Below are 144,179 nucleotides of genomic sequence, written 5' to 3'. Positions count from 1 at the left end.
TTAACAAAACAACTGAAAACAAGGTCTGACTAATCCTCATCAAGCAGTTGTGTCCCTTTATTGAGTAGGAAAACTTGCATTGAGCTAAACAGGGCTTTTCATCCCCTACCTTAGTGACCTCTTAGGAAGTTTTAAGTACAAATGAGTTAGGTGAAACCCACCAATGGTGTGCAAGTCTTGTGTGCAAATGCAGTACTGCTTTCCCTCATTTCAGGAGAGGAACATGATTTGCCATTGCACTATTATAATTTTGGAGGCTATAACCAGTAAGATACAGCATAAAGTATAACTGTCTTACCTTCTCAGTCCTCCAACCATCTGGTTGTCTTTTCCCACTTACGATACTTAATATTCATCACTCAAAGTTGCTTTTCTATACATCCAGAGTCAAGTTTTATCAGTTTACTGTGTGCATATATAAATAGTGCTAGTGAATATATATAATCTTAAAGCTGTTAAGAATAACATTACATTTATCAGTGTTATATAAACAAACTATTTTCTGTAGTCCTAGTAGTGAATTTTGCAAAGCACCAACTTACCAGACGTATTTCTGAAATTTAAAATGAACTAATGAGAGTACGTATGTTCATATCTTCAGTGCTGAATGACCCAGCTGGCAAGTAAAAACAGAAGTGCATTCATCCTTGTGTTAAAGGCACTGGACTAAGCACCTATGCCAACAGGGGCTCTGAACTATTGTATACATATGAAATATTTTTACAAAATATACCACAGATGAAACTGGAGTTTCTGTTCTACCAAGAACAGACCCTTTGCTGCTGCAACTGCTTCTATGAAGTGTACTTCCCAGGGGCTTTCAGCCAGTAGGTAACAAATCTGTAGCAGCAGGAAGAGATGTCAAAAATAGCATCCTGTTATAAACACGATGTACTTAAAATGTGCATACCAACAGATTTTGCTCTATGTTGACTTTTTGTAAGTGTTGCATATCTTTGTGACCACAGAATGTGCAATTTTTTGCTAATGCCGTTGCTGCTTTAGAATTTTTTTTCATCTGCATCTTATTTTAATCCGGCAATACCTGTCTGTTGATGAACGTGCCTGCGTACCGGTTTCTGTGGCCCAGCTAGCGTTGATCTTGGTACAGCCCTACAGCCCAGCGGGGCACCATCCGCTCTCATCTGCTTGTGCTGAGGCGTCTCGGTGTTGTTTCGGCCCTGCAAACAGGGCATACGCTGCCTCTTCGGCTGCTCCTCAAGATCCTTGGTTAAGGCAGGGGGAAAAAAGAGGGTTACGGCCTGGCCGCGCCGCCGGCGGGGCCCTTCCTGCGCGCACACGCCGCTCTGTGCCGGGGCGGCCGGGCCCGGCACCACCGCCGGCCCTGTCCCGCCCCCCCGCCCCGACCCAGCCGCCCGCCTCAGCCCCCGCTTCGGAGCCCGGGAAGCCGCGCGGCCCCGGCGCCGGCCTGGCCCGCCGCGGGCGGCCTTTACCTCCCGGCCGCGCCCGCCGCCATCTTGTCTCGTCTCGTCCCGCCCAGCCGGGGGCCGCGGGGCGGCGCTCTCTCCGCGGCGGCACCGCGCGGGGGCGGCCGAGGGAGGAGCGCGGCCTGCCCGGCCCGGCCCGGCCCGGCCCGGCCCCGCCGCGGACCGGGAGCCGCTTCCCCTCTTCTTCCCCCTCCGCTTTTCCCGCCGGCGCTGCGCGTCGGCTGCCCCGCCTTGCCGTGGGCTGCCCCGCCTTGCTTTGCCGTGGGCTGCCCCGCCTTGCCGTGGGCTGAGGAGCTCGGGGAAAGGAAGAGAACTGGGATGTTCCCCCGAGCTGGCAGCTGATGTGGTACCCTGCAGCTCCGGAGGAGCAGGACTAGGGGATCCGTCACAGGAGGACACCGTGACCAGAGGCCAAACAGCCACAAAAGGAAACGAGATCCATAGATACGAGTTTAAAAAGATATCTACATTACTTTTTTGAATATTTAGGATCAGAAATTATCCTAAGAAAGAATGAGTGGAGTCTCAGGAGTGATCCTGAGAAAGAAATGCCAGGAGCAGCCAGGACAACCCGCCAAGGGAGCCGGCATAGCAGTAGCCTCAGCCAGTCTGTGGGCCAGCAGAGCGCCTCACCCCGGGAAGGGCTGACTGTTAATCAGCCGATCCCTGCCCTTCTGTTGTAAATGCCTTACCTCCCCTACTCCTCCGCCTCCCTCTGCTCTCCCTCTGTGTTCCCCCCCTTTTCTAACCAAGGACGGTGGTGGAGTGGCCTTGTCTCAGTAGTCTTAGGTCAAGCCTGGTTGTAACTGCAGACAGCATGCTTTGCCCAAAGCTCAACCGTTGGGCTTTGTGAAACTAAAAAGTCTGCACAGGTAGTCAGGCTAGTTTTGTAGCACCTTGAGCCTTGCACTAACATCTGTTCATCTTCAACCTTTTCCCCCCGCAGTCCTTCACTTTTCTTCTTCGTGTTTCTCTGGCTAAATTTTTTCTTTTAGATCGTCAGTTTTTTCATTTAGCTTCTTTCTACCCACAAAAAAAAAAATCAAAGTGCTGATTAAATAAAACTGTGATACTTATGTTAACCACCGTCACGCTGCTCGTGAGACTTGTTTTTTCAGCCTTTTACCCTCTTTATTCAGCCTGTACCACCACCGGCCAGGAATAGTCTCTAAAGTGCCCAGCGGTGTTGAGTAAGGCTTAGTGTGAATCAAAATTATAGTTGCAGTTCCTTAACTTCTTTGGCAAACCCCTAATTTTTCTGTTTGATTATTTTATCTGCACAATGGGAATAATAATGCTTGTTTTCACTCCCTCTTTAGAGATACTCAGAAACTGTCTAGACATGGTCCTGGGCAACCAGCTCTAGGTGGCCCTGCTTGAGCAGGGGGTTGGACAAGATGACCTACTGAGGTCCCTTCCAACTTCAACCGCTTTGCAATTCTGTGATTACCACAGAAGGTGCGGTGACGAACTGACTGGCAGTTGGATACTACAGGGATAGAGGCCATAGAGATACCTAGGCAGGCAGAAAGAAGTCTTGAACTGATGATAACAAGAAAACCAACAAAAAGCCCAAAGAAAGCGGGCAGTTTAAGACTTAATGGAAAGAAACAATCTGCTGTCCAGCCTACCCTTCACCAGCTCTGCTTGAAGTCGGGATTCATGACCCAGAAGAGGTTAAGCTGCAAGAAGAACAGCAAGCACATGATGAGTCTGAATGGTAAATATTAAACAGAAGTTTTGGAAAGTACATAAGTGGCTGTTCTGTAGTGTAAATGCCAGCCTATGGAGTGGAAAGGCTAGAACAAAACTCCATCAAACCTTGCCTGAAGCAGTTGGTGCTTCCACGCACAGGCCAACACCCTCTTCCAGCCTGGCAAGTCCAGCATTCCTCTGTACAGCATAGCAAAGAAACAATAGGTTAAAAACAAAAGTGACACAATGCACAAGTAAGTGGCACAGTGCTGGGCAATTTGGGGTTTTTGAAACATTGTCACATGCTTTATAAAGAGCAAATCTCCGTTGCATGACATTGTGCAAAGTCCTGGTGTTCCCAAACTTTTGCTCAGAGGCAGGTCTGAATAGGACTATCTATTCATAGGCAATTGTTCAGTGTGATGTAGGTGCACTGATCCTCCACAAAAGCAGTGGCAGGGAAAACACTACTGAGTGTTTCTGAGGTATGTTTTCTGTTTGGAGGGTTTTTTGAGAGCTTTTCTGATCCGTGTCAACCAAGAGGTTACGGTTTTTTGGTTGTGATTGCTGTGGGAGAGGAGAGCTCTTGGCTGGATGGGTTATTTGACCATAAGCAGTTGTTAAGCTTCCTAGCAAGGAGGCCCATGTGACGTGGAAATGATAACAAGGAAGCACTATAGGTGGGCTTCTTGTGTTTGTTCTGGTTGAGTGCAAGATAAATGGGTGGAGAAGGCCTCCATCTGTCTTTTTAGAGCTTGTTTAAAGCAATTCACAAGAAGGAGAGTATAGTTGGGATGTTCTTTAAAAGTATGATTTTTTGGAGATGGTAGTTCCATTTTTCATTTTACCATATAAATACTTTGTTTTAGGCATCTGTCTTTATACATCAAAGACTCAACCTGGAAATTGCTCACAGTACATACCAGGAAGAAAATCATAAGTTCTTTAAAATAGCTTTATCCACTACATGTTTCTACTGTCAAATTTTGGAGGTATTTAAAGAAGGATAGCTCTTCTGGTGAATTTGCAATATCTGGGGTTTATTATAGATTGAGATATTCTGTGTATGTTTTGACTTGATGAAGAAATACATGTGAAAGATGACTGTGAGTTTCAGCTGTATCTGCTTTCCCACATCTGTACATGTGACACCCTGCAGAGGCCCTGCCACTGGGCTGACGGTTGACATCTGCACCTTGCTTGCTCAAATGCCCATTTACGTTGAATTTTGCCACAACCAGAGTTGAGTGGAAACTGAATGTAGTTTTAAGCTTGTAATTCTCACTTTGGGTAGCCACTGCTTGTTCTTCCTCAGGCTTTCTGCAAAAAACAAGGTTAGCTGTTTCTTCCAAGGCCGTATATTTGGAGTTATTCAAGGGATGGTAGAACATTGTGAAAATGTTTAAACAACTGTCTGCAAAATGTGATGTGAGCCTCACCTGTTTCCTTGCTGTCCTATGACCTGCATTCGGGAAAGTATTTCCTTTGCCCTAGGCACTGCTGACACCTGGCTGTGGTAATATTCCAATTCCCAGTATTCACCATTAAAACTAATGAACTGTTGAAGCCTAGATAAATCACTTTAGTCATTACAAATAAAAATTAAGAAGGCTTAACTGAGTGTAAGGCTCATTTTTAAAACGCTGCAGTGGATGCATTGTCAGGAGACCTTTAAGTTGAGATCTCGGTACACTCCAAGAGGCCTCCTGTAACAGCTGGCAGGATTATTAATAGCTGCCACAACTGATTTAGGTAAAGAATGTGTTTTCTTGGAGGATTTTAACTAATGAGTCATGTCATTTTGTTCACCTTAGTTTTTATTTGTTTTGCTTTGAAAGGAAGAAGTTTTTGTTTTGCAGACATGGATACAGACAGTGTGCCTGGGTTTGAAAGCTTGAAAGAGCAGCCTACAAATTCTGGAATATGAATTCAGGAGTCTCAACTGGGATGTCACTGTGTCTTCAGTGAGTGCATGCTAACCTCCATCAGCTAATGATCTGGCCCCAGATGCTCACAGGCCAGTGTTAGTAAACAGATAATAACGTGGGTGTTGGTACAGAAGTCTATACACATATACACATGCACACTCTGCAAGCTGGAGGAGAAATTAAAATGTTTATGTCAGACATTGGAGGAACAACACAACCCCAAACTGAGAAATGTGTTCCTCTTTCACAGCACCATCCTCCTGCCAAACTGTGTGTGTGGCACCACAGCAATTAGCCAAGGAAGATCTTTCTATTGTCATTCATTTAGAAGCCCTAGTATGTTTGCTCACCTAAATGAAGCATTTACCCCGTGCTTGTATTCAGCATTCGGGTGACAGCTGCACTAATAGTTGGTGTAATCATAGTGCCAGCCAAATTGCAGCAATGTTACAGGTGTCAGGATGCTTGCTTATTTTCAAAACACTGCATATTTCAGATTGTGCATTTCTCATTTGAATAATTACACGGTTTATATTCTTTTACATGCCATTAAAAATAGTCCAGAGCCTTAAAATCCATAACTCTTGACAGCTGCAGTGGCACCGCTTTTTACTGGCTTCAGTTGGAGTGACTCAGCCATCTGACAATTAGCAATGATTTTACAAAGCATATTTTTGAATCTACAAGGCTCATTTAGAGTAAAAAATCATTTTCTTCAAAGTGAAGATAGCAGTCTTCACTTTAGGCTTTCACAGTGGTATCTTTCGCCAGCTACTCTCCACTTTAAGTTTCTGTTGGTTATGTAAGAATAGGATATTATTTCATTGATGCTTGCATCTGTTTTTTTTATGATGGCACCTCTTTCAATTCAGTGTAGTTACTTGGAATTTACGCTAGTATTACTAAAGAAGAGAAATAGGTCCCCAGCCCTAGATTCTCAGAATGGGAGGTAGTAACCAAAACGTGGCTGAGCACACTGTTACTTATATCACACACAAAATCAACATGAAGAGTATGTTGTTAACATTGCTGTCAGGCCCTCAAGTGTTGCAGAAATGCCAGAACTACAGTTGCCTGAACGTTTATCAGAATTTCCAGCTGTTGCATGCTTAACTGCATGATGCTAACAGTGTTGTTTCAATGCCGTTTTCTTGCTTCACGATTTAATGCATAATTATATTCTCATGACCTCTTTACTTCCAAAGTCGCTCTACAGCTTTTATTGCACAGGAGGGAATGTGCTTAGCTAGCAAGCAACTGGATCAGATTTTTTCACTTCATTTCCCTTTCCCCACTCACGACTCCTCTTCACATCCTCTGGCCTGCACCAAAAATCCCATGCTCTTCCTTGGACAATCCCTTCTTTTCATCATAAGGATTCCCATGGTGCCTGCACTGCACCATCTGTGCTAAAGCAGTGCAGTTACGACGAGTGTGTGAATATGAGGCTGAAGAAACTGGTGGTGCCAACAGTTGAATAAATTACTCTTTTATGATTTCAAATGTAAGCACATCAGTCACCTACTGTTTTCAAGTCATAGAATCATAGAGTCATAGAATGGTTTGGGTCGGAAGGGACCTTGAAGGTCATTTAGTTGCAACCTCCCCTGCCATGGACAGGGACACCTTCCACTGAATCAAGTTGCTCAAAGCCCCATCCAACCTGGCCTTGAACACTTCCAGGGAGGGGGCATCCACAGCTTCTCTGGGCAACCTGTGCCGGTGCCTCACCACCCTCACAGTAAGGAATTTCTTCCTAATATCTAATCTAAATCCACCCTCTTTCAGTTTACAGCCATTACCCCTTGTCCTGTCACTGTGGGCGCTTGTAAAAAGCCTCTCTCCAGCTTTCTTCTAGGCCCCCTTCAGGTACTGGAAGGCTGCTATAAGGTGTCCCCAGAGCCTTCTCTTCTCCAGGCTGAACAACCCCAACTCTCTCAGCCTGTCCTCATAGGAGAGGTGTTCCAGCCCGCTGATCATCTTCATGTCCCTCCTCTGGACTTGCTCCAACAGGTCCATGTCTTTCCTGTGCTGAGGACTCCAGAGGTGGACACAGTGCGCCAGGTGGGGTCTCACCAGAGCAGAGCGGAGGGGGAGAATCGCCTCCCTCGACCTGCTGGCCATGCTTCTTTTGATGCAGCCCAGGATACGGTTGGCTTTGTGGGTCGCAAGCACACATTACTGGCTCATGTGGAGTTTCTCACCAACCAACACACCCAAGTGCTTCTCCTCAGGGCTGCTCTCAATCCACTCATCACCTATCCTGTATCCACGTTTGGGATTGCTCCAACTCATGTGCAGGACCTTGCATTTGGCCTTGTTGAACTTCATGAAGTTTGCATGGGCCCACCTCTTCAGGCTGTCAAGGTCCCTCTGGATGGCATCCCTTCCCTCCAGCGTGTTGACCACACCACACAGCTTGGTGTCATCTGCAAACTTGCTGAGGGTGCCCTCAATCCCACTGTCCATGTCTCCAGCAAAGATGTTAAACAGTGCCAGTCCCAATACGGACCCCTGAGGGACACCACTCATCACTGGTCTCCACTTGAACATCAAGCTGTTGACTGCAACTCTTTCAGTGCGGCCATCCAGCCAATTCCTTATCCACTGAGTGGTCCACCCATCAAATCCATGTCTCTCCAATTTAGAGACAAGGATGTCATGCAGGAGAGCATCAAATGCTTTGCACAAGTCCGGGTAGATGACGTCAGTTCCTCTTCCCTTATCCACCAATGCTGTAACCCCATTGCGGAAGGCCACCAAATTTGTCAGGCACGATTTGCCCTTAGTGAAGCCATGTTGGCTGTCCTGTTCTTTATTTATGTATTTAAAGTCAATCAACACACTTCAGTGCTTTGAAGTCCAAAACCTATTTTTGAAGGCTCTGATCAGTACATGGCCAGTGTCTTACTGTGCTGCAGTCTTCCAGAAGAGGTGAAAATCCAAGATCTTAACTTCTTTGGGCTGTTAAAGTTTCCATAAGGTTTTCAGCACACATGGAAGCATTTTGACTGAATTCCAACCTTGAGAATTGCAACTCGATATGGATACATTTTCCCTGCGCTAAATTTTCTCTGCACTTTTCATTGTTGCTTCTTCTCAGAAGTGGTCATACAGTAGCTATGCACTGGCATACCATTGCCTCATTCCTGTAGGGCCACAACACTATTACCAGGAGTACAAAAGGTGAAGACCACTGTATCTCCAGTATGGCCACATTGATGGGGATTACGGTCAGAGCAATGGCACAGAGGAGCACACCTGCATAACATTTCCCAGATGCAGAAGAGATTTTTGCACTGGCCTGACATGGGCTGTTATGGGGAGCTGAGCCAGAGTCAGACTGAAGGGGTGCAGAGAGTCTGTTCTCACCAGTCTGGTGGCTTCAACATGCTTTATAATTGCAGTGGCAGCTGAAAATGCAGACAAGAGACCTGGGTTTTCTCAGGCTGGAAGAGTGACTTACACATCTCTGCCTTCATGCTTCTGCAGAACCAAAGCCCTTGGTCTGCATGTAGGAAGTGCGCTAGAAATTCTGCGAAGGCTGATTTCACCAAGTGAATGGTAGTGGTTTTCCCAATTATTTACAGCTTCATCTAAACAGCCTGAGCATTCATTTGGGCTTCAGAAGCCTCTTTTTCTGTGCATCTCCACCACCCACCTGGTACCATGCCAGGAGTTGGAAGTAGACTGGAGGACCATAGCAGGAATGACTAGAGGACTGGAAAACATGGTTGGGAGGTCATGCTGAAGAATTTGGTTTGTTTGTCCTAGAAAAAAAAAAAGAATGAGTAGACATGGAGAAGGACTCTGTGGGCATGGTGTTGAAGTGGATGGTAACCAGTTATCTGCCATATCTGTGAGGGAAGGAACAAGTATAAATGAGCCTAATATGCAGCAAAAGAAGACTGAGTTTGGAAAACTTTCCCCTTCCATGGGCCAATGTCATGAAATCTCCAGGCAGAGTGTAAGTTTATAACAGCAAGTTGGACAGCTGTCCCCAACGGGTCTTCGTCTTGTACCAGGTACTGCCTCCAAGAAGACAGCCAGGGTAGATCTCCTGGAGCTTCTTCCAGCCCTATTCTCCCTGCTGTTTAGTGCTGCAGGAAAACATGTTCAGGAGCAACCTAGCAATGTTGTTGGATTACTCAGGTAGGGATCAGCTTGTGGGTCAGGTAGGTGTCAGATCAGTTCACATCTTGAAATGCTCTCTACCCTCGATTTTTAAACACTTGTGTTTGGGGTTTTTTTAACTCTGCACTTCATCCTGTTGTTGGTACATCTCTCAGGCTCAGCCATTACAGCCATTTGCAAAAGCAACAGAAGCTTTTACTTTTCTGAAGACTTTTTCAGAGATAAATGAATTCATATGATTTGACTGGCTTCCATGCTGTGCAACTTTTGCATCTTGATGGAGTTGGACTCCCTGTTTTGCATTTCATTTCAGTGCATTCTGTGAGACTAACTAGAACTTACTAGGAAATTGAGTTTTTCTAAATGATTTTTCTAATTTATCTCCCTTGATCATGTTTTCCATTTCTTCTCTGATTTCACATCTCTCCGTGCTCTTGGTCTCAGTTTTTCCTGCTGAGAAGTGCTGACTGCTGTGCAGCATAAGTTTTTCCTGTAGAAACAGAGCTGGAATGGTAAATGTTTCTCTTGAGTCTCCTCTTTGCATTAAGGGGGGGAAAAAAAAGCTCTATCTTCATATTAATCAGGAGAGAACGTGTCCCCAGCAGCCTCTCTTCAATCTGAGCCTGACATAGAGGTTGATATAACAACTTGCAGTACTGATTTAAGTGCCACATCTGTTACCGAGAAATAAAAACCTAGTAAGTGAGCATCCTTCCATGAAATGTTAACCCTTTTGTAAAGACCTATTTACACATCAAAAACCCCAAAGGCATTTTCACCAGATGTAAATCAGCATAGGCCCAGCTATGTGGTTTTACACCACCTATTCTCTTTTACACCAAACTCTCTCCTTCATATTGGCAATCCTACCTCTGGCTATGTAGAACTATAATCTGTAAATCTGTGCATTGGCACCTGTGGACGTGGCCAAACAATCCTCAACAGGTCAAAAGCTCTGGCGCAAGATTTTCTTTTTAAGCAGGCCTCTTTCTCCAGACCTACCCTTTAACATTGCCCAGTTTTGATGATTAGTCTCTTAAGATTGCTCAGGGTGAACAAATTGAACAAATTTATTTCCTAATAAAGCTGCCAGGACTCATGTTGCTGCGGTCCTCCAAGAACCTAATGCCCCTTCAGACTGTTTACAGAAAATTGGGAGGAAATTAATTGCAAGCAGGGGTTTTGCACCTATGGTAGCCTGAAGTCCATCACCTCTACAAGACCTGGGAGCTGGTGCTGTCTGCCCATAATTGAAGTGGGTTAGTTAGAGCACTGTAAGCCTATATGCAGACCTTACTTTGGGCTGAATGACATATTTCAGCATAAGCCTGTACTTGTTTGACCTAAACCTAATGAAAATAAGCTGGGTTTAAAAAAAAGGAAGACTGATTTTCACTGGCTTTTGCACTAAATCAGCTACATCAGGTTTTAAATCACACTTTGAAAGGAGACCCTACAACTCTGCATGCAGGCAAGCCTTTAAGCTTCAATTTGTTTGTGTGATGTACAGACCAGAGAGTACAAAGGGCATCGTTGTTCTCCCCCCAGCTCTGATCCACACATCTCTTTCTTTCTTTCTTCACTTGTTATTTTCTGCTGGACCCATGAGGTCATCTCTGTTTGACTGTTCATTTGTGACTGCAATAATAATTTTTTAGAAGATGTCACATGTGGTGAAAATACCTGTCCTAATACTGTTAACAGCATGGTGAAAGACAGGCTGATCTTCCCCTGGCCAGGGCTGGAAGCAGACTCCAGAAGTGCTGTTTTCCTTATCGGGGACTGATTTCAGTCTCAAGCCTATTTGCCAACATGACATGCCATCACATTTCCAAAATACTCAGAGGAAGGATTTGCACTTACAGCTGCACACTGATGAGTGTACCCTCTGATTCCCCTCCCCCAGCTCATTAACATGCATGTCTTCACTTATTAGTGTTCGTCATTATGTGAACAGCTGGTAACTGTTCTGTTTTCCTTCTCGTCAAAAAGAGGGCTTCACAGCCATGAGGAAAATTAGTATTAGGTACAAGTAATTTTTAATACTGACTCCAGGTCCATTAATTTTTTCATTATCGTTATCATCATCATCATGGCAAGGGTGGGCAGGTAGGCTGTGGGCCTGACTCTTATCTCACTCAGAGGAGTATAAAGGGAGAAAAGCTCTTCTAAAGGCAACAGGGTTACACCAATGCAAACCAGGGTAAGTGCGAATCAGGGTCTGACTCTCATTACATTTTTTTCATGGCTGCCTTTAAAATATGAGCAGTTTCTCTTCCAAACCCATTTAAACTGTAATTAACTGTAATGAAGATTTTTTTTTTCTGCTTGTATTTCTCAAATACATGCTCCACCAAAGATTTTAAATGACCCCTCTGGCTGCATATCTTATGATCAAGGTAAAAATCATTTCTCTCACGTAGGTAAGGAGAAGATGAAAAAGTAAGAGATAATTGGAAACTAGACATATTTGCTGGGGTCCTCACTTTGATTTTTCCCTCAGTAGATGACTGGTTAAGATGGAATATGCATTTTTAGTGGATCATGGCTGTATTCAGGACTCTGAGCAACAGTCAGGTCGCCAGACTTTGTGAACTGTCTGAAATATTCCAGAATTTAGATCTCTACCTTCCAAGTTGAAGACAGTTTTGCAGTGATATTTTACCCTGGATTTTTTAATCAGTTAGGAGAGTAATTGTCCTCGATGCCTTTCATCCAGGACATAAGATCTTTTCCATTTTCTCCTCTCAGGCCATAACCCTGAGAACACATTTATTTTACATGGGAATCAACAGCAATAAACTCACCAACAATTTTTTCCCTGGTGTAGGAAGCTCAGTTAGGTAAGGTGTGGTAGGAGGTGGAGTGTGTTTTCCATGCTCCCCATGGAGAAGAAAAAAGAGGGGGTGGAGGCAAGCGTCCCGCAACTGAGGACAAAGCCTGTTGAGGGTAAGGGATATCTTCAGCTGTGTGATTTAATAGAGATGTTCCTCCACTCACATGTCCTCACACAGGCCAGCAGCCCTTGGGGATGCAGTCTGACTGAGCTGCCTTTCCCCTTTTGAAGCCACCATTTTTTGTTATTGCTGGCCAAATCCAGTCACTTGGCAAGACAGGTACTGAAGACAGATATCTCAGCTTCAGGGAGCCTTATCTATGAATCTGTCTTTCTTCAAGGAGCCTAGGCCCTGCTGTAGAATTGATTTGATGCTCCAATGTGTTAAGCCTCCCCATAGTTACAGATATCCATTCTCCTTGAAGCTGTTCCTGAGGTAGGAGAACATGAGAGCTGAAGTTTTGTCTGGCACCAACAGTTTGACTCTTCCTGATGACAAGTGCCTTCGCTATGGCAAAGCCTCCAGGAGTGATGTCTGGTGGATCTAGAAATGGTCTAAGTATAGGAAATTTCCATAGGAAATAAGAGAACTCATGCTATCTAGGATGAATGATTTTTTTTTCTACAGTAAAAATAATTCATAATTGTAGCACCATGGTCTTAGTAGAGTACACTTCTTGTACGTTGAACCCAACTGATAACAGTCCGTAAGTCAAAAAAAACTGTGGAAAAGAACAAACATGAAGCATATTCTGTGCATATATAAAGTGAAGTTTAAAATTTTCCTGATAAATATTGACCTATAAAGCCGTGATGTGTGATCACTGCATGATGAGACTAGTCTCCACTCCTTTTCCAGGTTAAATACAAGTGCAAAATAGTGAACAGCCTTGTCTTCAAACCAAACAAGCTCAGTATGTATCTGCAGTTAAGTTAAAACATACCTTGGCGCCACAGAGATTGGAAGTCAGCTGGATTGACTTCTGTTCCCTCCATATCTTCCCTCTGTATTGTTATACTGGCTTATTATTTTTCATTTGACTCTAATCTCCCATTCCAAAGAAAATGAGTTTAAAACAAATCGATAGAATACTTTTAAATGAACAGAAGCCTTTAACCAGTCAGATGACATGAAAATTAAGGAAATGCTGGGAACATAATGTCAGGAGATAAATAAAATTGTTTTTGAATGTTGAGTTACTTCCCTGTCTTCCAAATGGAAACACATATACAGTGATTAATTGTCCAGACAAAGTCAACAAGACGCTAAGTCTTCAGCTTATTTTTTCCCCTGGGGGATCACATTTTCATCTCTGGAGCTGTTTATTCTCAACCGTGTACCACTAGAGGGTGCTCAGACAGCAGTATTACTGGGAATTTATAAATCATCATTTGTGGGATTTTTGGCTTTTATGCAGCTAGTTGTGGCTTTAATTCTCATCTTCCTACTTGCTCTGGCTGGTTTGTTTGCTTGCTTGTTTGTTTTCCCTCTGTCTCTTTATTTAGAGTTTCTGCAAGCTGAGAGACTCTTGCTGAATGACTTCATCATCTTGATGCTATTTTAATGGCATTCATCAGCACAGCACAAATAGTCTCACTGCATTGCTCCTCACATCATAGCCAAACATGACTTACCACACCGCAAATGTGAAACCAGCATTAAACAGCAGCTTCCAAGTGATTAAAATACATATGGCAGAATCCGGGAATCCAGAACCATTTCAGGGTAAGCAAACCTGTAGTACTCGGCTCGCTCCCTCCTCTGTCCCCTCCCAAAACTAAGTATATTTGTATTCTTCAACTTACCAACTTCCATTACCCACGCAAGGAGACATTCCACATCCTAAAATTACTCACTTTGTCACCCATACTAAGAAGCCTAAGCAAATACACAGGACTTGCATAAGCCTCATGCATGATGAGTGTTGCAACTCTTCCAGTAAGTACATTTCACTGTGCTATGTAATATCACTATCCCGTGTTAAAAAACCTCCATCAGGTGGGAGCCTTTGTGGTGACTCTAAAAACTTTGCATGTAGTCTGTTTATACACTCTTCAGGGGCAATGAGAGGAAATCTTCTATAATCAGGAGACCTGAACAGCTAGCAACCAGCCTCGTAACTGAACAGGGTTTTAGCAGTAATTAAGTAATCTGTGGAACAACACATACCTACACAGTGCCAACAAAACCCAGTGTTACATTTTTCCATTTCTCCTCCAGTCTACAACATAGGTCGAGACATGGTAAAGAACAATTATTTAATTAAAGGTAGGTTTGAGAAATTGTAACTGGAAAAAAACAAGACCACCTTTTAGGGGATTTCTGGAATGAATGGACTGGAAGAAAGAGAGCACCAGATGGACAAAAAGAAATGCATGTGTGACTGTAGGCCATTCTCAACATTCAGAGATGGGTGGGAAAAAGGAGATAAAGTCTGTGTAAAGAAAAATGTCAGAAAAAGTGCCTGACCACTGTGGATACAGAACTGAGTGCCTTTGCTGTATACAGCTTTGCAGGCATGTTGTGGATGAAATTGCTCCAGAGTAAACCAGAGTTTTTACTTACTTGAGCTGAGAATGTAATCTTTCAGGGACAAAGACAAGGAGTTTTTCTTAGAGTTTCAGTGACGTCACTCCCTTTGATGCCGGACTGTACCTCCGATCCTTTTATCCATCGCCTCTCTGTAGAACAGGGTATCACATTTCTTCAGGGAGGTTTTGCTGACCTTCTGCTGAAGCAAGTGTATCTGTATAATGGTGGTCTTATTAACTACTAGCTGATGCTAAACTATTTCTTGTAGAAAGGAAGATGAGAAGGCCATCCATCTGCCTTCAGTACTTCCTATCAGTCTCATTTCAGAGCCATTGAGTAAAAGAGCAGCAGTAGATGTAGATGATGACCTTCTCACAATGGACACGAGTATCCTATGAATGCTGTTACATTAATTTCAGGCTGATCATCCTGCTACTCTTGGCCATGAGATAGGATGAGCATGTGATGATGGTCACAGATAGGAAGAAGCAGAACTGCTTTGGGATAGTTTTGCTCCCTTGGTTGTATTTGATCATTCCTTGTTTCCAATTGATCTTTCCTGTATGTAGCATTGTACTTCGGGTTGTGCTCAGGCAACCCAGCAATCCCGATTGCCCTGTGAGTGAATGGTCACTGTCACTATTTACTCTTCCAGCAGTATGGGGGACTCAGATAGATGGAAAACACAGAATCATAGAATATCCTGAGTTGGAAGGGACCCACAAGGATCATCAAGTCCAACTCCTGTCCCTGCACAGGACAACCCCAAAAATCACACCGTATGTCTGAGGGCATTGTCCAAATGCTTCTTGAATGGTGTCAGGCTTGGCACTGTGACTACCTGCTGGGGGAGCTTGTTCCAGTGCTCCACCACCCTCTGGCTGAAGAACCTTTTCCTAATAACCAACCTAAACCTCCCCTGGCATATCTTCCTGCCATTCCCTCAGGTTCTATCGTTGATCGCCAGGGAGAAGAGATCAGCGCCTGCCCCTCCTCCTTCCCCTTGTGAGGAAGCTGTAGACCGTGATGAGGTCTCCCCCCAGTCTCCTCTTCTCCAGGCTGAACAGACCAAGTGACTTAAGCCACTACTCATGTGGCTTCCCCTCTAAACCCTTCACCATCTTCATGGCTCTCTTCTGGACACTCTCTAGTAGCTTTGTATCCTTTTTGTACCGTGGCGCCCAAAACCGCACACAGCACTCAAGGTGAGGCCGCCCCAGTGCAGAGTAGAGCGGGACAATCACCTCCCTCGACCGGCTGGTAATACAGTGCTTGATGCACCCCAGGACACGGTTGGCCCTCCTGGCTGCCCGGGCACACTGTTGGCTCACGTTCAACTTGCTGTTGACCAGAACACCCAGATCCCTCTCCGTGGGGCTGCTCTCCAGCCTCTGGTTGCCCAGTCCGTATGTACACCCAGGGTTGCCCTGTCCCAGGTGCAAAATCCGGCACTTGCCCTTGTTAAACTTCATCCGGTTGATGATTGCCCAGCTCTCTCATTTGTCCAGATCTCTCTGCAGGGCCTCTCTGCCCTCGAGAGTGTCAACGGCTCCTCCCAATTTTGTGTCATTGGCAAACTTTGGTAACAAACCTTCAAGTCCTGCATCCAAGTCATTTATAAAGACAGTGAAGAGCACTGGCCCCAAGATGGATCCCTGCGGCACCCCGCTAGTGACTGGTTGCCAGCCTGATATAACCCCATTTACTATAACCATTTGAGCCCGACCCATCAGCCAATTGCTCACCCATTGCATTCTGTGTTTATCCAGCTGTATCCTGTACATTTTGTCCAGGAGGATACCGTGAGAGACAGTATCAAAGTCTTTACTGAAATCCAAAAAGATTACATCGACTGGCTTCCCTTGGTGAACGTAGGTGGGTAATCTTGTCATAGAAGGAAATGAAGTTTGTGAAGCAGGACTTAACATGATCAGTGTTCAGGAGAACAATTTGAAGGAAGAGAGAGAAAGCATAAGCCAGAGACTTGATTTAAGGGGTCACCATTTAATTATAGGAAAATTAAGTAGAGAAAGCGAACAGCATAGTCCACAATCTTGGAGGTGAAAGAAGGATGATGAGAGAAGGCAGTGATTTGAAAACCAGTTATTGTCGAGAAAAAGGCTTTTTCGGAATGGAAGACCAAGGTGTATCCTGGTAGGCAGGTGGGGGAAAAGGGCAAAAACTGTAAGACAAAAGCTGCTTAAGGAGAGAAGAGGAAAAAGATACAAGGGAAGGGAGAAGTAATGAGATTAATTTGGAAGTTGGAAGGGAAACTGAGGCAGGATAGTCTCTGCGAAAGCACATCTCTTTTTTAATGAAAATTAACTGGTACTGTCATAAGTCTAACGCAGCATGATTTTTTCCTGGAGTTTGTTTCCTTCTTTAGCTGAAGTTGTGGTATTCATTATTATCTGAAATTACCCACTACGGAAAAATAATTACTCTCATACAATGCACTGAGAAACCCATTATGTCATTTTAAAGGTCAGATTTTAAAATGGATTTGAACTTGGTTTATTGATATGAACCTGGAAACATTGCACACAGTGATTTCTGACTGCAAATAAAGAATATTTTACCCACCTGACTTGTGGGTGACAATGGTCTGGGTCAGCAAACAAGTTGCAAATAGCTGTATATTGTTGCAAATGGTCTTGCACTCTAGATTACAATGGAGAATTGAAAAGCCTGTTTTTTCACATTTGGAGTTCGTTACATTTTCTAGAATGTGTTTTCCAGAAGTTGGTAGGACTGCCCTCTGACCTGCAATTTCACGTGCTCATTCTGTTGCGAGAAAAGAGTTGGGGAGGAGTCATAGCTTTTGTACCCTTTGTCCTTATGTTGGAAGCCTTCACTCAACTGAGTAGTGGCTTTGCCTTTGTGTGGGACTTTGTCTGTCAGACATGCCTTGCTTTGGAGATCTCACAGTCTGTGCAGTATGACTAGCATATAACCTTTCCAACCTAAGAAGCCTGTGAGCAAATTGGTCAGTCTGCCTCTCCTAAAGGAGGACATGCAACTGCTGTAACCAGAGCAGCCGATAGAGTCCAGGGTGCTCTGCTGTCTTCCCAAGAACGAAGCAGATACATAAAACCATGTAGAGCACATGCAGCAACCCAGAACAATGGCAAAGAAGGAAGCAAGGTAGGTAGGAGCTGTTTGCCACCACTCCAGCAATTCGTCCACAGCCCTGTGGAGTCTGCAGGCTGGATGAGCTGCAGGCTGCAACCAGCCTGGGAGCCCTTGGCTGGGCGCGACAGATATCACATTGCCACTTTGTGAGTAAAACTGTTGGTATGCAGCCATTCATTGAGCTGCGCCCCCAGGTTTATGAATTTCAAGCTGCCTTCAGGACAGTGGGACTGAGGTGCTGTGCATGGGGTGACTGTGCCTCTTCGTTGCTGCACTTCCAGCTTTGTGCCTTGAACCCACCACAGCCTTTTATACTCTCATTTGCCCTGTGCAAAAGACTTCTCTGCCCTTTGTACAGATATAATTTTAACAAACACCCCTACTACCACAGCTGCAAAGAGAGACCAAGCTGTAGTGAAGACTCTTGGATGCTTCTTGGAGGGCAACACAAGTCACCTTCATTGCTTGTGGAAATGAGCAGATTGCAGCTGTTGTGCCTCAGACAGGGCTATGCAGCTCAGAGAAAAATGTGTTGTTCTGCCACCATGTCCCTTCAGGAACTGGTATGTTTTATTATGACTTTTTTTTTTTTAAGTGTTGCTGCTTTTCTGTTCCTGCTCTGGAAATTGTTTTTCTCCAAGCCTTCCGTAACTGCAGCTAACTTTGTATTAATCATGAGACAAGCATAGGTATTATAATAAAGGATATACAATTTTATTGTGACACAAAGTAGAATCGTTCAGTGATTTTCTTTCTGTCAACTGCTGGATCTAGTGGATCTTCACTACGAGGTTTTCTAAAATTAAATCACTCTAGTCATTCCTAGAGTAATGTAATGTTACTCTTTCTTGTATATGCTTACACTAATTCATCCATGTGTCTAATAGAAAGCAAAAGGGCCAAGAAAAGGGTCAAACTTTCTAAACTGAGACTGCTTGTAGATTGCCATGGTTTGCAGATCTGAATACCAATATTTTGGTGCAATGGCTCTGGGTTAGACACTGTGCCATGCAAAGAAAAGGATTCTTCTGCTGCGTCTGTCTCCTTAGTTGTTCAGGAGTGATTGTGTTTGTGCAGGTTCATTGCATTATTGCAAAGAGATCAAAAAATCACATTATTTCTATATGATGAGCTGGGTAGTGGTTTCTCAGAGCTATAACACTGGAGAGGTTTCAAATGCACCTGTTAAAATATTTGTATTCCAGCAGGTGCAGAAGCATCCATTTGTAAACATCATATTAACATGTGTTTGCACAGACATATTGTCTTTTATTCCATAACCCCAATGAGTTTTACAAATGTTAATGACTCATGTGAAGTTTGTATTCATCATAGCTGCCTTGGCATGAGCCTGGTGCCTGTCCATCCATGCAGTCTGTGATGTAATCATCATCTTTCTTTGACAAAGGATTGCTTACAACATAGTCCTGCTGTGGAATGCTCTAAAATAGTGGAATTCATGTTTGTGTGTTTGAAGCGTTACCCTGAGAGTTTACAGGCGCAAAATTATTCATGTTGCTTCCTTCTTTTGTGCTCTGGCCAAGTAACAGGGTTCTACCAAGTATTGTAGCTCTTGAAAACCATGCTCCTGTCTTTCCAGGAGGGAAGATATTTTCAGTAAGTACACAAACTGCCAAAGTGAGTAGAAGACAAATTTCCCTGTGATGGCTAACATGAATACTCCTGATAGTATTTTATAGCAAAATTTATGTCAATGGATGCTGAACAGCAAATCCCCAATGCTACTAGTTAGTGTTTGTTTGTGGGAGACAGTAAAAAGGGTAGAGAACTTTGCTTGAGCTAAAGAAGATTTTTATTTCACACTGCTTTTAATACTAGTTTGCTCTGCAATGCCTTATTTTTTGAAGACACAGCAGTACAAGTCAGGAGTTACTGGCTTCCTTAAAACTGTTTTCCAATTAGAGAATGCCTTCTTCATCTGGTTTTATTAGTGGCAGAGTTTATTGCAGAGTCAGGAGAGGACCACATGACCCACCAAAGCCTTGTGTTGCCTAATGACGAGAGAGCAAGCCAATGTCTTCCTTGTATGTGAACTTCACTGACAAAAGGACCTGCCCTTAGGTGTTCTAAACGTACTCGAGGGAGAGAAAATCTCATCTGAAATATGTGGTGAGGTGTATGTTCCATGTTCTAGATACAAACGGCTTAGTGCTGCTTAATGTTGCTAGACTGGCTTCTTGAGTTGAGTGTTTCAGTATCTTCAGTTCTTCACAGTGTGGCACAGTGTTCTCTTCTGATTTGTGGTAAGTCTAGAGAGAAGTGATATCCCTCATGAGTGTTTGCTTTGTGTGATGCTTGTGGCTTTCCGGCTTGTAGTTTACAAATTATCCTGTGCTATTTTTATGCTATTTTTATACTATTTTTATAGTTCATTACTTTTTATTTACTTCATAAGAACTTAAAGAGTCCAATCAGACTATCAGTTGAGGACACATTTAACAATAAATTGATTGTCTGCCAGCCAAATGAACCACTCCAAGGCAAGACAAGAAGCTACTGTACATATCAACTGATGCAATTTATAGCATCATCTGATACATACTTAAAATATTATGGCATTGACTGCATGCAAAGATTACACTGTAAAAGATTAACTGGGAAAAATGAAATAATTGATACACTCCAAAGTCTATAGATAACAACAGGGTTAATGAAGGATCCTGCAGTCTTTTACTCATGCTAGCAGTCCCAGCAAAGTCAAAGGCTATCATCAGGACTATCTGAAGCTTGCTGGAAACTCTTTGAACTGAGACCTCTCACACTCAAGTGACCAGTGAGCATTTTGTGCCATCCCCTTGTTTCTGCAGGCCAGGGTCAAGAAGTGGGACTGTGAGTGACTCAACTGTTTTGCGCTTTTTTCTTTTGGTCAAAAAGTCCATGGAGATATGTGGCAGGGTAGGACAGAATTAGCTCTTTATTTCCCCTGAAGGCTTTTGAGACAGCAGCAAGCAGGGGAAGAGCTTGGAAATACAATGTGTGTCCAAGAACCAGGCACTTAAGATACAGCATGAAGCCCACAGCATTATGGGCTTTATCTTTTATATAAAATGGCAGTGAGCTGTTCAGGAATGCAAATCTATTACTATTGTTATTATTATTTATTATCCTTATTATTATTACTATTATTGAATGACACTTCCTTCTCTGAAGAATGACACTTCCTTCTATGAAGAATGGTTCTTTCTAAGCCAGTGACAAAATCAATGCTTTTTTGAGTACACATCACATGACAAATCTCCGTCAGGCAGTGTCCTATTCACCCAGCTGTGCTCTGCCAGAGAGTATTGTTAGATATCTGTTTGCCTCAGCTTCTAACGTCAACCTTTAATGATTTTTTTTCTGTTTGTCCTTGTGATGACCTGAAAACTTGACGAGAGATTAAACCTAAGCTAGTGTATAAGGACTGGATAAAAAAAAATAATGAAACTGTGTTCTGTGCTCCAATTTGGCTTGCAGTCTGTCAAATCATGGCCTTTTCAGGATTAATATTCTAACCTACACAAAGGTTATGTATGTTCAGAGACAAAAATTGTTCATTTTAAGCACAGCTAATTTTAGATTTCTTAGCTATTGAGATCTAGCAGCATTTTCAATGCTGGCCAAATACAAATGAAAAAGAAAAAAAACTTCTTGTCTAAGTGGCAAAGATATCCTACTCCTGCGTACTGTGAGATCAGAGGAGGAAATTCTGATGGCAGAGAAATGAGTGAGGATGCCATTCGTGGGACTGGATCTGTCTGCAAGACCAGGAATGTTTTATCATGTGCTTTGCTAATGCCAAACAGTCAAGTGCAAACTTCATCTGATCTCTGGAGTCTGCCCGAGCCTAGGAGGACCAAGCTCTGGTCCTTGCAGTTGGGGCAGGAAGGAGTGTCTGGGCAAGCACACCTCAGCCTGACCGCCAGCAGGTACCTAGAGCTTGTCTCTTCATAAACTACATGTGGATGCTATGAGCTGAAGCTACAGCCAGGCTGCAGACAGCTAAGGAGGCAGAAATGGATTACGGACTTTGCTGTACCTAGACCTACTGGTCTGCTGCTGGAGTTGGCCGTTTGCTTCCATAGACTGGGGAATTCACCCAACAAAAGCAGTATCCTGGGTCTTATCTGTGACATGTCTTGGATACCTCTTTCAAAATTCCCAGAATCCATGGAGTGGGCATTTCACTTGCATAAGAAACATGAACTCTGATGCTGTCATGGTACAATTCAGGCACAGATGATGTCCTCAGGGAAGTCCACTCAGGGGGATACCCACTTCCTTACCATTTGTGTGATTGCAGTAACGTCTCAGGAACGGGCTCCTCACAAACAGATTTGTGGATGAGAGGAAATTTAATGGCAGATTTGTGCAGAGCAAAGAAAATTGCAAAGGCCAAATGTTCAGAACCTAACTGGCCGTGTGCAAGAAAGAGCAAAGTGAACAACATAGGAAAGAAACGAGGGACTTCCAGAGTAATAAAAATGTGGAAAATTACCTCCTTGATACTAACAGAAGAAAGTTCCAAGAAATTAGCATGAAAATGCAACCTGAAGGAGAGTTGAAGTCAGTATACGTTACCCACTAGGAGGCACAATGTTTGCATACTAGAATTTAAATATGTTATTCGGCACGCTGGAGTGTACTTACAATGTTCTCAGAACACAGCAGAAGCAAATTAAGAATGATGAAATAGATTAATAAAAAAAGGAATAAAAAAGCTATAAAGTTCAAATGAAGGGGCCTAATTCTATCCCTGTTAAAATATAAACAGCCACATTCCCATTAAGTTCAGTGGGAGTAGTATACCAAGTCTGAAGTGGGGGTCCTTAGTGCATGCTAAAATCTACATGCATGCAAAATGTACTAAAAAAAGCAGACAATTTACTTTTTGTTTTACTTGTATATCTAAAAGAAAAGCAGCCAGAATAATACCCTGCATTTGGGCTGTTTCCCCAGAAACAAAGACAGAGTTACTTTTTATCTTCTAAAGTGCTGCAGTTAGTGCCAGCACCCCGGGACCAAGTCACAGATGAATAAAAAGTGAGTGGGTATATGCTTGTCCTCTTTGCTCAGGAAAAGACTTGCTGACAGCACGGTCGCTGCAGGATGGCATCCTCCTTTTGGAGTGCACGCAAAATGGCGTTTGTCTGCCACATAGAGAGTGTGGTTGTTAGCGATGGGGCTGAGCCTCCTGCATTTCCCATGTCAGCTTCTCAGTGCTTGCAAAGAACTGACGCTCTGGCTGGTCTCAGCATTCCTCTAGTGAGTCTTCAAAAGTCATGTCAGCTCGAAGGGGATGGTGCAAGGAGAAATGCAGGGAACAGCCTGCGTGGGAACTGCAAAAAGTCTGTGTGGCTGTATCTAAAACTTAGTGCTGTGGGCAATTCTGAGCGGTTGTGTCCATTTGAACACCTTGCCCTGATCATGATGCTGTTTCTGGGCGAGATTCTTCCTCCTTCTCCTGGGTCTCTGTTGGGAAGGCAGCCTGGCTGCCCAGAGTGGCAGGAATAAGAGCCATGCTTTGATTAGTCCATAATTTTTCCGCCCGGGGAAAGCAGGGTCCCAGGGCAGGCTGTGGCGCTTGCTTGTCTGACAATCCTTTGAAATAACTGGGCAAAGCTGATTCTGAGGTTTGCAGTTAAAGGCTGGTTGACAGCTGGCACTTGTTCAGAGGTGCAGAAGAGGAAAGGTTATACCTCCTCTGAGACTGTACCAGGGCTGCCGTCCCAAGTATCCAAGAACGAGGCTGTGTGCAGCTGAGGCTGTAGGAAACCTCCCATCCACCTCATCCATGCAGGACCAGGACCTTTGAGAGAGTGCCAAGGACATGAGCCCCCAGACAATAGCTCTTGCAGATGTATGGCCACAAAAGGGGGGATGTTCTGACCTGCTGCTGAGGACATTTCAATATGTGCGCTGTCTAGGGTTTCTGGGGAGCTCAAGGAGGATTGTGTTTGCTGACTGTGTGTCTTCTCCCCTAGAAGTAGGGCAGCTCTTCACAGTCCCTAGCCTCAATCTGACATAACTTGCTGACCCACGCTGGTTCTGCTTCTCTCTAGAGCTGATTTTCTGCACAGGTTCAGTGCTTTGAGTTTATTTTGTGTTGTGGTCTGTGGTTTTGTGGGTTTTTGCCTTGGCAGCTGCTGTGACTTGACCACTACTTGTCCGACAGCTCCCAGTCATCTTTAATGTTGCTCTGCTTTTGTGACATTCACATGCTCTCTACTGTCTGGTGTGCAAGCCTTTGACTTTTTTGGGTAGGGTTTGCTTTTTGTTGTGTTTGCTGAGTATCTTGTGCAGCTCCCTTGTTGAGGCCTTGGGTACCACCGCAGAGCAATGGCAGTATTGACAATATTAATGAACTCCCAAGAAATAGCAATACTCCAAAAGGAAAAACAGCAATAAGCTGTGCTTAAAGCATGAAGGAGAGAGCAACAAAGTGAGGGAGTCAAGTCCAGTCAAGCCCAAAGGTGTCATTTCCAAGATGACGCATTCCACTTACCTGGTACTTGCTGCAAACTAGAATATCTCGAAGATGAAAATAGGCTGTTTGAAGTATGTCTCTGGTCCCGCCTCTGGCAGTTGAGGTTTCCTCCAGATCAGGGTCATGCTGCCCTCTCAACCCCAGGCAGTTTGTCTCCCCTCTCGTCCACTGTGAGGCTGGATTTTATCCGAGGATCCTGAAAAGCACCAGCAACAAGCTATCTGCTGCATGGGTGGATTTACCACTCTCTCCAGGGGATTTTGGTAAGGGTTTGCCTTTTTCCAAAGGCAGTGTAACTATTACCATACCGAACCAAGCCAGGCTCAGGGCACTTGGTTCACCTCACTTTTTTCCCCATTACTAAATGTTCCCGATCAGGGCAGAAAATGATCTGTACGGGGCACAGGCAGGGGGAGAGGCCGGGGGGCCGGGATAACTCGAGGAAGCCGGTTCGCCCTCCTTGCCCACTGGAGCCCCGGAGGCGAAACACATTTTCCTGGAGCGCTTCCAGCCCGGCGGGGGAGCTCTGGGGGGGCCGGGCCGGCCCCGGGGGAGGCGCCGGCGGCGCGGCGGGGCGCGCCCCGCTCACCTGGGCGGCCGCTCCGAGCGCCGGCCCCGCTCCTTCCGCGCCTCGGAGGATGAACGGGCCGGGGAGGAAGGTAGGGTAAGGGGAGGCCGGGCGGGTGGGGGGCAGCGGGGCCGTCCCGGGGGGATCCCCCTGCTCCGGGGCTCCCAGAGCCGGGGCTCAGCGGCGTCGGGCGCTGACGCTGCGGGCGATCCCCCCCGCTCCGGGCGGCAGCCGGGCGGCTGGCGGGGGTCTGTCCGACGGCCGGCGCTGCCAGAGCGGCTGCCTGACCCCTGCTCAGCACGGTTCAGCTCGCCGGGAGCCGTGCTCGGCAGTGCCCGGTGCGCAGAGCCAAAGGCTGGCTGTGAATGCAGTGACCACCCGGGAGGGGTTTGCTGTGCAGATATTCAAATATTCCCACAGAAGAATAAATCGAGGAAGAACAGTTGTGTTATTAAAGTAACAACGAGCAAAGAACAAGCTTCTTGTGAGGAAATGACCACTGAAGTCTTGCTGGGGGACTTTTCAGCGCCAGTAGGAGAACCACAGTTGCTTTTCTTAACTTTGAGTGCTTGATTCAGTCTTACTCAAAGGCAAACCAAAGGGTTTGGTGAAGAGCAGAAGCCTAAGCCTTTTAAATGTGATGTGATCACTGTCGTCCTAGAAAATTTGCTTGTAACTAGAAGTATCTGGCCAATGTCCTGCCAAAGTTGAGCACCTCAAGGGGAATAATGCTAACACATAGTGCTACTGCTGGTGGCTGAAGCCTGTAGGTACTGTGTATTTCTATACGTTACTCTTCCTCTTCAAAGCAGTGTAGTAAAGGGTTGTGTCTCTCAAGAATATGCTGATATGAAGGACAGTGCCAGGCTGGCCCATTTAGGGAAAAGGATTACAGGTGTCTGTCCCCAGAAGGAAATCTGCATCCCTGGGGCAGCTCATCACCTGTCAGCAGTGAGGAGCAAAAGCCCAGGACTGCATCTTCTCCTGTCCCTGGGGAGGGAGAAGCAGCTGCAGGCGGAGGAGGTCAGGGACCGCAGCTCTTCCTTGCTTGCACACAAAGGGGTGGAGAAAGTGGAGAGTGGAGGAAGGCCCCTGCCCCTCCATGCACTCTCAGCACAATTTCTGCCTCACAGCATTTACAGCTGCACGGACTGCTAGCAGAAAGGGAACCAGGCTGAGTTCCCTCTTCAGCTCTGCCCCCTTGAGTGAGCTTGGAAACAGGCTTCTCTGTGCCTCAGTTTCCTCACTTGCAAAATATCCATAGTGCAAAGTATTTTATGAACTTCTGGAGAAAACTGAGGTAGCTGGCATTGTCCAAGCCAGTCAAAATCTGACTGTGAAAGAAGGCCAAAGTCAAGTCTAACAGTGTGATTAGCAAGCAATCCCAGCAAACCCATTCTGTCTGAGCAATACCTACCTTAGGGTATCTTATTGTAGCGTGTTGCTATTGGGAGATTGTTATTCACAGCACTCGCAGAATTTAGTATGCAAACACAGTGTAACAAACCCACGGTAAATTAAAACACAGTTTCGCTGCAACAAATGATTTTTCAAAGTTATGAAATGAAAGGAGCAGGAATTGATTTTGCTTTTTGGTTGAGTTGGAGAAAGGTCATTACTTTCAGTGAAGTTACTCTTGATTCCATTGGGGAGAGTCATTGGATTTGTGGACTGAAAAATACATTCCATTCTGCTCTTCCCAAGGCAAAAGAAATAACCTTCACCTCTTGTATTTAATATCTTCCTGTTTTCCAAGCACCATCATTTCTTGTTTTGTTGATGAGTAAAACCACAAGGTTAGCATTTGATAATCTATTATAGATTATCCAGTTACTATAGAGGTGTTTTTTTTTAACAAAATAGAGGTATACAGAGAAGAGTTCTATTCTAGCTGCCATGATTATTGTTTTCCTCATATCTATTTTAAGTTAAAAACACAGCACATAGTCTGGATAATTTAAATAATTTTTAGGTATTTACTTTGCTCTAATCTCGGAATGCAGCATGTTAGTTTTTACTGTAGTTTAGAAATCTGTTGGACCGATATGAAAGGACTGAGAAACTGTTGAGCCTCCTAAAAGCCTACTAATTTTTTTTTTTTTTGTACAGGCTTATTTATACATTCTTAAAGTGGTTTTACAGTAAATGAACCATGAATAGAGGTAACTGTCTTCAGTAGCTGGTTGTCAAGTACCAGATTTCTAAGTCTCTGTAAAATGCGACCTCTGAAGTAGTATATTCTTACTGCAATGAACTGGGATTTACAGATGTTACTTCCAATAATGCCAACATAAATTTACCAATCCACTCATAGCATGGAGTCTTAATATTGAGGTCAGAGTGAAGCCTATGACTGGCTTTGGAAGGGATATAAAGTTTGGAGGAGTGTATTTTCCTCATTGTGGAGGGATTTGCAGGTGTAAACACCATAGGGAATGTACATCCACTGCTTTTTACTGGAAAAAAAAAGATGAGGTGCTTCAGGATTCCACTGGCAGCATCCAGAATCACTCATATGCTTAAATTCATCATGCTGAAATTAGTCATGTGTAAGAAACTGGTTTCCTGTGAGTATAAAATTTGTTAGGATTTATACAGTTGCAACTAAAGCCAGTGAAGGCTCTTCAGTAGTGGAAAAACTGGTGCATGTGAGTATCTTCCAGTGGTCAGATACCCTGGCTTAATTTTGGGCCCATACTAAATATGCGTTTCTGAGGGCAGAGTCTGCTTCAGTACATTAACTACCCCTCCTGTAAGTCCCTGGTTGCATTAGTACATGCTGTTCACAGTAAAGCCTTCCGCTTTAGTGGGCATCAGTCAAGGCAGACTGCAGGAAGATAACTGCAGGAGCATGACTTGAGCATGCCGTAAGAGGTGGTTGCAAGTGTGCATGCACGTGTTTTATATACTCCCTCTTCCCCCCTGTCCAGTAAATCCATGGTTGTCTTCTCACAGGCAAGATGCAGGATGAGTACCGATGTTAGGCAAAGGCATCTTTAACTTTGCGTTTCTTCACTTCCTATTTCAGCAGCAGTCATCCTTCTCCTCCGCATCCACTCACTCTGCCCCACTCCAGCCTCTGCTCGTGCTAATCATCACTTGCTCGTTCTGTCTAAGTTCCTTCTGAGCACCACGCATATGAGGAGAGGCTGAGAGAGCTGGGACTGTTCAGCCTGGAGAAGAGAAGGCTCGGGAGGAATCTTATCAATGTATATAAATACGTGAAGGGAGGGTGCAAAGAGGACAGAGCCAGGCTCTTTCCAGTGGTGCCCTATGACAGGACCAGAGGCAATGGGCACAAACTGAAACATGGGAGTTGCCCTCTAAACATCAGGAGGGAACTGTGAGGGTGACTGAGCACTGGAATAGGTTGTCCAGACGCGTAGTGGAGTCTCCATCCTTGGAGATATTAAAAAACCATCTAGATATGTCCATCCTGAGCAACCATCTCTAGGTGGCCCTTCTTGAGCAGGGGGCTTGGACCAGATGATCCTTCCAACTTCAACCATCCCATGATTCTGTGATTCTTCTGTCAGACAAAGCATTACATTACTCTCCCCACTTTTCTGTTGCCTTTCAGCAGTCCACGTAGTTCCCCATCCTGCAGCCTTCACTCCTCTCAACCACGCTGGCACTTTGCACAGGCAGGCTCATCCTCTTCAGTGATGATCCTTCCCCTTTACCCCAAAATCAAAAGCACAGGGAGAGCTAATTGAGAGCTGCATTTAGCAAAGGTTCGCCAGAGCTGTGACTCCTTATTCCTACAACTTACTCTCTGACATCAACCCAAATGTTATACCTAAGCAAGGGAAATCCATGTGAGAATGGGCAGGTGCCTGCCATGCTGTCTGAAATCAATAGCAAAATTGTGACAGAATTCAGTAGGAACAGGGTGGAAACCCGAGTACTGGGATATTAAGGAAACCTAGGTATTGCCTGACTGATGTAATAACTTACCTCTGATATCAGTTCAGAAGAATGGACTGTGAATAGCTGGCAGCACAGTTTAGGGTGTAACATGACATTTTCACCAAGGTCAGTCTGCAAAGTCAAAATACGGTTTATGTTCACATCCTTTATTAAAATTCTACATGCTGTTGGTACCTAGGGTGGGTAAATTCCTATGAAAAAAGTCTCAAACTAGACAGTCAACAACTCTTAGAGGTCTTCTGGGGCTATGTCATTTACACCAATGTATGGGTTCTGAGTGGCATTCCTGAACTCCTGGCCCTGCTGCAAATCTCAGATGTGGTCTAGGACAGGCAACTCAAATGCCCAACTTTAGTTTCCCAACCACTAAAAGAAATGAAGAGGGACTTGAAAATATTGCAAGGAATACATACAACTGGTTGCTCTTTTGTTATTAAATGCAGTTTTAGGACATGTTCATCTGCAACGAAGTGCATTATGCTCCGGGAGACTGGAAGGTCTCATCCAGAACTGCAGCCTAAGCGGCAAGAAAGGCTGCATGGTTGGGTGATGAAGTGTAGTCTGCTTCATCTCGCTTGTACTGAGCCTGTCTTCAAGGTGGTCCTCAAAGACAGCCACCAGCAGAGCAGCGTGGCAGCATGCAAACATGCAGCATATGCAGGCTATGAGCCACGACTTAGTTTGTGAACATTGACTATTGGGAAAAAAATTACCTAGGCAAATTTAATTACTAGGGCCAACGCAGGCTCTCTCCGGTAACTGGAAAACCATAGTGTGTCAAATAGGTTGGTGATCTCAGTCCAGTTCTTGATGGATGAGTGAATGTCCATGTTGCCATAGTTGCAATGACCCATGGTCTGGATCAGCAGAGACAGAGGCTAAAGGCTCAAACAGTCTTTCTGAACTGAAGCGTTCTAGCTGCAAAGCCATCACTTCTGAATAAACTGGTCTCTAATCCGTAAAAGCACTTCAGGAGTATTAGGAGCCAAAATAACGTGTTCAGAGCACTTTGCCATTCAGCATCACAATCCTTGCAATATTTTTACATCACTCACTAAAAACTAGGTGGAGAAATAGTGATCAAACATCAGGTAACACTCCAAGGAGAAGAAAAGGTGTATACACAAGTGTTTGTTGGTAACTGGGTGTCAGATAAATGCTTTATTAGGCAGGCAGCATACTGCTTGGATGACATTACCAATTCTTGAAGGATTTATAATGTGCCATTGAAAACAGAGAGATTTAAACTAAAATCTTGCAAAGACTTAAAACCCACATGTTTAGCTTTACACCTCGTAGGTAGTTTCACTGAGGTCAATGAAACTATTCACTGTGAAAAGCTAAGAAGGTGTGTAAATCTCTGCAGTATTAATCATTTTGCTTTATAATCTCCCCAGGGACTGGAAATGGGGATTGGCAGCTATCAGACATATAGGTTAAAATAGCAATATTTGTCTTTGAATATTGGCCTAATTGAAAAACAGCATTAAAAATTGTGGAACAATCCTGGCCTTTTTTCCTAGCTTGCAGTGGGTGTCGTGTGGCTCCGAACTCCTCCTTGCAGTCCCCCTGAACAACTGAGATTTGCTCACCCATGACTAAGAAAGTAGGCGCGTTTTGACTGTCAAAATAAGTATTTTTAACTGCTTTAAAAAAGAAAAAAAAAAAAGTATTCGGCACACTTTGCGGGAGGTGTCATGTTGTACGTACGGAAGGCTTGAAAGCAGACCTTCTGCCAGGGTCAGGAGGCGGCTGCACCACCGATGATGCTTCTCCTCCTCCTCCCCCTCCTCCTCCTCCCCCCCGGCTGAAGGACCCGGTGGCCGCGGGCCGTTCGTAAGCCGCTGCCGAGGAGGGGAAGGGGCTTAACGGGTCTGGGGTCCCCGGAGGCGGCGCGGGGCGGACGGGCGGGGGTGCCGGGGAGGCGCCGCCGGCGGGGGGTGGTGCCGGTGCCGGTGCCGGTGCCGGTGCCGGTGCCGCCGGGGGGTGCGCGGCGCAGGGGCGGCGGCCGGCGGGAGCGGAGCGGGCCGGCCGGCCGGCGGCGCGGTGGAGCGGGGTGGGGAAGGGAAGGGATGGGCTGCGCCCCCAGCATCCACGTCTCGCAGAGCGGCGTGATTTACTGCCGGGACTCGGACGAGTCCAATTCCCCCCACCAGACCACCACCATCTCGCAGGGCACCGCCACCCTGCACGGCCTCTTCATCAAGACAGACGCGGCCGACTCCATCCCCTCCGTCCTCGCCTACCAGAGCCGGCAGCAGCCGCCGCCCTCCGCCGGCCCCCGCCGCAAGGAGCGCAGGGAGCCCGGCGCCTCCGCCCGGGCCAGGGCACCCCGCTGCTGCGGCATCGAGGCGGAGACCCAGACCAGCAGCGCCAGCGCCAAGGTAAACCGCGGCCGCGGCGGAGGTGGGTCCCCGGCGGGGCCGGTACGGGTCCCCGCCGGCCGCGGCGGAGGGAAGAGGGAGCCAGAGCGTCCCCCGCCTCCGCCGGGGAGGGAGGCGATGCTCGGGCAGGCGGGATGCAGCTGCGGGGAGCGGTTGCCCTGGTGCCCACTGAGTCACCGCAGCTGCGGCGGCCGGGCCGGGCTGGCACCGCTGCGGGGGGGCCGGGCCGGGGGACGCCTCGCCTGGAGCCCCCCGGGGGCCACCGCCGGGCCCCTCGGGCTCCCTCCGCCCCGCGCCCGCAGCCCCCGGGCGGGGCCGGGGTGCCCCTGGGCTCAGACCGCTCCTGGGGCTACAGCTGGCGGGGAGAGGGTCAGTTTTGGGCTTTGTGGCTGGTGGCAGGGAGTGGGCGTCTGGGAGAGGTGTTAACATGCCGGAATAAAATCCCCCCCGGCTTAATGCTCAACAGCAAAAATCCCGTACTTGCTGTTGGGTTTTCTTCATCCCTTTTTCTTCCCCCCGTATCTGGTTAAAATGAACTGTTGCTGCTAGGCGTGGATGTTGAGCTGAGAACCGAACAGCTATGATTTGCACACACGGGCAAATACGCCTCGCTGGTGCAGGGCTAGGGGATGCTGCCGGGGGGGGCGGGCAGGGGCCGTGGCTCACTCCAGATCTGACAGGCTTGGGTCCCCCTCTCAGTGGCTAAGGTAGGCACTGCTGCAACCTGCTCGTCAACATCTTCACTTAAGTTTAGTAGTTAAAAGAGATGATTGCTCGGGATTTTTTTTTTTTTTAATATCAGGGTAGATTTTTCATTAATTTCCCTGAAACTTTTCTCAGAATTAAATTTTGTTGCCCTATTCCAAAGCTTATTATCAAAATAAACGGTGTCATGATCCCAGCTGCACCTTTGGTTGCTTTTCTGTTGTACTAATAAAGCAGGATATCATGTCACAGAGTAATTATATGGGCTTAAATAGATCCTGGTATTTTGTTAGAATATAATTAAGAAATTAAAAGATTCTATAATCTTCTTCTGTAACTTAAAAAATCCGGAAATCATCTGAGGGAAAGATAAGTAAGAGAGATCACAGAAAAAAACCACCACCACAACCCATAGACAGTGTTTGTTCAAATGCTGAGAAACTTGCAGAATCGTCTGCAGTTTCATTGACTGTTTTACTTATTCAGCAGCAGAACCTGCATAATCAGTGATAGGGACAAAGTCTGAACAGGACTGGAGTAAAAAAATTGTTGTATTTCTTGGATTTTTGGATATTTTTTTACATTTCAGAGTGGAACACTTAAGAATTTTTTTTTTTTTAATGTAGAGGAGAGCAAAATAGAAATTTTTGCACAATATTTCAAGTTGAGATTTGAAAAAAAGTTTTGTTTTTTTTTAAAGTGGTAATGGCCTTTTCTGTTCTTATGAATTGTTTATTATTTGTTACTACATCATGCGCTCTTATAAACAAATATATTTGTCAACTTTCTGGTTATTAAAAGTGAACATATTTCAGATGTTTTTTAATTTTATAATTGGCACTGTAATATTATTTTGGATAGTTTCAGTTCTTTTAACGATTTTAGAGTCCCAAGCACCTAAGGGAAATTATGTTTTTTTTTATTTAACAACTGCTTCAATGATATAGTAGATATGTTTCCATTCTTGTAAGAATTAAGATCTGTAAAATATTTTATGTCATTTTTAAACTGAGTTAGAGCCTCCATTCTTGCTGCTACTCCTGGCACGATTTCCTACAGGTTAATATCATAACTGAGTATTTGACCAAAACAAGGTTGGAACATTACAGGACTATCATAAAGGCAAAATAGTACTTGATACCTGATGGGCTATAAGAAGTGGAAAAGTATAGAAATATGGTTCTCCAATAGTACATGATAACAACATTTATTACCATAGAAGTTCAAAAATGAGGAAACATATTAGCTATTTTGGTACAGAAAAAGTGTCTAGTAATACCACATGGTTTTAACTGCTGTAGTGCTTGGTTGCACATATTAGCTGTGTTGAAATCTCATCTAACTGTATTTAGGGGACAAAAAAAATACATGGGTCAAATGGCTGTTAGCACTATTATATACTAACATCATATTGCAGTTGTGTAGCTATTCAACCCACTTAAACAATGCTGCTTCGTTTGTCTTAATTTTCTGTTCTAAACTCTTCTTTAGTTGTTTACGCGATCAAGTATTGCATTATTTACATTTGACCCTATCATTATACAACGTTTTAAAACTCATCCGTACCATATTATTAAGCTGGCATTCAGCCTACACTGATTTCAACTCGATGCAATTCAAATAAAAAACAAAAACGATCCCATGTCACTTAAAATGTATGGCTTACCTAAACCTTACTTTTTAAGTCCATCTAATGTGTATTCATTGGGGTGAGGTCAGTGTTAGAAAGATAATTCTTTTTGTTTTCTTTTCTTCTCCTTTCCTTAATAAAAAGTTCTGAATTGTTCAGAGCATTCACATGTGTTGGTCGCATCCTGGTCACACTGGTGAGTAACCATTCAGCAGTTCTAGCATGTGTGCATTTCTTTGTGGATCTCAAAAGCATACAACAAATGTAGGTAACAAATACCTACAGGTTACCTGACAAAGATCTTAAGTGGACTTGTTAAGTACTATAAGATGCATCTGCACCCTAATTTGGAATATGACCACAGTTTCTGGTGCCCAGCCATACACTATGTTACTTAAGGTACTTGGGCAGAAACACTCAAGTAAAAACCAGGCATTCCTTGCCCACATTCCCTCCTTATTAAAACCAAACAGTATCATGACAGCAAACAGTATTAATATCTCAAACCCTACATCAGCTTTGTGTAAAGATACAAGGCATTTAGCTTACATCACTGAAGCATAACATTGAGCATGACATGATGCGGAGTGTAAAATGGCTGCTTGACCCATTGCTCAACTATTGCCAGTTCTGAAGTGCAACAGTACCAGCTGTTTAGCAAGAAGTAAACAGCTTCTTGAACACTTCCTTGGGGATCTGAAAAGATAATAAAAGTTTACCTTATTTATGTTTACAAATACATCTTTTAATTAAGACCAAATACAAATCTTAAGCAAAAGTGCATGCATAGATATGCTTTTCTTGAACATCTTGATACTTAAACACTAGCCAAACTTAAAGACTACAAGAACAACAAGTTTTAAGGCCCTTGTTGCTAACTTATAGCCTAGTGGGGAAAAAAAAAACCTGTTCAGTCTTCTATTGATTACGTTGTCTTATTTTTCTTCTGGAAATGACAAGAACAGAACGTGTAATGGTTTGGTTCTTCATATGTTGTGTTCTTTATGGAAGAGAAAAACCTGTTTATGTACCTCTTTCGAAAGTCAATCATACCAGGAAAAGGTTTTGACAGTTTTCAGGCTTTTCTATAGCAAAATAATTATTAGAAGTAAAGCTCAGATATAGAAGAAATACAATGGGACAGTATCGCTCACCAATGTTGGTCTGTGTTAAGTTCCTAGGTGGAAGTATTAAGGAGAAGATGCACCTTGATATGTCAAGCATCTAGCTTTACAATTTTTTTTTTAAATCTGAGGGAACAGGGAAAACGATGCAGCTGCCAAATACAAAGTGCTATGGAAAGCATTGAGAAATCCGGGTACTGAGGGTTGCATCAGGTCCACGGGTCCTGGAGAAATGCAACCCTAAGCATTGCCCTGATTTCAAAGACAGTTCTTCTCTTTAAAGCAGTATCATGTGTAAGAAGAGTCACTGTACTTCTTGCACTTCTTGTTTTCTTTGAAGTGTACTGCTGTTTAACTGGCTGCTAGTATGTTCTGTAGAATGTGGAACATACCAGATGTGGGGTAAACTTGGAAAATAAACCTCCCAGCTCTGTAACTTAGTGGGATGAAGGTCCATTTCACAACTCAATAGGACACCTGAGACATCAGAGTCCTCTTGAACATACTCTGGGGCTGCAAAGCTGGCAGAAAAAAATTTGGGCAGGCCAAAAGGTGTTGAACTATGTTACAGTGTAGAGACTTTTTAATTTAGGCTAACTGTTCTCTGAGAGGTGCTGGCCTGAATAACTCTTACCATAAAGAAAATTGCTAGTAGAGAAGTGCTTTTCTTGGACTAAGGCCAGACTTCTTAAATGAGTACACTAAAAGGACTTTTGCAAAGATTTGCTGCTCTGTATCTGACCTTTCCATTCCTCCTTCAAGTGGTGCAGGTAAACTTCAACAAGCACTGTAGTTGTGCTCTTAAGCAATGCTAGACAGGAGAAGTGTTACAGAATGGAGAAAACCATTTCTTCAGAAAATAATAAACCACTTGGCAAAGGAACAGAGCAGCCTGGTAGAATAAACTTATTTGGTACTGAGTCACACAACATTCTGGACTTCCAAAACTGTTCTGGGTGATAGGCATTTATATCATTAAATATAAAATGCATCTTTTTTTTTTTTTTCCTCCTTAGTTTTTATAGGAAAAGAGAAGTGTTGGAAGCTTGTAAGAGAACAATGAGTCTCAACCATTTCAGCATTGAGAGTCAACAGGCATCTCAGGCCTGTACCCCTCTAAGTCCTCCAGTAAAAAGTTATTTTGGAACAGTTGCTTTCAGTGCCCAAAATACCAAACAGTTTTGGGTAAACTGAGCGTTACGTTAGTAGCATCTGTTTTCTACTTTGTACCATTTGCTATGCGCAAAATGAGACTCTGAGGTTTTACCTTCTGAGGAGTTTGCTGTGGATCTTTTGACAATTTCTAATACTCTGTGGTCATGCTGAATGCAGAGCAGGGGGATTTAAAATAAAACTGACCACATGGCTGAAAGACATAATGCAAGCTGAGAAGTTGTGCCATATGCCCTGGGGAATGGTGCATGCTCTTGGGATGCAGGAGATAGGTTTGAATTCCTGCAGCTGAGAACACTTAATAATCACTAGGATGTGATACAGAAAATGGGTACATAGTTTCCCATTCCTCTCCTCCAGGTGAGGAATAATTTAGTCACCTATCATACTTTAAGTAGTGGTTTAGACAGGAGAGTAATTGAGCAGGTTTAGGTTGTGAAACTAAACATCACACCTGCTCTTTGGGTAGTCTAAGAAAGCGGCGAGGCTACCAAACATCTTTTGTAGACATTTCCTTTCAGCTGGCTTGGGTGCCCCCTCCTCAGCTTGGACATCTATCACAGTGAGATGATGAGCTTGCCCTATTTGCTGTAATGAGCATTTAAGCATCTGACTCGCAAAAATGTTTCCTGTTCCTGGTGGGGGTCCTTCACCTTCTCTGGGAGTCTGTTATTTCAGACAAGTTGCTGTACCTCTTCTACATCCATCGGTTCCTAGATCAGGTAGTTGTACCAGGCTGGATCATACAGCGTAGGCATTCCTGAAGTCATGAGTAGTGCGAGTGCATATTTTCAGTAACTTGGTAATGTTCTAGGAAGTAGTCCTGAATTTTGTCTAATGATACCTAAAGCCTGTAGAAGCTAAAAGGAGTTTCTAGATCCTAGTGATTTCTGAAGTGCCGTGTGCTCATGGGTAAGCTTGTCAGATTAACGCAGTCAGAGCTGGGGACATTCATGAGCCTTAGTCCCGTATGCAAAAAAGAAGCAGAGCTGGGGGTTTCGGTTGTTGTTTGGTTTTGGTTGGTTTGGTTTTTTTTTTTTCAAATTAAAATCTTCGTCATACAAGGCAGACATGCTATTTCTGTGACTACTGTATTCTCATTTTGGATTATCTGTATACTCCCTCAAAAGTGTTGTTCCTTGAAAATTCAGGTCCAGGAGAGTAAGATTTGGTGAAAGTGTAAGTAGTGGTGTGAAGGGGAACCAGAGATGGAAAAGAAACCATGCTTGGGGTTAAATTTTCCCCTTGTACCTTGCTGCCAGATCTCAGGGTACTTTACTTTCCATGTAGATCATTCTCTGCCTGTACTTCCTGTCTGCCTGTTGGTCATTCCCCTTATTTTTTTGAAAGATTCAAGTCTGTCTCAGTTACAGGGTTTTTCAGGGTAGCCCAAAGTGAAAGATGCATGGTGTATGTGAGATTTGTAGAATTATCTTTAATGTATGTGTAACTTTCCTAAAATTGCCTTCAGCGAAGTCTATATGTACCTGTGTCGTTGCTAGGAAATAGCATGTGAAGTGTTTCATGGTGTAGCAGAGTTTGACTCTTTTGGGGGAGTGTTGTCATGGTAACCAAACCCAGTATTTTCTGGACTTCAAAATAAGTTAATGGTAGCAGGATTATGGCTTCAGAAAATCAACAGTCACCTTTACTGATGTAAAGATAAATGTACGGAATGTTGTGGAACGCAGCATGTGTCTTTGAAGTGCATCATTTTGTAGTTGAGGGCATGAGCGTACAATCAGGACTGCCACCTGATGATCTCCTGCGTAGTACTGTCTCCCTCTGGCCCAGTTTTGTAGGTGCATTTCTAGCCCAGTAAGTCACCGGTCTTGCAGGGCAGCAACAGCTGACTGTCCCCTTGCTTCACTGAGGGCATCTTCTTTGGGGCAATTCTCACAGGCCATAAAGTACGACGGAGCTCATTCTATAGGAGCTCCCACGACTCCCCCAAAACACTGGTGCTTCTGGCTTGTGAAGCTTGAGTCACCTTTCCTTTTGTGTGAGGAAGAAGTGCTGTCCGGAGATACGTTATTGTAAGATGGCACGCTGCACAGCCTTTTGGAGGTAGAGTCTAGTGCAGGTAACTTTCTTCACTTCGGAGGACCATTAGTCCATTTGCTCATGAACTTTATTTTTCCCTTGCAGGTCAACCATTTGTGTCAACCACTGTCCCAGCATTCAGCATCCAATTATTTGTAAATATCTTTCTCACCTGTATTGTCAGCTATAAAGAACAAAATGTATTACAGACATTCTGTTCCTTTGGATTACCTCTGACTCTGTGAATAGAGAGTTACTCTGGAGAACTGGTAAAAAAATCCCTGTATATCTCTACCCACTGATATGGCCATCCAGTGCCAAGTATTTCATACCTTGAATATAGAAAGGGTAGAGCTTAGTTTTATGCTGAGAAGCCCCTCAGCTAAATGGTGCTACTTTAGAATCAGTCTCAATATTAAGCTCTTAATAAGGTGAGCTACTCACTTTGAAAATACAGAAATAATTTTTATGTAGATTTACAATTGATCTCTTGCCCTGGATTCATACTGCATCTGAAGAGGCAGCTTTCTTTCTAAAAGAATGGGAAAACTGGACCAATGTCAGTTGGTTTCATAGCATGGAAAAGCAGAGCAGGAATTACAAAGATCTGGGCTGCCTGGACTCCAGCACACAGAATTCACAGAGAATGCAGCATGTGTATAGATATTATAAAATTGTGTTTAAATAAGAAGAAATCCAATGAAACAACAGTTAGCTGAGAGAGTCTGCATTAGTAGGGTCAGTAATGTCCACTGCGAGGTAAGGCAATGAGCTGAAATGGGCATAATGGAGTTTTGAAGCAAAGTAGCTATTGGAAAACAAGCTATTCAACAGCTATTTATAAGCCTAGGGCAAACTGTGCTCAAAGCCAGTTTGCATGTAGAGCTGTAACCTGTTAGATTTAATTACAATTTATTTGTTTATATTTGAAGGGGTGGGGTCTGACTTCTTCCTCGTTTTATGCATTTTTTAATCAAAATAGTGATATACTTACCAGTGGCATGCGTTTTAGTGCTATAAACAAGTCAGCTTAATCAAATGTGGAATTGGGCATGAGGTCTCTGAAGTTAGCTTTGGAGCTGCTTCCAGCGCTCCATTTTCCCTTTGCTGCTGGATCAGCCATTTTGACACAGGGACAGCAAAAGAGGCTTTTTTCTTCCCCCATCACAGATTTGGAAGGCTGTCCGAAGGCTCTGTGAACTTGAATGTTGTCAATGATCATTGTTCTCCTGCAGTTATGTTTAATAATCATTGTGTCCATTTGCAAGATCATGGAGCAGGTCCTCCTGGAAACTATGCTAAGGCACATGGAAAATAAGGAGGTGATTGGTGACAGCCAACATGGCTTCACTAAGGGCAAATCGTGCCTGACAAATTTGGTGGCCTTCTGCAACAGGGTTACAGCATTGGTGGATAAGGGAAGAGCGCCTGATGTCATCTACCTGGACTTGTGCGAAGCATTTGACACTGTCCCGCACGACATCCTTGTCTCTAAATTGGAGAGACACGGATTCAATGAATGGACCACTCGGTGAATAAGGAACTGGCTGGATGGTCACACTCAAAGAATTGCGGTCAACGGCTCAATGTCCAAGTGGAGACCAGTGATGAGTGGTGTCCCTCAGGGGTCCGTATTGGGACTGGCACTGTTCAACATCTTTGCTGGGGACATGGACAGTGGGATTGAGGGCACCCTCAGTAAGTTTGCAGATGACACCAAGCTGTGTGGTGTGGTCAACACGCTGGAGGGAAGGGATGTCATCCAGAGGGACCTTGACAGGCTGGAGAGGTGGACTGTTGTGGTTTAACCCCAGCCAGCAACTAAGCACCACGCAGCCGCTCGCTCACTCCCCACTGGTGGGATGGGGGAGAGAATCAGAAGGGTAAAAGGGAAAAAACTCGTGGGTTGAGATAAGAACAGTTTAATATTTGAAGTAAAATGAATTAGAACAGTTAAATAGGCAAAGCAAAAACCATGCACGCAAACAAAGCAAAACAAGGAATTCATTCACTACTTCCCATTGGCAGGCAGGTGTTCAGCCATCCCTAGGAAAGCAGGGCTCCATCACGCGTAACCATTACTTGGGAAGACAAATGCCATCATGCCAAATGTCTCCCCCTTCCTTCTTCTTCCCCCAGCTTATATACTGAGCATGACGTCATATGGTATGGCATAGCCCTTTGGCCAGTCTGGGTCAGCTGTCCTGGTTGTGTCCCCTCCCAGCTTCTTGTGCACCCGGCAGAGCAGGGGAAGCTGAAAAGTCCTTGACCAGTGTGAGCGCCACTTAGCACCTATTTAGCAACAGCTTAGCACTACTTAGCAAGAACCAAAGCATCAGTGTATCATCAACATTGTTCTCAGCCTAAACCCAAAACACAGCCCCATACCGGCTACCAAGATGAAAATTAACTCTATCCCAGCTGAAACCAGGACATGGGCCCATGCAAACCTCATGAAGTTCAACAAGGCCAAATGCAAGGTCCTGCACATGAGTTGGAGCAATCCCAAACATGGATACAGGATAGGTGATGAGTGGATTGAGAGCAGCCCTGAGGAGAAGCACTTGGGTGTGTTGGTTGGTGAGAAACTCCACATGAGCCAGTAATGTGTGCTTGTGACCCACAAAGCCAACCGTATCCTGGGCTGCATCAAAAGAAGCATGGCCAGCAGGTCGAGGGAGGCGATTCTCCCCCTCCGCTCTGCTCTGGTGAGACCCCACCTGGAGTACTGTGTCCACCTCTGGAGTCCTCAGCACAGGAAAGACATGGACCTGTTGGAGCGAGTCCAGAGGAGGGACACAAAGATGATCAGTGGGCTGGAACACCTCTCCTATGAGGACAGGCTGAGAGAGTTGGGGTTGTTCAGCCTGGAGAAGAGAAGGCTCTGGGGACACCTTATAGCAGCCTTCCAGTACCTGAAGGGGGCCTAGAAGAAAGCTGGAGAGAGGCTTTTTACAAGCTCCCACAGTGACAGGACAAGGGGTAATGGCTGTAAACTGAAAGAGGGTGGATTTAGATTAGATATTAGGAAGAAATTCTTTACTGTGAGGATGGTGAGGCACTGACACAGGTTGCCCAGAGAAGCTGTGGATGCCCCCTCCCTGGAAGTGTTCAAGGCCAGGTTGGATGGGGCTTTGAGCAACCTGGTCTAGTGGAAGGTGTCTCTGCCTGTAGTGGGGGGGTTGGAACCAGATAATCTTTAAGGTCCCTTCCAACCCAAACCATTCTATGATTCTATGAAATGCAGCTTACCAAGCCATTGTGCTAGCCAGAAAACCAAGAAATCTCTCTTAGAAAAGGAGGGGGAAAATGAGGCTTTAACTTTTGTGTGTGTTCATTTCCAAAGTGAATCGAATTTCTTTGGAAACTCAGAGACCCCAGGGTAGGTGGTCACATGGTAGCTAGGGTGTTTTCTGGAGATGAGACACCCAAGTTCAGTTCTCTGTTTTGAAAGAGTCTGAAGAGGTTCTCCCATGTGAGTCCCCTCCATCCTGAACTGTTGGCTATCGTGGGTTTCTATTCCTCTTGGCTCTGAGACCGCTTCCCTGAAATCCATCCATTCCAAAGAGTCCCATCCTGATGAATTACTACTTCCTCCTGTTGCAAAGAAAGCCATTTCCTAAACAGCTGCTTAATTATATTGGGAAATTACACAAGCTTTCAGGAGAAGGTGGTGTATTCCATTTCAGAATAAAATCATCACGTGTTAAATGGTTAGGGCTGTGTTTATGTGCCAGGCAGTGTTGTGACTTGTGGAAGAGGTGAGTAACTGCCATGTTGAACACCTTGCCATGGCCTCATTTCAGGCTGCTTCCCTTTGCCTCAGATTGCAAAGTGAGGGAGGCCAGGATAGCAAGACATCTCGAAAGTTTTTATTTCTTATGTTCTTGTGGACATGGTGCGCAGGGCTGTGGACATGGTGCAATGGCGTGCAGCTGCTGGACAGCGCTCCCGTCTCCATGGAGCTCTGGATGGAAGCCACAGTGTGCTCATGGAAACCCGGGAAATCTTTGGCTATCTTTGTTCTGGAGGTTTTTGCAGGCATAAAAAAGTCAACTAGAGTACTTATGAGGGTGCAGTGGATAGTTAGAGAAGAGATGGATGAAGTGAAGATCTGAGATGAGCTAATCAGAGTGAGATATCATTGTTCAAGTGAAAAGAAAGTAATCAATCTAGCCTAAGTCAGGGTGATTGTGGAAGGAGCATCTGTTATGGGCTGGAGGAGGCCAGGACAGAGACTTAAGCCAAAGTGAGCGGGCCTGAAAAGGCATGTGGGTAGAGAGGTGTTTTGGGGAAAAAAAAGATTTGTCTTGGTGGCACAGGATACCGATGACACTTGGAAGTCTTGAGGAAATGTGATGTTTGAATCTAGTGATTTCTGTCCAGATCTTACAGCTGCACAACAAAAATGTAGCTTGCCATTCAGTGCTAAGAAATTTTGTGGATTGTAGCCATCATCTTGAACGTGCTATTTCTGGAGTTTATTTGTTGTAGTCTTAATGAGCTTCTAAAATAATTAAATCATACATTGGTTTCACTGCAACAGAAAATGCATAGATGGTGTTCTGTGTTACAAAATTGTGGTAATGTATCCTCTGCTGCCTAAAGTCATCTATTAGTCTGTGCTTTTCTGTGGTTTTATTTCCCACCTCATCACAATGGCAGAGGACTCCTTGTAATTTAATATTTGAGAGCAAGAGAGACCTGATATTTGTCTAGACAAATTGAAGACTACTAACCAGTCTGTTTGCCAGTGCAAGCTCTATACTCTTGAAAGGAAAAAAAATCTTAGGTTCATGTGTTTTTTTTCTCCTTGTCTGGAGTACTGCTCCAGACAAACCATGCTGGTTTGTTGTGCTGTCATAATAGTTGGGGGAAGAATGTTGGTAGCTAAATCAGTGCTTTTACTATAGGACAGGAATGGGAGCTTGCTGGGAGAGTCTTGCTATCCTGAAGAGACCTTTGACAAAAGGAAGAAAAGAAGCACCTCCCAAACCAAAAACCCAAAACCAAACAAAAAAGCACCAAAACAAAACAACAACAAAAAAACCCCAAAACCACCAAGCAGGGCATAACAATCAAAATTGTTGTAATATGGAGGTACTTCTGGTACAAATTTGTAAAATGACAGCATGCACTCCTATATTCCAGGCCCAAATAAGATATTGCCAGGAGAGGACTCACATAGTGTATTAGCTCTCTGGGTCTTGTGCATGGGAATGAATTTAATCTTAATGGCAGTTTTTACCTTCAAAAGTGACTGTGTATAAATGTTGTCACTTTATGTGGTGCAACAGTTGCTTTGGTGCATTCTGGCATTTTTGCTCATTTCAGTGTGACAGAGCTACCTTTTACTATGCTGGTGCTTCAGGTGGGCTTGGAGTTGGCAACAGAACTTGTTTATTTCTCACACCATCAATAGATCAAAAATCATGTGTTTGATACATGTTACTAAAGCCTCAAGCTCAGGACAAGAGTTGTGCCAGTCTTAAAAATAACCTATTTAAAATGTCACCATTTTAAGTTAGGTTCTGTGCGTTCTGGTGTTAGAGATATCAGAATTTTTCTTTCAGGTATGAAGCCAGATATTTAAGGAAGTGAAATATCATAAAATTATCAATAACACAAAAACTAGTGGAACTCATCAGTGTTACACTGAACCAGAAAGCATGAGGATATTGTATGACCACTGGTAAGATCCTGCAGTGAATTAGATCTGTATGCTATTCTTGGGAGTTTGGGCCCTCATGAATGTATGTGGAACAAAGTCTTGCATTTCAGTTCTTGGGTTTTGTCTTACTACCTACCATTTTGTCCCAACACATGCTTATAGAGTTCAGGAAGGAAAACTAGCAGTTGGTGAGAAACTCTCTTGAAAATAGTTCAAACCAACAGTTTTAGACTTTGGGTTTACATTTGTTTGTTTCTTTCCTACCCTATCAACTTGGAAGGTTTCTTTGTTGTCTGTTTGCAGATACACATTTAACTAGAACAGCCGTCACACATACAGATCTTTTTTTGGCCCTCTGGCATTTTAGTGGCTTAGGGACCATCCATACAGTTCAAAGAGTTCAGTAATGAGTCATCTTCAAAGGAGGCAATCGTTTTCATGGGTTCCACCAGATTTACACAAGAGGCTATTTTTAGATCAAGGATTTTTTTTACCCCTTAGAGCTATAAGACATCTGTGGCCTCGCCTTAGATTTGAAAAACCTGCTGTGCTCAAAGTAACTCCTTTAAGGCCATCCTTTCATGTACATTTTATTTTTCATTTGATTGCAAATAGTCTGCAGATAGCTTAAAATTGAAAATGGTTCTATACCTCTGTAACTCACATGTAAAGTCTTATCAGAGAACACTGGTTTCCTGCATGGTTAATGCAGATTGTTGCCTGTGAAAGGATAACCCTTAATTACCATGCTCATGCTTATTCTCTGGTGTCAATACATAATGCAGTTTACCTATCCAAGTCTGAGATATGTATATGTTTACAAACTGGTGTTTTATGATACGCATATGGTTTTTGGCATATAGCATGTTAAACAGCAATTGAGTAAAGAATATCTTCAACATACCCTTGTTTTATTTGAGCACTCATGTAGTATAGCTGCACAGGATCCACTGGAACAAAATGAAGGAAAATGGAGGCAACTTGTTCACAGTTGCAAGGTGTTTCAGTTTGTGTTGCTGATGTCATAAAATGGATACAAGACATATGTGATCATCTTTGAGTTTGGGATGGAGAGCTACTCCTACAAGATACCGTCATCAGAAAATTTATGAATATCTGGGTGGTAAAGAGCAGAAATAAACTTTTGCGCACTTTAGAAACTTCTAGGAGAGAGATCAGGTTAACTCTGATTGTGGACACACATTGTAAGAACATTTAACAGAGCTAGCTTTCTAACTGAGCACCAGAACTCATGTGATTATTTTTTAAGGTTCTTACCAAGAGGTACTCTGAATTTTTTGTGTATCACTTCCTATCATTGAAGGAAGAACAGCATTTTATTTCAAAATCTAATGAAAGAGCTTAAAATACAAAACAGTGTTTGATGATACAACAGTAAAAGCTTTGTACCTTTTTGCACTTCCAGCCCCAGTGCAGAAATATGCAATTCATATATGTAGTCTGGTAAAAACGGCCAAATTCAGAACTCACCACTCCATATGTTAGGATGCAAATCTTGCTCCTGGACAGACTCCACTGACATCAGCGAGATGAAGATCTGGCCTTTTTCAGAAAGGAAGATAGCACTAAGCAAAAGGCTATTCAAATTTTCTGAAAATTTACCCATGTTTTATTTTTAATTCAATAGAACTAAATGATTGGGCCCTGATATCTCCAATTCTGGTTAATGGGCTGTCAGGGACCAAAACAGCTGGCAGGATATCTCCCACACAGCCCTTAGCTATTTTAGCTGTAGCTATTAGTTGGGCTGGGCAGTGCTGCTTCTCTGAATGCTTCGTTCCTAACCCTCCCTGATAACTGCTCAACATTTCTTGATGAGTGAAGCGGGTAAGTGGCATGGCATAAGTACAGCATACCAGATTTGCATTACTTGGAGATGTCAACAGTGCTTCTTGCCACCACTCCCTTTTGTTGATCTGCCACTCTTTCTCTTACAGGATTTTTTCATTTGTTCTTTCAGCATAGGATTACTGAAGAGGATAGTCTGCCTTCTTCGGATGATTGGTGATCCTTTTGTATGTTTGTATGAATACTTGGTGTATGCTTGTCTGCAGGTTGCGTGAGCCGTCTTCTGGTATCTCCTCTCCAGTTTTGGTTGGCTTCCCCCCCCCCCCCCCCCCCCCCCCATTTGACCAGTTGCAGAGGTGTTGCCATTGCTGAGAATGGGATCAAAACAGGATACATTTAAGTGTGTGGACTTCTTTGTTCTTTTTGGTCACAGTTCACATCCTGTGTCTACCAGCTGCCAAATCTCTTCATTCATTCTTTGATGATCGGTTACGTTCTTTCTCGCTCTGGAGAGCAGTTCTATGTGTCTGTATTATCAAAACTAATGAGTACCTGACAAGAGTAGGCATATCTTCTTTTCTGCTACCAGCATGTATGACATGGACAGGAAAAAAATCATGGCACAGGTGTGTGACTTAAAACAGTACTTTAATTGCTGCCTAGCACAGGATTAAGCGTAAAACAGGAAAGATAGTCTTCTGTGCACCCTCTCTAAACTCCTTCCCAACTTTTGCTGCTTGTCTGCTCAAATTTCCTTGGCAACTGACTTGTATGCTGATGGGAAGTTAATGGGAATTGAATTTCCTGCTTATTTGGAAATGTCACTTCAACAAGAGAAATATTTCAAAGCTTAAATTCTGGAAAAATGTTTCAAGTCAATCAGAACTTACTATAGTCAATCTCAGATTCTATTTATATTTTGATAAAAATGTCCACCTGATCTATTGCTTCTTCAAAAGGCATTATTTCTAATAAATGAAAATTTTCTGGTAGCTGGGAGGATCCAGCTAGAAAATTTCTAACTGTCTGTCAATGCTAACTTCAATAACTTTGCTTTAAGCTGCAGTAGGGATGCCCAAAGACATGTTACCATAGAGATGCCCACAGTAGTTTTAAACCAACTTTAAATTACTAAAGCTTGAGGGCTAATGATTACAGCAACACCAGATGTAAAATACACACTGGGAGGCTGGATATATGCTTCAGCAGCTGGCTGCACTGACTACACCAAACTACAGCGCAATGATGTATGTTTTTCAAGTTGGAAGCATAGGACTGAGATCTCATAGCTCTTGCTGAGACACAACCAGCCTTGTACTAAGAGGCCTGACCAGGTACCTAAGCACCTCAGTTGTGCCACTATTGTAAAGAACAAGTAGGTGGCCTTGGACAACTGGATCGATCTACAAAGGCCCAGTGGCTTCACAAGTGGGATTGCAGTGCTTGCTGCGGCTCTTCCTCCTCATTTGGTAACTGACTTGATTTTTGCATCTTTGGTAGACGTTGCACTGTTAGATCGAAATTCAGGGTGAAAAATAAAATGAGTGAGAATTTACTCTTCTTACCATCAGCCATGACGTCATTTGTGTTGTTACAGATCTGGCTTTGCTGTCTGTGTTTAATGCTTGCAGATGCATTCAGTGAGTGCATACAGAAATGGAAAATTGTTCCCTTTGAAGCAAAAAATGAAGTGGAGCACTAAGGTGAAGAATTTAGCAAGCTATCTTTAAATAAATATGGTTTCTGACTTCATTTGCATCTGAGTCCAAATCAGTCAAAAGAAGCCAAGCAAGGTTTTAAATTGGACTAGTAGGCTGTTACTTGATCCGTTGTTGTTATGTTTCTTTTCATGGAGAACCTAGTCATATGAGGAAGCATATGAATGAAATGCTTACCTGTACTCCTGTCAGCAACAGAAAGGTAAAGTGAATGACAGTCAATCGTGTGTGTTCTGCTGTACATAAAAATTCATGGATGCTTCTGTACTACTTCATGCTGTACACATTTCAGTGATAAGTAATAATCTCAGGTGGAAATGTCTGCAGTTTACCTTTCAACAGCAGCACAGACAATCATTAAACCAAGCCATCTTAAATAAGATAGACGCTCTTGCAGCATTTCATTTTCTCAGAATTCGCCTTTTCACTAAAGCTCGCTTATAAATCGTGGCCAAGTAGAGTGTATTTATTCTATTTCTGTACACAGTCGCATCATTTTCACTAGTCTTCCAAGGATAATACAATAATTTGTGGTGGGTACCAGTGAAATTACTGTGTTCATAGTACAATCTAGTTACTTGAACCTGCGTAAAATTTCATTGCAACTTATAGCAAGTGTCTTATACAACAAAGAAAAACTCAAAGTAACTGGCATGCATGAGAAATGGAAGAATAGTTCTTATTTGCTGTGAACATAGGTAAGGTTGCTATTCTAACATCATATTTTCACTTTCTTAATATGATAACATGATTGATAACTACAAAATCGTAAGTTTTATTACATGTAGAAATAGGGTAAACTTTCTTCTGATCTGATATAGGCAAAGTCAGTTTGAGACTTCTGTGTCCCAAGTTCTGAGATGGCCTGGTGTCTTTAATGCTGTGGCTTTTGCCTTCCCTGAGCTGGCTGGCTGCAGAGAGAGTTCCTGCTTTGCGATGAGGATTCCTGTGCCACCACAGAGGTTCTCTCAGTGTCGTCAAGTGGGAGCAAGCTCCTAGCTGATTCCTCCTTGTTTGGAAGAATATTTCCCAGTACAGAGATGAAGATCTCACTCTGGAGAAAAATGAGAACTGTGCATAGAGTTATTTTTAGTTATCCTTTGAAAACTTGTATATCACTTGGCTGGCTCACGGTAAGTGTTTTGAGGCGATCATATTTTAAATGTGGTAAGAGTGACTGAATCATTTAAAAATATTTCTGCGTACATCATGATTGAAATTAAAATACCAGATTAAGGAATGACTTCTTTAATTTTTATTTTTAATGGCAAAGGATATTTGTTTGGGCCGTTTTCATAAAGTGAAATATAAAAATGCCAGTTAATGCAAATGTATTTCATTAGAACTTTTACGGGAAGAACTGTATCTGCAAATATGCATACCTCTCCACTGGAAGCTCCAAGAGGAACTAAAACACAAGAAAGTTCTAAAACATGAAATATTAAACATAACTCAGAACTCAGACTTTTATGGTGGATTGGCACTTTTTCAGCATTTTGTATGTATTCATTGCCCATTTTCTTAAAAATTGATGCTGAAATGGGTCAACAATGCACGCTTTTATAAACTCCCTACAGTTGTCATCACTAACAAAATGACTTCTCACCTTCTTTCTCATCTTACTGCTAACTTTTTGGGGGACTCCTTTCCTAAGGTCGCCCTAAAATCAAATTATCCTAATTTGAAACTGAGAAGCAGCATTCTCAGTTTCTGTAGTGAAAAAAAATCACTGGACAAGATGCACGTAAGTGGTGTATCAAGGCCACTTTTCTTTTAGATTACACAAGGCAAACTCCCATTTTAGAACAGATCTATCTGCAAGATAAGTTCACCATGGTGACTGTTAAAAGCCATGCATGCAAGCAAAACAGAACAACGAATTAATTCACTACTTCCCATGGGCAGGCAGGTGTTCAGCCATCTCCAGGAAAGCAGGGCTCCTTCACACCTTAACAGTTACTTGGGAAGACAAAATGGCATGACTCTGAACGTCCCTCCCTTCCTTCTTCTTCCCCCAGCTTGATATGCTGAGCATGGCATCATATGGTATGGAATAGCCCTTTGGTCAGCTGGGGTCAGCTGTTTCGGCTGTGCCCTCTCCCAGCTTCTAGTGCACCCCCAGCCTACTCGCTGGTGGGGTGGTGTGAGAAGCAGAAAAGGCCTTGACTCTGTGTAAGCACTGCTCAGCAATAATGAAAACATCTCTGTTATCATCAACACTGTTTTCATCACAAATCCAAAACATAGCCCCATACTAGCTACTATGAAGAAAATTAACTCTATCCCAGCCAAAACCAGCACAACTGCAAATTACAGAATGTGTCAGACTGTGCCTTGCTTTACAGCTATATATGTAAAAAAAGAGCTAGTGTTCCATGGAGCATATAACATGAGTTCACTGGGACACTGAAAAACTAAGTGAAAAAGAGATCTTTTGAGGATTAATAAATCAAAAATTACTTCTGTGCATTTCAGAAATCTCTAAGGCCTGTGATGGGGCATGGTTGCAGGAGGTATCATACATGCTTGCCTTGGTCTTGTATGTATTATCCAGCGTTGACCATTCTCAGAGACATGATGTTAGTTTGGTGGCTTAATCTGACCTAATGCACCTGTTGTTATGTGTTATGCAATCCTGGCCTCCACTGAAGCCTGACTTAGCAAAATATTTAAGCGCACAAGTAGAACTATCCAGCCTGACTGGAAAAACCAGAGCACTGGTTTGACTTTACATTTCCGCAGGGTAACTGTACTCAGAATAAGTCTGAAACAGCCTTGGGGTGGTTATAACCTGTGTCTGGCAGCTAAATATAGAACAGTTGGTTAGCTCCATGTCGCTACAAAGGTCTAAAAAAGAAAAGTGGTATTTCCCCAAGAAGAGCTGCATATGTGAAAATTTCTTGGTCCAATACTGTTATGTGGATCTGAAGACCTGGGGCCTAAATTCTGTAAGGAGGAGTACTAATATATTTGCAGTGCCACAACTGAAATAATCAGTGATGATCTTGGGTTACTCAGTGTGGAGGATCTGACTATCTGTACTGCATTATCATTTCATCACGAGGTTTCTGCAGATGGGACCAGTAAGCTAGTCAGACAGTTTTATCTGTGCCCAGAAATGGTCTTTTTATGTTTAATGACCGTAACAATTACAGACATTCATTACAGATGTATTTTGTTAGGAGGCCCCCCAGCCCGAAGTCTCTCATTTACTTTTGGGGAAGCATTTAAACTTTAATGGTAGCTTGCTATGTGAAGTAAAATGCAATTTCTGGAAAGGACTCTTGGGTCAGAGAGCTAGCCAGCCCTTGCAATTGTAAGAAGGCAACTTCTATAACCCCTTTAATTTCATCAAAGCCTAGAAAAAGTTTACTTCTGGTCCTGTCTGACTTTACTGATGGGAGTCCTAAGCTGTCATCTCTGCTTTTTCTGTTGTATTCAGCTAATAAAGCTTCTAATATATAGCAACATATGTAAGTACACAGTGTGGCACTTCATATTGTTTGAATTTCAACCCATTTCTACGACTCCTGCCCTCAAGGTTCTCTGCTACCCTATGTACCTTGCAGTTCTTTTATTCACCCCATTTTCTGCAGCTTTTTTAACAGCTTTGCCTATGGCATCCCAACAAATGCCTTTCAGCAGTCTTGAATAGGACAGGTTTATTAAGTTTCCTTTCTCTAGAAAATCACTTTATTATTTTGTATGTTTTTTATCAGCACTCATATCAGGGTGACCCAGTAAGTTTGGTAAAATGATACTGAATTGCATCTTCTGTTCAATATAACTCAATGTCTTTATTCTTCCATACAATTCTGGCACAGATTTTTAGCATGAGTGCCAATCACTTTCCCTGCTCTCTTGGTAGCTCATTTCACCCATCCTATGTCAATCAAATATTTCTCAACTTCTTTGAAAACTGAATGTGACTCAGCAAGAAATTTATAGAAATTACTGTTTTCTATACTGTGATATGCACTTGTGAATAAGTACAATATTAAGAGAAAATACAATGTATTTCTCTGCAGAGCCCATCCAAAGACAGTTGTAAAATAAAGAGATATATGAGAGGTACGTAACAGAGACCTCCAGCAATATATTTTTATGTCATAATCTCAGGGACTGTAGTGTTAGGTTGTGAATAATTTATGCATAAGCAGTTCTTCAGTGGAGCTGTATGCGATACTGAGTCTAATCCACTAAAATTAAGAGATCATGCCTTCTAAAAGCTTTGTTGGTGAAAATTTTGTCAGGGAATTGGAACTAAAATCTTTTACGACTTTCAGAGACAGGATTTCTAGATAAAGGTGGTTGGAAAGTGTCAGGCTTTGAACTGTCCATGTGATCTCTTGGAGAGGAGATTAATAGTCTCCTACAGTTCATGATATGTATATGGTTCCTGTTGCTTAATAGTTGCTTAATTCTGCAAAATGCTGAGCATTTAGGCCATGCTACCTTTAACTGTACAAGAAGCCCTTTTTGTCTCCAGTGATATTACTCATAAAATAAAATTAAACAGATTGCCAAACTGAGGCTGTGGTGCACAGAATTTAGCTTCTGCAATATAAGGTGCATTGAAAATAGGCAGCTGTAACTGTTCTTTGGGGAGAGAAAGTGTGGCAGTTAACACTGCATTCAGCGCCAGAACTTCTGCCTTTAACTCTTGAGTGTGGAAGTTCATACTGTGCACATGCAGAAGCCATGGGAGAATATCGGTTGCTGAGACATTTGCGAGAGACTTGTGTTTCACTATCTGTGCAGAATATAACAGTGTAATTTTTTTATCCTCTCAGTATTGTGTTGGTAGTGAGTTGCATAATACATCCTAACAATGGACGATCCTAATGGTGGACTAAAATGACTATATTCTGTTCAAACAGATGTCAGGTACATAAAAACTGGAGTAGCAGTTAAAAGCTCTCTGTAGAACATTGGCATGATTCTTGTAATGCTGGGTCTGGAAAGTGGCACTTAAATTTAAATTTGGTGGTGTTTCTCCTTGTTAAAACTGGAATAAAAAGTCCGAAGAAAGTCTTTTTCCAGAAAGCTTTTAATGATTTCCCCCACACTGTGGAAATAGTGATAAGTAATACCAAAATTATTATTGCTTATTGCATAAGTAATAATTTGCTCTGGTGCAGCAGGCCAGCTGAAGGACTATGCAATGCTTTCTTTCCATACTTTTGCAGAGCTTATTTGGATTGTAGCTGTATGCAAAAGTTAAACCCTAACATAAGATGCTGATCCTACCAGCATTGACATGAGTAGAGTAAGGGCAGTAAAATTAACATGACTGCATTCATGTTTGTAAGACTGGGTAATTAAGTTTCTAAGGTTTATCAAGGCAATTCTTACTTTTGCAAGGTATGAATACTTCAGGTACATCTGACACCGCTACTCTGTTCCTCTGGGTCAGAGCTTCCCCTTCCTCTGACTGCTTCATGTGTGCCACTATACCCACCTTGTGTAAATACTACTTCTACTCTTCCTCAGTCTTCATCTATATTTAGGTAGGGCTTATAGGATCAGTCAGCCCATGTGCCCTATTATACAAGATATTATAAAAGTGAGAGGTGATCTTTGCCTCTGAGATTTATAATCTAAGTAGATGAGACAAGCTCCATAATCCTCTAGTCTTGAATGACAAAATACAGTGGGTGAAAATTCTGGTTTTGGGTAACATCCATGTGGCTCAGTTAGATGACTCACCAGTGGGCAAGGCACTGTGCATGTCCCAGAAGGTGATGTCCAGATGTCAGTATCGGAGTCTTAGATTTACACACTACTGCTGCTGTCTGGATTCTCTGCAGTGGCTTTGTCAAAATTAAAATAGAAATTTAAACTGACTTAAATGTGATCATGAATTATTCAGTCAGCATGAGAGTCTCCAAGTTGTTTATTTTGAAGAGAATTTGGCTTTGATTTTTGTTGTCTGCACAATTTTTAGTGTGAGACATGGCACAGACTTTCATGTTGACAATTTAACAGGTGGTGTTGAGCTGAAGGCTTTGTTACTGGAGGCAGCATCACTCTTGATACTTGAGATGGTAGGGTCTGCTCTGAGAATAGTTCTTCTATCTGTGGGTTTCTGATAAAAGGGTCAACAGCAAAATAGTTAATTTTGACATATCTTTAAATGCTATTTTTGGATTTTAGAGTCAATGTTAGATAATAATGGAAAAAGTGTACATACGTACCTGTTATCCTGAAAACTCGGAAAGATTTAATTTTTGTTTTGTGGGTGGTTGTACTGTGTATTTGCAATTTGGAGTTGTTGTTGGGTTTTGTTTATGTTTTCTAATAGAGTTACTAGGTATAATTCTGAGACATATCTTGTGGATGCTAAAATGTTAAATAAAAGGCCGAACTAGTTTGTGTCAGCTGCCTGTCCCTGGACTTGAACAATCAAGACAGAAGAACTGCAAAGCAAACATTGTCTGGCAGTGTGAGGGAGTAGGAGAGAGAGAACATTATGTCTTCGAAGAAAGTGAGGAATGCCCTATTCTTTACGAGAGTTTATTTTGGTATTTTTTTAAAATGTAGATCAAAGTTCACAGCTGAGTTTTTTCTGAGTGAAAGACAATTCAGAAAAAAAAAAAACTTCAATAAGTGACTAGCGCTTATCTTTGTTCTGGGGGTTTTTTTGTTTGTTTTTCTGTGTTCCCGCAAGAGGAATATAGTGTTGGTTTTAGGCTGAGATAATATGGAGGTGCCTTACAGTAGCTGGAAGAGGAAGATATGAACAGACCTTGTTGAACCAGGAAGAAATTCTTTCCAGCTATGCCCACCTGCGATAAGAAATAAGAGGAGGTGATAGTAAGTAAAATCTCTGAGGGTGGCATCCATTATGCATCTCTGGAGAAGAAGCCTGCTAAGCACTCTGGCTTAAGGTTGATATTGATAGATAGTACTGTCTGCATTGAATAGTGTTGGAGAAATAGTAGACTAAAAATTTAGTGCACACCATGGGTCAAAAAGTTGCCTTCCTATTAACCCTTGGAGTAGAGTCCATGATACCTATGGGTGCACTTGGAAACTGGTATTTGAGGTGCTGCTTCCGACTGCTCTCAGGCTATTGAGGGGCATAATCTTAGTGGTTTCACAGGCAAGTGAGAACCTGCAAATTCAGCTCTATCTTAATTTGTTCACTTTCAATAAAACACTATATAGTTTATGTTAGATAAACGGTGGAAGCCAAAACAACTAAAATTTTCTTCTTCAGTAAGAAACCGGGTAGGTTATATACTACTGTAACAGCAGTATTAAATTATTTGAGAACACAGTGTTTCTTGTCAAAATCTCTCTGAACTAAAATTGTCCTCCAACAAGCAGCAGCCAAAGCCAGCAATATATTGAGTGAAGAGAAAGGAGACATATTGCCCTTTTCTAGTAGAAGTAGACTTGTGGAAAACTCCTGAATATTCACATATTAAAATATTTAACTTCTTCCTTTGCTAATTTCCAGGAGGAATTTAATTGTTCTTCCGGCAAACTCTTGCTGATGTTGCAGAGCCCTGGAAGTATGCCCTCCACAACCCAGGACAGAAGTGGGACTTGAAATTTGTTTTGGCAGCATCTTCCATGTGAGGTGGAGGGAACTGAACAGTCTCTAGAGCAAATGCTGGTCTGGCAGCCCCTCAGGTGTATGCAGACAACTTCCAGATGTTTTTTCTTAGGCAGTCTTTAGAAGACAAAGTTAATTTTACATTTCAAAATTATTGTTTGATTGTGGACTAACAGTATGCTTCATAAGTTATGAGTATTTACCTAGACCAAGAGCTGATGGAAGAAGATCAGGATTATTTAGCTAGCAGCGTGCTGCAAATTAATGTTCTGGCTGTTTCCATTCATACTTTGCTGATTGTATTACCTGAATCTTCCAGTATTGAAACTCACTTCATATCTTTTTGTATCAATTTTAATAGCTGTGCCCAAGAATTGATCTACTGTATCGAACCATAGGTCTGCCAGTCCATTATCTTGTCTTGGGCAAGAGCAAAGAGCCTTGTGCAACAGACAGAAAAGAGGATAGATGGAAAGGGATCTATCCCTGGGCCTCTCTTAACCTATAACTAAGGGGCTTCTGAGTTAAGGTTATGTTCTTACTGACGTGTTTCACAGCAACATAGCAGCCTATCTTTGGTAAATTTTGTTCAACTGCTTTTTGAACAACACCCCCTCCAGTGACCTGATAATTTAAGTGAAAGCATCATATTTCTTGTATTGTGAAGACTGTTGATGAGTCATTCTTCATTCAGCTCTACACCATTCATAATTTCATGGATGCCTATTCTGTTCTTTATTTACCTCTCCTCCTGGCAGAAGCAGCCTAGTCTTTTTAGTTCTCCAAAGATGTCTTGGAATAGCTATGATTATTCTTGTTGCTTTCTGTTTAATTTATCTAGTTTTGGTTAACTTGTCTCAAGAAAAACAGAAGATGATAAACGGCATTGAAAGTGTGGGTTCATCATAAATTTACATGGCAGCATAAAGTTGTTTTGTTCCTATCTTCACATTGGTTGCTTTTCTGACTAGCTGGACATACAAAGATGAAAATAAGATTCATTTTTAAATCTTTAAATTTTTAAATCTTTCTGTGTCTATAGTTTTCGATTTTCCTCCTCCCTAAATACCAGTGTGTGTATTTCTGAAACAGTTCAGGCTTAGTTGCTGTGTTTTTCCCTAAGAATGAAGTAAGGAGATTTGACTGGATTCTCCAGTAATGTGTGTGACTCATGCTCTTACAAAGTTGAGAACGGACAGTAATGGCAAATGGATTTACAGAAAGATGTCTAACCATGCAGAGATCCACAAGTCTTGGGCAGATTCTGCTTACTTTATCAGATGTTTGGAAAGTTTATTTTCCCCATGCCTCTTCACACTGCAAGGACATTAACATAACTTACCTGCCATGCGTATTTAGTGAAGTGAAATGTGTGTGCTAACAAAATAAATAGACTTTAAGAGAAACTTCCTGTTGACAAAGTCAATATTCAAAATAAACCCAATGTCATTGGGGATTGCATTCTGTAATTGGTTTTCTTTCCACAAGTCTAAAAATGTTGCTGTTTGTGGCACGAGTCTGTCTTTTTATTATCCGTGTGCTTCTGGATTAAAATGTGGAAGTGTAGTTTTCTTAAAGAAGCCATCATTTTTTAACTTGCCACAATAGTTATAATGAGAGTTACTGAAGTTTCATATCTCTGGAGGAGTCCACAGGGTCTGTTCAATGTTCACTTTTAAAAGTATTTCAAAGTGAAATTTGGTTGCATGTTTTCCAAAAAAGTGTGCCAATTTGGTCTGAATTTACTCAATATTACAGGTAGGGGGAAAGGAGTGAAACAAAACAGGGCTACGTTATGATAGCAGATATTTTTCTTCCCCAGTAGTTCAGAAGTTAAAGCACTTGGTCAGTCTATGGATTTTAATTCCTTTCTTGTCAGTGCAGGCTTGGAGGTGATTGCCTGAGCAGCAGCCATGCTGAAAAGGCATAGGCAAAGGCATGGTTAACCTGATCTGGCATTGCGATAGCACCACTTGGAGGGACTAGATGACCTTCAGGAGTCCCTTCAGGCCAGCACTTTTGTGATTCTTTACTCACTGGTGTTTAACTGAGCATCTCTAGACATTAGTCAGGCTCTTTTCTTCCTATTCAAGTTCTGAGTACCTGGCAGAAGGGGAGGAAGTTTCCTACTGCCGTAGACCTTGAGGCACTGTAGACAGTGGAGAAAGGTATGCTCTTAATTTATGTGTCCTACTTCTTTGTGAGCAGGAGTACCTAGTCAAAATACCCAGTCAAAATACTACTGGAAATCAATGCATTAGATTTTTGCCATGACTTAAGCCCCTAATTAGAAAAAAATGCTGCAGGGTGTTTTTTGCTTTTTGGATGTTTGGTGTTTTTTTTTTCCTTTTTGAACGAATTAACAGCATCTGTGCATAAGAAGCTGTTATCTTCAAAAGATACCTTGTCACAGCCGATTTGGTTTCTCAAATTCTGTATTCCTATGGTATAGAAATGCAGCCAATACTAAGCAAACGTACCTCTAAACTTCCACATAAACACAAGAATACGGAACCTTGCAATACCTAGGAGTAGCTTAATGTAAAGAATAAATGCTTAGCTTTCTCATCAAAAGGTAGGAGATAAACCAACTATGCTGTATTTTTCTTGTTTCTGTAGCCTTGCATGTAAAACATTAACCAGAAAACCCATTAAGGAATATGATTTTTTCCTTAAAATCAATACTAAATTTAGAGTGAGAAGGGCAGCATGCATCAAAGATAGAGTTTCTTGAAAGAAAAGTGTTTGGTATCAGACTGTGATGCAGCATTTTGTAATTTGATGTCTTCTTGGTGTATATTTTACCTATTAAAATTAATTTATAACATTTTTGTTATGCTTAATTTTTTAAATGTCATTAGCACAGTGAGTAGACTGATAATGCTAACTATATCTTTTGAGATCATGCCCTTCTCAAGTGATGTGAATAGCTGACAAGTCATCTGAGCCACCTTTCTGGGCACTCTGCTCTTGAACAAGAGACATGTGGGTAGTAGAACTGGGGATGTGGGCCATTTATTGCTCTCCTGTAGGGAGGAGGTGAAGGAGAAGGAAAGATTGCCAGGACCCAGTTGGCGTATTGACCCAGGAGTTCACAAGGAACATAAATCTGAAATTTCTGAACTACTAAGGTGTGTCACCTGCTCTTTAGACTGATCTCAGTGCCAGAGGAGTGAAAATTGGATAATGAGACGTTAGTCTTCCTTAGAGCGTACCAAAGATCATCTAGGAACTACATTCTGTTCCTGCACTGAGCAAGACACTATGTCTAGAGATAAAACGTAGCACAAGTAGATGTGGTAGGTAATTGGATAATATGATGTGCTCGAGAAGAGTTAGCGTGGCTTTTTATGTAAGGAAAGCATAAGCTGAGATGAGCTATCAGCATCAAGCTTAGGTGGTATAAGGGACTGTGTCACTCTGTGCTTGCCCTGTTTTTGCATTTTTCAGTTCGTCAGCTGCTTTTGGCCACTTCTGGAGACAGGATGTTAGGCCAAGATTGGCTGGTCCGACCAATTTTTGGTTGTTCCTCACAGAACTTCTAAAAAGGATATGGGAATGTGTTTAGAAATCTCCCCAGAGATTCGTGGGTTTTTATTAAGGGACGTCCTAATCAATTGTGTTCAACCAACTGTAACTTGGATAACAAAGCTATTTTGTGCTAACATCAAGAACCAGAATTTTGGTACTGGTCTTAGTAGGACCAATGTGCAGATCATGAGCCTTGAATCCATGTAAGAAAAATGTGTGTGGGGAGAAGTTGTATGTACAAACCTGCAGGATCGCTTCCAGATTCTGTTGGAAGCCTTAATCTGTGAATTATTGGAATAAAAGGGACATGGACTACTCTTTCTGGATTGTGGGGCTTTTGTAGCCTATCTTCCCTTGACAGGTCTCAAAGCAGCTGCTACTGTGAGCAGAATTGAGGACCGATTGACAATGATAATATGTATGCCAAATTTAACAAAATAATGGCCAAACTGGTGTCTTTTCTACTTGATTGTTCTACTTCCTATAATGTATTCATAAGGAAGCTGCTACGAAAATGTGAACAGAATGCAAAAAGTCCTAATATAATATTCTTGCTGCAGTTATTTTATATCAGGCACTCATTTGTTATATTAGAAGTCACAGAATTATTTTACAAGTGTCAGCTTGCTTGTTCAAGAGGTTGCCTAAAATTGCTAGCAACTTGACACTGGTACATTTTGCCTTTCTCAATTCTTATTCTCTTAAGGATGATCCAATTTTTGTGACCTGTTTGTGCTATCTGTCCTTTGTTCTCCTCTGTCTTTCCCCTGTCTTTCAGAGGTTTACCTGCATGCCATTGGTTTGCTTTTCTTCCCTTACCACTGATTTTTAGATTGAAATGGCAAGATTATACTATCACTACTGTCTGTAATTTCTTTAAAATAGATTAATTATGTTGCAGGGGAAAAAGAAGTGAGAAATAGAGAAGAAACAAATCTGTGTTTTTGAATACTTAATTTTCTAATTTCTTATTTGAAACACAAGCCATGTACTACAGCCATGTAGAGTGGAATGAGGATGAAGGAAGAAAGATAGAAATCTTAACATCTGTTCCTGAAGTTGAGTCTGATCAGACAGATCTTTGCAGCTTTGCACAGGAGCAGTTGTAGGAGCAGACTCTGAGAACCAAACTGAAAAAACAACTTAAGCATCCAATATGTTACCAACTGTGTAATTCACAGAAATTCAACTTTAGCCATTTGATCCTTATACTTTGAAGTCTTTATGAGAACTTCTGCTTATCTCCAGAACTGCTGCCAGTCTTAGCTCTGCTAAGATATGCGGTCTTGGCACATACCTCACACTGAAGAATATGTGGAGTTCACAGCCAGAGACATTTGTATGGCAGGTCCCCTGAAGGACCCAGTCAGGCTAGTATTCTCAGAGCACATGGGAAATGCAGGGATAACAGTGGGCTGGTGCATCTGGTATACGATAGCCTACGCCCAGCCAAGCTTGATTTCAAATGTCTGTCTCCCAGGTGAGTGCTCCCGGAACAGGTGAAGGCAAGGTTGTTGGGGAAGAGGGAGGTGAGAAAGGAAGTTAGACAGTACTTCAGGCTCCTTTGCAGGCACAGGTCACTGCAAAAAGGAGTGCAAGGGTCATGAGTGAGGGAGAGAATACGCAACAGGAGCCTGAGTTCATTGCCCAAAGGCTCTTCTTCCCCTTGACTTTCTCCCTCTCCCCTACAAATTTTCAATTCCCTTTTATGCAGTGACATAGCTTTAACTGGAGGCATTGAGAGGGCCTAATCCCAATTCTGCTTGGTTTTGGGAAGCAGAAGAACCAGTTGCACGTTTGTGAACTCTACCCTTGAGCTAGGTGCATGAAAGTACAACAAAGCCTGCCAAACCTACGTGTCTTTGTAGATTTGGGTCCAGTTTATTGCCTGTGTACGTAGTGTTTCATGCTGCGTGCCTTGGTGTGTGTTGTCCTGAGCTGAGGATTTAGCCCAGTTGCATAGCTGGATGTGTGATAGCTACGTAAGTAAAAGGCTTTTTTTTTTTTCCCCAAGGGAATTTTGAGGTTTGTTCCTTGTCAACAAAATCGCATATAGTATCTGAAAGAAGAGAATACATTGTGGATCATGAATTTTGCTTATGCATATGGGAAGAGTACACTCAAAACTACAGAGTAAAATTTTCCTGATGTATAGATATGCTTTAAGTGATTAAATCATTAGATTGGGGAAATGCTACGCTGCATGAGTTAAAACTAAGATGCAGATATATCACAGACTTCCTAAATGAGTGCTAAATTAATATATAAAGGAAAAAAAACCTATGCTTATCTTAAAGTTTTGTAGTGAAACTGTTTAATACTCTTCTTCATGGGAGTATGCTGTAAAAATGGGTTTGATTTTGGTATTTTTATAGCATTAACTTATTTGAGGTGCCACATTTTAAGTAACACTTTCTTAAAAACAGAAAGCATTCTGAAATTTAGCTGAAAGTTTTGCAAAACAAAAAGACCTAAATTCCAAACAGTCAGATCCCACTTGCCTCAATCTGGAGTTGTATAATTATGGAGAAGAGAGGAGATCGTTTTCAAAATGTTCCAATTTCCTTTAAGGAGAGGTGGTTCTGATTATATTTTCTACAGTAATAAGAGATGGACTGATTCCTGAAAACATGGGAAAATACCATTTTTTGATGAGGTTTATAAAAATTCAGGGCTGTACTTTTAGTATATCAATATTCTGAAAAAATTTAGTTGTACTTGCCATCCTATCTTAAAAAAAATTGTACTATAATGCTTTATGCAAAATATGTATAGATATTGGTTTTGTCCTTTTTTTGCTTTTATTTAAGGTAGAAATTTCATTAACAGTTCTTCGGGCAGGAAAAGCGTAAAGAGAGATAATAAATTTTAGTCAAAAATCCAAATATGCAGATACTGTTTGAAAGAATAAACCTGCAAAATGATAAAAACGTTGCAAGTACTAGTTTGTTTGTTTTTTTTTTTTTTGCATATGCTGGCCCTGGATGTGTTTGCTTTTCAAAAAAGCAAAAAAAACCACAGCCATGAGTATTGTTTAAAAGACCAGGACACCACTGTGGAAGGGCTGTTCAATGCAAACTGGAAGTAGCATTCCTGCCTTTGACGGACTAGCCTGTTACTCTTGATGGAGTATTAACGGGGGCACAGATGAGAGGAGTGAGACAGTATTGTAAGAGTGACACCATCATATCTACAAAGCATCTAAACACTTGGGGGCATGGCTTTCGGAGTCACTTTTTGTTGTTGTTTGTCAGCATTGCAAAAATGCAGAGATCATGAAAACTTAGAAACTTGAAAACTCAATGTACAAGCTGCACAGCCTGACATTTCAGGACAAGGAAGCAGGGATAATTCACACAGAGATAAGAAATAGGCTGGGAAAGGTCTTCAGGGAGAAGACAGGTTTGTTTGCAGCCCTTTTATTTTGTTTTCTCTGTTTTCATCTGCAGAGAAGATTTTGTCTGTGCCTCTGCATCCTTCTCAAGTTGAATGTAAGCTTGGCAAGTTTTCCCATGTCACAGCTAAACAGAAGGATGCTGTAATAATCTGCAGGCAAAATAAGAGAGCTGGCTGAAAATGCTGCAGGTGGTTGACAAGGAAAGGCCGCATTTTATAGATGACATAGAATAAGTAAGATGTAGAAAGAGCCAGGGTGGGAGGACTTAAGCTCAAGTGGATGATGATTTACAGATTGTGGATATGAGCAGAAGGTGGTTGGTGGCAGTACTCACAGTGACTGAGAGAAGGTTGCAGATAGCAGTTGATGGGGGAGACACAGATTTGGAAAGGGGATTTACCTGAAATGACAGCTAGACATATGCATAGAGAAAGGCTGAGATTTCTGTTGCCGAAAGTGGAAAGAGATCTGGAGTAGACGGGTACAGATGCAAGTCCTCAGTGGAGCTGTGTTTTTGAACTGAATCATTTGTTTCTTGTGATCAAGAAAAAGAAGAAAAAAAAACAGAAAAAAATCTATGTTTCCTGTTCCAGGGAAATAGTCCTTCAGGTCAGTATTTCTAAGGCACACTCCCTGCAGTGATACACGTGGAGGGAAAAACAACTTGAGATCTTTGCCAAAGTTAGAAGATATTCTATGGAGGACCTTCTGAAGGGGTGAAGAGAGAAGTAGAAAAGGTCTTAGGGTGGAGGAGATTTCTGAAAGCCAATGTCAGACTCAGTTTCAAACAATAAAGTGTCAGTGGTGTGAAAGGCAGCTGATGGGGGCATGGAAGAGGACTGTGGAGAACTGCTGAGCTTTGACTCTAAAGAGAGACACTTAGAGACTTCTCTTTGGCTAGAGTGCAAAGAGAACCTCAGTTCAAAATAGTTAAGGAAGGAAAGGCATGAGAGTCATCTTAGGCTGAAACTGAAGCCTAGATAATTTTGTGGTCTTAGTAGCATATGGCATACAGTCGGTTATTTCCATGGTGTAACCACAAGTGGAAGCCTGTGTAAAGGTTATTGATGCATTGAGGGTCTGCAGTGGTCCTGGTTTCTTGGTTCCAAACACCCCACAGTAAGTTCATACTTGCTGTTTTTGAAAATATGTGTGACTTACTCAAAGCTTATGTCGCACATGTCATGAATAGGCTAGGTCTTCAAAACGCGTATGCCTATTTTTTTACCAGTTCCTATGTATCTGATGGGTCAGGCTTCTGTTATGGGTGCTTGCAGAGTTTGCAGTGGCTAAGTCAACAACAATGAAGCTTTATTTCTTCTAAATGGTACGTGTGTCTGATCATTATTTTCAGTTAATAAAATAGCATGACCTTACAATAACCTTAGAGTTGACCTATCCAACTATTTAATGCTCCTCTGGACTCCTTGAGTGGTGGCAGCCGGGTGGCACGAGGGGAGCAGCTTGTGGAGCAGAGTGAGTTGGCAGACCTCTAGTGGGAGCCAGGGAAACACAGGGAATGCTGGCAAAGCAGGAGCACAAGTCAACTGGAAGGCACAGCAAGGGGAGAATAAAAAAACAGAACTTGACAGCAGAGGTGGCAAAGAGCGCTGCTCCCTGAAAGAGAGTTGGGAGAGTAGCTGTATGGGTGGAGAGGGCAAACAGAGGCAGGCAGTCAAATGAATGAATCAGGGAAGGATGGTGTCTGGAAAAGCCATGGAGGTCAGGCCAAAAGCCATCTAGCTCAGGACCAAGTCTCCAGCAGGAGGAGCGTGTAGTGAGCTGTCCTGTTTATTCTCCCAGCCTTTGCCAGCTTATCATTTAGGGGCTTATTGAGTCAGAGGTGGCATCTTTATGAGAAGAGCTCTTCATTTTTCTGCTGTAAATCTGTCCCTTCTTTAATACATCCAAATTGCTAGACAGGTCAGGTGATATTCCCTGTAACAGTTGAAGCTGGCAAAGAAGCATGGGGAGACTCCAAACAGAGAAAGAGTGGCCAAGTGTTAAACTATAGAAAAATGCCAGTGGATGGGAGTTGAACAGACCCAAAGTGATAAAAAAGTAAAAGAAGAGGAGAAAGACTGGGATATAGTTCTGCTAAGAAAGACAGCACAAAGAAAAGAAGGGGAAGAAGAGAGGGGCATACTGTTGCTGAACAGTAGGAATGGACCTGGACACCCTGGTCAGGTGTGTTGTAGCAGGGAGAGGAGCAGGACACCAGCTCCAGACTAGAGATGTTGGAGAACAGCTGTGGGCCCTGTGTCATGTAAGGGAATTCAAGCAAGGCTAAGACCAGTGTTGAGGTCACACATGGTTGTAATCCTTTTCAGGACTGCAGTTTGGCCAGGAAAAAAAGGAAAGGGATTTGAGGTTGAAAATAATGGTATAATCAAATACGGAAATGGCAATAGCCAAAGGATGAGCTGAGGTATCAGCCCTCACCAGTGGTGTAGATGGGGAAAGCTGAGTTGGAGAGAAATGCAAATGAGCCCTAGCAAAGATGGGGAGATGGAGCCAGGGGAACACAGCAGTGTGGTGAGAGCTGGGTTGAAAAAAGAGCCCCATTACCCACTTACAAAACCAAAGGGCCAGAGGTCTGAAAACATACTACAAAGGTGAAGGAAGGGATGCATCAGTGTGGGAGTGACTAAAAGGGAAAGAAGATATAGTGGGTAGGGGGAAGGAGCCTTCAGGGCAAAAGGGTGTCTGGTAGGGAGCTTGGCATCTGTGTGATGCTTCTAAACTGGCACATCCATCCTGAGCCTTTCTAGGAGGCTGAACTCACCAACACCTTTACTTCACCACTTGGTTGGCTCTAGTTGCTCTTCTTGCTTTGGAGCAATGAAGGATTATTCAATAAGATTTTGCTGTACTAATTAGTCATTATTTTTACAGTGGTTGTGTTACCAATTATTGATGTTTCATAAACTGCAGGGGCTCTAAGTCTGCAGGTGTACGGGGGGGTAAAGATTTTTGTACTGGTGATTTAAAAGGGTGGAACTTTAATGAAGTGGTAAGTACATTTTGCTTAATGGTACTGCTATGATAGTAAGGTAATTGATGATCACTGATTTACATAAAAACATAGAATTTAAGAAGGTACCATTGACTTTGTCTTTAATTCTTTGATTAATAGCTGATTCCTGTGGAGATTGCCTAGGAGGTTAGAATAATACTGGAAATAATATTAGACAGTTTAAAATGTTAAAACAAAAATTTCTTCACTGTTTTTAAGCTTTTATTATTCCCAGATGGTTAGTTTATTTATGATTTCTTTGCTTCCAACCCTGTGTCTCTTTCTCTGCTCACTGAAATCGGGGGTTTTCTCACTGACCTCTTTGGAGCCAGGCTTGTCTCCACATGTTTTACCAGAAAAGGTTGTCATGAGCTCCTCTACTAATTGATTTAGATTGCAGATCTATTAGCAGTCCTTCCTGGCAGTCAATCAAATAATGAGAGATTTCTTTAAATTGGAAATCATCAGCAATGAGATGTTCACTTGAGTCAGGAAATGCGCAGAGGTATGATCATGATATCACTAATATGTGACGTCCACATGGTCAGGTTCTTCCGGGAGTTAGGAAGACATGAAATTAGTTCCTTCAGGCCAAGAAGAAATCCGTAGGACATTTGTGAAGGCCAGGCACTCATGTCATTATTCTTGCTGCCTTCTCTAGCTGTCTTTTGAAAGAGAAAAGTGAGGCAGTCACTTGTACCCAGAGCAATTTGGGCTTATAAATGCAAGGGACTGATTCAGCTTGTAAAATAAAGCTCAGAATTCCAAGTCCAGGAAGGAGGATTTCAGACATACTTTTTGCTATATCTGATGAGAAGGTTTATTAATCCTTCCTGTGCTCAGGTTCTTTACCAGTCTTAATTTGAGGGTCCCATCTGTTTCCATGCATTGTATAACTAATGAGGTTGAGTAACTTAGGGACTTAAAGGTTATACATGGCAATCTTTCAGATGTAGCAGCACCTTTTCTGCATCCCTGGGTCGTTCTTACACTATCATGTCTGTGCAGAACAGGACGGGAACAAGTTCACTTACATCAGGGCTCTCAGATTTTCTGATCCTCATGAAGCTTTCCTACTGTTAGCAAAGGCAGGCGTCCCTGAAAGGCGTCCCTGAAACTGGGACGGGGGAAGGGAGAGACCCTGATTTTTAGGTGCTTCTATTCAAGTACTTTCTATTCATGAGGCTGACACAGAAGCAGCAGGGAGAAGAACTCTGAGTCACAGTTGTGTGGATTTTTTGCTGTTGTTTTGAAATACCCAGGCTAAGAGAAGTGGCTACCCTATAAAGGAATCTCTGTAAAGGGATTGATAGACTTGCCTGCATCAATCTGTGTCTCAGACACAGTTATTCCATCTTGGACAAAACAGAGTAATTAAAGCTGGATGTCCTCTGAAGTGGTAGAAAAGTGGAAGGCATTAATTTACAATGTCAGTTCCCTAGTAACATTAATAAATGGATAATAAAATAAATATATGTGCCCTAATTGTCTTTTGTGAAGGATCCCAGGCTCTTGATCAATACATTCTGGGACAGTCAGAGCTGTGCATTGTAAAAAAAGAAGTTTTTGCACTGGTACTGACCCAAGTCTGTTGTGTATTCTTACAGATTTGTCTAATGAGACTACTTTAAAACTTTTTTTTTAATATCAAGATGAATTATGATAAAAAATGTATTTAAGAGTTTCCTATATAATACCATTGAAGTGTGAATGTGCTGTTTTTCTTTTCTGGTGGGGGGGAAGAGGCGTTGGGAGCTTTCAGAGAACTGTTTCTCTAACCTTACTCATAACTCATGGTAGATAATGGATGCTAGCTTTCATTTCTATTCCGATACACTTACTGGCATTAAGTTACATTCTGCTATGGCAGGAGCTCAAGTGGGAAGTGAAGCTTTTGTGTGAGAAAAGCAAAGGTTAACTACACTTATATTGGGGGCAATTTTTGCTGTGGAAAACAGTGGCAGGCTTTGTAGTTTAATCTTTTGGAGTACTGCCTGTTACCACCTTCTGACGTACGTTGTTGGGCTGAGAAGAATCGATGCTCAGTGGTGCATGAAAGTCCAACGTGTCAGTTGTAGCTATACATAATACCACTGTTTCACATGCAGGCAAGACTGTTAATACTTAACACAGTATTGTATTCTCTAAGGAAAAAAAGTTGAATACTAGTAACGTCATCCATTTTGAATGTTTATACACATTCCTTTGAAAAACATTAAATTTAAGAATAAGGTAATACCTGGACAAAAGACTCAAACTAACGAGCACCACAGAACGAAACACTGCAGAAATAAGGCTCCAGGATTCCTGTGTGTCAGGGAACAGTCCTAGGAATCTGCCTACAATTAGGGTTTTGTTCAAATTACACATCTTGCAGAGTGATTGCTTTAACTCACCTACACCAGGCACCTGGGGTAACTGGTACCAGGAAAACAGAGAATCTGCCCTTTTGGAGATCGCTAGCTTGCAAATAATCCTCCATATGCATAGGGGAAGAATATTTTAAGGGTTCAAAGACTCTTTTCCTTAAGTACATGCATCTGTGGGAGGACATAGGTATTGTTCAGTTGCTTAACAACCTTCTGTAGCTAATGGTCTGAAGTGAAACAAATCAGTAGTGTACAGGAGAAGTGTACTGAAATGTATCAAGACACAAAAAGTATTAAGGTAGTCTGACTCCTAGGAAATATGACAACAAAGCTCCCACAGCCAATGTCTACTGGCTTTCTTGCAGTAGCTTTAAATTATGATGTGCCCTCATGTCTTCTGAAAAGGTCATGGCTCACGTGGTAGCAATGTTTTTTCCTGCAAACTAAAGGCTCTGGTTCTGTAAAACAATTTTAAATCTGCAATCCAAACAAATTCTCTTGTTTGAAAAGTCACTTTTTTTCTAACCAAACCCATGGAAATATTATTATTGAATATATGTCACAAGACCTTTAGTACAAGTTCTGTATTGCATTCAAATGAATAATGCAATTTTTGGCCAGAAAAAAAAGCTTTCTGTAGTCTTAAGCAAAATACAAGTCATCCTGTGTAACCAAGGTACTCTGTTGGGGAAAGAGGGGAAAGGAAATGGTGTTTCTTGTTTTCTTATTTAAAACCCTACAATTTTTAACTTAGAGGCAAATAAAACGAAATTAGGAGTCTGGTACAATATGTTCATAAATTATACACTTCAAAGCAACTAAATTAAGGCTGTTAGTCATATGCCTGCCTGCCTGCCTTTGAGCGTCTTTCCTAGTTCTGTTTGATCTTTCATTCTTGCATGTAAAACATTATCTTCTTAAGAACCAGACTGGAAAAAAATACCTGTAATACTCTTCTTTAGCAGGCTTCGACTACAGAAGTACAACTTGGGCCCATGAGACTGACACAAGATCCAATTCAGGTAAGATGCTCTTTCAATTTCCTGATACAATCAATTCAGTGTTAATGGGTGAAGAAATTAAGGTTCAACTCCTACAGCTAAGTATAATATTTTCATTTTACTTGTGCAAGGACTGTGAGATGGGTAATTGGTGTTTTGGTTTACCTGATTGCTTGAGAAGAGATCTACAAGTAAATTAGCTTGGTAAACAAGGTGTTTAGATTTCCATTAACATCAAATCATTCCTTTTATATGTCCTGTCAGTGGGAGTGTCTGTGTATGTGCATTAGGAGGGGACAGAGCTGCCTCTCTGGATGTTAAAAACTGTTCAGTTCTGATATACCAAAGCAGAAAGCTGCATTATAAACTTTAGGTACCCAGCCAGTTTTGCTGGGTTTTGCACAATAGGACAGAGAACTGTGCTTTTAGAGGTCACCAATCCAAGAAATCACACCACTTCCAACAAGACAGATTGAACTTCAGCTTAAGGAGCAACAGCCCTCATCCATGCTTGCTTCTGTTTCTTTACATTTTGTTCCTGTGCCAGTAAACAGATGCCAAGCGTTATTTTTTTAGCTTATAGTGGGTGTTAGAGCTCTCAGATGATAGGAAATTAAATAATCTTAGTCCTTAACATTGCTCTAGTGATACAGCATTCATTTGAATTAACTTTTTGGGTCACTTAACTCTGTAAAATACAAAGATATTTAGTCACCTGTCACCTTTTCTGGTTTGGGGGGGAGTCCCCCATATCTGTCTATGAGAGGAAAAACCTACCTGTGGAAGAAGTGCTATTCTCAAGGAAAATAAATCATGTGTATATACCTCATAAAGTCTTACATTTTTATTCCTGTATTAAGCATTCAGTCTTAATGATGACTGGATCTAATGAAGCTGTTTATGTTATAATAAGACTGTGGAACAGTGGCTTCAGCAGTAGACCAATCTTTGGTTTTGCAAGGAATTTCAACATAAAAGTGTGGAAATCCTCACAGAAAAAATTTTTTTAGACTCTGATCATCTTCATAAAGATGGTCAAGCAGATATTTAACAAATAAAAATATTCTCAGTGCTTATGTCACAATTTTACTTTATAGAAATTGAATTTGCCAAAATATCATAGTACCAGTGTTAGCTGTTATAAGTGAAGATTTTTCATACAAGAAGGGAAAGTGGGATTTTTGTTGTTTTTATAAGTGTTTGACATTTTTCTTGGTACCTTGTCAGGTGTGGATGTTATTTTGTCCCTACATTATACAAGTGAGAATCTATGGTGCTACCATAGAAGACCTTAAGTAAAGCAGAAAACAGACCTCAAGTAATACCATTAACTGAAGAATTTTCCATAAAGACATTGCCATACACTAACTTATTGACAGTAAAGGGAAAATACTTTATGTAAACCCACCTCCTTTGTTTGTGGAACAAGCCACATTACCTCAGATAATTTGGCAAGTAAGATTTGTGTGTTAATCTTTTATTCTATCCTGACAATGGAGTTACATGTTTCTCTGTGCAGTGCAAACAGCTACTGAATATCATATTTTAAATGTCTATTTGTGGGTGCTTAATCATGTTCACAGTTGCCTGATAAGTCAACTTAGTTTGTTAAAAAATTGCCACTGGGGCTTTTCTTAGTGATGTTAATTTTATTCTGGTGCATGTTTTATGCTGTTATGCAACACCTGTACCAACCTCGAAATGGTCTGTATTTTTTGTCTGAGAGTTCACCTTACTTGTGACTGTGACCTGCCATAAACTATTTAATAGATTCCTCACTGGGCTTTATGACCATCTGTTTTGGAGGACAAATCTGGTTTGGTTTGTCCTAGATCGTGACCCATGTGCTGCTGGCCTTAAGGGCAAGGGGAAGAGTGCAAAGCAAACCTACCAGCTCCGACCCTCCAAACGCCCTCCCCACATGCAGCTTGCATGTCTGCCCCAATTTTGTACCAAGGCTTGCAAATAGGCATGGTTTGCTTTGAGACCTTAGAAATGACCATGATAAAAGTACATGTAAATGCACTTTTGCCAGAGGACACAGAAGAAAGGTGTTTTTTATAAATGTTTCGTGCACTTTAAAAGGCTGTCTTATTCTTTTGCAGAAGTGTTTACCAGGGCTGATAAAGGTTTGGATGTGTCCCCCATTCAAATACTGCATTTTCTCACCTCTTAGGACATCCATTGGCCATCATCTCTTTCACATCATTGACATCAAACTCCATTTCTGTTCTGATGATGGTGATCTTCCCTGTTGAGCTGCAAACGAATCATGATGATGCACAGCATTTTACTGTTCCCCCATGCCAATTTTCAGTGTAACAAGAGCTCCCCCCTAACTTAATTCAGAGCTACTCTGTGTTTTCCACTTTAAAACTCTCTTGCTGGGATACAATAACATAAAAATAATTAAGTAATTTTATTTTTACTTCTTAAGTTGCTGTTCCTAATTTTCTCAGTTTCATTGTGATACCCTATGTGTCTGTACTCAGCTGGTGTCTCTTGTTTTATTTTCAGCTCTTTAAAGCAAATCTCTGTCCATTTTCTGTATTTGTATGATAAACTGGGAACAAGACATGCAGTAGTTTTGCAAAGCAAATACTTACAAAGGTGGTAAAAATTCCAATACATCACCAGAAAATGTAAAGGTCTCCACAGGAGAAGTCCATGGTGCTCCTAAACCAGGGCAGCACTGAGTAAAATCATCTTTTTACAGTAACATGGAGAAATTATATTCCAAAAAATAGCTACATTGGTTTTTTTGCCAAGAAACACAAATTGAATTCAAGCTTTTCCTTGACAGTGTTGTTTATATGGATTGTTATATTTTTATCTTGACTTTGAGAGCATATCTTGCAATATACTTCTAGTTACATTATGTTTTGATGGTTTATAGTAAGCTTCATACAAATATTAATGAGTAAGCATGGTAGTAATACTTTAAAAAACATTTTAAAGTTAATATTCTCAAAAGGATTTACACACTGATAATTAGCTACCAGTGGGAGATCAGGTGGTTTAATTAAACTCCATTATTTTACAGCTGATATATGACTGCATTTTACAATCCTTTATTTCCAAACTGGGAATGTTGAGAGAAGGAAGATATTAAAAAATGTGCCCCCAAAAAAACATTTTCTGAATCGTATTGTACCAATCAAACTAGGAAAAAAATAAAACCAGTAGCAAATGGAACCAAACAGAAGATTGTGTCAGAGTAGGAACTTTACCAGAGTATCTGTAGAAAAAGTCTGCAGCTCAACCATGTCACTGCTTTCCAACATTTTGATGGCTGGAAAAAAAAATCAGGGATTACGTAGAGTAACAACAGTTACCTTGGATGTTAAGTGTCAGTAACCCAAATCCACTTATTGTTAACTGCAATTAAAAATGCTCTTTCTAAAAAATTGAAACTTCTTAAGTTATTTCTTAATATTTATGGAAATTCCAAGCATATAATTTCCTTCCACTGTTTAATGAAACCTTGACTGGTTGTCCTACCACAATAACATTAATTGATTTGTTTATTGTTTAGAATTCAACAATCCAGACAGTCTGTACATTGATAATACATGTATTATAGGGCAAGCATGAAAAATTTGTTCCCTCCTAAAAACACTCCTTCTTTCACACAAGCACACAAATACAGCTGTTTTCAGCCTATGTTCTGTGTGTCAGTTAGCAAACAGACGTCCTACAGCATCAATTTGATTTTTAGAACAGTTCCTCAGCACACATCCTACCTGATCAAGTGTGAGCAGTTCCTTAAGTGTTCAGTTGAAGTTGTCGAAACTACCTCATATATTTGTATAATTAGGGATAATTTATTGGGTAAAAATTGTGATGTTTGAATGAGTTTTTTTTCTCCCCTACCCAGCCCTGTCCATACCTGCTTGTCCGTTGTTCTTTTCAGTTTTGAAAGAATATGGGTGTATTCCATTTTGTTGTACATCAAAGGAGAAATAATGAATAAAACTGTGTTATGTTAATTATTTGTCACTGAGGAGTGATAATCAAGGCAGTTGCATTTCAGACAGTTCATTACAATTAAAAGTGTATGTAGCTGGGATGGCCTGATGAGAGTGGCAATGATGTTTGAACACCTGCCCTGGGTGGCTGCTGATTGAATTTGAACATGAGTTAGAAGAGACTCATCATCTGGCAGCTGGTTTTGTCATAAATATCAGTCCTACACAGTTAACTATTAATTGTCTATTGATAATCACTCTATCTATTAAGAAAGTTGTGCTCCTGCATCAGCTGTTTTACAGTCTGTAGTTCAATCTTCCCACTTTCAAAGTAGACTCAGGTCTTTCGTATAGCAGAAGTGTTTGTTAAGATTTGCACCATACAGAGAACTATTTTGTATGAATGATGTTTAATGTGGTGCCACTGTTTTGCATGCTTTGCAGGTTTTGCTGATCTTTGCAAAAGACGACAACCAAAGTGATGGTTTCTGGTGGGCTTGTGACAGAGCTGGATACAGGTGCAATATTGCCCGGACTCGAGAGTCAGCACTTGAATGTTTTCTTGATAAGCACCAGGAAATAATTGTTATAGATCACAGGAACTCCAGATATTTTGATGCAGAAGACATCTGCAGGTAACCTGAAGGACTTTATGCTTCTCTTGAATTTCAGAATATATAGTATAAAACCAAACCTCCTAATTTTAAAAACAAAAAATAGAAAAAAAAAAAAAAGGAATCCCCAAAACTATAGTAAAATGGAAGTTTGGGGATTGAAGCCAGGAGGTCTGCATATGTCTGTAAGAGGAGAACAATGTGAAAAACACACTTTTGGCAAAGCTGAATTGTAGAATTGTCTCTTTAAGTCATGGGCCTATATCAGAGCATAAGCCAGAGCTATTGTGAAATTATTCCCTGCTGTCTGTGCCTGCTTCTTTCCTGGGTTACTGCTGTAGCAAAGTCTGAAGCTGCAGGGCTTCAAAGGAATGTGTTTGTTGGTTCACTGGGTCAAGGACTGCCAACTCTTCACAAAAGTTCACATCACTCTTCTGGTCCACATGACTGTCTTAGCAGCTCTAAGGTTGCAAGTGCTTAGTATTGGGATTCTTTGCTAAAATACACTGTTTCAGCTGAAGCATACATTTTGTACCATACACCATATTGTGCTTCTCAGTCCATCATGAGCTGAAATCTGCCATGTTTATGACAAGGAGCACTTTAAAGCTCAAATACTTATGCTGATGGAAGTTCTTCTAAAAGACCGGCAAATAAATATAAAGATTGTTTATTCAGGACAGTGTGACATGATCGAAAAAAGTTATTTAGCCAGTAAAAGGTGAATGGAGTGTTCTTCTGATAGTTGGTCATACTTTTTTCAGTTTCTCAGTAACATGTAAAGTGGGAAAATTTTGTTTATTCACATTTCATAAATGATAGTCTATCATATACATTCGCTATACCCTCTTTTTACTTGCATGCCCCAAAAGCGTTTCCTGTCCTCTAAAGAAAATTTTACAACATCTAGAAGGACAATGGTAAATATGGGAAAAGGTGGTGGAGATTCTTGTTTAAACTAGCTAATAGGTATGGAAAATGCATTGTATAGAGTGACCTTTCTCAACCCATGCCTTCAGGGCAGTCTGCCCCAAATAAGCTAAGTAAACACGGCAAACCCTTGCTAGGTTACAAAAGTGGATTGGAAGAGCTGCTCTTTCATGTCCTGTGTTTTTAGAGCTCTGGCTTCTTCACTGCGTTGAGCAAAATATGAGGAATCTTGTACCAATATGGGAACGGTTGTCTAAGTAGGGATAAGTAGATTTGGGCAGTGTGATATCCTATTTTCTAGCCTCAGTGGTGTCTTTCAGTCGTGGTTTTCATTTGTATTGTCTGGGAAGACACTCAGAGTAACACTGAGAAAACATGTGGTGTAACTGAGAAATTTTTGTTTCCTCAGGTCTATTCGTGCCACAAAACCATCAGAGCACACTGTAATACTTGCTGTGGTTCCGCACATGTAAGTGTTACTGTTTTGTGAAAGATTTTTATTTTACTTTATAAGAATGTTATGTATAATAGTTATAATAGAAAGTATCTCACTAGCAAGCCTCATAGAGTAAGTTTAATATTATTTTACCTGAAATGGGTTAGTGATGTTTCATGTGACCTATTTAAGTATTTGATACCTTGCCATTTATACAGATTAGTACTATGCCTATCACCTTCAGAGGATCATAATGTCATGGCTTGTATACTAAGAAAAAATAGAAAGCTATGTGTTGGTTTCTAAAAGAAAAAAAAATAGAAAGCTGTGTATGACTTTCTAAAGGAAATAACTAGATCAAATAACAGACTGTGGTTATTAGGGAACTGGATAATGGAGTAAACTTCAATCCTGTTAGTATTAAATTCACCAGAATGTGGTCCTGAAATCCTTATTCAGTAATTCATACCCTATGTATTCAGGCAGAATTCTTACTGACTTAAATACATTGTTTATCAAATACCTTCAAAAAAGTGACCTTTCCTGTCTTTCTTAAAACTCCTGCACACTACTGAATCCATTCTAATTTTATTAATTTCCTAGCTCAATTAAAATATTAGGAAATAGAGTGGCAAGAGAAGAACTATTCCTGCCAAGATTAGAAAATAGACAGTTTGCTGCTGAGCAAGACTTTACAACTTGCTTCACCTTTTACTTAATAACATTTTTTTAGATTCTTTCTCATAGGATGTCACAGGATGTCTTTTATACTCTTCATGCTTTCTTTTTGTAATGCCGTTGTGTGTCTGTGAAGAGACACAGGACTTCTGTAGAATATCTGTCAGGTTTGCTGTAGGAATAACTATAAGGTTGTAGTAATATCTGCAAATACCTATAAAAGAAGACTATAGTGTCAACTTCTATAATAGTATGATTTTATGTATGTATTTTATGCAAGAGCATTCTCACTGCATTCATTATGTTTAGGTAACTTTGTCAAATTGATACCATCTAATTCTTAAATGTTGTGTGACCATACATTTTGTTTTGTAGATCTGCTGACCAAGAAGAGACTTCTGTTCTTCCCCTTCTTAATGCAGGCTTTAATAGGGTATGTATAAATTACATATTTAGTATAATAATCATGACTGCTTCATAAATTACAGACACTCCTACTTCCTCAAATTGAAAACTATACATTTTCTTTTGTCAAAAATTTATTGATGAGAAACCAGTGGCAGTGGATTGGGTATTCTTTTCTTTTCAACAATGTATCCAAGAAGCATGTGAAATAATCTGTGATCTAGCTAATCCTTCCAGAATAAGCAGAAATACTGAGATTAACTTCTTATGGTCTGGGCAGGTGGTGGGTGGGTTTTGTTTATGACTGCATTAAAAAAAAAAAATGATGGGGAACCCTGGGATTAATGTATGCTGTGTATCTCAGTATGCTGACTAGTTACCCGGGTATCTCTGTGTGCCTCAGACTGCTAGGATTCCTCTTCTAAAGGGACTACAAGCCTAGTTGAGCTCCTCCTGATGTGAAGAATTTTTTTTTCCTGAGTTCTGTTGTGTTGGCTTGCACCTGCTCTTCTCAGGACAGCATTAGAGGCTCTCCTGTACAGGCAACAGGAGGGAAGATAACTCTTCATACTGTTTCTCAAAACAGTATAGGAGAGAGCAGAAAGGCAGGAGTTCTTGGCTCTGAAAATGTCGGTTCTGTTTCTTACCCTCTTCCAACCTTTCTGTGAGTGGCTTTGGATGGCTATTAATGTTATGTTAATGTAATACAAATCAGCTGTAATATTGAAATCAGCCATTCATAAGGAAGGTTATGTATTGAAGCAACAGAAGCACATCAGTGGACACTGTAGTTAGGGAGAATTAACTATATATAGTTAGGACAATTACCTGTAGTAAGGAAAATCAGGGAAGGAAGGGAATTAACCCAGGCAGAATATCATGCTAATATGCTCATACTAAGTCCAGTGTCTGAGCTAACTCATATTTAGCTCAAGTTTCTTTACAAAGCAGGACATGCACCTGAGTTCCATTTGCAGATGATCTTGAAAAAGAGCCAGTAGATCTTGCCTCTCCTGCAAGGGTATTGTGGAGGCAAAAGCATTAACAGCAAAAGCATTTCTGAAATGCTTAGATGTTCTGAAAACTGGAAAAGTGAGGGCTAAGAGAAAGGTCAGCCCAAGAATGCTGGTTTTTTCTTAGCATAGTTTTCTCCCTCTCTCTCTCTCTCTTAAAAAAAATTAAAGGGTTTAATATTTTTAATGGAAATCTTCATTTCTTCTCAAGTCTGGTGTTTAATTTAAAAACAATGCAGAGCAATATGTTTCATGGGCTAGTTTATAACTGTAGGTGTAGTACTGAGTAGAGCCAGGGGAGACACTGAGTGGCTCTGAGACACATCTTAGTGGTACACTGTCTGCCTAGGAAGGTAAAATCTTTTTGCACCTAACAGCTGCTCTGAACATTCCCTCTAGCTGTCCCAAATTTATCAGAGAGCTTGCATGATATAGTAATTCCCTACCGAAATTATTTTCAAGACTTCAAAATACATCTGATGTCAAAGATCCTGTTTTCGCAGTGGTGAGGACATAGGAATTATTTCTGCTTGAGTGAGTATCAGTAGGGACTAAATCCGTTAACACAAAAAAAACCGCACACACACATAAACACACATACACAAAGATTTAAAAATACCCTTCTTCAAATAGAGAGAGAGTATTTGCAGGAAATCTCTTCCTCAGCAGCAAAATGAAATTTATTTTTGGAAAATCATACCTGTTCAAATTGTAAGTTTCTCTTCACTATTTTATTTTTACAGTCCAGCCTTTCTGGTAGCTCTATTTTGCATTATCACTGTTCATTGTATCAGCATTTGTCCTATTTTGGTCATCTTCTTCCTCCTCTTCCCTTAACAAAACACTGAATGCAAGCACTCTGTCTCATGGTGACTGTCTTCTAAATGCATCTCCAACTTGATAAGTAAAGAGCCTGAGCTTCTAGCCAATTAGTCTGTCACCTTTTTGTAGAGTTTTGTAGACAAAACCAGACTTTTTACATCAGTTTTGAATCTAAAGATTCTGAAGTACTCCTTTAATCTTTTGGGGGGGATACTCTTGGAAATAACCTTTTTTTTTTTTTTTCATGAAGGGAATAGCTGATTATTCCACTTTAAAATGTTCTGTTGCCTTCATGTGTACTTGTGTTAGAGTAATATCTTTCTATGCTTTTGTGTACCTATAAAATACATTGTAAGTAGTCCTTAAGAAATCACTTTTCCTTTCTTCTAATGAAATCAGTGATGATTCATCAGTATCCAGATCTGGATCAGTATGATCACTAAAAGATCTTACGAACAGAGAGATATTTCAGGAGTCTTTTCTATTCATTTTATAAATTCCTTTGGCATTTTTTTTTATGCTGAGTTTTTTCTGGTTTTTACTTCCTCCTCAAGAAAGTCTATTTTACTACATCTTCTGATTTTTTTCCCTATATCATCAACAGCTTTTGTGTTTGTATATTAATGGTGTTGTTAATGCAGTACATTTATTATGCTGATTTTTTTTTCCTCTGAGCCTTATAAATCTAATAGTGATGGCCTACTAAGGGTGGACTAATTTAAATAAGTGATTTGGCTTCGTAACTGATTTTAACTATGATTTAAATTAGCAAACAGGGGACCTTAATGTTTGCAGTTACTCAGTTACAATCTTGTCTTGTATTTTGAACTTTAGTTCTTTTCCTAAACAAATGTTGATTCTCATTTACGAGTTACTATTAAAACTTTCTGCTTTGCAACAAAATAAATCTTTAGTATTAAACCTAGTACTTCTTGCTGAGCAAGAAGAATGATGCGTTCCTAGTAGCTGATGACTTTTGTGGCTTGGGTCAAGTTCTGTATAGGATGACAGTGGAATCCAATTGTAATGAATTAAAATGTAATTTAAGATATATGTTAGTTAAATCATAGAATCATAGAATAGTTTGGGTTGGAGGGGACCTTTAAGGGTCATCTAGCCCACCCCCCTACCCTGCAATGAGCAGGAACATCTTCAACTAGGTCAGGTTGCTCAGAGCCCTGTCCAACCTGACCTTGAATATTTCCAGGGAAAAATATTCAGCTCCAGCCATGCCTTGGCCTTCCCGACCCCATCCCTACACAACTGGGCAGCGTCCCTATACTTTTCCCAGGATATCTGTCCCTGCTTCCACTGCCTGTGCATTTTCTTCTTGTCCTTCATTTTGACCAGCAGGTCTTGACTCATCCATGCCGGTCTCTTGCTGTCCTCCCCTGACACTTTCTTACACTTGGGGATCAACAGCTCTTGCGCTCTATGGAAAGTGTCCTTAAAGATCTGCCAGCTCTGTTTTGCTCCCTTGTCCCTGAGGGCAGTTTCCCAGGGGGTCCTATTAACCAACTCCTTGAACAGCTGGAATTTTGCTTTCCTAAAATTCAGGGTCCTCGCTTTACTCTTCGCCTGACCCATGTCCCTCAGGACTGCGAACTCCACCAGTGCATGATCACTGCAGCCCAGGCTGCCTCCAGTCTTGATGTCTCCAATTAGCTCACTTGCATTGGTGACCATCAGGTCCAGTATCGCATCCCCTTTGGTAGGGCTGTCTATTACCTGGCTTAAGAAGTTACCCTCAACACACTCCAGGAGTCTCCTGGATTACCTACAGCTCACAGTGCTACTTTTCCAGCAGATGTCAGGGTGGTTGAAGTCCCCAGTTAAAATGTACTGTATAAATACTAAACTTTTTTGAAAGAAAGTATTGTTATCTGCCTTCTAATATTTGGGAGTTAATAGATCTTCATCTTCTTGTGCCTCATTCAGAGGCACAGATTAGAAAAAGGAAATGCTTACTGCTTTTTTCAGGTCCCACTTGATTTTGCAGCTTTGAGTGAGCTAGTGAATGAACTGCATTAGTACTATAAACTTAAATCAAGAGATTCTGTGCATCTGCAGAAGACTGTACAACAGTTAAGAGCAGGTTTAGCACTTAAAGAAGCTGCAGTTCTTGGTACTTAGCCAAAGAATTGTGACGAGATAGTGGTTGATTTTTGTCAGTAAACAGCAGCGTTTAAATTTTGTTGGTAAACAGCCCTACTTTAAAATTCAGTTTATAAAGAGCTTTAGTATATTCTAGTAAGTTTAGTTTGTAAAATAGATTGCCATCATTCTTAAATTGTATATTATTGATAGATTTGTTTCTATATTGGTTTAAATTTAGCACGAGCATGCTTGCATATTTAAAAGAGCACTCTAAAACTGAAAATCTAAATCTACAGTGCTGTAGAAGACAAGTTTGTTTGCAGGCAGTTTGTTATGCAAAAACACAACATCATTTGCACCTTTGCTTCTGCCAACTTGATATTGTGCGTTTTGGTTTGCCATGCATTCTCTTAGTGTGTGAAATGAGAGTTGCAGAAATATTTTAAGATCTTAACATTAAGGAGTGAAGCAGGCCCATGTCAACAGTTATTTTTAACTTTACTCTTTTTACATTTTGCTGGCAACTTGGGATTAAGGCGTTGGTCCCCAAAACACAATTTCTCATACAGGAGAGAAGTGCAGATTTCTTAAAAGCCATTCTTTGTTCCTCGGAGGTTTGAGTGCTGCCTCTTGACTCTGAATGCAGCTGTGCTGTGAGAATGAGTGACAGCACAGGGTATTTTCTGTGAAAAGCAGGGTCGGTTGCAGGTATTTCTAAAAGAGTGATTTAACCCTTCATAGCAGAAGTTTACTAATGAGCAGTAAACTTTAACTGAAGTCAGAGAATCTACTTCTTTTGTATCAACATAAAGTTTCTGATTTCAGCAGCACCAAGCGCAAGACCTTTCAGATTACTACCGTTGCCTAACAAAGAGAGGACGTTCTCTCCTGTCTGGAGTATCTAAAAGTTTGTCAACTGTTGTCAGCATGCTCCTTAATTTATATACTTTTCTGCACTTCTGAATTCACAGTCACAGCTCAGTGAGATTGCTTGTGGAGCAAAGTTTCTTCACCTTTTGAGCTTCAGCTGCAATATTTGCTTGAAAACAAATGAAATGCCAAAATTTTTTTTTTTTTTTTTTTTTTTGTCATGAATGTTGTATGTCTCTAAGGTATTCCATTTCTATTCTGAATTAAGGATAAATGTTCAGAATGAAACATCAAGGCAATACCGGTTTTGTGTAAGACTGTGTTTGGTTTTTTTAGATGATGTGTTTCTCAACTGGGTTGCTAAAACCAAATAGGAAAATTCACGGCTGAGGTTTTAGCATATTTTTATACTTGCTTTGTATTTAGATAGCCATGTTGTCTTAAGAACTAGAAAATCATTCCTGGGGAAAAGATGATTACTGAACACAAAAGGTACAACTAAAGCTTTTTATTTCTACAGAACCACAGGATGGTTGAGGTTGGAAGGGACCTCTGGAGGTCATCTTGCCCAACCTCCCTGCTCAAGCAGGGCCACCTAAAGCAGGTTGCCCAGGACCATGCCCACACAACTTTTGAAGATCTCCAAGGATGGAGACTCCGCAACCTCCCTGGGCAACCTGTGCCAGTGCTCAGTCACCCTCACAGTAAAAAAAGTGTTTCCTGATGTTCAGAGGAAGCCTCCTGTGTTTCTGTTTGTGCCCATTGCCTCTGGTCCACTGAGCACCACTGGAAAGAGGCCGGCTCTGTCTTCTTACACTCTCTCTTCAGATGTTTATATACCTTGATGAGATTCCCCCTTGAGCCTTCTCTTCTCCAGGCTGAGCAGTCCCATTTCTCTCAGCCTTTCCTCACAGGAGAGATGCTTAATCACCCTCATGGCCCTTTGCTGGACTCATGCCAGCTCTCTTTATAAGGTTAGAGTTTTTGACACAGGAACAGAAATAAGAGTTTAAAACCATTCCAATCTATTTCATGCACTCTTGATTTGTCTTCCAGCAATTCATGGAGAATAGCAGCATAACTGCTTGTTACAATGAACTGGTTCAAATAGAACATGGGGAAGTACGATCTCAGTTCAAATTACGGTATGTAGAAGTGTAAGAAACTGCAAACATCAACCACTTGGTCTGCGTAATTGTATCAGGTTACCTTCTGCTTCTTCCCAGCTACACGTATATGTGCTTTGCATTTGTATGTTAACCAATATATACTATACCCTCATTTCCTGCTTCTGTTCTTTTGTAAAGGACAAATTTAAGTGCCTTAGTAACTGGTACCCTGAGAAAGCTTGGTCTGTGTATGTTTTAGTCACTGGTGGTTTAAATGATGGCTTTCCTTAATGCAAAATGCAATATGTGTCCTTTATTCTGATGCTTGTTTGTGTCCCATATGTCTTGAGGTGCCCATATTGAATTTGGCAACGTTCTAGCAGCCATTACTACCAGCATTACAGTCAGGGCAAGATCTTTTAGCAGAAAAATTGCAGAACAATGACATTGGCTCATTTAATTGCAAGGGTAGCATTTTAAAAATGCTATCTTGTGTGTAAGGTTTATGGTCTGCAAATTTGCATGACAGTAAAACTTCATGAAGTCATTCTTGGTCTCATGTGTGTGAGATTTCACATTTGATAGCTTAAGCTGAATGCAGTCTTCATCCGGCTCTTCATACCCCGAGTTTTATTGTCTTGCTCAGGCAAGACTTGGTAGACCAGGAGCACAGTTTTTTATCTTAGTGAGAAATTAAATTACTTTCATTTCCTTATCACTTTTTCTTTAATGTGACTAATTTTATATTTAATACAGGTGCTTATACATACATGTAAACATGTTTGCAATACAACTATATGAAAAAAAAGCCCTGGAAGTTGAGCGTCATGCAGAGAAGGTGTAGTTCCCTGGGTGTCATAAATTAATTCCCGTTCCATTTACAGAAAATACTATCATTTTTCTACAGGTTTCAGTGTCTCTGTTTAAGAAGTAGATTTTTCTAAGGTTTTCTTTGCAAATCGATCCCAAAGTGACTTCACGTTCAAGTGACTATGTGTTTGTGTATGCAGAATGCAATTACAGTAAAATTTTCGGGGAAAAAAAAATAGAATTTGGGCTCACACAATTTTTAATACGTGTTTTCCAAAACTCAGCAGGAAAATAAAGCAGCTGTGAAATTTTAGAAGTTAATTAGGTGTTATGGTCGTCCCGACTTGGTTTGCTGTTCAGTTGTAAATGCAACATGAAATGAGTGACTTCTGAATTAAGTCAGCATAGATCAGAAACATCACTTTTATATAGAAAGATTAAGCTGTCATTCATGCACACAATGCTTGTAGTTTATGTTTCATTTCAAGAACAAGATGCAAATACAGTTTGAGCATCTCTGCGTGAGTAGTATCAATTATGAATGCTGATAATTAAAACTCCAACACAGGGAGCATGATTCATACTGGCTACCATATTTTTCTGCAAGTTTATTTATAGCCATCACCAAAAAAATTCTTAACATTTGTTAAAATTGGAAGGAAACAATGTCAGTCCCCAGTGGCATTTCTTTCATCTGTATTGTTTATGGAAACAGCAGTATACCACCCCTTGTAATTCTGCTTGCTTTTGCTCTCTTGAATGTAAGTAAACTGTGATCCTACTTCCTTTCAATTTATGTAAATAATACTATATAAAATGTATTCTGTATTACCATGTCTATTGTATATTGATAATACACATTATATATATTTATGTGTGTGTGTATATTCACATCCCCTCTGAACAGGACTGTTTTGGGAACCTTTGGCAGCATTGCAAAATACTATGAAAAAAAGGGTGGTATTTTTGGGTTTGCTACTGCCACTTCCAGATGCAGTTGCAGAATAGTTAAGTAGTTTAAAGAGTTTAACAGATGCAGGCCCAGGATACTTAAATAGTTAAATACTCGTCATCATATAACAAGCACAGGTAATGCTTATAAGCAACATTTGTACTAACATCTGGGGGTATAAAGTAGCCTTTTAAAAGATAAACTTTCTGAGAAGGCATATTTGTAACTTGGAGAAGCTGATGCCTTGCAACAGAGGATTTCCCCCTACCTCTGCCTGACTAGGCAGGTGCTCTAAAAGAATTTGCCATTGAAAGCTAAGCAGAACTAGTGTTTGATAATGCTATTTGGTTATAACCTGCTTTCATCTTTGTGGTTTAATTAAATGGGAGAAAAAGTGTTGCACTCTACGGCTATCCCACTGGGTCTCTGATCTGTTTGCCATCTCAGTAGGTCTTCTACACAGCTTTGTAAAAGTGAAAGGGAAGAGAGTATTTTCAGAAAGTTAGTTAATGGAATTAAAACCAGGATATTTCAGGTGTTCAGATAAAAGAGAAGCATGGTCAAAAAGTAGGACCAGCCCAAGAAAGCAGTATATAAGGTCATGTCAGTGGTCAGAAGTATCTTCCCATTCCAAGCGGGGACTCTGCTTCTCCACATAGCTGCTTCTGGTTTGAAGCTTGGTTGGACATCTGTGGCAAGTGTGTATTAACCAAAGAGGATATGGGCCATTTAAACTTGTAATTTTGCTGGCTTGGTTGCCAGATCAAATGAAAATACTAAGGTTTGAATCGTGCAAACATATCTGTGTGTTTTCTTGCAGAAAGTTTACATAATGACATTTGTTAGCAGCTGGTGTGCCAGACGGGCATCTATCACTGAGATACATTTTTTTTTTTTCACACAGCACAAAATCACACTTTGAGCTGGCTTGGACTGCTAGAAAATCACTTGTAAAATTACATTGGGAGCTCCTTTTATTGTATGAGCTGAAATACTGCTGTCATCTTCTGTACACAGCACTTTTTCCTACAAATCTTCATCCACATGGCTGTGTGTCTGTGTCTCCGTGTATATCTCTTTGTGTATCCTATTTGTTTTTGAGTTACTTCCATGATGAGCGGAACTAGTAATATCCTGTATTTCTTAATACTCTAGTCATCAGTATTAATTCAAACCCCACTATGTAGTCTGGGAGCAAGATGTTCCTTTTAGGTAATAACTGTATACAAGAATGTTTATGCATGGTGCATTTATGTTCCCTGCAATGACAGGTACATAGAAGATAGTTAGTTTGTGTTTAGTCCAAATCAAAGATGAAGTATGGACATCTATCAAAGCAAGTATGCCAGGGTTGTTTCTTTTAGTATGCACTCTCTCTATATATATATAATTTTTTTTCTTTCTAGTATTAGGAGCCTATATTAATGTTAAACCTTTCCTGTGTAAATCATAATTTAAGCAATTTAAATTTTGTAGCAAGAAGGCAAGACTTTTGTTTTCCTGCATTAGTTCAAGGCTAGCCCTGAAAAAAATGGGAAACGAAGATAATTTTGGCCCTTAATAAAGATCAGGAGGTATGGAAATCAAGTCACTGAATTATTACTTGGATGCAGGAAAACTGATGTTTTTCTGACTAGGACTTTAAGATTGGTTAAATTGTTTCCTTTAATTGTGTTACATTACAGCTTCTTTGATAGTGCTGATCTATTCACTGTATTGAAAACTTTGTATATATCTGTTATGGTGATTGTTGTGTTCCCTATCTTTAATGATCACAAAACTTTCTATTCTGATGTAACAGCCATTTGTTATTTTTACTGCTAATTGTTAGTGCCTGCTGCCTAGAGCATGTTTGGAGAAAGAAGTATACTATTAAGGTGTTGCAGTACCCATGAGCAATTTTACAATGTGATCTGCAGTAAAACCACATTTACAATAGGGATGTCTGAAGCTGGATTTCCTGAAAAAAATCATAATGGAGATAGTGACATGGTTTAGTTAAAACAACATACTACATTGTGATTCATCTACCAATAAGTACAATATAATAATGTATTTATAGTGAGCAAAATGTTCTAACAATAAAACTAATGTGAATCATTTGCTAATTTCAGGGCTTGTAACGCAGTGTTTACGGCATTAGACCATTGTCAGGAAGCTATAGAAATAACGAGTGAAGATCATGTTATTCAGGTAAGGGGAAAAAAGTTAACTATTTTGTAGAACTTGGAGAGAGGAACCCCAAAGACATCTTTGCTCAGTAGTTTCTGTTCTATTTCAGTATTTTAGTTTTGTTGCCCATTAGAAAGCCCTGTGCAATGAACTGCCTTATTTCTGCATGTGGCACATTGATGCCTGTTGTATTTTTAAGACTTTTCCTTCAGTAACTTTATTTAGATGATAATTTTCAGTAAAGTAATGTTGCTTATGGTAAAACCATCATGAAATCTGTAGCAGAACGAGCTAACATGCACAGTAAAGAGTTTTGTTCTCTTTATGTGCCTTCTGAAAACACTTTACATATTGCCTTCTGTGTTCAGCTCCTTACTTGAATAAAATGTTTCACCATTACATAATATTTTTATATGAAAAGACACCGAATTGTAGGGATGTGTGGTTATGGCTTTAGATGTACAACTTGTAACACTTTGATAGTTTTATGTGAGTAATTATTCTTTAAGTATGTTCTTTTTCATATTATCCTAAACTACTTTTGTTTTGGCAGTATGTTAATCCAGCCTTTGAACGGATGATGGGGTATCACAAGGGAGAGCTTATTGGCAAGGAACTTACTGAACTACCAAAAAGTGATAAAAACTGTGCAGATCTTTTAGACACTATCAACACATTTATTAAAAAAGGAAAGGTAAGTAAATAAAATAAACTCATGCAAAATTGCTTTAGATTTCTCTTCTGCTTTATTTTTAATGCTCTAGGTTTAAGAACACAGGATGTGGTTTTCATGAGTGCACATGCAAGACCAGAATTCTGCTCCTCAGATGTCTTAGGAGCACAACAGCCCATGCCTCAGACAAGTGACTACAAATTTCTTTAGCTTTGCTTTTAGGATCTGACTGAACTCCTCTACCGATCTGTTGGCTTAAGATCAATATAAGAACGTTTTCTGTGTTTCTGTTTTGCTTAGAGCCCATGGAGCTTTTGTTACTTGGAACATAACAATTTGTCCCTCAGTCAGTCTCTCAGGTGGCTGCATCATCAAACCAAAAGGTTTAACTGTTCTGTCATCACTGCAGAACCTTCATTGACTGCATGCTTTAAGCATCATGTGGCATAATCGGTTGTGACCAAAATATATCAGCACCCAGCGGGGTTTGTTTTTCTAACTATCGCTTGACAACTGACAATTTCTAAGCTGAATGGTGCTCAGCGCAGAGTTTGGTTCTGCTGCTCCCAGGGGAGGTATTCTCTGGATACCACAGCTTATGGTGGTACCCAGCAAGAATGTTTGTAACCCCTCAAAGCAGATGATTCCTAAAGTTCATTGTAAAAAATGTATACTCTCTCACAAGAGAAACATATTTACACTGTCCTTACATTAGCAAATGCCTGTTAAAGGTGCTACTCTGTATTAATAATTTTTACACTATTTTTAAAAATACAACTATGAGATAATATGTAATTATTTACCATGTAAGGACTATGTAATAATAAATGAATATTTGACTGCAAGCTATGTATTCTTAGATGCCGTCTCTGTTGTGTGTGTTTGCTTAGGAATGGCAAGGAGTTTATTATGCAAGAAGAAAATCAGGAGACAGTATCCAGCAGCATGTGAAGATAACACCTGTGACTGGTCAAGGAGGGTAACTAACTTGTCCAGGACATAATTGCTTTCTGGTTTTTAGGGCCTTCTCTCTGCTTTCGCCATCTGTAAGTCTGACATGAACCTCCATGTATTTAGTAGCAGGGTGATGATATAACTGCTGACTTCAAGCAATGTGGAAAGAATAAGCAAAGTTGAGAAGGTCATGTTCTTTGCTGACATTTGTCCATTTTGATGTCGTCAAAAAGCTGCTGGCTAAATGCTGGCTAAAAGAACTGTAAAGTCATAACAATTAATAGTGTTACTGCTATAAATACCCGCAGGCTGATGTTTAGGTTCATGTTACCATGCATTTCTTTATGAAGTTATTCTACAGTATCCAAACTGTTACCCAGTCAGCTGGAAGGATCAGCAGCTAAGCAATCACCTTGTTTGTGTGCGTGCTTGTATGTGCTCACACGTTTGCAGTGTAGTATGGGCACATTGCCAAATTCTGCTCCCAGATGTGCAGGTGAACTCCTGCAGGAGCAGAAGGACCAGGCGTCCTGGGACAAAAACATAGGTGTAACGATGAAGGAGTGCTTGTCACCCAGTCGTCTCTATGGTATTGAGTTTGGTATCTTGTTTGACGAGGGCATGGAGACCACTGCTTTAGAAAATAGCAGCATATCACTTCACGTCTCTCTTTACCATTTGATATGGTAACAAGTGATTATTTCTGTTGCTAGGAAAATAAGACACTTTGTGTCCCTCAAAAGGCTGCATTGTACCAATGAAAACAACAAACAGGTATTGTATTTCTTTTATGTCATAATTTTCATTGCTTTTAGTAAACTGATACTTTTTGGTTTAGAAATTGATATTTTTTCCAAGAGGATGTGACCTATATTGTCAACTAGATTCTCATTGATTGTTGGAGCGAGCAAGAAAACTTCAGCATTTGCATGGGCTATTCTTCTTTTGTAGGACTGCTGAGTAGAGAAAGAAAGGCTTTAATTCTCTGAAGCGTGGATGTGACAGCTGATACTGTGGAGCAACATAAACCATAGTCCAAAGGGAGTTCAGGGGCTTTTTTCTAGAGCTGCTCTTGCCAATCTGATCTGGTGTACTTATGTCTAATAATGACCTATGCTCAGCTGTCACAAGGTTTGCCAATGTGTGGGTCTTGAATAAAGTGTAGCCTTCAGGCAGGACCTGAGACATTGCATGCTCATCAGAACATGTGCTGTGGAGGTGTGTAATCCAAGCCATAACCAAGTAAACCAGCAGTAGCAGCTGACCCCCCAGTCTTTTCAGTCCAGGCACATATCCACCCGAGCAGGTCCTGCAACAAAGCTGGTGGCATGGGGAGCTGTTTGTTGTCATCCGCTCCTGGTTCCCTCCCTCTGAAAGTGTCTGAAGCAAATGCTCATATCACGTGCTTTGCCTCAAAAATACTGTAGTACATAGCCTGTGGAGTAAATAAGTTTGGACTTTTGTGAGCAAAGCAGTGAAAACTGTCTTCAGCCTGTGGTCTATAGAGATGAGATAGAAAGTGGAGAGCATAGGAAGTAGCTGGCAACATTTTAGACTGAGGATGTGCTTTGGAAACATGACATGTTTCCATGTTCTTTAGGGGAAGGGTTATGTATCTTGGTTTATTTAGAATTTTAATGTGCTTTTATCGATGATGTGGGTAAAGACACCTATGCATAAAAGGTATTTAGAAAGTCACTACTATTTCTAGTTGCCCCTTCTTAAGTATAACAATACTGAACATTAACACATTATTGGAAAACTTCCACTATTGGAAGAAGCTCATAGGTGGTATTCTGTAAAATTTGACCGTTGAAACCATCCCCCTTGCACAAGTTTTTGTGGGGTCAGGTAGTAACAAGTCAAAGGAGAAATCTGCACAACTTTTGAAAGAACTTTGAAGGTCTATCACTGAAAAACAAGGCTCAAAATGTTTTAAACTGACCTCATCTTTGAACTAAAACATGGATTTTAGTATTAGCAAAGTATCATTTACAGTAGCAGGATGTTTTAAAGTGCTCAGGCTACAGTGCAAGAGAGTTTTGTAATAGAAGCAGTGCTAAAGTTACATGTATTTCTTTTTAATTCATTATTTAAACCTCATTGTTGTTATTGTTTCATTTATAGCTGCTTTGATGTGGATTTGAAAGTGAGATACAATTTGATGTTTTTTTCTATAACATACATAGAGCTGAAAGACAGGTACAGGGAAGTGTGGATGTGATACTCTTAGGGCAAGATACTCAGTACAGAACAATTATCAACTTGCAGCCATCTGTAAAAAGCAGCAGTAGGAATACAGATAAAAGTCCTTCTTTTTTCTGTTTTTCATTGTCCCGTTCATTGGGCTGCCTAAGCCAGTAAGATTAAGAAACAAATTTTAGTTAGAGACTTGTGTCCAAGGCCACATTCATGTTCTCTGTACTACTGGCACTGTTGGAAAGCACCATCAGTTCATGATTTTTAATATTGGTTCATGAGCAGTTATTGGTAATTAAAGCACTAATGCAACGAGCTATAGGTCTGAGGAGCTTTACACATTTGGTGAGCCCAAGGAATATGGCCTTCAAAGGGTTCTCCACAGATATAGAGATCTACCACAAAGTTAAAGACTGTAGCCTAACAGAAAGCATGGTCTGTGGAGATTTAAGGTTCATTGGGGAAAACACAAGGTGTGTCCAACAGAACTAGGTAATTATTCTGTTTCACTACTGTGGTGGGAATGTCTTCTGCCTGCAGTAGAGCATCAAGTGTTCTCACATTGCAGGAAAAATTCACACAGTGTCTTGGAATTTGGGGGGTTTGGAGGTGTTTTTGATTTTGAGTTGGCTTTTTTTTTTTTTTTTTTCATTTTAGATGGGCAGTGATGGTGACATATAGGAATATCTATATGATATTCATAAGACTTCTTATAGTTATTTTTGTAGCAATACTGATGTGACGGTGTCAATCCTGATCAACATTTGGACACTGCAGTTTTCCTAAAATCCATGCCTGAATACTTGCAGCGGTAGAACTTTTCTCTGCTCCGAAGAAATATTAGGTTTCTTTTCAAGCCACAGATAATTCTTTATGGAAGGATAAAAGGAAATCAAGCAAACTATTTATTTAGTTACAGAGTGGTAAAATCTGTCATGATTCAAATTTTGATGCAAATGTCTAATGTTTCACTGCATCAACATAATTATAAATAGCTTGATCTCAGAATTCAGACATTGTATGCAGACTTAGAAACATCCTTACATTATTATGCATTGTTTCACCTTAAAAAATGTAAACGTGTTCTTTGTCATTACTGACAGCCTCCGTAAGGGATATCACAGTATGATTAGAGATCACTGTGTAGGAACCTTCATGGATTTCTATGCCAGATTTATCACATACAAAGATTATGCATGTTAGATTTATGCATGGAAAAATAAATACAACTGCGAGTGTATTAAGTATTCTTCAGTGAAGATTTATGAATGGGGATTGACTTTCATGTGACTATTCCCATGCGCTGAAGCCTAGGTAATGATTAATGCTGCCTTTGTCAATTTGAGACCTGGCAGGATAAGAGTCCAGTGTTTGCACATTCATAAATTTACAACAGAGGTGGTGTTTCTCCTCTTAAGAACATATCGGCCTAAGATTAACTGTGTAACTGCCCTCATAAGTTACCTTATGTGGCTCTTTCAGGTCATGCCTGCAGAAGGGGTAAGAGAAGTATTCAGACCTGAAATGTCGTTTGTTTTATTTTTTTAGTAGAGCACTTAGAGGACTGTGCCAATGTTTTCTGCCAGTTGTGCAATAGACAGAGATATACCCATGGGTTCTGAGAGAAGCTCCAATTTGGGACCAGAATGAGCAGTTCAGATGCCTCGTGTCAGTGTAACATATCTGATGAGCTTCCTCAATTTTACTCTGTTTGGACGAGATGATTTCTCTGAGAGTTCCCGCATGATTACAAGAGAGGTGTTTAAGCTTTTAAAATCAGTTTTCTGGAGGAAGAGTGGTTCCTTACACTCCCTTGAACGAGATTTACTTGGAGGATGAGCATAGGATTTCCCCTTCCTTTTTTTTTCCTTCCTATTCATTACAGAAAGCCACTCCTGAATTTGGGGTTTTTTTTCCTTTCCATTCTCTTCTCTTTCCCTTTCACCCTCTTCCCCTCCTGCCCTCAATAGCAAAAAGGAAAAAAAGACAGAAGGTGTGCAGGAATGATGGAAATGAGAATTTTTATCATTCCTTTCCTTTCTTTCCTGAATAATCCCTGTAAGGACCCTGCAGGATGCACTGTCACAAATGATATGGGTGCTAAGAGCGCGTAAGTGCAACCTTGCCATACTCGCCTTTTAACTCACAGGTTGCAACCATGGATTTCATGCTTCCATGCAATCTAGTGCTTCGCCATAGGCAGGTGATGGATTTGGTCAGAGGAGCCAGTCACCATAGATTAGACGACGGTACTGGCCTCCTAAATATGATGTGTAATGAATAATATGTAAGTGTAGTGTCAAGCACAGATGTTTATTCATATAAAGTAGAAGGTATGTATACCTTCTCTAGTGAATACTGTAAAAAAAGTAATGCATTCTTTTTAGTCCTTTTCAGTGTCTTTGTTAGCTATACCTACATATGTCATGCTAATTTTATAGGGAAGACTTGAGGAACTGAAAGTTTTTCTCAGTTTTCCTATTAACAGCAAAATACTTCCTTGTAACCATGTAACGAAGGAACAGGGTGAAGTGATTAGCAGATATTAAACTGCCATGCATTGGACAGGCTGTGCTTTTGTTTCTGAGCGGGATGGGAGAACAGAGGAGTATTTAATCTGCATCATTGTAGACCAAGCAATAGGTGTAAACTTTAAGATGATGGAAATATTAAATTCTAAGAAATATTGAAATATCTATCGGTGGAGCTACTCAAGATGTTTCAGAAGCACAAAGAGTTAAGATTTTGTGTTTAACTTTTTCATTCATGAGAATGATTAAAAATTACTTGGAAATAAAGAAAGTTCTGATGGATGACACCTACCTCTACCCTTCAGTTGCTAGAGAGTTGGTTTTGTAACTGGGTTTTTTGAAGTCTGGTTTATCCATGAAAGGATGCATGAAAAATTAGCTTAGATAGTACTAAGAAAATGGTTTTTAAATTACTGTACAGAGGGCAAAAATGAACATTTTAGGATTTTTTTTTTCTTTTTGTGTTTTATTCCTGGATTCTTTCAGGTTTATATGCAATTTGCACTTAAAGCACTATCTAAACATCAATGTTAGTTCTCTTGCAGACACAGGCATTAAACAGGAATTTAGTACATAAAAGTACTATTGTATCTGTGATTTCCTGCATTGCATATCTGTTTACTTTCATATTATTTCTCTACATCTAATTACACCTAAAGAATAGTCTTTACCAAACACTTCTTTTTAAAATAACTGAACAGTAAATGTTGGATAAAGACAGTGTTGAATGTAGCCCTTTTAAAATCTTTTTGTATTCTTTTTCTGTACACATATATTTTACTCTTGGTGCATCTTCAGCTCTACAAGAGTCACCGTGATGAGAAGTACACAGGAGACAATTCTCAGTCAGGTTAGAATACTATCATTTACCTTTATATACCGCTGTGCTTAGAGGTCGTGGCCGGGTGCTTTGCTGGTATGAAATGTCTCTTCCCTCTGTCAAGTCAGTGGTCAGAGCAGATGGCCAATGACGGATGCCAGCTGCTCTGATGTTGCACCACAAATTGGATTTGTAACCGTCATTAATAATTCAATCTCCTGAACAGACCTCTTGCCGTGCATTCGGAGTTAAGATGCATTGCTCTTCATTATATTAAAACACTGTGGCTGATCCTGAAGCTGATGTACCTTGGCACACCTTTCTCTTTGAAATTATTGTGGAACTGTGCTGATTTGTGCCAGCTGATCTGCACTAGTGTTTCCAAGTTTAAGACCTGTCAGCAGGCCATTGGTTTGGCCTCAGCACAGGGCTAAGATAGTTGCCTGTAGCGTCCAGGCTAGAGCTAGTCATGTGCAGTCACCGCTGAGTTGTTGCAGCATGTCTGCACAACCCTTGCCCTGTGTCTCAGGCAGGTTTGCTTACTTGCAGACAGCATGTTCAAGCTCTTGGTAACTTCTGCAGCTAGCTTTTGACTAAAGGTGTGGAGTATAAGGGGATAATCACTGCTTCCGATGCTGTGTAATGTTTGGAATAACCACTTTCCCTGAAGAAAGAGGCACTAAAGGCCAGTTTTAAGCTTGTGATTCTAGTGATTTGAGCCAGATGCAGCACTGCTGTCTTATTCTGAGTGAACAGGTTCTCATGCCCTGTTACCTTCTGGCACCTGAGGCCCTTCCCGCTATGAAACACTGGGGAACATTGCTGTGCAATGTCAGGCAGCTTCTGACTTTCACATGGGACAAGGATATAACACACCAAGAGCATGGGAAGTGACTGCTTGACAACCTCTACTTCTTTAAGTAGCATAAGAATATGTACAAGCATTCGAGAGCTTTGTGATACCAAATAATAATGGGCAGAGGGGAGAAGAGATAATATATGCAATTTGCCATCAGAACTGATTCATCATGTGTTAAACTGTTTGCTCCTGTGTCCCTGTAATAAATGCAGTTTTTCTTTCTCACTGTTTCTTTCCTGCAAACGGGAAGGTGAGAACGCCTGTGAATTAAGCTGAAGAACACTTGTTACTAGTTAACACATAGTTACTAGCTTACTAATGTGTTTTACAGATTAAGTGGGGCATTTAGGTTTGCTCATTATTGTCACAGATTTCAGCAAGACTGGGAAGCCACATCCCGTGAAGCCATGTTTATGACTGCTGTGCAGTGAAAGCAGGCAACCTTAGAGTCACGCGTATGTGATGTAGGTTATCCCTCCCTGCAGTCAATGGTTGTGCTCCAAGAATAAATTCCCAGAGCCATGGGCATATACCAGTATGTGATGAGGGTAGAAAAATAATCCATGTGTATCATGCTGTTAGTGATGGTGCAATTTGTAACACATCTGGATGGGGAGACATTCAGCTGATCAGGTGAAGGAAAATTTTTTATTTAGGCATTTAAATATTTTCAGCTGAAAATGTCGCATGGCACAGAGTAGTTTTTATGCACCTGTGACTCTCTAAGTGGCACTAGCAAAGCTTCCAACTTGCTAGTTGGTATTTAATACAAGGAGAGTTGTTTTGTCTGCTACTGCCACTTGCAGCTATGTTTATGTGTAAATGTTTGCTCCCATTTAGGTGCCTTAAGTTAAACTCCTCCAAATGTTAATGCAGGAAAGGGGTTTGAAAGACGAGTCCTGTCAAATAAATAAAATAATTTAACATGCATTAGTTATTCCCTGCTTTTAGCTGTCAACAGAGGAAAATGCTGTCAGGTTCTCCAGTCTGGACTACAACAAAACAAAAAGACCCAACCTGTCTTGTAAAGCTGTGGTAAAGAAAAGAATTAAGATAGAAACTGTATTTCAGTCATTTTTAAGATGGATATATTTTTTTTTAATTCCGGAGAATTGTATACTAACATTTTATTTTGCTAAAGACAGGCTGCATATATTCTATCTTGTAACACGGTTATGCAAATTGATCCTTATGTTGAGAATATCAATTTTATGATATTTCTGATTCTTCACATGGTGGGTATCTCCCTTTCAAACCTTGCTGGGGTCTCTGATCTTCTGATCTTTGAGCATAATTTCAGATACTCTGGAAATAGGTGCTATAGAGACTCTTGCGAAGAGGTGCACAGATGCACGGTTGCTGTTTTTAAACATAAGGGAGAGTGCAGACTGTAATATTTTGGAGAAAAATGAAATTTTACCACATCTTTTTTTCTTTTTCTTTTTTCTTTTTTTTTTTTTTTGAGGCTCTTTCCAGGCATTTCATCCAGCTATTGCATTTGTCTGGATGTGATAAGTTCTCTTGCTGTAGCAATTTCAAGAATGACAGCTTGGTGCGTGGTTAATTTTCACAGCAACTGAATTGATTGTTTATAATCATTCTCAGTATGTTGGATTTTTCTTAAACACGGGGTGCAAACAATTATTGCAATTAAAAGCAAAAACTGTCTGAGTCTGAATTTTGCTTGGGCTTCAAGAGTGTAGACTGAGACAGGATTTTTCTCACTGAGTTAAACTCTGGCTTGTTCAGTGGTCTGTGGAGAGCAAAAGGGACTTGTAGGAGGGGTTCAACCTGCCTGCCTGAGATATTTCTCCTAAAGCAGGATCTTTGACAGCTACCTTAGAAAAAGACAGCCTGAAAGACTGCTGCTTTTAGGCAGCTAAAGTTAGGTAAAGCGACTCCCCTGTTCCATAAGGTGTCTTGACTTCTTCATTAAACAGCTTTCCAGGTGACTTTAGACAAGTTGCTGTAAATTGACAGACACGGAGTTCCTTGTTCTGATGTGCAGAGATTACAATATTTCCCCCTCTTATTTGGTTTCATTAAGATCATTTAATTAAATGTTCAGAATTTTAGATGGAGGAGATGCTGTAGAGGTCTTACTTGATGCATTTTTAAAGCTTTTGTTTTGTATTTACAGAATCCCGTTCCTTCAGATGCAAGAACAGAAGGAAAGACTCAACTGACGTTAAGTCAATAACATCTCAAAGTAGTGATGGTAAGAAAGTACACCGTCAAGAATGACATTATAAATAACGAACAGACTTGCCCTAGGCAATAAAAATGCAGAATGAAAGAGGAACCTGAGTGATTCGCAGCTGATTAAACACAGATTACTCCAGGTTTTTTGTAACTGCTATAAAATTTCTATATTCTGATTTGCAAAACAGTGCCCCAGCATGAGTACCAGCATCACTATACGTGCTTGCAGCACGCGGTGCCTTCACAACAAGGAGGAGTGGCTGTGCCGCGGGATGGGGCAGCCTGCTAAAAGAGTGCATGGTGAAGCATTAGTTCCACCTCTCCTAGAAAGCTGCAGCTCATGCTCACAAACCAGTATTTTGGTGTCATAAGTGTGGGACTTGAAGGGATCTATTGCTGCTGGTTACTTGAGAGTAGTACTTCTGCTCCTGATCTCATTTGTGACTGCTCGCTGGGGCTTGACAGTGGTGGCAGAGATGTCTTTCTGCCCCAGTATGTAGTGAGAGAAGCACAGCTTACGGTGAGCAAGAACGGGTTTCATTAGAGCAGCTGTATCACTGATATGAGGGGCATACATACACGTGCTCTCACAGGAGGAGCCACGTCTGACAGAGATCCATTGCAAACAAAGAGAGAGTGGTAGGTACTGGCCATGAAGTATAATATAGTTTAAGTATAGCTTTATGTCAGTATAGCTGAAGTGACGGATGGACAGAAAAACTGACAGCAGAAGTGAGGGGTGGCTGCAAAGGAGGTAGACAACAGTGCAAGAAATTAAACAGTAAAGCAAGAACTTGCAGGAGGGGAAATAGAAGAGAAACAGGAGATGAGGCTGGATTCTGTGGTACTGTTCCCCAGTGACAGCCTTCTGCTCCCTTTAAATGCTGTCATCTGATTTACACTCTGCAGCACATAAACAGTGCTCTCTTTAATGGCAGCTCCAAGTTTACAGACCCGGCGGTACTCTTCCATGGCTAGGATCCACTCAATGACAATAGAAGCTCCTATCACAAAGGTGAGTCCTGAGCACTGCCTTTTCCACAAACTCAGAGTTTGGAGTTGCTCTCATAGGGAAGTATGTAGTTTGGGGCAGGACAGCCAGGGGTTTCCTGCACCTTGTATTTAACAGAATAATTTAATTTTTTTTTTTTTCTTTCCACTTTCTGCATCTCATCATCTCATTCCAAATCCCAGTCATAAGGAAAAATATTAAAAAGGGGAAAAGGGTGTCCTTGCTAGATGCACTGCTTGTGGCAGGAAGGGGACCCTGCACTGTTGGGCCGTGCATGTGTAGGAGGACATGTGCTTCCAGTCTCACCTTTGCTTTTACCATTGATATAAATATCAAGATAGCATGCAGAGGAAAGAGCACCTGCACCATATTCTGTCCCCCCACTTCCCTGCAGTCTTTTCTTCACCATCTGTGTTATACAAACTCTGCTGTCACAAACCAGCTGCACAATCACTTGTCCTGCAAACCAGGGTGCCTGCCATCTCCCACCCTCAAACCATTTTTAACTCTCTCCCCATCTTCTCTTCCTGACATCAAGCTCTTTACTTCCCAGCACCACCATGCCTGTCAGAGCAGCTGACTTCTTTCCTTTCCTTCTCCCCAAGCATACCTGCAGGGAGGCCTGTGATGTCCCCACTGCAGCTTCTGACTGCTGGAGAAGACAGCACTGGGACTTTCTCCCTCTCAGTCCTGGCAGTGCCAGGAGCAGTCCTTGGTGCTGCTGTGTCAATGGCGTGTTCCCAGATTGCGGCTGAGAGCCATCCTCTTCTCCCTAAACAACCCAGCTGTTGCTGCTCTGTGCCCTTCATTTTCACATTGAGAAAATTAAGGTTTTACATCCAATATCAGGATATCTGAGTCACATCCAGGAGTTCGTTTGTTTGCTTTTTTTCCTCTGGGGACTGAATGATTGCTTCTGAGCAGCCCTGGCTATGCTGAAGGACTGGGACATGGCTAGTTCTTGGTTTACCCACCTGCAACTATTTCAGATATTTCACACCCTGCTGCTTTCACTTCCCAGGAGTTTGCCAGTTATAAATAGCAGATGGATACCAGGGAATCGGAGCACAAATTTACATTTTCAGAGTTGTACTTTAAGGGTTGCGGGGAATTACATAGCATTTGCTAAATGGGAAGTAGCATAATCAAGAATAAAGATTTTGTAATAAGAAAAGACAAAAGTGCCATTCACTTGTCTCGCCTGCCTTCTTAATCTGTTTTCAGGTTATTAACATAATTAATGCTGCCCAGGAAAACAGTCCCATCACAGTAGCAGAGGCCCTGGACAGAGTTCTGGAAATCCTGCGGACAACAGAACTTTACTCCCCTCAGCTAGGTACCAAAGATGAAGATCCTCACACAAGTGATCTTGTTGGAGGTCTGATGACTGTGAGTAAAATTAGCAAAGATGAAATTACTGCTGCCAGTGTCCTACATCACAGTTCAGTGCTCTGCTGTGCTAAAATTTCACAAACAATGGGAAGGGGACTCATAATTCATGACCATTTCACTTAAGTATTTTGGCCTCTCTACTAACAGTAGGCACCAAGACGAAGTAAGATATGGCCATCTGAGTCCACTGGGTGCATTCATCCTCATAAGTGAACAGAGTTACCACTAGAAACTACGTCATCCAATCTGATTTGTCTCAAGGAGATGCTTTTTAGAAAGCCTACAAGCTTCGATGGGATTAAAGGGATTGCTCTACAGGTGGTCCAGTGTAAGAGTGAGGTTACTTTAATCAGGTTCTGACTTTGGTCCTGTAACAGCAGCAGCACTGTCTGCCAGAGAGAGACCGCCTAGATTTCATCATGGTTTACCTCATATTTCAATGTACACTGAGCTAATCCTTTGCAAAATAATAGAAAGAAAATGAAAAATAAATTATAGTGGTTAATTTCAACGATGAAATCCTGCAGGTGCCAATGAAAGGCTCAGGGAGGGCAATACGCTGTATAGTTAATAATATCCTTTCTGGAGATCTCATACTAGTGTTCCTTGGATCCTTTCATTGGATCCTTTCTGTTTTGACAGACCTTAAAACAAGGATGGTTCTTGTAGAGCTACAATAGGAGCAGTGCTTTTAGTACCCAGGAATAGTGCCTAAAGAGAAAGTGCATGGAGTGTTCTTGCAATTAATGATGCATGGATACTCTGCCTAAAACTTACAATAAACTTGCTTTTTCAGGATGGATTGAGAAGACTGTCAGGAAACGAGTACGTGTTTTCTAAGAGTAAGCCACTATTTTAAACTTCCCTTTGCACGTGTGACTTCTTTTGTAGATGCTAGTGACATAGAGCTCCAAGCTAATTTGCAGTGGGATGTATGTCTTTGGAAACGGTTGCCTAAGTGACTGCAGAACAAGTGCTAGGCTGCCTCCATTTTGGAGTTGAAGCAGGTTCAAATAATTAAAATAATACATTTCTAAATGTAGAAAATCAGACTAGGAAAAAACTAAATTGTCACTCAAAGAAATGATCTTTTTGGTTTATATCCAGATCATCTGTAATAATATAAACCATATACATGATAGGCTTTTACAGACTTTTTCATGTCAGGAAAAGAGTTGTTTTTCTTGAAAAAGAGTTGTTTTCTAAAGGGAATCCGGGGGGCGGAAGGGGGCGGAAATAATGCAGAAATGTTGTAATTCCCAAATTCCATTTCAACAGATATGAACCTGAGCCATAGTCACCTTTCAGTGCCAAACACCATCAATGATGTTCCGCCCTGTATCACACAGCTCCTGGATAATGAGGAAAGCTGGGACTTCAATATTTTTGAATTGGAGGCTGTTACAAATAAAAGGTACTGAACTCCTTTCCCTGGGTGCGCGCAAAAAGGTTGAGGAGCTGTAGCAGAAAGCGCTTTGCTCTGGAAAAACTGAAGCCAGAAGCAGCAAATCTGAGAGAGCTGCCTTTCTTTTTGTGTGTGTGTGTGTTGGTACCGCTTGTCCCATTTAACAAGCCAGGCACACACCGTGGCCAAGATGCATGCACAGGCCGGGGAGAGCCCTGAGCAGACCGCTGTCTTCCCTGACGGCGTCTACAGACCTCCAGGATTGTTTCCCATTCAACTTTTACCTTGCTTGACTCCCATCCGCTCTGCCCAGGTGACACCGTTTGGCACAGTCCGGTGTTGTTAGATGCTGGATGTCCCACAGATGCCCCTTTTTCCTGCTGATGCGCAAATGGTCACGCTGGAAAAAGCAAGCCTCTCCCCTCCCTCACCTAAATCACCCTATGATTTAGGAAGCTCTGAGGCAGCTGTGGCTTTTGATTATAGGAATAAAAAACTGGGATGGAGGATAAACCAGTAACAGGATCAAGAGCCTGAGATTTTCAAGCTTATAAGGAAAGAACGCGCCAGTAGTTTTGAGGTCATGCAGACCACAAAAATACATGTCATCCACAGAGAAAAGTAATTTTCATTCGAAGATGCAAAGAATTGGAGAGACTACGAGGTCTCTTGTACTCTGTTTGAAGAAAACGGCCATTTTTGGAATTTGCATTTGCCTGGTTTTAATTTGCAGATATTGGTTTTTGGTTATGCATTTCTCAGCTCAGGAGCCCTGCAGATCCTCTTGCAGGAGTGAAAAATGTGACTGGTACATAGGACCCTGTCACAGGCAACAGAGAGTAAATGACAACCCAGGCTGGATTTGGATTTCAGAACCAACATGATTAGAGATTTTACCCTACTTACTGTTTCATGTACAGGCTCATCGCTGTCGTCCCCAGCATTACATTCAGCAGACCTCAAATTCCCTCACCAGTGTGAGGTCACTGCTGAACTTCAGAAGTTCAATTTTAGACATTAACCCCCTAAACACACACACACACACACACAGACAGACAGACAGACAGACAGACAGACAGACAGTTATCCACTGCATGTTAGCATTTGGAAAGCAAGGCGGGGGGGAGGGTTTTACCAATGGCAGGCTCCTGCCTCAGCTCTAGAAAGTGATCCAGTCCTCCTAAAGCTAGAAGAGTTCACATGAAACAGTAACCTGATGCTAAGAGCTGCTCTGAGAAGCATCAATATACTTTGCACGTTGCCAACTTCACACAGTCAGGAAGCAGAAATCTGGACCCCCTGAAGTCACAGGATTATTTGAAAGAGTAAACATTTGACATTTTTTGTCTTAGGGCTTTTTAGCCTTTGGAACGTGCCCATGTCATGTTCAGAGTCTGCTTTTTCTCCTCAGAAAAATAAATGTATTTTTGATTGATTGACAAATACTAAAACCACAAAAGACCTGAGCTTTTAAGAATTTTTTCTGAAGCCACAAGAATCAGTGAAACTCTAATGGAACTGCACTATTTCTACAAAACATATTAAAATAATGTCTGAAAGGGTGGTAGATTTAATAATTGGTAGCCTTGGCCAGGCTTTTGAGAGGTTATAGATGTGCAATTTAAAAACGTTTAACACTTCCCCTGCACATTTTATTGTTAAGCTCTTGTTGGTATCTTTGTCAAAACCATCGCTCTTTAGAACATCAGAAGTTCCTATTTTACCGTGGTGGTTTTTTCTTCTATTGTTTTTCAGGCCGTTAGTGTATCTGGGTTTAAAAGTTTTTGCCCGGTTTGGGGTCTCTGAGTTTTTAAACTGTTCAGAAGCAACGCTGCGAGCGTGGCTCCAGCTGATTGAAGCCAACTACCACTCCTCCAACTCATACCACAACTCCACACACGCGGCAGATGTCCTGCATGCTACTGCCTTCTTTCTTGGGAAGGAGCGAGTTAAGGTATAACCATCACCTGGGAGTCCTTTGGGCTAGGATTTCAGTGTGTTTACCATTTTATGTGTGTCATTCAAAAGTCAGATGTTTACTTAAATAATGGTCCTGGCTTCATAAAGTCACTCTGCCCTTGAAGTCTTCTCCTGTGATGCCTGCAGGCCCCCACAGTTTCTCTAAAGTCTGTTTATACAAGTAAGGAATTTACCTTGTTGAGTAGCAACAATAGGGGAGGAAAACTTGGCTCTTTTCTATCTCTTCATAACTGGCTGTTAGGAACAGCTTTTAATAAAGCTTTGCAAAAGCTTTGGAGAGGGAGGTGCTGATCTCTTCTCCCAGGTATCCAGTGATGGGATGCATGGGAACGGTTCAAAGCTGCGCCAGGGAAGGTTTAGACTGGATGTTAGGAAGCATTTCTTCACTGGGAGGGTGGTCAAACCCTGGAACAGGCTTCCTAGAGAGGTGGTCGATGCCCCAAGCCTGTCAGTGTTTAAGAGGCATTTGGACAATGCCCTTAATAACATGCTTTAACTTCTGGCCAGCCCTGAACTGGTCAGGCAGATGGACCAGATGATCATTGCAGGTCCCTTCCAACCGAAATATCCTGTCCTGTCCTGTCCTGTCCTATCCTATCCTATCCTATCACACAGAAGCTGTGCAGGAGCAGAGTCAGTACAGAGGCACGCAGGCAAGCACACAAAGTGGAAGGACACCACTAGAGGATCCATCCAGCATTAGAAGTTTTAATACAAAGATACTGCTTAGGTGACAGCACAGTAAAAAGCTTCATTAAGGAAAGAGGGTTTGAGGGGGAAGAGTTTTGGAGTAGGTAACCTGTGGGCGCAGTGAGTGGAAAACAATTGCAAGGAGGTAGAATCCCTGCACTCAAGCTTACACTTGTGTATTTGTGGGTACCTGGAAATGATCAGAAATTATGTACTGCAATTTTTGTGCCACATCATAACTTTTCTCTCTTCCTGTAGGGAAGCCTCGACCATTTAGATGAGGTGGCTGCACTAATAGCTGCCACCATTCATGATGTAGACCACCCTGGACGGACCAACTCTTTCCTGTGCAACGCCGGCAGTGAATTAGCTGTCCTTTACAACGATACGGCTGTATTAGAGAGTCATCACACAGCACTGGCTTTTCAGCTTACAACTAAAGACAGCAAATGCAACATTTTCAAGAATATTGATAGGTGGGTCTGCTGGGGAAGAGGAGTGTGCATGTGTGGATTGCTTGTTTGGGGATTTTAGTTTGGGGCAGATTGAGAGCCTACCTTCTAGACCAGAAAATATAATTTGAATAGAGATATTAATATTTAACCTTTTCCAGAATCCTATGTAGACATGATTTTTTAAAAGGCTTTTATTTCCTCCCTCTCCCTGACCTCTAATTTCTATTTTTTTGGAAGCATATAGAGTTGTTTGTTAGATAATCTTTTATGGATTACATTGGCATGGTCTAGCTGGCAGCCTCAAGGCTGCTTCTTGATCCACTGCCTTTTCATTGCAGGATCCTGGAAATGACTTTTTTGGGCCATGCGTTCCCACCCCAGCAGCCAGACGCTGCAGATGCTGTCTGCACGTGGCCCCAGGCTCGCTGGCACTGCTGCATTCACGCGGGATGGAGAGGGGTGGTAGCAGAGGGACCTGAAACTCTGGGAGAGTTGGAGGTACCTTGCTGCTGGGCATGCACATAGCCTGGGAGTTCCCATTCCATCAGCCTAGCTTTTGCAGGGACAGGGTGGGACAGAAAGGGAAAGGGCCTGACCCAAACAGGTAATGAATTTGTGCACCCCCCATAACACTGTTGGTTTTTGAAAAACCTGAGATTTGAGTTCCAAGCCAACATACAGTGAGATGCTAATGTGTTGGTGCCATTCCTGGAGAAGGTGTCTTAGGGTTACAGCATTATGAAATTGAATTGTAAATTTTTATTGACCTCAGGGGATTGGTTTTCATTAGGTAAAAATAATACAAAAAGGCAATACAGGAATTCAGAGCTGGAGGAACCCAGAGAGGCATGATCTAGTTCATTCCTCCAACCCTAGATCATTCATAACTCTGAAGGTGCCAGCTCATGTGGATGAGCCCCCGAGCAGTGTTTTGCAGTCCTGTCTGGGCAGGGATGAGGAAAGAACGGAGTTCTGTCTGGCAGGCTTGTGAGCAGGAACTATTTTTCTTTCCTAGAAATCACTACCGGACATTGCGCCAGGCCATTATTGATATGGTTTTGGCAACAGAGATGACAAAGCACTTTGAGCATGTGAACAAATTTGTGAACAGCATCAACAAGCCAATGGCATCTGAGGAGACCAGCTCACACGTAAGTGCTTCCAGGACTTTACGCCTTCAGACATTTCAGTGAAGTTCTTCCAAGATAACTCTAATTTTCATTCACATTCTATTAATTTGCACTGTGGTAATGCCCAAAACACACAATTGGATTTGTGACCTCACACCTCAAAATGTGAAAAAATACTTTTATTTTCTTGTTTTCTATGTCTGGCTCTGCCCTTAGCTCATTTAAACACTTCATTTTATAAGCCTTGGTTTCAAAGCCATCTGGTGTTCACAAAGCACAAGAGTGGGTGCTTTTGTACATGCAAAATTCTGTGCATGGAGCCAGGTCAGCACTGCTGCCTACGGTCCTGCCTCCCAACAGTGGGATTTGCCTAAGCCTGGGGTTGTAACTGAGGAACCTGCCCTGATGGTTTTGTGTCTATGTAATCTGGAGCCTTCAAGCCACAAGGAATAACTCCATTGCTTCCTGAGACCTCCCCACCCTATCCCTGTTCCTGACTGTAGCAAGAGACATCCAGGCCTTTATTCCTATCAGTTATACACCCTAATGCTCCATCACCAGACAGGATATATTTCATAAGATCCTCCGAGTTTCCCAGCCCAGGCCCCTCTTTACCTTCTCTTGTTGCCTTTCGAGGCTGTGTGCTCAGTGACTGAGGGGGTTCTCCAGGGCAGTGTTAACTCACCTAAACAAAGACCATCTTATCACAGCTTACTGAAAATAGTGCTTTGTTAGAAACGCTGAAAAAAAAAAATCAGACCAAAATGAAGGTCAGTGATATTAAAAATAAATGAAAGTAGCTTCTGTCAGTTCTCCATAACTGGACTTTTTGGACTGTAGACTGTCATGGGTGCAGAAACCAGTCAGGACTGATGGGGTTTACGACTTCAGGGACAGCATTACATCAGTTGAACTGACCTGCTTCTAGGGAGCACTGAACTCCGTTCTCCCAACAGTCTGAGCTCGAGATCACAAGTGCTGCTGAACTTAACCGGCTCGGTGGACACTTTGCAGTGTACTCCCCAGCACGTCCAAGCTCTGGAGGGCTCACTGGATGTGGCACTGGGTCTGAATTAGCCTGATCATCGTCAGTGCCAGAAGTCCCACAGCAGAGGGGGACGTGGTCTGGGCACTGCTGGGAGCCCCTATCAGTGTTTCTGCACTGCGCTCCCAGCATGTCGCCTGGCGCTGTGTTTCATGGCTTTGCCGTCATGGCACAGGCTGAGCCAGGACAGTGGGGATCCCACTTTACATCACAGCCCAGAGGAAAGGAAGGTCCACATCAGCGGGTGGCATGGAATCACCCGCTCTCACGTTTCTCTGTGCTTACATGTGGCCCAGATAGCAGCTTGATCCACCGGTTTCTAAAAGAGTCCCGTGAGGTGTCACTGGGAAATGTGGCTTCTCACAGTGCTTCGTTTCTCCCTCTGACAGCTTAAGTCATTTTCTGAAATGTTTCCTCCATCTCCACCTTTTTAAAATCTCTTTAGTTTTCTGGCATCCCCATATTGGCCTCTAGGATTTAGCTTCACAAGCCTCACTGAAACCACAGTGTTTCCAAGCTCTGAACACATTTCTGGGAATCTCCTTTTTATCCCATGAATGCATTTGCTCCAGCACTTCCTAAAGAGCTTGTAAATGTTCTCCATTCATTCTACTGCAAAAATTTTCTTTGACTCACTCTCCTTTATCTTACCGGTTTATAGTAGAGGCTATTTTAAAATATACAAGAGTTGGAGAGCAATAAAAGTGGAGCACAGAACCATTTATATTACAGACTTGGTTTTTTTCCCCAGTATTAGGTTGTTCTGTTCCTTATTGTTAATGGTGGCTTTTCCTATTTTTGATCTTGAACAGCACTTAAGGAGCAGGGTTAATTTGGCAGCTCTTTGCTGGGCTACCCATGCTGAAAAAAAATTAACTGCTAAACATAAAATTAGAAGATTAATGCCTGAATTGGCAAGAGTCACTGCAAAATATCTCTCCATAAACCACGAAGACATTAATTTAGCCATGGTGGTAAAAAGTATTTATGTTCCATTTTTGACTCAAGAGTTGAATTTAGCAGTGAAGGGAGGCCATAATTACACAAATATATTATTTTGAGAATAGTGTTAATGCCATGGTGAGCTGAGGCGGAGGCTTTTTATTACTCAATAAGGAACATAATATACCTGTGCCCTTCTAAACTGTTGAAGACCCAGAAGATGATGCCAGAGCAGACTTGTAACAACTATTCTGTCCCCTCCACCCACTCTCCAGAGCAGTCAATAAGCAGTTTGGTATTTTACTGCCTAGCAAGCAGAGACTTTCTGCAGTCAGTCTGCTGATCCTGCATTTTCCTACTGTTAATCTCATAGATTATCTGAGACTTCATCCTAGCTGGTAACTAAGACCAAAAAGTATTCCAGGTTCAAAATCCAGCACAAAGGTGGCAGTTTTATTTGCAAACATACTGCAACTGAATGGCACAGACCTGCTTTTCTGCCTGCAAAAAAGTCAGTTGTGCAAGTTGGTTCACCCCCTGTGCCTGCCTCAGTTTTCTCATCTAGAAATGAAAACCAAACCCTAGAAACTCACGTAAATAAAGCAGTCCCCTACTACTACCACCCCCAAATTTAAACACTCAGCAGCGAGGGTGGTTTACCAGTTTGCAGTTGGTGGATGTGTCCCCTATCCTGGTCCTGTTCCAAGAGGGAAAGGTAGGATGCAGAGAAGACTAACTCACCCTACTTGATAAAGAGCCTGTGACTCCTTTATTTCACAAACTTTGCTGTTAATGCTGAGAATCTCCACAACTGTCATATACAATGAGGCTATCACTCGTTATTAGCAAGGCTGCAGTTCTCAGACATCACTTCCTCCTCCAGATTCCTGGTGCTCTGCATGAATAGAAGGCGTCAGGCTGGGTGCCTGCTTACTGCCTAAGTGCAGTAGAGCTGGTAACGATGCCCTCGCTCCTGCTAGCAGGGATGCTGGCCACTGGCCCCTGTAACCAACTCTCTTTTGCAGAGCGAAGGCAGCGACTGTGAACGTACAGCCAATGTAAAGAACTTTCCAGATAACCAGACACTGATAAAGCGCATGATGATTAAATGTGCAGATGTAGCAAATCCATGTCGCCCCCTGGAGCTATGTATTGAATGGGCAGGGAGGATTTCAGAGGAGTATTTTGCACAGGTATGTATATTTTTATAATTTGACTATTATGTTATTTAAGACAGCGCACATCAGCTGATCAGCTGTTCCACACGGGGTCTGCCTGGCATCGCCATGGAGCCCAGACGTATGCTTTTTGTCCCCAGTCAGAACTGGACCCTCACTTCCATGCAGAAGAATTCACCCCAAAGTTAGCTAGTTTGCTGACCATGACGCTTGCGGTACGGAATGGTGGAAAGGAGGTTTTACACTTTCAACTTTCTCCGTCTGGCCAAAACAAAATGATTTGCTTAAACTTAGCCAATTTAGTTGGCTGAAATTCAAGACAATCACCATTCTAGCTTCTAGTTCCAATACCTTCCCTGAAGAAAGCATGAAGATTCATGCCTGACGAAGCCCTCAACTGAATCATCAGGCTGGCCCTTTCTCTTCTAAGATGGCACCTGAACTATTGTCACAGTAGGCAGATGATGTGGCAGGCCAGTACTGCAGGCATGTGGGCAGTGTAAATGCTTATCACATGGGATCTCTCCAGACAGAACTGGAAGCTCAACTTCCTTTCTTAATATTCAGTTTTTCTAACACAAATGCACCAGCTTCCTGAAAGTGAAACACTTTTCTCATCGTTTATTTGAAAAACTGATAGATTCTTAGCTTTTATTTGCCACTAATCGTGTCAAAATCAGCCGCTACAACTGAAGAGACAGAAAAGCGGGCAGGCCTAGCATCCAAATTCAGATCATACATGTGATAGTTATTACTGAAAGAAAATAGTAGTTAGTCCCTGGGACATGTCTGAATTTCGTCTTCATCATAGTGAATAAATCTGATCGCTTCCTAGGTAAGATCAAGGATCACTTAGGTTGTGTCTCCCTAGCAGTCAAGGTATCATGAGCTAGCTTTAAATTGCCAATCTTAGGCACTAGGCTACCTGCAGCAATGCAAGGTGCCAAGAACTGTTCTGCTCTTCATTCACCTCATCTGGTAATTTTGGGGACTGCTCTGCTGCCAATTCCAGCATTAGGTGCTGCCTGTACTACTTACTTAAAATATTTTTTTTAACTAAATTCTAAGACTATTGAGGTGATTGGCTCCTCCACCATACTGAGCACAACAAAACCAGCCCTCTTCCAGTTGTGGACACAGAGTTAAACGGCATACTCTTCTATTCATCTTATAACCCAATACCAGCAGAGAAAGTAGCAACAGCAACATCCCTCTTACTTAAAAGACAAATGGTTTGAAACGGCCACTAGAGATGTAGAAAAAGGGGAGATCAAATCTGTCCTCTGCTAAAGGACCCTGCAACCCCATTTTCCATTTTTAGCTGGTGTGGCCTAATCACCAGATTAGAGCGTTCCATCTCGCCGGAGCTAAGAGCAATCACAGCACTACCGTAACAGGAAAGGGAATGGGAGAGACATTGATTTCAGCCCCTGTTCCACATGAAATAAAGCACACAAAAGTAAGGCAGATCACCTCAGGGGTTCTAAGGTTTGTCTCAAATCTCCTGCAATTCATCTAATCCCCTGGCCTTTGCTACTCCAGCATGAAAGCCAGCAAAGCTCTAGGGGCTAACTGGAGTTTTGTTTCCTTAGACTGATGAAGAGAAGAGACAGGGTCTGCCTGTTGTAATGCCAGTATTTGATAGAAACACCTGCAGCATCCCCAAGTCTCAAATTTCCTTCATTGATTATTTTATAACAGATATGTTCGACGCATGGGATGGTAAGTACTTCTGCTTTTTTCTTCCTTGCTCTGAGGCAGAGATTTCTACAGACTAAAATGAATAATCTCGAGATGGCCTTGAGTCCATTTTTTTCAGGGGCAGTACCCATATATAAGCAGTACAGCACAGATTCTAAGCAATGATGCTGGTGAAGGCTGTTTAACTGCACACAACACCAGCTTTATGAAAGCTGAGTGCTTACCAGACAATCTATGCAAAGAAGGAAGGAGTGATGGCTTAAAACTAAGCTTTTTTTCATCTAGGTGTTTTTTTCCTTTAGCAATGTGTTTCTTCTGAGCAGCAGAAACTGAGACCACAGTGGTTGCATGCTAGCATAATTTAATAGTCATCATACATTAAGAAATGGATTTGCTTGAAAGAGAAACAGACTGAAAAAACCTTTCCCCTTTGGGCATTAGTTTATAGCTGAAGGAACAAAAGAGAGTAGGAGAACGCCAATTTCCTACGAGGTTGGCCTGTTCTTCTGCCTGTTCTGTGTACATAGTACAACTCTTCCTCCTGTTCATTTCAGCATTTGCACATCTGCCTGTTTTGATGCAACACTTGGCTAATAACTACAAACACTGGAAAACACTGGATGAGTTAAAGTGCAAGAGTCTCAGGCTCCCATCAGAAAACAACAACTGACACTAAGGCAAGAAAAACAGACCTCTTGATCTACCAGTTTCACTGTGAATCACTTACTGACTTGGCTACAAGAGGGATGGTGTTTCCTTTCCAGTGAAATTAAGACTGCGTGACAAGAAGGAAATATTTTATTCATCAGTTTTAAGCTTTTCTGAATCCTACAGAAAAATGTTTTCAAAAAGGCTACATAATCCACAGATAAATAAGTGCTCTTTGGAAATAACATTTTGTGGCAGAAAATGTACTTCTGAAACTAATTTCTAATGCTGAATATGCATTTGTCAAATCCTGTAATTGATACAACTGTATTCACTAACACTTCACATAACTGTTTCTCAGACAGAGGGGTAATTTAGTCACCAGTAGAGTAAGAATAAGTCAGCAAATATGCATAAAAACTTCCCACGTATCTAGCATAAATTTGCTCCAATTCTATTGATGTTCTTCAGCTCTCGGAACAATAGTTCTAAAGAGAACATGCACAGTAGAACAAGTAAACCTCAATAAACTGGATACAGTAAAAAACAAACCCTGCACCATTTAAAACAACCACCACCTTCTTACAGAGACTATCTCTCAGAGCACCACCTGTTCTCTTTCCTTTCTTTTCCATATAAAATCTTGGTAGGAGTCACATTTCCTTGAAATTGGTCATATAACGGAGGAAAACAAGCATGTTCTGCATAACTGGTGCCATCCACATGTTTCTCTGCCATCTTAGAGATGTTACCATGCAATGTTTCATAAAATTTTACACAAAAACCATTGTGGCACTTGACCAACATCCTTTTTTATAAAGTGGTGTTTGTATACATGGTCATCAATTTTGATTAAACTGATCTAAATTTTCTGGTAAGTCCATATATTGTGCTACTTACTTCTAGGATGAACCTGTCGCTTTTTAAAAAAAAGTTTCCGGGTTATAATTTATAACAGCATTATAATTTGTACTGCTTTTTCACTCCTAATAAAATGCTGGTTTGTTTTGTGATGTAAAAAGTATTTCAAAAGATGTAAATAAGTTAGAAATCAAACCTAGTTTTTCATTAGTTTTAAGATATGAAATTTATGCTAAAGCTTCCAAAGCACAAATGCATATTTTTGTACATCTCATTTTAATCACATGCAGAACATGAACTTGAGTTCAAATTTTAGACTATTCTCAGACTATTCAGTTAATAAATACTAGCAGAACTGCTGATTTTTAACACTGTGCACTCCAGGCTGCAGGCAAGAGCGTCAAAGCTGTGGTTGCAGTTGAAGCAGCAGTCCACTACTCGTTAAAAGGAAAGGTCTTGAGACAGACGCTTTACCTCCCCTAGCTCTGTCAAGAATTGAACGCGGGGCGGGGGGGGGGGAGGTGGCACAGAGAAAAAGAAACAACTTCAAACCAAACAGAGTTTAGATTGCTGTGGAAGAAAAGTGACAGTGATTGTTATTTACTGCAGGTAGCTTACATAATGTGCCAACCTTTTTTGTATGTTTTGTACCAAGTTCTGAAACAAAAGGAAACATTCATAAAATGTATGTGCAGAGAAATGTATATAAGCTATATTTTTGTTAGAATTGTAATAGAACCTTACTTTTGTCATAGCTAAGGCAGGTTGCTGTGTATTAAAATGCTGCATTGTGTATATTTGACAAATGGTGTTTCTGGTGAAGTATGTTTATTCATTCTTTCTTATTATCTATTGCAACATTTTTCAATGGATTTTTATTCAGATAAGTTGAACCTCTGTTTTTCATAGTGTAAACTGTTTGCTTTTACCATTCCTTTACTTAGAACTAGTGCTTTTGGCGATTGTACCTTAACTATTCTGATGACTGAATGCTCACTGGAGCTTGCATTAGGGAAAAGAATTTCACAAGATTCAAAGGTTTGTCATCTTAATTTATTTTGTTAAATACTGCAACACTGTAAGACCACATCCATGTAAAACATTTCAGTTAATTATTTTTGTCATACTTCTGTCACAAGGAATAAAATGTGAATGGTGGAAGGAACCTAAGAAATAAAGTTCAGCCTCAGTTCTGGTTCACAAGTTAAGGCGTTAATGTGGAATCAGTGTATTTGTTGCAAGATCCTGTGTTCCTTCCCACCGTCAGAGACTAAGCAAAAAAGTAACTTGTGTGAAGATATATCCTCTTTAAGAGCAAAAGAAATCAGCATAGATTTATCATCATTTGCCAGCTGTGTCAGATCTCCTAGACTCTAACCTGTCCAGTTGACTAACAGCTGCTTGTTTCATGCTATTGTCAGCGCACAGATATGTAAAACAACCACCTCAGAGTTGTACAAGCATTAAGGGTAGGTCAGATAAAGATATTTACTTTCATGATGTGAACATATGGAATTCTGCATTACTGCGAGGTAGAAAAAGAAATTTAAAAGGACACAAGGTGGAAGTAAAATTTCTAATCTAGTCACCCCAATTCCGCTCACTGCACTTCCCAACAGCAAGTGACAAACTCTTACTTAACAGGAGAGGGCTGGTATAGCCTTACTGTGTTCACTGTTATAAAGTGCATTTGTAAAACAAAGAACTCTAATACTTTCTACTCAACCATCTTTAAAGGAAGAGACCCTTGGGAGATCTATTACCAATGGAGTGTATCTGAGAACAACGGCACTTTTGACAGATGTAAATATTTATACATGCATGTAGGACTATTTAAGGCTGGATTACATCCCTGTAAAATGCACAGTGAGTTTTGGGACTAGAATTGTTCAGTTAAATAGGTCTGTTTCTCTACCAGGTATTCACATAAAAGCAGTCACATAAAAATGAAATAGTTGTTCTCATGGTATAGGAAGAAATAATAAAGAGATGATGTTTCTTCTCTCTAGTTATAACTGATGATAACAGTAGCCTCTCCAAAAAAAACCCTAAGTTTTATAAGCTTTCACTGTAAAGTTTTAGTAACAATGTCTAAACACACACTTTATACACAACTAAACAGTTACTTCTCAAGTGAAAGAAGGAAGAAAGAGTCAAAGAGAAACTGATCTCCCCAGCTTGTACTGGGGTAGCCAAAAATGCAATACTTGCTAGTGAAGACAAGCTGAAACACTGCAGACTGACACGCAGAAAGGACATGCCTTCCTCCCTGAAGTTTAATACCATATACACAAAGGCATGTTATCATCAGCTGTAATCCAAATGCCTTTCCTATTCTGGTCTATAGAATAGCCACCCTGAGCAAAGAACATGCAGCTCAAGTTTTAACACTGACTTAAACTTCCTGAATTGAGAGGGTAATTTAACAATTTCTCCATCTGTTTTATGTTTATCAAATACATCATTTTGAGCTCTACACTCAAATAAGATCAGTTGTACAAGTTGACTATAGTGGGGAAAAAATACAGCTCAAAATGTTACTGTCCCTCTGCCCTGCCTTCCAGGGAAGATTATGGTCAAGACTCAAGAGGCAAAGTCTGGCCTCTGGGTGGTAGGGGGAAGGCAAGTGCCCACAGGGGCTGCGGGAAGCAAGTGTAAAGGGCTCCTTAGTTACTTCTAGGAAGCTGGAGCTTCCTCCTTTTGCTTCTGCTCTTGTCAGGATCTGCTTAGCCCTGTGTTTCAATTGCACTTACTGCAGCCGCTGGATCTTAAGCCTGGAATTACAGCCCTGTAACCTCCTGTAGTGAAAACAGTTCTCATTTGAATCAAAGGGAGGACATGGCACTGAAAAGCTCCATGAGACTTACTCCTGAACTGTTTAAGTGTTGGATCTTCTGAGTAGATCTGAGGACAGTGGCACCCTCTTCTACATGGTTTTACAACCACTAAGTTCCCAAAGTCCCCCCTTCCCTAGCTCTTCTCTGTTCAAATGGTAACTTACCACTCATCATCTCATCCTCCCTCACATTTTCTTTGTATCATTATCTTCGCTGCTCTTTTTTGTGTTGTTTTTTGCTTTTGGGTTTTTGTTGCTTTGGTTTGGGGTTTTTGTTTTAGCTTAGGGTTTTTTCCTACTCCTGTTTAGCTTGCAGATCACTGCTGCTATCCAAGACTTGAAAAAGGCATTGTGTACTCAGAGGGTTTTTATTTTTAAACTCTAAACCACTATTTATCCTCAAAAACTTGGTGCAGATTTCTCTCCAGTCAAACTTCAGCTGAGAATTTAGTATTCATCTGGCAGAGGTGTTTTGCTAGTATTGAACACATCAATCGCTACTGCTTAAGAAAGTACTTTACATCCTGAAAATCCATGGTAAGGCCAGAGTTTTTTATTAGATACAAATTAATTTGATGAATGCACTATGGAAAGACTAAGCTAAACCAATCACACTTCATGCTAGACATGGTAATGCTGCTGTATAAACTCCAGTAGTGTAGGTTAACCCACAGTAAAACTGCAGCTGCTGCAAGCAAGAAGTATCTCTATACCTTGCTTTGCCAAAAATTAAAACCTGACGAACCAGTGTTGCCTACTTTTCTTTCTTGCTCTTACCCTTGGTGCAGGATAGTAACTTTAAATGCCAAAATTCTATTTGAGAACTGTTTCTTTTGGGGGTTTTTGTAGATACATAAATCTGAGCCATCAGTGACTAAAGTTTAGCTTCAAGAAATAAGTTACATAAAGCAGGAAGCCTCAGATTATTTTCTGTGCCTCCTTTCTGCACATAACACCGTGGAATGCCCCCAACTGCTTTAGTTATAATGCATCTAAGGATTTTCACAAACCTTAATTTTGACATCCACCCATGATATTTTTAAACATTAGGAATAATGTTAGAAACTATTTAATGAATCATCATTATCTTCAGGCTTTCGAGAAAACACCACTTCTGCTGACAGAGTAAGCCAAGTAAGTTTCAACATGCAAAATTCTCCTTTGAGAAGAGTAGTAGCAACTAATAATAACCCCAATATAATACATGACATTAAGTGTAAACCTTACTGGTAGTCACATTCACAGTAGCTCAGACTTTCCTTTACACTCACATTTAACACGCATCCAGTTTATACATATGTAGCCTGTATTTGAGCAATTTAAAATTTGAGCTGCAAATCACCATTTTGTGCCAATTTTTGAAATAGTGTTAAACTGCGGAGTCTAGATTCTCGTTCACCATCCTTCCACAAAATAATGAGGTGGTCAGCAGAGCATGTAGCCAGTCCCAGTTCACCAAAGTACAGGAACATCTGCAGTGAAACAATTACTATTACCATGATGCTCACACAAGATTGTCAACTTGCTTAAATGTTCAGTGTACAGCTAGACTACAAAAATACCTGTCTGAAATGGTTCTGCTTGAACATGAGTATGCAAAATTACAATGTATACTTTCTATATGTTTGAGATGTCATAAAATCCCTACATGAAAACAACTCTTAAACAGCACTTCACGCTGAAAGATCTCAGTCTAGAAAAAGCAGTAAAGCCTTACAGATAGAGAAGCTAAGGTACAGAGTACTGAAGAAACTTGTACCAAGTCAGCAGTAGAAGAGTGAGTGACTTGCACGAACTCTGATCTCCTGGTTTCTTAGGAATAGAAGCCACTGTTCTGTTCACTTGGGTACACTGTCCCCTTCCCACACAACACCACAGGCTATCATCACCAGGACTGGAAGGATCAAAGAGTGAACAACTGTGACAGACATCAGCATGTGCCTGGTCACGCAGAGGAAGCCAAACCAGCAAGAACTGTGACACAGGAGAAAAGTGCAGCAGCAGTGGAGAGATTTTGCAAGAGCAATGGAGCTGACAAGTCATCCCTGACTTCAGAGACCTCCACAAGGCTGCCTAAAATCAGCCACTAATTGCAGTTCAGCACAATAGCCAATGGAACCAGGTCATGTGATGCCACTACGGCATGCTTGCAGTGTCCTGACTCTTCAGCTTGTTGAAGGGATCTGCCTAGGGGAAGCATTCAGGCCAAGGACTGTGCTACAGCCTACCTGCTGTGGGAACAGCCACTTACTAGCTATGCGGTTCCAGCAGAAATACTCTGGCCAAGCCCTATCTTTGACCATCACATTTCATCACTACTCAACATTTCCAGCCTCAACTTCCCCAGTCTGCCCAGTTTAAAAATGGAATTTTCCATATGTAGAACATTGCAGGAAATCACATCCACCATCATCTCAGTTGCTCCTTGGCTCTGCAGCATCCCAGCAAAGACCCAACATGTGCCTCTCACCTTCTTTGCTGTGTCTCTTGCTGAGTTACACACTATGTTCTCTTTCTTAGATAGCAACTTTCTATACTGATAATAGGGCGTCTTTCAACAGTTCTTCAGAAAGAAAGATGGTAGAGAGGGGCAGAAAGCCTTGCAGAAATCCCTGTAGCAGAAAGGTTCACCTTAGCTATTAGTGAAAAGCTTTCAGCTTTTGGCAGTAGCAGTTCTGAAATCCAGTCAGTCTTATTAATACTTGTGAGCAAAACTACTCCAGAACCACACCACTTCTCTCCACCTGCTCTTCCTCCTGCTCCTGCCAAGAATGTGTATAAAAGTCCACTGTAAGAAAGCAATTTGTTACTCCAATAGGTTTGTCACACACAAAAAGGTGTGGAGAGAAAATGCCATCTAAAAGAAAAACATACTCCATTAGGCAGACAGAAGCACAGAATGGTACCTGATCTAAAATTAAAAGACCTCCTGAAGGCTAACAGCGCAGAGGGCTAAGAAATTCCTGAATGGGTTTTGTTTTATATGAGCCCTTGTTTAGATTGCGAACTTAAGATGAAATCTGGAACAAACACGCAGTTCCCAGGTGTGTTGTTTGCAGTCTATAAAGAAACTCAATACCCCACAAGATTATCTGTAGCATGTATGTATATATCTGCACACACAATCCTCAGGCATCAGTGAGTGTTTGAGTTCTCATTAGAACTTTAAGTCAGTATGTATTACTGTTTTCACACTGCACTAAATATACCACACAATCAATGCGTTCCCAGCCTCCAGAGCCAGACAGTCGAAAGTTACAGAAGTTTAAGAAACACTGCCAAAGTTACATTAGTAAGTGAAATTAACTTCTTGTTCTTACTGGAGCTGACCTACCTGCACAGCTGATGAATGACCAATCAAATCGCCAACCAGCTCCAAGAAATACATAGGTGTATTCTCCTGCATCTTCTTAGCAGCTTGGTTTGCTTGCTTGTTTGCCCTTCCAAATCCCCACATGTTGAAAAACCCTGGGGGGAAAAAAAAAAATAAAATCTTTTATTTTAGCAAAAATCACAAATACAATTTATTTCCTCTAGCTAGAGAGAGAACTACAGGAGTCACTTAAAATCTAAAAGCAGGACAGTCTGCATGATTCTATGATGCAAAATGACAGAAGCATTGTACTGCACAGCATTTCTACATCTGGATTATTCATCTTGAGGGGAGAAGGAAACATAGCTACTTTGTCTTTTGTCCTTACTAGACATAATTTAGCAAACATGTTGAATTACTCACCTGGATGAGACAATATAGGGATTTAGGAAGAAATCCAAGGACTGCCTAAATGAACCAACTGAACAGCAAAGGTAGATGCAGGACAGTAATATTTACCTTTGTTTTGTCCTCCTAAACTGTTACTTGTGCAAAAAGGAAAGAAATGAGGTGCCAGTCTCTCCGCTGTGTGTCCTGCATTAATGCATTAGAGTGCTGGCATACAGGTAACAAGCAGGTTTCTGATGCTGAATTGCCTGTTCTTATACTGCCCACTGGCTTTCTCCTTCCGATTTAGAACTATCAGCCAAACTGAAGCGTAAAGATAGTACTCCACGTGTTCCATTTAGATAGCAAGATATCTGTGCCACAGCGTCCAGAACAACTGTGTAATGATACTGACAGAAGTAAGGAAGTTAGATTCTGTACATAACACAGCTCAGACTTTCTTCCTGACCCTTCCCTCAGCCCCATTAGCACACAAAACAAGAAGTGTGCTAGACCTGGTACACGGGAGATAACTGGAGGGATGAACAACTACTCAGGGGATTCCTTAGAATAAAAATAGAGCCAATAAACAGCAGTCCACCTATCTCATTATTGCATATGGTTTCTTTCAAATGTCTCCAATCACAGAAGTTATAAATTCCCAACGTGAACCCAGATACCGCTTGTCACAATAAGAAGCAGAACTGTAGATCAGCTGTCACCAGCAATACTCAAGACAGAACATTCCTGAAGAAGTGTTTCTAAATCAACCCAGGCAGCAAAAAGATATTTGCAAAAATTACCACCAACAGGTGAACAGGAAACATCAAGAAAATTAGTCACAGCTCAAATAAAAACATTCCTACAAGAAAGAGTAACAGCTCATTACTGTTCCCAGTCCATAATACTAATTATATTATCCAGAGCACCTGTCCAAGACCATGACTACCAGTGCCCAGGGAAGCTGGTGGCCTGGTCAAAGAGCAGCAAGCACTACACAGGGAATGTCTGTATTTGGCAAAAATGCTTCCTAAAACACTAGCAACTAGCCCTGAGGACTGTGACGCCCAGAGGCAGTATATAAGCGAGGCTGGATACAGTCTCAAAGTGAGTCCCAACGTCATTCCAAGTTCAAGGAGGAAATGTGGAAAACACATTTTTTTTGTGCCAGCTGCTCATCTGCAAGCTTCTCTTTAGCTTTCTTCACAAGGTCCTGCAACTATTTAGTCTTGCATGATAGGGGATCCAGCACTATTCAGTACAAGAAATGGATCAAGGTTTGTCAGGAGACATCATAATTTTTGTTAAACCAGCTGATATAACCGTAAACTCTAAATCAGCTTTATGGCACAGAACTGCTTCAGCTGGACCTTCTAACTTCCCATAGCAGACCTTGAAGGGCTTGTACACCCATGTCTTCTTCAGTTTCCCTCCCACACCCGTTATCAGTTCACTGAACACAAGACATTATCTCTTCTTACAAAGCCTGTAAGCCTCTTTATTCCTATATGGTGAATACTGGGTTTCCTGTTACCTTTTTTCAATGTTCTTTTTTCACCCCCCACTATAAGCAAACCTGTTGGAACCGGTTCAGCTGGCAGCTGCTGCTTTTCTCGGAGCTCCCAAATGCGCACACTGCCATCTTCTGAACAGGAGATCAGCTGCCTGTAAAAACAGTTGATAAGCAACACTAGCATGGATACTTACCTGCACAAGTCACTTTGTGATGTTTCTACAAAACAGACAACAAGTGCCTCACGTTCTACACAAGTTTGCTAAAACTCTCAAATGTAGCAGGGCATCCAGATGTTCCATACAAAACAAGATGCATTTGTAGCAGAACAAACTATAATGGACTTGCAAAACAGGTGGAAAAAAAAATACACATTTTCAATCCCATTTTAAAAGCATACCATCCTGTAAAACAAAAAATAACAAGCCTAGACTCTGCAAACACAGTTCCACTAATTGGCTTCTGTAAGCTTACTTGCATTAAGCAAAAACTTTTTTTTTTTTCTTATGGAAAAACAAAAGGAAAGATACTCCTTTTCGTTACATATTTAGAACAGTTTAGAATAGCACATGCATTTACAAGATCAAGGCCCTAATTTTTATCTTCTGACAGACTTTTGCTCCATTGAACAAGAGTATAAAGGGATCTAACGACACAACTACTAGATTATATATATGTAGCCAATTGTTCAACTTGGCTGTCAAAGTAAGTTCCAGCTAGAAATTCAGCACTAATGAACAAAGGTTGGAAGTTATTCTTTTTTGTTAAAACATTTCAACTGTTACAAAACATTCACTGAAAAATATTTCCTGAATATGCCATAGGCCTTTGCTTTATAGAAGTAAAATGCCATTAAGCTATATTTTTACAACGTAGACAAAAGTGCTTTATTAAGTCTGATTTTGAAAATAGCCAAGATATTTTACTCTGACCCTGTGCATCAAGCATACTGGATTATAGTTGTTTCACATAGAATTACAATGATGCATTTTCAAAAATCAGATCAACAAGCTCTATCTAATAAAAGCAGATCAAACTAAAGATCAAGTCTCTGCCCTAGAAATTAGACGTACCCTTGCAGACTGTCTGTAGCCACCCTTCCAAGTTCTGCATTTCTTTACTGCATTAACAAAGTCTAGCATGACTCGTACCTGTTTGGAAGCTTCTCAATGTGCAGGACAGAGGAGTCGTGAGCAGTTCTCTGGCAGGCAATCACACGCTTCATTTGAAGATTATATACGTATATGCCTTTCCCAACAGCAGCAAACACACACTGGAAAGAAAATTCAATGGAACAACTTACAGAAACAGATACTGAAAGATCACCCTGCGTGTAATGGATTTCCAGCAGTACTATGACATCATCTAGCCTGCATTATCTAGCTTGTTTCTGTCCTTATGCTACTGCTTTATCCCAAACATAAGGAATCAGCAAGTTATAGAAAAAATACGGATTTTTTTGAGGAAATGAGAGATATCCTCCTATACAATAGGCAGTTGTTTCATTTCTGTATTTTAATCCTGTACCTTACAGTCTAAGCGGAAACAAAGGATACCAACAAATCAACACATTTCTGCAATTAACCATTTATGTTTTTACACGAAAATAATGCTCTATGTTTTGACAAACTCTTGTTTTATAAAGAAAGACTGAGAATACAGGAAGCTGGTCTGCACTTTTGACTTTTTTTTTTTAAATTTAACTGAAGCTGCACGAAGAGGTCTTGCTCAATCATTTGGGCTGTACTAAGCGCAGAAAAGGAACTCTCTCAGAGAAAGGTATTACACAATGCTGCAAAGATCTGGAACCATTTTGCATTCAATGCTCTTCTTCAGCAAAGTGCAGGGATTCCGTCTCATACCATCATGGCCCTAAGAAGCCACAAACAGTTTACAGACCACTATACTTGGACCTTCTCATGACTTGTAATGATTTTAGAGAGGACAAATGTACAATTGTGTGTACATACAAATATTTGGTGCCAAACAGAGGAGTGCAAAATGCTTCCATTCAGTACATATTTGGGCTTTTGAACACACCTTGTTTAGGTGATGGTATACTGGATCTTTTCCCTGAATGGCCTGCTTCCATTTACGCAGCCCAAACACTAATGTCTCATAAGCAGTTCACACTACACACTGGTCAACATTTTGTAAAACTGGTAATCCAGTGTCTTTGACTAAGATTTCCTATATATTCAGCAGTGTTTTGACACTGTTCGAAACTCTTTATCCAGGTTTTTGTTGGGTTTTGTTTTAGTTTGGGCTTTTTTTTTTTTTCTTTCTTTCTTATGGACATCTGTGGTGGGAGCTCCAATAGCTCTGAAACTAAGCTCAAATTTCTGATAAGCTCAAATTTCTCTACTAAATCAAGAAAAAAACCCCACTGAGCCCATTTTTATTATTTTCCTAGTTTTGTGTGAGGCTCAATTCAATGGCCTTCCACATCACTCTTCCACTCCTATATTTCAGCCTTTTCTCCCTTACAATCTTCCACCTTGAGACAGGCTCTTGTGTTTCATATAGTCTTATAGCTCTGCAAAAGATGCTCTTCACAGATCACTCTTATTTACACAAGCCCCAGCAAAACCCTGGTCATCTCAAACCCCAAGAAAATAACAGAAGATGAACCATAAATTGTACACCTATCTTAACAGGCAAGTTAAAAAACTCACACACACATATCAGGACAGCAGATTCACTCCTTAGCACTGTTTCCTAGTATTGCAGAACCTTTGCCATCCCATTTGTTTCTGAATGATGTTTTGCCTACAAGCTCAGTGTCAAACTAGACAAGTGCATCTTCTCCAACTACCTAACTACCAAGCCTGCTGACAAAGCTCCTAACAGAGAAAACACCAATTTTATTTTATTTTTTTAGCATGAAAAACAATGTTCTGCTTTTAGATAGCAGGTAACAAAGTAATTCATTATAGGAATACATTTCTTCACCACTTTCTAAGTAGGAACTTTACAATAGCCAGCTCTGCCCTGAAAGCACCTTCTATTTCAGGATATAACACTAGAACCACCTTTTCTTCCCACCATTCAAAAGTCTCACAATAAATAAAATTCTGCAGCAATTTGTTTAGTTCAGTTCCATGAATGGAAGAAAGTTCTCAGCAGCCTCAGATTCCACATTCAATGTTTTAACTACTTCTGAACTTCCCAAAATTCTTTTCCCCTCCTTTAAAACACATCTTGTGTAGCTTTCAAGCAGGGAATCAAAATGTTTTGAAGCCAAATTATAGAACTTCTCCTGAACAGGACTGGCTTTTTGCTCCTTCTAGTACTAAGCACCCACAACAAAACCACTGGAAATTGTATCTTTAGAGACAACTACATTTCTTTCCCCCCACACTCCCCAGTGTTTCTCTATCCAGTGTTTTAGGAATGATCTTTTCACAAACACACAAATGTGTTGGATGACTCCTTGGCCCTCACTCTACATTCAGGCTTTTCCACAGCTTTTATTTTGTTATAGCTTAATATCTCTGAATCCATTTCCAGGAATGTCTTTCTTAATCATTCCCCAGCAATGGCACTACAGGGCCCAAAACAGAATCCCACTATGAAACATCTTTTCTTTTGCCACTAACAGTTGGTAACATTTCACAAAAGTAAATAAGAACCCCAGGATTTTTAGTGTTTCTTGAACAGTAACTGGGTTCTGCCTGAGTATTCTGACCAAGAACTCTTGGATTATCTCCAAAGCATGATTACAGTAGACTTGATTTTGGACACATATTTGCGCTCTTTACAATTGAGTATAGCTCATCTGAACAGAAGCAGTAATATTTATTTACTACTAAGCACAGACACATGCCTATTCTTTCACTTCACAGTACCCTCAGCTGTAACCGTTCCAAGAGGTACATTATTGTGGAAACTGCATTTCCAGAACCATGGAATATGAAAGATGTATTGCCACCAAAACACACACCTCCTCTTTCTTTTTCTCTAGTGGTACTGTAAACAACTAATAAATCTTCGTCAGTCAAAAAGAAATGCTGTTGTGATAGGCATTATGTTAGTTCCCACACCATCAACATATTATAACCTTCAGTTATCTCAGTGACCAAAATTTTACATAAAAACTGTTGACTGTATAAAAATAGCTGTGCTCATTTTAAAGAAGCCTTTCATATTAAAAGAAGAAAACAAAACACACAACACTTGTCCTTCTGTGGTAAGGTCATGCTAGCTCACTTGAAATAGTTTACTCTATTTAAAGATTTTTACCTCCTCATCAGATGTTAAGTGTTGAACTGAAGTTTCATTTGGGCTTTGGGATAACTTTATTTCCGGCTGTACATCTGGATGGACAGAGGAGTCCCAGAAGTTGCACTCAGATGCCTTCTTTGTCCAGTCAAGTGCATCCCAAACTATTAACTCACCGACGTGAGAACCTGTCACAAAAGTCAAGTCTGGGGGCGGGGGGGGAGGAAGGAATGGGGTGGGGGGACAACACCACCACACACAGAAATCACATCTATAAAAAAATCCATTTCAGACAAAGTTACAACCTTAGAAAGTTAAAAGAGCCCATTTTCAAGTGAAGCTATGTAGAATGTGCAGTATGTAACTGACTGGACAAAAACCTCTTCCTTTGAGTAAATACTCATTTGATTACCTAGCATAGCTTAGATGAGCAAAAGGAGACGAGCTCTCTCTTGTAAAATTAAAACTAGGAAGGAGAACATTCACTGGCCACAGTGCATAGTACAGTATAGCAAAGGCAAGGAACACCACCAGAAGTATGTACAAGTATTTGAAGTTCATTTGTTGCCTACATACAAAACCTTTCCATTCTTTGGACAAGTAGGTCTATCAGCACCCCTCAGACACAGCAAAGTATGTCTTTGCCATAAACAGAAATACTGATCACAAATTAAATGAATGAGTTAACAGTAAGACTGACGTAGCTGCTCATGAATTTGTCAGTCACACATGGAAAGGAACTGCTTCAACAATACTTAAGGCAGGTAGCATATTGTCTTTTTAAGCCCAATATTGCTTCCCCTTCATAATCAAAAAGGAGAAAATAATGGCAACAGGAAACCCTAGAAACAACTACCATAGAATCTGAGTTTTCTTCTTTCCAGTTTCTTGCTACCTCTGTACCACAGTCTCTTTGTGCCAACCAGGCTGACACAAATAAGCCCAAGGACAAATATACACTCTGTATCACACCAGGAATAGCTTGTTCTGGGCTCTGGGGGTGCTCCATAAAAAAAGACAGGGAAGAACAAAGTAGAAGGGGTTAATACCTTTGAGTAGACGGAATTTTAAGTAATAGCTCAGTATGGCCCTAATGAGCAGCAGTTACTGCATCATCTTCTAGAGCCTCTAGATAAAGGATCTGTATGCAGGCCCGCATCTGCACACCTAGAACTTTCAGTTACCTTGGGACTACAACTACAAAGGATGTGGCATTGTATGTTCCATTTTAAGAATCAGAAGGAACAAGACAAAATAGCATTTTAAACTTTCCCAACAGGAAGAAGATGCAGAGTTCCATTCCGATCAATGACATTGCCTCTTTTGTGCCTTTTCTACATCATAACCTGCCTGGATTCATTTCACTGTTAATCTATAAATAAAGGCATTATATTTTCACATTTCACTACCTTTGCAGCTACACATGTACATCTACTAGTTATGAAGTTTCTCTCCAGTTAAAAGTTTGGTCCCAACAGAAACTCCATAGTTGAAATATCCCACTGGTAACTACCAAAACTAGTAACATTATAAAACGACTCTTACCATTGACACTGACTAATGACAAAATGTTATCCTGATGGTCAACAAGACGTTTTACTTCCAGGACATTCCAACCTTCAGACCCATCGTTAGAAGCAGTCAACCTAAAAATGACTTCAAAGACAGAGAGAGAAATTGTCTAAATAAGCGTTATCATTCAGAATAAAACGTAGCTATGCTTAAATAAAACACCTAATTTTCAGAAAGACACAAACTAAAACATATTGTAAGTGAGATGGTACAATATGTGCAAAGCCACTTATGACCACTCATAACGCCCCAAAAAATGGGAATAAATTATTTCAGTGTTATGATTAAGACCTCTTACTACAACAACTATATGATAAAACATTTCAGCCTAGTAACTCTGAAATTCAGAGAACTGGTCAACATCAGAAGTCACAGAAAGAAGAAGTGAAAAGTATTAGACATCTTTATGGATAAGTAAACTAAAAGCAAAACATCTTTCTTAAGGGCTCATCTGAAAACTATTATTCAAAAGGATGCAATATTCTCTAGTAAGGCAATCAAGATTGCCAGGAATTAAGACTTTATTTTAAACAATCTCGGCATTTCTCTTACGATATCTCAAGGGCACTGGAAAAGAACTGTGGGAAGTTCAGATAAAAGTTTACATTGTATACCAATGCCTAAGCACAAGACGACTATTTTTAATTTGCTCCCGATTCTTTGATCAGAATATTAGATTGCTATTTTTCAGTTAAGTGTTTAATCACACTAAGCAAAATCTGTTGTTTTGCAGATTCAGTGGACAAATGTGGATTGCCACAACCAGATCTGGACAGGTGGCAATAACAGTAATAACAATAGCAAAGAATATAGAAAAGTTTTGTCACACAGATCTCAACAAAATTCCTGAATGAGATTACTATTGTCTGCCTCTTTGTCAAATAAGGGAAAAAGGAAGAAGGTTGCTAATCACACCCTAATACCATTTACTTTTCCTGTATAATTCCAGCAGCGTGCTCTCTATGCACCTCTCTGATAAGCAGCTGTTACAGAGGAATATGAACATTTAACAGAAATGCAACATACTCACTTAGCTCTTTGCCGACAGCTGCCGCAACACAATTTTTAGGCAATTCAACCAAAGCACTGATACCTTTGAAAAAATACAGGAGATAAGGGAGAAAAGGATATTCATTGGCCACAAGACAACACAGCAAACTGTTAATTCCTTTATTAATAAAGTTCTTCGTAATCTTCCTTCCACTTATAAGTTATTATCAAAATAAAAGCATATTGCCTGAAGTGAAAGGTAAACAGCATTGGAAGTAAACAGATTACCTCAGGTGGAGGTAGAGTCGGGAGTTTTGATCCCGAATTCAGCAGAATTCTGAACATCAAACTTGAGGTGAAGCTGAGAATAATCTTTTTATTTTAAATACAGTTAAGATGTTTATGTCCTAATGCTGGACAATATTAAGGATGCTGTGGTAATTATTGAGATTCTAAACATATGCAGTACCAAAGCCATTAGATACTGATACTACCACAGTCTGCAGGATACTAAAACATTGTGCAGAGACAGCTGAAGAAGAATAGGGCACAAGATAAAATGTCCAGCTTGCTGTTACTCTGTCTTCATCCTGCACAGAATTCCCGCAGTGTGTGCTGCCACACCATTAAAGGAAAACTCCCCAAGGAATAAGCAATCTGTCTCTTTCCCCACAAAGGTAGCAAGAGATTAGGAGAGAAGAGAGGGCCCATGCTGCACATCTCATTGATCCCTTGTACAAAAGTTTTGATAGCACCTCATGCTAAGCACTACAGCAGCACTTCCAACTGGCATGATATTTCATATTGAACCAAAAGGAGTATTAATATCCTCAGAGATTCAGAAGGTTTTGCCTACCACTACTCCATTCTATGACAAAAATAAGGAAACTATTGGTCCAATTTTGAATTTGATTCACAGCTTCTTAGGTATCTTTGCCAAGTATGGCAATAATATAAAACAATTTTCTTCACATGGACAGATATTAATAGATTGACATTGAGATCTGATTACATGTACTGTATTTCTATTAAAACCTGCATTTTCTACAACAAAAGTACTGATCTTTAATAACAAAAAGAAATCTTGACTGCTCTACTACTACAAAGCTTTACTTAGGGATAATAAAACTCCCACTCATTCACAGAGAAAGTTAGCCAAAGGATCTGGTCCACATTACAGCAAACATGTATAAATCAGCATCCAAGGTCTAGCCCTTTAAGTCCAAGCTAATGTACAGTTACTGCAATTTGACATATTCTAAAATTCACACAGCACAGGAGATTAAAAGCAGTCTTAATTCAGAAACAATTGAGTCTGACATTTAAAAAAATAGAGAATGGCTCTAATACATAATGTTATCATTAGAATTAAAGAGAATTTGCCAAGTTGGTTTTGCATCATTATACAGATCCATTTTATTTGCACTTTAACAGCTATAATGAGTCATTTACATTTTTACCTGCATCAGTAAGATGACTGGTCTTACACAAGAGATCTAATTTTTGGTTCCAAACACATAGATCACTCCCTCCAGACAACCATACATCCAGTCTTTGAAGAACTGTCAAACACTGCAGAACAAAAATCAGATATATGTCCCCTGCAAAAGTTCTGCAGGGAATTTCTCAGTAAAACGATCATGAGTTTTAGATAGATAAAGCTGTAAGTACTATGAAATACAGTATTAAGCTGTCACTTTCCTGAGAAGTACAGATTTAATTATGTACAATATATTATATTTTTCCACCAACAATGCAAAAACTGCTTTTTCAGTGATTTTTTTCTACCATTAACATTCAAGATCTAGTTTGACTGTAGGTTGCCTTTTCCAACACAGTAACAAAACCAAGCTATAAAATGACCTCTGTTCTACATCCTTTCAAAAAGAAAATTGAGGTATTAAGAGTTCCAAAAACAAATTAAGAATTGTGCCCACTTCTCAGCCACTCATTAGGTACCTGTTCTTAAACCAAACACTGCTGTTCATTTTAACACACCTGCCCATATGGCCCAGGAGCCATGCATAATAGATTCTTGTATACAACAAAACAGCGGACATACCTAGGGTTTCCTCAGCTTACCTTTACAGTAGAATGGAAACATGACACTGTCTGAACCTGTCTGCCACTAGTGCAGTCCCAAACCTGACTTTATTCATTAAGGAAACTGAAAGGTTTTAATATGTTATAAATATAACTGCTGTGTTTCTAACTAGATGACAGATTGGGAAATAGGTATGCAGAGACTCAGTCTTCTAAACCCTGATAGGCTTTTCAGTTATTTGGCCAAAATGACGTATTAATAAAGGTCTGTTATGGATTCTTTATTGTAGCAAGGATTGCATCTACTTGTGAGCAATAACTAGTAAAATCCTAGTGTAATCCAATTATACCTGCTGAATATTATCAGCCAATAAATTTAAACAAACTGCAGCCTGTCTCAATGCCACCTTTAAAAGTAAAAAACAACAAAGAACCCATAGAAATTTGAACCCTCTCCAGATCTGAGGATACAATAACTGTTCTATCAGCAGATGCTGTTAAAATCAAATGGTTTTTTTCTTCAGAAGCATCTGATGAAGAAAATGGTGCTATAGCTGTAATTTTCTGTGTGTGTCCATGAAGTTCAAACAGTTTTTCTCCGGTCTGAAAAATAAAAACATGGAAAACTAAGAGTAAAATTCGGAAAATGCCTACTGTAGCATATGACATAGGTACCAAATGATTTTTGAAAGCAAGAATTTCTAAGAGTCTAAAATCTCCCTTTCTAAAGTAATTTATGAGTTTACTTCTTCCTACCTTCAATACTGTTCAAGATCTTACTCAGCATTAAATAACATATTAAGTGTAAGTGTAAAGGAGTAGCACATAATAAAAAATTACTCTAAGCGTAAAAAACCTCTAAAAGCCCTTAAGAACCAAGTTCTGTATTAAACTCATTTCATTTTAATGCAAATATTGGCCATTCACCCTTTTGAATGGATACTACAGTAATTCAGATTTGTTGATGAACACGTTCTTGAAAAAGTAATTTTTTTTATTTTAATGATTAGAAAAACTTGACCTATATTTATGGCAAACACAGTACTGCCAATTTCCTGACAGCTTTATTTAGTATGTACATTATCTATAGCTTCAAGCTAGTGGTTTAGATAACTGCAGCTACTTCTGCTCTGTTTAGTTAGATGGCAAACAAACACGCAGAAGCACACTGGCATTTTAAACACGCAATTAAAATACAGGGTAGTTATAACTGCAAAATTCTTTACAGTTGTGGGTTAACTTTTTGAATTAAAACTACTAGAGATTTGATTTAACAAAACCATAATAAAAATCCTACAGAAGTAGAAAATTGAACTCAGTTCCTAAGCTGGATATCTAAATGAGTTTTACATTCACAAACTGCTCAGAACACCGCGTATATATGTTCACATACATGGTTTTGAATATTCAAAACCAATTTCCTTTTCCAAATTATAGAATTATAAAAGGCCTTCACCAACAGCGAAGCACTGACTGAAACTGCTCAAAAGAGAAGGAAAGTTTGAAGTTCCTCCTTCCGTATTTTAAAATTACACCATCACAAATGTCAGATAAATTTTTCAGGTTTCTAAAAGAAGTTTACGGTCTGAGATTTCTTTTTTCCTTAATTTGAATGTTTGATACTTACAGTTTAGACAGCACAGCATGTCTCCCTTTTAGACTTCCTATCAAACAATCTAACTTGTATACTAGTCCTCCTTAGCACAGGTCTAATGCTCATCCTTTCTCTATAATTCTGTCAATGATACGGAGACACAGAGCTGAAGAGCAGAACAGTGGGTACCACACTTACAGAGCACTATTTCCACGATCATAGAATCACAGAATGCTTTGGGATGGAAGGGACCGTTAAAGGTCATCTAGTCCAACCCCCCTGCAATGGGCAGGGATCTACAACCAGATCAGGTTGCTCAGAGCCCCATCCAGCCTGGCCTTGAATGTTTCCGGGGATGGAGCATCTACCACCTCTTTGGGCAACCCATTCCAGTGTTTCACCACCCTCATTGTAAAAAATTTCTTCCTTGTATCAGTCTGAATCTACCCTCTTTTAGTTTAAAACCATCACCCCTTGTCCTATCACTACAGACCCTGCTAAAAAGTCTGTCCCTGTCTTTCTTAGAAGCCCCCTTTAAGTACTGAAAGGCCGCAATAAGGTCTCCCTGCAGCCTTCTCTTCTCCAGGCTGAACAACGCCAGCTCTTTCAGCCTTTCCTCATAGCAGAGGTGTTCCATAAATCTAATGTCTTAGTCAGGTTTTCAAAAGTTTTAAAAAGATTTTTATGATAGCAAGCAATGAAGGCCTTGTTTCTGCACTGCGTGAAACATTTAACTTCCGTTGACTTCAGTGTCTTTCCAATAGTTTTCTATTGGCTCTCCATTTAGTCTAACTCCTCTCCAGGGCACACAAGCTACCCCCCCCCAAAAAAAAAAAAAAAAAAAAGAGCTAACCTGAGCATTCCACAGAAATATGATTCCATCATCTCCTGCAGATGCAAACCTGAAATGAAAAAACCCGCTGTGAAAACATCAATAGAGCATAATGTAATGGAAAAGTAGTAAACAGTTATGTAGGAAAAATATTTACAAGACATATCAGACTCTGGCTTTAAAGAATAAACACGTACTTGTAAATAGCAATTACAGTTTATAAACTGAAGTCAGTACATTTAAATAGGTGTTTATAAACATACACTTAATATAAGAACAAGGCTAAAGAATTCCAATACATATTGTTATAAATAGAATCCCACATTACACAACCAATTCTCTTGTTTAAAAATAGGAGATCTTGCACACCAAATAACAGTGAACTCTAAAACCAAATACCATTAGTCAGAGCCAACATCTAACAAGTTACAAACCACTTATCTGAGTTCAGCCCGGGAGTAGAGGAGCACAGTATTTATCATGACACTTTAAACTATGGCTGAAAAGAACTCCTAAAGGGAGTGCATTTCAGGTGCTAAATTTGACTTCTGCTAAAAATCCAGCTTGAAGGCAAACCATATGAGGAAAAAACAGGTTCATATTAGCGTGTTAATCTCGCATTAACAAAGCCTGATCTAAATTAAATCTTTTTTCCTAGGCTAGAATGAATATCTAACCATCTGCCTACATTTGCACCTTATCACCACCACAGCTACACGGTAGCTGGAGCACACATGCCAGCTATCCCTGTAAAAGCATACTATGAATTCAGAAAGCTTAGAACAGAAGCAAGACCTTCCACAGAAAATTTAAATCAGTTGTTACTTGCAAATACAGCTACCTTCTAATTTTTTCCTTTTGTTTTAAGTCTTCCCCAAGGGTTAAACAGTTAATATTTAGAGAATTAACTAAGATTTGTACTATGTGCAAGAAAGTCATGAAGAAGAGAGGTTACATCACTTCTGAATTTTTTTTCTGTTGCTAGCCGTGAATGTTTTCATTAGCTATACGCATGTCCTTTCTTTTAGACTCTGCAATTACAATGTTTGTGAAACTTGCTAACAGAATAAGTTTTCACGCATAAAGCCATAGGGTTTTTCCCCCCTTCTTTCTTCCACATATCCTCCTGTTTTATTCTATCATAGTAAAAAAAAAAAAAAAAAAAAAAAGAAAAGAAAGAAAAAAGTGTAAGCTGTACTTTCTTTGTATCTTTCATTATCTTATATCCAATCAAGCCCCTTCTTTAAAAAGATTAGAGCAAAAAACAATCTTCCATGCACACCTCTGGTAATTTCTTATCTTTAGTTGCCTTTTAGCTCTATTATACCTTGTTTTGTCACAACATCAAGAACTTAAAAGAGTAAGGCTCTCACAATTCAGCGATAAGCCTTTAAATTCCAATTCCTCTCCTGAGTAATATTGGAGCTGGGTGCCACTTGAACAAAATTCTGGGAAGAAAACTGGTGTTTGAAAGAAGGCATGAGTGTAATTCATCAACACAAGAGTTCAGTAGAGTGCTGTTTTGTGTATTTTCCTCATCTTCTAACCAGGATTTCCGTTTAAATATAAAGGTATATTGTAGAGTCAGTTACCCTACAGCTACTTTCTCTTCACCAAGGTGGAGATTCATGGGTCACCTGATTCCTTTCCAGTCATGATCACCATCATCTATAACCTCGTCTGTTTCCTGAAGGAGCAAGGAATGGTCAAATGAGCAACAAAAAACCCTATTCTTAAAATGTGTTATGAACTCTGTTTAGTTTAATGTGTCAATGCAATTTTATCTCAGTCCATTTTTTGGAAGACTCTTGCTGAGGCTTAGCCTTCTTTAGTGATCTTCCAATCAATATGACCCTGACTTCATGTTCAAAAAGTACAAGAGAAAAGACAAAAAAAAAAAGCAGCTTTCTGTTACATTTATACAGGATTTATTTAGTATCTTCAAAAACCAATCTGAGAAAATTTTCCACTGACTGGTTTTAGCTGAGCCACTGAGAAAACAAGAAAATCCTTCTGCAAAATTCTCAATAAGATGATATTATCTAAAGACCTGAAGCGTGAAACTTGGCTTACAATAGTTGACAAAAAGCACACAATGGAATAGCTGCAGAAACTAAATAAAAACATTTCAGAAGCTGAGTAACAATACTAATTTTACTGAAAAGAATCAAGTGAAAAATATTATCAGCTGTTTAACAATCCAGAAACTACCATATTCTTGATAAATAAAACCTTAGAATTACTGTCCAGTGAAGCTACTCTATTAAACTCCTCAAACTCACAGAATATTAACCAGCTATGTAACTTACTCATTATCCATATGTTATTGTATAACCTATCTTCAATGTGGCCATCCAGGCTTTAGTTTTACACTGATTATCATTAGTTTAGCTTCAGTGATTTACCTGGTACCATACAATGAAACCCAAAATGGTAAAAGGTTTCTTTGCATTAGACAGTGTGTGCAATCTAACAATACTCTGGTATTTCTATAAAGACCAATTACATTTATTGAGTATGTGTTTTGGGAAAAATGTACTTTGACGAAAGGTTATTTTAATACCTGGTCTGGGGAAAAAAAAAAAGGACTGAAAAAAACCCCCACAAGATTCTTTTATTTTTATATGAATCTTCTGGTGGATTACTATGATGTAGAAAAATAAATTTTATGGTAATGCATGTAACTTTTCTGATAGAGATATATATAGATATAGATATATATTTATGACATTAAAAATGAAAACTGACAAGCTAAAAATTCTCCATGGAGTCTCCCATGAAATTTATATATATATATATACACATATATATATATATATTTACAAAATTATTAGCAAATATGATTCTGTGGGCATTCCAAATTTGGAAGAGACCACTTGCCCAATCAATGTGCATGGGGAAGGAGAGAGCCTTCCTTCACAAAACACCTGCTCTACGCTGCAAGGATATAAACCATACTCTTACCAATGTTAACTTTGTGTAGTGTATTGATGAATATAATAGAAATCCCCTTCTGTGCCTAATCCATAAAAGATATAAATTACTACAGCTCCTTAACAAAGAGACTCTTGCATATTACTTACGTTCTTAGTTCTAAAGGTTTTCTATTTAATTCTCCACATCAGCCAAGTCACTACACTTATTATTGACTAAAGGCTTCACAACCTTATTTTTACGGCAGATAAATATTTCCTCTCTTACGGGGTTAAGTCAAATTAGAGAACATGCAAGGCTAATTTAGACAAAGTTAGGATAGAAGCCAGGTCATAACGTAAAACTATCATAATTCATTCTCTCAGTCACATTCCAAAGTGACACTGGTAAATGTAGTGACTTCATCTCTGCTTCATAACCAGTTTTCCAGTTTTTAGATAACTCCGTCCTCAGAATTCACAATAAAGTGGGACCTAGCTACAAAGAACTAAGAACAGAATAGATAAAGATTGTCAGGGAATATACAAAAAAAGTGCACAAAGCTAAAAACTGGAAGAGAGAAACAAAGGAACTGTAAGGTTTCAAAGAAGAAGCACAACAAGTTGAACAAGATCAAATTGGAGGAGATATGTAATGCAGAGATTGGGCATATGTTGAATTTTACTAAGTAGTCATTCTGAATGAAGTGGCAAAAACATCAAAATTTGAGAAGTTCAGAAAAAAGTTGCATTAACTGAAGCTCAAGTGAATTAAGCACTAGAGTTTCAGAAGAAAGTGTAACAAAAGATTTGAAAGAAAGGAACAGCAACATTCAGTATTGCTGAGAATGTCACGTTCAATTGCTACAGTGTATCTATAGGAGTCTATTACATTCTTTTGTAGAACCAAAAGGTGAAATAACAGCTGTCCTCAATTCAAAAACGTAACACACCTGCATCCACTAAGAACAGAAGCAGACACTACTGTATATTGTCCTGGGAGAAAGTGTGTGTATGCGTGTACAGAAGGGAAAGTTCAACACAGGAACTGTCTGAAAAAGAAGGGCTGAAGTAGCTAAAGGCACTTCTTTTAAACAAATGAATTTGCGCCAAGAAACATAACTCCATCACCATTATTTTCTCATGAAAGTATAACGTACAAGAGAAGCCAAAAGACATAGCAACGCACCAAGAAAAGGGAGGGCTCATCCCTTGCCTTTTTTAACTCCAGGCTTTTCCTGCCCTCCCCCACCAAAAATAAAAAGAGAGGATTAAAAATATTACTACATTTTCATAAATATTCCCTGAAGTATTGCCAAGGATGCTGTGAAACAATTTGAAATGCAATTTCATACCTGCAATCATCTATTTGCACTAGAAATCGTACTATATCTTGATGACCTTTCAACACAAGGAGCTCCGTGTAAGGATTCTGTATTTGTTCTTCACCAATGGTCTGTACAGATGATTTCTAAAATTCATAAAAAAGGAATGAAATTTATTTTGTACTGACACAACTATTTTCATTAGGTCTTTGTAATGTCTAACAATCTACATATAGACTCATGTGTGAATGTAGTTATATTTGAAGTTAAATTCCTGAAATATCATTCTGCCTTAATGAAAATCATTACAAAAGATCATTTCAAGTAAATAATATCTTTCTATAGCATGTATTTTAAATTATAATATAGCATCTTCTGTTTAACAAAAACATTTTGTACTGCTTTAATCACTGATACAGCAAGATGAAAACCCAGTTTAGTCATGACCTGTCATGTGGAGCCAGCTTCACAACTCAATTCACCATACACTCACTTTTTCATTAAATTACACCTCTTCCGAAAGCTCTGTGAACCTCTCATATCTTTCATCTACCGTTCAATTTTAAAATCCTATATAAAGATGACATATTTAAAGTAAACAAGAATAAATGCTGTTCTGTTACATAATATATAAATAATCCGCTGGGAGTCTATTCACAAAATACCAATGCAAACTGCTTAAAAAAAAGATAGAGAATGATTAGTCATTTTATAGAACAGCATCTACAATTACCCCCAACTAGACTATTAATTAAAAGAACAATCAATCACTCAGAGCAAGCTAATCACCAGGCAGGGTCAATAAAACATTGCATAGGACTGCAGTTTTAAGGCACAATAGTTCTGCTAACCTCAATCATCAGTTTGTTTCAATAGAAGACAACTTTTTTGTATTTAAGGTCTTCCACATTATGTAACAACTCGCTATTAGACATTATTTGAAAAAAAAAAAAAAAAAATCTAAATGGCTCAGTAGTAACTCAGTGACAGCACTCTCCTCCTCCTAGATTTATTTTACACGACAGTCAACATCATCTTACTTCCAGGACTGTCTCTTTGAGGACTTCAGCAGAACTTAGACAGTAAAACAGTAATTACTGAACACTGTACAAATTGCAGCGTACATGACCAATAATCCTATGTGAAAGACAAACATATTGTCCTCAGAACCTTAAACATTTTCTTGCAGGAATAATAAATTATTTTTTATTACTTCTGTATTGGTACTATGATACTGTTCGTCAGAAGTTAAGAATGATGAAGTTAATAAACACGGAAAGAAATCTGTGTTTATTTTTAAAATGAAGAGGTTGTCAAAATGGTTGTTCTTGTGATTTTATCTTGGTTTTGTGCTATCTGATGCATTTCATGAAGCAACTGTTCCTCATTTTATGCAATTATGTGAGAATAGCAGTTTCCACTTAAAATAATGCAAGTAGAGTATGCATGGTTATAAAGAAAAGTTGGACAAATACGGGAACTTGGAGCTCAGCTGTCAAAAGCTGATCAAAACATTCCTTAAAAAAAAATTGAGAGTTCTAAAAATCCTAAGCAAATCTCAGCATCACTGGATGACATTAGCGATACTGTCAGAAGACTTCCATTTTCATTTACTAACAGAAACATACATTCACAAAACAATTGTAACACCACTTGGAAAAAATCAGAACTTGTAACATTAACATCCCAATTCTACATTCTGTCGTTGCTTCTTATTCAGTACAAGAAAGTGCTACTTCTTTTGACCAATGTGTCTAATCTTATTTTTTCTTAATTCTAAGAATGACTGTGAATATTGAAAGGTACAGTGCTGATGAAGTACTATAGATAACAACAAAACAACCGTTTTTCCCCCAGTACTGTCATACAAGCTATGCTCTCTTTAGATCTTCATTAATGTTTACTGAAGTGTTGGGTTGCATGTGCATTCTTTCTCTGAGAAATCTATTTTTGATATAAACTATTAATTGAACTCTCCTGTAGCAACATCAAGTTTTTAAAAGAGAACACTAGATGCTGACGCTAATGGAATCCATTCCCAACTTGCATGTTTTTATGCAGGACCTGTAAGCATCACTACGATAATCAGTAAAAAAACCCACAACATTCATCTCAGCTTCAGAACTTCCTATAACCCCCGTGGTCTGACGCATTTAAAAGTGGGATTTTCAAAAGCAATTCACCAAAAATATGGATACAAGAGCACACAGACATACTTATTTATGTATCATGGAGCACGATATCTTGGCTTATATGGACCATGACGCTACTGTGGTTAGACTGCTACCATTACCAAAGCCACCCTGCTCAAGGTGTACACCATGGCCATCAACTGAAGAGATTCAGGAGCTTAAGTCTAAATGATTTTCAATTCCATAGTAAAAAAAGAAATGGGTAAGGAGAAATTTACATTTCATGAATTTAGGACAGCTTTTCCAGACGTCTTCTCTGTTCACCCAGTGCAATGTCACTCTAATATATCTGGCCTTTTCATGACTGGCTGAAGCCATAGCACATGAAACGAACACCAGAAGTCTGTAGCCCACACGCTGCTATGGGCTTGCTTATCTAGTTGAGAAAAGTACAGAGAGAATTAATGGTGATGAAGATGATCTTTAGATTAAACTATATTACACTATGTGGGGAAAAAAGAACAAAAATAGTTTAGGGACTAACCCTTACCCATATTTGTTATTTTTTTTTCCACAGAGAAGCAAAATGATCACCATCATTCAGCAAACCAGTGGTAGCAATGGGAACAGAAGTCCTGTGGATCGGGTTTAACTATGCTACGAATGGCAGAATGGAAGAATTGGACCAGACCTTAACTCATACTTTATTAAATCACAGTATAACTAAACCATAGCCAGAGTTTAAACTTTGGAGAGGGACACACACACAAGCACAGTTTTCTAGCACATCTTAGAAAGCTGTTCCATATTTCCCATCTTCCTTTTAAAAACAACTGCGCACAAACCTGCTAAATATGACTGCAATACAACCAACATTTTAACTGATGACAAAGGTCAGAGACATTCCCAGACATCCTCATTCCAAATTGCCACAGACACAAATTTACACCAAAGTAACTACTGGCATTTGAAATCAACCATGATATTGTCATGGCTTGCTCAGGTACAGCAGCTGAAAAAGAATTACTTCCTCATATTTGTCTAGGTGGTTACAAAAGCACTAAGTGTTGGGAGCCCAGTAATAGTGTTAATTAAGTCTTGTTAAGTCCAGGCTGAGAAGTTCAACAGAGTCTTAGGGACAAGAAAATCCCAGTAATCTCTCCCTCAAATCCAGTAAAACTCTTTTGCCAAGTAACACAACAGGAAGGTTGTCAGTGCTCAGTGCACTACACAGGTCTGGGTTATTTTATGGATGAGAAACGGAGAAGAAATGCTAGAAGGCTACTACAAACTCTAAGTAGGTCACATAACTAATAAGTTACTGCCTGTAATTTACATTACCGACCGGGGAGTCCCGAGGGCAGGACTCCCTATGCTTGCAAGCTATACAGCATAACCCCCACTTGCCCAGGACGCGCTGAGCAGAAAGGAGGAAGCCGGGACGCTCCTGACCGGGACGGCTCCCAGGTCCTTCAGCTCCTGGGCAAGCTGAGCTTGGGGCTTTTGCTGCCTGCCTGTGTGTTTTTTGCCCTCCCCTCTTTCTCTTTAACGAAGCTTGTCACCCTCTGCAACAGCCAGAGAGTCCCACAGGCTGCGAGCCAGACGCCAGGGCCCAGCCGCGCTCCCGCGGGGCAGCAGGCCCGCCCCGACGGAGAGGCCACGGCCCCGCGCCCCCCGTCCTCACAGCGCTCGCCCCCAGGCCTAACGCTCCCCACGGCCCTCCGCCGGCGCCGTGCTGCCGGAGGGCGGCCGCCCCCACGGGCCGCCCCCTCGGCGGCTCCTGACTGAGGGGACAACGCTCCCCTCCCCCCCCGCCAACGGCCCTAACGCTCCTCCGGGCCCCGCCTCCCGCCGTGAGCTGCGCTGCCCCCTTCCGCCACGCCCGCCGCCGCCTTACCTCCGCCAGGCCCTGCGGCTCCCGGCCGCCGCCGATCAGCCACCGCAGCATCGGGAGCAGCACCCGCGTCCCCGCCACGGGCGGCTCGCTGCGGCAGCGGGACCGCGCCTCGCCGGCCCCTGCAGCCGGCGGCGCGGCGGGACGGCCGGGCGGGGGCTCCCGCCGGGGGAAAGGCCTGCCTAATCGAGCTCCTCGCGGAGAGCAGCCCTCCAGCGGGCGGGGCCCAGAGGGGCCTGAGCAATCGATTGCCGAGTGGGTGGCGTGCGGCCGCCGGGGGGCGCTGTGCGGGGCCGGCGGTGTGGCGGGACGCGCGCGGCGGGGGCGGGCGGCACGCGGGCGAGGGCCGCAGCGTCACTGCAAGCGTGGCGGCCCCGCGTGGCGGAGGAACGAGGTGTTTACTGGCTTTTTTCGTGCTGCCTTCCAATTCCGGAGTGCATTTGTGCTACAACAAAAGAATAGTTATTACCATTTTATTGTGACCATCTTACCTGTTTCCTGAAGCAGAGGACCACCGGCATTTTCTGTGTAGAACAGATCTCCTTTGGCTGTGACTGTTTTCGTTCTCCTCCGCTGAACCTCCTGTAAGTCTGCGGTGTCTTTGTCGGGATGGGGTAGCAGATACCGTACAAACACACCGCCCGCACAATACGGCTGCACCATCCGGCTAAACAATGGCTTCAGGTAGTTCTCAGTCCGGCTCCTCCTCTGCCCTTAACGCAATGACCTCGGCAGCCTTTTTGAATTTTAGCTGCACGTGGAGCAAGATCACAAAACCCAGCCCAAAAGGCCGCGCAAACCCCATTCTTGAGCAGACGCAGGTAGCAAAGACACGCCTAACGTGTGTAAGCCTGTCCAAGGGGCACTGCTCTGTTCTTGTGGACCTACACGTTTCACTTGTCCTGTTGCCTTTTCACCCACGTTGTTTTCAGGTAATCGACACCACACGGTATCATAAGACACACCTGAGATTTCCCAGACACCTAGAGCAGGAGATAATGGTGGTTTGCTAAAACTTGAACTTCTAGTAGTGATCAACCCGTGTGTGGAAAGCAAGGGATGCATCCTAGGTCTAGGAAGAAATGCTGCTGTATTGACATAACTTTGACAAATACGGGTGGCCTGCAACCTGAGTATTGCCATTTGTTAACTTCTGTGAATTCTTTGCAGCTTCTCAGCAAACTAAAGTTGATGACAACCATAAACCAGTTTTAAAGTAGGAGATGTTTACTCCTACTTTAGCACGCTCCTGCTCTTCCACTTCAGTTCAGCTGTGCTAGATTCCCAGCTCAGAGGTACTGTTCCTGCAGACTAAGGCCACAGCCAGTGGGATTACTTTCTGCGTGCAGCTATATCTGCCAGAGTTTCCATGGTAATATTTTGTCATCGCCAACCTGCTCTTCAGCAGTCTCCCTAAATAATATGGTATCTCCTCCAAATGGGCAAGAGTTGACTTGTTTCACTGCATCTCATTTAATGCAACAAGCACTGCACAGCACAACACTACTTACACTTGTATGACCTGTAATCCTCAAATACAATATCCATAGTCATATCCCCTCAAAAAAAAAAAAAAAAAAAAAAAAAGAGAGGGGACAGCACTTAGTACACTAGATACAGGGACAGGGAATGTTGCTTACTCAAGTTAGCAAAGTAAGTAAGGATCTTCTTTCTTCTTTAATGCAGTGAGGAAAATACACTCTGTGACTTTACCTTTCCTTTCCTGCCATACCTACTTGTTTAACCTGTGCTGCTGTATCAGAATTCACACATCTGGAAGAGACAGGATAGAAAAAATGCAGTGCAGTACTATGCTGAACAGCATCTTTGTAGATAGATACAGAGCTTTGACGTCCGTGGCAGCATCTGGAAGGCTGTAGGTGGTGTACTGTCTTTGTAACAGCGATGCTGGGACACTTTCTTCATAACAGGAGCTAGAAATGCATCAGGTCCCTGCATGGTGAACATGGAGCCTTGCATGGCTTTGAGGGACTTCAGGAGAGTGCCTTTTGTGTTGTTAATTAGACCTGAGTTCAGAACTCTGCTTCTGAGCATGTTTGAATTCCTTCTTTAAACTAACAATGCAGTCTGCTTCTGGCTCCTTTACTTGGTTTCCCATTTCCCTACCTTTGTATGTTGTATGAATTTCTGTATACTTCTTTTTTAAATCCTTTTTGTAATCTTAAAAAAACAGTTGTTGGTTTTGTTGTTGTTGTTATTCCAAACATCTAATCTATTGTACACTTCCTGGGAGCAGAAATAATTTCTCTGTTTCCCAGCATAGTTTGTACAGGTGCTATGTTTGTCGTGATGTCTAGGCAAAGAGTGCAATCCACCACAGCGTTCCAGTTGCCAGGCCAAGATGCAGTGTCTTCTGCAATGTGACGCCTTGTTGCTGTCAACTGTTGGCCATTGGCGAATGGTTGTGTTAAGTCTCTTAAACAATATGAAAATGATGGGTCTGAGAACAACTGTCACCACAAGAAATTTGCAGGACATGTTATAATTACACTTGCAGAAGGAGACTGTTCCACGAACTTGGCATTTCTTATCCCTGGACCTTTGTAGCTGAATGGAGGAATACTTTTTTGTTCTGGCGTCTAGCACAATGGCTTCCCTTTTAACTAACCCCAATGAGATCCTGGCCTCTGCCATAGCAGTTAGGGACAGAAACTGTCACTAGGTTCTCTCTTCCTCTCTGTGCTCTCTTAATTAACATTTCTAATATGTCACTTTCATTGTATAGTTCTTGCCTGGCTTCTTCTGTTAGACCAGCCCAATACACCAACATAAACCTCTAAAAATCCCAAGTCTTCAGAAACAGTCATTTTACAGTCACCTTGTTAGACTGGTAACTTTAATGTTCCTATGAGCTTTGCATAGTGAAAGTACTGTACAGCAGTACCACGGGGTTTGGATGCTTAGCATTTGTACCTCTCCCCCAAACACTGTCACTTTTGTGTCACAGTCATATGTGTCATTTTCATCTTCCCATGATGTTATCCCTGAAATAGTCATTAACAATAAGAAGCTTTTCACACAGCCATCTGCAGTCCCACTAATAAACTGCATAATGCCTTAGTTTACTGTAGGCATCAAGACACTTAAACAAATGGACCTATTTGTTTGCTGCATGAACTTGCATATATGTATGTATAGGTATCTGTATGTATACACACACATACAAAACACACAGCTGTAGATCTGTGTAGCTAACATACATGTACATCAGAATTTAATTTTATATACGAGAGAGAAAAGCTGATTAATGCACTGACATTGCTTCTCTGTTTACAAATTGCTGAAGCCTATTACAGTTTCCTCAACACACACAATTCAAATTTTTCTGTAGATTATATTCATTGAACAGAGTAGATAGGAACAAGTAAACAGTTTAGAATCAGTCTTATTTTAATAATTACTTAGAGGGATTTTTACAAAGGTACTAGAAAATGTTATTTTAAAGATGACTTCTCTAAATCAGGCTATATACCTTTGAGATATAGTTAGCTGTGATTCAGTTTCAAAATCCATGCCTAATCCAGACACTATTTTCCCTTATGTCTAATAAATGTATCGGTTGAAAAGTGCCTGCAAGGATTTCACACTCTGCCAGGATCAAATACTGTCCAAAACATTTCATATATTAAAGAAACAGAGTTAGAAGCAGAGTAGCCCAGCCAACAGATGATATTTGAATGGAGAGCCTACTTTATACTCCTCTACAACCAGTATATGATATGTGCCTTAAAAATCCATTCTACTGTTCCTTATATTCAATGGCTGTTAAATCCATCCTGTTAGGAAATGGCTAACAGGTCATGATGCTGCATTCCCCAGGTCAGGTGAGTGACTCAAATGCTCAGATATCCGTTATTCCTGCAGAGAACGAATCCCTTTCAATCTATAGGCCCTCTTAGAGGTACGACATGGCCCTGGGTGATGGAGGATAACACAGCTAAGTGTCACTTGCATTGTTCTGGTGCTTGAGGCCACGCTGTCTAACCAGCTCACTTAGTGACTGACGGTGATGAAAAGGGCTGAGGGAAAAATGGATCCTGTAGCTCTTGCCAGCTCAAGGTCGTTGTGGTAGACCCGGGCAACCTGGGGGCATTCCTTGAAGGATTTGATGCATTTTGTCACATCACCACCTATCTTGTATGTAACCATCAGCATACAGAGGTTTAGGAGGAGGGCAGGAGATCATTCAGCAATGCCAACTGAGCACATTGGGTTCCCCCTCCTGGCCTGAGTCCAGGTTGCACTAGGCCTGGGATATTAACTTGATCTAGGTGAGCCCGGATCTAAACTCCTCTGGGAACGTGCTAGGGAATGAAAGTTCAACCATGGGTGGTAATTAACTTCACTCTATGTATCCTGAGAGGGTTTCTACAGTGCCAGTCACAGTGTTGTCTCTGAGAGCAGAAATGTTTCTCTCCTGAAGAAGGGATCAGCTGCTTGCATCAAGAGTAGCTGGAGTTGCTTATAGTCCAAAGAACTGCATGGATTCAGATTCATAAATGCAAAAAAATAATTTTGCATTTTACCAGATTTTGCGGGCTGCAAGAAAAGGCTTTGTCACCCCTACCAGTCAACAGCTTTGGCTACCCTTGAAGCCACGTTAGAAACTCACGTGTTGCCCAATTATATGGGATACCCTCTGCATGTTGCCTTCTTTCTCTCTTGGTCAGATGATCCATGATGTAGGCAAATACACAATAACTTTGCCCCTAGAGATAGACGTCCTTCATGGTCCTCCTTGCCACAAGGACCATGTGGAGTAGGACAGCCAGGTTCCCAGGTCTTTGCCCTGGAGCAGCTCACTCAATGGAAGGATCCAGCAGTAGGTACCTGAGTGCTTTAGGGTCTTATGACTGTGGTGCAGCTTATCACGTAAGCTGAGATGGAGCCTGACAGCGCAGTGCTCCCATCCGCCCCGTCGTGGGGAGTGGGGAGGAGTGGAGAAGGCTATTGCATTGCTCCTGACTGAGGGAAAACTAAATGTTAACTTGGTAAAATTCTCAAGGAAATGGGATCACCTCTCTCCCCTCAGCTTTAGATTTAACACCTAAGTGTGCAAAATGTGTGCTGTGCAAAAGTGTGCAAAAATTAAATTCTCCTGTCTGGTCTGAATCATAAAAGGTCACCAAAAGTGCAGATGAATACTAATAGTGGGGAGAGGTTACCCATGTTTCTAACAGCAAGAATTTGTATTTAGTTGTAATTTCTGGCAAAGATTTGGGTCAGTTCTCACTTTTGCCACACTGGGTTTGCAATCCCTAATTTAAAGTCAAGGAAAGATTTATTTTTATACTAATTTAATGGATTAGAAATGTGGTCTGTATGTTTCCATTTTTAATGCTTTGATTTGCTGCATTACACAGTTTTTTTGTGCTTGAATGATCACTTTTCTGCCTCCACAAACTCTGTGGTCTTCTCTGTCATATGGCTGATGTAATCTAGCATTTTCTACTGCATGTTGTGAATAAATGTGCTTATTTTTATGTATCTTGTGTTTGGTTTACATGTATTTGTGAAAAGAAGCAGAGTATCCTACATTGAGCCATATTGCTGTGTTCCCCTTTGCAAAGTAAAGTGGTTTGCATCTTCAGTGCCCATTTCTTCTATTATATTCTTGCTAAAGGACTAAGGAAGCAGGTACCATAAAATGGAATAACAGTTTTATGAGTTCCTAAAAATCTGACTGTACTTTGTGAAGAAAATGGAGTGAACTATTTTTTTTTTTTTAATCTGACAGTACAAATCGCAAGCTGCTCGGATCTTAAGTGAAGTGTGATGGCAATATAAGCCCCCAGGTGGCATTCTAACCTTGTTTTTCTAAATCATTTGTTTACATAAGGAATGGATCTGATTCTTTTGTTTAAAAAGAAATTTTCCTCACCCTCATGGTAGATTTGAACAAAGAAATTAAAGCCGTACTCTGATCCTTTTTTTTTTTTTTAGTTTCCAATTTGTATACTTTTTGGTAATTCAAATGCAGTAGCCTCAAACCCAGCTTGAAATCTGATAGACATTTAATGGAATCATGTAAATTATACTGTATTGCAGATATTAAAGTCCATAAGCTGATGATGCCCTGCAACAGCTATTCAATAAAAGATACCATTCAAATTTTAAAGATCACAATTACAGTGAAATTAGTTACATTTCAAAAACTTTATGAGAAAAGTGTAAATTCAATTATGTCTAATACTTTACAACAAATGGGTATTAACTGATGCTGGGTCACGATGAAATCCAGGCAGAATTCGATACTATGGCTACATGAAAGCAAAGGAATTCTGGTAGGATTTCCATTCCCTTCCGGGAGTAAAACAGGCAGCCCTTTGCAAAGAGCATGACTTACACCTCCTAACTTAGGCAGCCAGTTTAGGTGCTGAGGGTGCTGATGTTTCATCCTCAGTCATCGGAGGAGGGATGGCTTCTGTGGGGGTTGGCTCAGACTACCCCAGGTAGCTCCGCATCTGAGTTGGTCCCCACTGAAGCATTTCTCTCCCCATCAGCTTCACGATTCAAAGGCTGGGGTCTAGTGTCACTCTTTTTTTTCCCCTTTCAGCCATCTCATGCCTTGTCATTACTTTGCTGGTGAACGCCTATGTCCTTTCTCCTACACTGTATTGAACGTGTGATAGGAATGCCCACAAAAAAATCTCACTGTCCCCCCTCCAATCCCTTCTTCCAACTTTCCTTTGCAACAAAACCCACAACTTCCTTAGAAACCACTGGGCTGATATGCTGCAAGTTATCCTTATGGCACTGACCAAAACTTTCACCTACCCATGTGCACCATAGGCCACCCCATCTGCATCTCCTTGCAATCTTTTTGCTTGTATTTGGATTATAACCTCTTTGAAAGGTGGACCGTTTTAGTTTGTATTTGTGCCGCACTCAGACAAATGGGATATTTGTCCCTCTTTAGGATTCCAGTGGTATACAGCAGCATAAATACACAGTAATCATATTTAATAAAGCAAACAGAGCTAATTTAAATTACTGCTTAAAATACATTGGTATGTAATAGGTCATAAATAAAAAACATACCTACACAGTGCCCTGGATATATTTCAGAGTGTACTTTAGGAAGAGCCAGTAAGTCAGAGTCATCAACCATACTTCCTAAAACAACAAAACTGAAATTGATGCAGCAGTGTAAGACTGTAGGTAGCCAGGAGACACAGAGCGGAAGTTTAAAGTTCCAATTTTCATCTGTCCTGT

At 40.9% G+C, this 144,179-nt stretch overlaps 2 protein-coding genes and 1 long non-coding RNA gene across 5 annotated transcripts in view; 1 reads left to right on the top strand and 2 right to left on the bottom strand.

Moving 5' to 3' along the window:
• LOC309602399 overlaps nucleotides 1-1,619 on the bottom strand; it is a 2,181-nt gene extending 562 nt beyond the window's left edge. The window contains exons 1-2 of the long non-coding RNA XR_014230655.1: nucleotides 1,455-1,619; nucleotides 1,046-1,226 (exon numbers count right to left, since the gene is read on the bottom strand). This is a non-coding gene — a long non-coding RNA (uncharacterized lncRNA). The remainder of the gene's footprint in view (nucleotides 1-1,045; nucleotides 1,227-1,454) is intronic.
• A 29,144-nt stretch (nucleotides 1,620-30,763) lies between these two features.
• On the top strand, nucleotides 30,764-108,540 carry PDE8B (phosphodiesterase 8B; the record flags this gene model as incomplete). Its single annotated transcript, XM_082337411.1, has 22 exons — nucleotides 30,764-31,075; nucleotides 67,788-67,847; nucleotides 72,239-72,429; nucleotides 73,748-73,807; nucleotides 74,828-74,885; nucleotides 80,716-80,804; nucleotides 84,645-84,723; nucleotides 85,256-85,396; nucleotides 86,266-86,354; nucleotides 87,043-87,103; nucleotides 91,858-91,909; nucleotides 94,879-94,956; nucleotides 95,879-95,955; nucleotides 97,177-97,341; nucleotides 98,141-98,186; nucleotides 98,623-98,758; nucleotides 100,505-100,703; nucleotides 101,678-101,895; nucleotides 102,890-103,025; nucleotides 106,017-106,184; nucleotides 107,762-107,891; nucleotides 108,425-108,540. The coding sequence occupies 22 exons, from the start codon at nucleotides 30,764-30,766 to the stop codon at nucleotides 108,538-108,540; spliced, it is 2,661 nt and encodes an 886-aa protein (XP_082193537.1).
• A 1,913-nt stretch (nucleotides 108,541-110,453) lies between these two features.
• WDR41 (WD repeat domain 41) lies at nucleotides 110,454-137,070 on the bottom strand. Of its 3 annotated transcripts, none has more exons than XM_082337074.1 (13): nucleotides 136,947-137,070; nucleotides 132,948-133,063; nucleotides 128,702-128,750; nucleotides 126,726-126,857; nucleotides 126,294-126,356; nucleotides 125,672-125,783; nucleotides 124,252-124,314; nucleotides 123,195-123,305; nucleotides 121,671-121,855; nucleotides 118,580-118,701; nucleotides 117,492-117,580; nucleotides 115,550-115,683; nucleotides 110,454-113,687 (listed from the first exon to the last, which is right to left on the bottom strand). In XM_082337074.1, the coding sequence occupies exons 1-13, from the start codon at nucleotides 136,995-136,997 to the stop codon at nucleotides 113,535-113,537; spliced, it is 1,380 nt and encodes a 459-aa protein (XP_082193200.1). In that variant the 5' UTR covers nucleotides 136,998-137,070; the 3' UTR covers nucleotides 110,454-113,534. The 3 variants fall into 3 exon arrangements, 2 of the variants coding, with proteins under 2 accessions (XP_082193200.1, XP_082193201.1); XM_082337075.1 differs by having other exon boundaries at nucleotides 132,948-133,048; XR_014230739.1 differs by lacking the exon at nucleotides 110,454-113,687 and adding an exon at nucleotides 116,048-116,325 and having other exon boundaries at nucleotides 115,554-115,683.
• Between the last annotated feature and the right edge of the window lie 7,109 nt (nucleotides 137,071-144,179).

This window comes from Platalea leucorodia, assembly GCF_965183815.1.
Source record: "Platalea leucorodia genome assembly, chromosome: Z".
NCBI lineage: Eukaryota > Metazoa > Chordata > Aves > Pelecaniformes > Threskiornithidae > Platalea > Platalea leucorodia.
The sequence above is the reverse complement of the archived record's forward strand: the minus strand, read 5'-3'. Positions and strand labels throughout refer to the sequence as shown.

Bases quoted from the DNA above. Each gene is read 5' to 3' on its own strand.
- WDR41 (XM_082337074.1), bottom strand. From the start codon at position 136,997: ATGCTGCGGTGGCTGATCGGCGGCGGCCGGGAGCCGCAGGGCCTGGCG. The intron at 124,315-125,671 runs GTAAAAATGTAA...ATTTTTTCAAAG, and splicing joins CAGTCATCTTACTGATGCAG to GTATCAGTGCTTTGGTTGAA. The intron at 113,688-115,549 runs GTAGGTCAGCTC...GTTTCACTGCAG, and splicing joins GTCATTCATCAGCTGTGCAG to ATGTTCCTGTACTTTGGTGA.